The 116,498-nt window shown below is 36.6% G+C and overlaps 6 protein-coding genes across 9 annotated transcripts; 5 read left to right on the plus strand and 1 right to left on the minus strand.

The window, feature by feature from the left end:
* The first annotated feature begins 5,124 nt into the window (after positions 1–5,124).
* Positions 5,125–20,393, plus strand: capn7 (calpain 7). The gene is made up of 21 exons (XM_079894080.1): positions 5,125–5,546; positions 5,764–5,872; positions 6,917–7,074; positions 7,812–7,879; positions 7,974–8,180; positions 9,542–9,628; positions 10,830–10,956; positions 11,141–11,226; positions 11,452–11,545; positions 11,661–11,807; positions 12,191–12,297; positions 13,656–13,776; positions 13,872–14,016; positions 14,096–14,195; positions 15,334–15,469; positions 15,559–15,634; positions 15,727–15,872; positions 15,965–16,027; positions 16,144–16,274; positions 17,362–17,454; positions 18,990–20,393. Exons 1-21 carry the CDS (start codon positions 5,445–5,447, stop codon positions 19,132–19,134), a joined length of 2,448 nt encoding a protein of 815 aa, XP_079750206.1. The 5' UTR covers positions 5,125–5,444; the 3' UTR covers positions 19,135–20,393.
* A 1,820-nt stretch (positions 20,394–22,213) lies between these two features.
* Positions 22,214–39,547, minus strand: sh3bp5b (SH3-domain binding protein 5b (BTK-associated)). 2 transcript variants are annotated; one of them, XM_079894446.1, is made up of 10 exons: positions 39,377–39,437; positions 39,203–39,296; positions 38,327–38,389; positions 34,920–35,048; positions 28,167–28,331; positions 27,959–28,089; positions 26,483–26,525; positions 25,858–26,077; positions 25,020–25,331; positions 22,214–23,769 (listed from the first exon to the last, which is right to left on the minus strand). In XM_079894446.1, the coding sequence occupies exons 2-10, from the start codon at positions 39,281–39,283 to the stop codon at positions 23,591–23,593; spliced, it is 1,323 nt and encodes a 440-aa protein (XP_079750572.1). In that variant the 5' UTR covers positions 39,284–39,296; positions 39,377–39,437; the 3' UTR covers positions 22,214–23,590. The 2 variants fall into 2 exon arrangements, with proteins under 2 accessions (XP_079750572.1, XP_079750571.1); XM_079894445.1 differs by having other exon boundaries at positions 39,203–39,547.
* Positions 39,548–41,297: 1,750 nt separating this feature from the next.
* On the plus strand, positions 41,298–59,136 carry mrps15 (mitochondrial ribosomal protein S15). The gene is made up of 8 exons (XM_079893760.1): positions 41,298–41,762; positions 53,781–53,843; positions 55,321–55,396; positions 55,572–55,620; positions 55,770–55,854; positions 55,964–56,022; positions 58,554–58,745; positions 58,832–59,136. Exons 1-8 carry the CDS (start codon positions 41,609–41,611, stop codon positions 58,922–58,924), a joined length of 771 nt encoding a protein of 256 aa, XP_079749886.1. The 5' UTR covers positions 41,298–41,608; the 3' UTR covers positions 58,925–59,136.
* A 381-nt stretch (positions 59,137–59,517) lies between these two features.
* On the plus strand, positions 59,518–61,498 carry LOC307171852 (cornifelin-like). 2 transcript variants are annotated; one of them, XM_079893761.1, is made up of 4 exons: positions 59,518–59,607; positions 60,389–60,557; positions 60,759–60,895; positions 61,024–61,498. In XM_079893761.1, the coding sequence occupies exons 2-4, from the start codon at positions 60,449–60,451 to the stop codon at positions 61,120–61,122; spliced, it is 345 nt and encodes a 114-aa protein (XP_079749887.1). In that variant the 5' UTR covers positions 59,518–59,607; positions 60,389–60,448; the 3' UTR covers positions 61,123–61,498. The 2 variants fall into 2 exon arrangements, with proteins under 2 accessions (XP_079749887.1, XP_079749888.1); XM_079893762.1 differs by having other exon boundaries at positions 59,545–59,607; positions 60,393–60,557.
* A 233-nt stretch (positions 61,499–61,731) lies between these two features.
* Positions 61,732–71,876, plus strand: oscp1b (organic solute carrier partner 1b). The gene is made up of 10 exons (XM_079893759.1): positions 61,732–62,001; positions 64,509–64,663; positions 64,972–65,139; positions 65,461–65,541; positions 65,710–65,813; positions 66,520–66,648; positions 66,880–66,949; positions 69,625–69,764; positions 70,532–70,595; positions 70,816–71,876. Exons 1-10 carry the CDS (start codon positions 61,890–61,892, stop codon positions 70,933–70,935), a joined length of 1,143 nt encoding a protein of 380 aa, XP_079749885.1. The 5' UTR covers positions 61,732–61,889; the 3' UTR covers positions 70,936–71,876.
* A 2,548-nt stretch (positions 71,877–74,424) lies between these two features.
* Positions 74,425–93,868, plus strand: stk40 (serine/threonine kinase 40). 2 transcript variants are annotated; one of them, XM_079895889.1, is made up of 12 exons: positions 74,449–74,664; positions 75,680–75,712; positions 77,360–77,486; positions 77,864–77,949; positions 78,819–78,962; positions 80,172–80,396; positions 80,709–80,761; positions 84,693–84,808; positions 87,124–87,268; positions 90,084–90,203; positions 90,443–90,527; positions 91,070–93,868. In XM_079895889.1, exons 2-12 carry the CDS (start codon positions 75,707–75,709, stop codon positions 91,286–91,288), a joined length of 1,326 nt encoding a protein of 441 aa, XP_079752015.1. In that variant the 5' UTR covers positions 74,449–74,664; positions 75,680–75,706; the 3' UTR covers positions 91,289–93,868. The 2 variants fall into 2 exon arrangements, with proteins under 2 accessions (XP_079752016.1, XP_079752015.1); XM_079895890.1 differs by lacking the exon at positions 75,680–75,712 and having other exon boundaries at positions 74,425–74,664.
* Positions 93,869–116,498: the final 22,630 nt, after the last annotated feature.

Raw genomic sequence — 116,498 nt, forward strand, 5'->3', positions numbered from 1 at the left:
CTGGCCGTTCATGTACATGACAATGGCGTTTTAGTGGCCTGAGAACGCAAACTTTGACGTTTGTAAGCTTTTACTCTGAGTAAGCGGATAACCTCAACTGTCGGTTACAAAACCTTAGGTAGGCTAACTTTCAGGGTATATGTCATAGCAACTTATTCTCATTCTCTGAACATAACCTGCTCCGGAGCAGTTAGGGTTAGTTTACATCAGAGTTATTCAGCGCATGTGGCCTTATTGATGAAGCTCCAGTGGGAGTGACATTTCGCACAATGTTATATTTTTACATATAAGCACTATTATAACATAAAGCTGTGTTTATTTTACTATATTTTATATTATTCTCATCTCACACATCACACTCAAAAGTTTTTTTTGCTGCAACAAGGCGTTTTATATTGTATTTGTAATAAAAAATCATATGTGATACATCTCACCTTACAAGAAACATTATATACAGTCATATTTGCAAGCATTTATAATTAGCATCAAATATTATAATTCTTGTTCACAGTAATACAAAACTGATTTAAGATTAAAAGCTAAGATTAAAAAATGAGTGTGCAATTCCCCCGTAGATGGCAATGTAAATCTCCATAAAACAAAAGGAGAATAAAGAAGTATGATTTACTTAACTCTGAGTTTCATACTCTGGGTTGACTGGACTTACTCCTGACCACAGTTTTGGAACGTGCATCCCTAGTAAGAAAGGTTTGGGTTAATCAACCAAGAGTATAGGGTATATGTGATAGTAAGTTAAGCTTGCTTTCTGGAATACCCCCCATGAGGCAAGGGAAATATTGAAATGAATGTCTTTAGTTGAATCTTGTTACAGTTGCTTCTGGTTACTGTAGCTATGTTCCAAAATACTTTTGTCACTTGGGATGCCAACGGAGTCTTGTTGGATATCTTTACTTTTCTCACACAACTGTACCTCCTTTGCATAACAATATCCCTGCCAAAAGAACAGTGAGGGATGAATAACTGCGGCCAGCATCTAGCTGTGATTCTTCAGAATTTTGCTAATGCACCATCTGGCCCTCACCATCACTGGTTCAGTTTTACACTCAAAATCATTTCTTGAAAAATCTTATTTTATGCTCAGCAGGGGACAGAATGTCATACAGATTTGAAATGACATGATGAATGCTATGAATTTGCATTTCTGGATGAACTATCCTTTAACAAATTTAAAAAAGTCAACATAATATTCCATAGTCTCTGTACACATGAATTAAGACTGTATGTTGCTTTAGCGAAGTGGTTTATGGGTCTTTAGTCTATTAAATAAAAATAATATAAGGGATATTTCCTGAATATGTTTCTGACACAAAACCCTTGGCAAAAGCTAAACCTTTGTTAGAACATTGCTTTGATGATAATCATGATAATACCCAAAGATCTTTTGATTAAGTTTGCTTAATTACATCAATTATGTGGAAATGAGTTTCCTTGTTTACCGCCCATGATAAACACTGAAAAGGGCATGAAACGTCTCTTTATTTACTGCGAATAGACTAAAGACTTAAATGTTTTCAGTCTGAAGTTCTACAAAATCCATCATGTTTGAGAGCTCTGAAGGATTAGGGAGAAATCACGATCTTGAAACCTTACTCTCTTTCTTAAAATACTCAAGTCTTGAAACTCAACTTAGACATTTCATCTTATTCAAAGTCATAAAGTCGGTATTGCTTTAAAAGGAGCAATTCTTTTAGCATTGACTGTTCTCTGATTACAGCAACTGTTGATCTTGGCTTTTGTTTTTGGACAGTGCAGTGACATTATGTCAGTTAGACCGATGTAATGACCAAACAAGTCTGATGCTTGTGTTGGAAATAAGTTTTAGAGTTTTTTTAACCTGAACTTGTGGTTACGTGAAGTTGAGGTCTTGCATTTAATTTGTCTTCTTTAACTCTCTGTTTTGCTTTCACAGTTTAGTGAGTCAGAGTTGTGACATAAGAAAACATTTTTACATGATTTCTTTTTGTATTCCTATAGTCTACAGAGGGTTGGATGTTTTCTGTTTCCTACAGTCTTGACATGGACCTCTATCAAAAGGGGAATGAACAGGCTTTTGACATTTAAAAACAAAGTGTTTCAACACGGAATGGTTTTTATGTTGTTTACAATGTTTTATGCCTTTATTCTTCTCATTTAAAGCAAATTATTTGGTTATAAAGTTAAATATATCCTTATAACCACAATATAAACTTGGTCCAAACAAAGCATCAAATCTGAAATCAGAGTCGTAATTCTAAAAAAGGGTCAGACAACTAGTTTTAGAACAAACAGATTAATAGGTACCACAGAACAGATTTACAATCTGGCCAAAAACAACAGAAAAAGTATAAAAAGTACAGATAAAAGAGGGATAAGGCCAAACATGTAAGTTAAAATATAATTTATTTGTGTGATTTCCAGACGAATTTTAAGCAGCCATGTCTTCAGTGTAACTTTAAAAAATCAAGATAATGCTGATTTGGTGCTCAGCATTTCTTATATATATATATATATATTCTTTTTTCAACAATGTAAAAGTCATTTCTGTCCCTTTTGATCAATTTAATGCATCCTTGTTAAATAAAAGTACTGATTACTTTCAGGATTCTTTTCTTTTTTTTAATTCAGAAAAAAAAAAACTTTTTTTTTCATTGGGCGTCTTAGAGTTCACTTTTTACTTTTGAACTGATTTTGACTCTTGTTAAATGAATGATGTGTATTTCTAACATACTTAAGGCCACCCAGAAATGATCCAAGATGTCGACCATATGGTGCTGTAAACTGTTCTAGATTAGGGGAGACCTTATTGAGATAATCCTCCCTGTCTCAGTCACTCTTTCCCATCTTTCTGTTTTTACTGAGAAAGTCACTCAGTGGGTTGACAAAGTGATTTTCATGCCTAACCAACAAGCTCTGATTTATGTGGTGCAAACAAATTCTGTGGTTTTCAAATTTCGTGGTGCAAGCAACCTTGATGTTTCTCACACAGTTAAATATAGCTTTTTGTTTTGCGGCAATTTTTAAGGATATGCAGACCAAAACAGCATATTTTTACCAAATGCACAATGGATTGTAAAAAAAGCAATTCAATTTCATCTTTTCAAATCAATTTCATGTCAAAACATGTTTTAAAAGTCAAAACAAATCATTGCTATGTCTAAGTCAGAGGAAAAATGTATACAAACCATTTTTTCTCAGTGACATGTTTACAGTCTTAGGACAGACGCTTTTACTGTCTGCATTTAATGCACTGTAGACTTTAATGTCCAGCTCTAATGGTCAACTAATGTCTTATCTGAAATAAAAATGTCTTATCTGAAATAAACATCAGGTGATAAGTGAATCCATCTGCAGAGGATGTTATACTGTGTCCTGCAAAAGAAAAAGAAAAAATGTAACAAAAAATACACTTCACTTCAATCAGCAGTAGGCTATTCAAAAATCAAGAGATATTCATTTTTACGTGTTAGTGTTATCTGGCAAAGTATTTTAGTTGTGTTAATAGTTTTTATATAATTTTTCGTGTGAAGAATGCTACAATTTAGCGGGTAGAAGTTTGATACGGTTAGACTTTGTATGAGAGCACTTTGTGGACTACAACTCTTCGCTGCTTTCGACGCGGGAATCTGAAGAAAGAACAGCGTATTTTGTTTGAATGTTGACATTTGGGTACAAAACACACAGGCATCTCGATCTGTCTCCAGAGATTATCGCAGCATTAGCACCGTGATTTGACAAGTGGAGGGAAATGTGTTATGGGGTGACGTCACATAGGCGACATGTAGTCTTTCTCGTTATGTCTTTTCCACAACTGCTAGCCAAAGAATCATACAATATACTGTCAAACTCGTAACATGAAAAATTATATAAAAAATTCACAGACAACATATGTTCACATTCATGGCACAATTCAAACGGGACCAGAAAATAATTATTTTCTCACATTCACTTGCATTGATGATTTTTCAACCTAGAGGTCCACTTGGGGTTTTACGGATGGGCGGGACTTACCAGCTCTATCAAGTCCAGACAGAGTTAATTAACATTTTTGTAACACTAGGGGTCAGGGTTTACAAGTCCATTTCTATTATCTAACAACATGTTACAGCCAACAGCACCTTCATCTCAAAAGCTTAGGTAAAAGTACACAGCGTCAGATGAGTTTGTTTATGTGTATGTGGAGGATGTGCTCACAGGTGAACACAGTAAAACCAGGTGTAAACTGGGTCTAAATCTCACATTATTGCAGTATTTGGAGAGTTATAACACAATATAGGCCTACATTATTTTGTAAACTTAAAAATAATATAGCCTATGGATATAGTGTGTAACGCTACCATAAATCATGCCATTTGTTGTTATCTATGTTCAGAAACATTTTCGTCCAGATTACATTTTGTTTGGAGCTGGAGGCATCATCTAATAAATAAACACCGTATACAGAATTTGGTTTTTATCCATTTTTATGGGGCATAATTAAACTAAATGACTTGCACGTACTTGTGTACAGTTATATTTCAACAACTTCAACATGAGCGTAATATTTCCGGTCACGGGAAAGTTTTAATAATTACGAGAATAATTCCAGCAGATTTTACTCATTTCTGGACAAGAGTGGTGGATTTCACGATGATGTTCGATTCGTAAAAGAATTGTTCTTTGTATCGGATCTTTTCGGTGCATTTGCTTTAGAAAAGCAGTTAGAACGATTTGTTCACGAATTTTTATGTTATTTTATCGTATACTCTGTCATTCACCAGTACGATAAAAAAAATAATATATATATATATATATATATATATATATATATATATATATATATATATATATATAGCCTACTAATATTACATGTTATTTTTTTTATATATAAGTTATATATATATATATATATATATATATATATATATATATATATATATATATATATATATATATATATATATATATATATATATATATATATATATATATAAATAACATGTAACATGTAATATTAGTGGTAGAGGATGTCAGGCACCGAATGAAATAAGAATTGTTTTTTTTCGAACCGGTTCTTTGAAATGAACTATTTGGAGGAACCGATTCGCGGAAATGAGTCGGACGGCGGCCGCGCTGAAAGCGAATGACGTGTCGTGACAACAGCAGGACACGCCCATCGCATCCGGAAGTATTGCGGGCTTAAGCATTTGTTTTGCTGTCATAATAGCAAGTTAAAGCGTTATGTGTTCACTCCTTATTTACAGTAACTAAGTTTGAAAGCTCCTTGAAATCAATATTTTTCAGTCTTGCCTCATTTTATCTCGGAGTTGGAGGTTGGGAAGTTCACGTAACGAGAACAACTCAAGAAAGAAACGCAAATTCTCGGAGGAACAGCAGCCTATAATGAAGAACAGGATAAAATGATTTGTCATCTAACGTTATCTGTTAAACGTCTTTAAACGTCAATCATGGATTGTACAGCTCTTGAACTCGATGCTGTTAAATTTGCTAAATCAGCTGTACTGAATGATCAGCAGGGGAAATACAATGAAGCTGTTTTCTACTATAAGGTAAGCTTCAAGCTCTCCTTTTTTGACATTGAAAGCTGATTTAATATAATATTTACCTTAACCTTTCTGAAAAGGCTCTATTCTTTAAAGTAAATGTCAACTCATTCCACACTATGGCAATAAAAGCTGTCATTAAACAATGTTTACTTTGAGTTGGATATACATTTTTGGATAAAACTCATAATTGATCATATTTTGTATTTTGGGTTCTGATTAGGAGGCTGCCCAGGCTCTCATCTATGCAGGTATGGCTGGATCCAAACTAGAGAATATTCAAGACAAGGTGAACGAGTACCTGGACAGAGTACAGACTCTACTCAGTGCTGGTGAGTTTACATCAACTATTACCAATGTGACCTCATCAAAAAGCTGTTTTCATCTATTAATACTCAGTATCAAGATTTACATCTCATTTTATTTAAGTTGATCCTCTAAGGAGGAATTTTGTTTGCTGTTCTCTGTGGTCAACAAGAAAGTGAAACCTAGTCCTCCTCCCTATTGCAGAAGAAGAAATGATGCTCATATTTTCCACAGCCCAACCTTTAGAAAGCTTACATTGGTCATACCTTATTTGTAAGTGGTGTGACTAATGCAGCAATTGGGAATCACAAATGAATGCGTAATTCACAGCTAAATGTAATTCACTTCCTTGTTCTGTTGCGTTATGTCATTTGAGAACAACATAATGTTTTTCTACATTAATGTTCTGTCATTACTCACCTTTAGGTTGTTCCAAAACTCTGACTTTCTTCAATGGAACAAAAAAAGGAGGAATTGCTCTTTTTCAGTCTATGAATGATGAATGGGCACTGGAGCTTTCAAGCTTCAAAATGGATGCAAAATCACCATAAAAGTGTAATGAAAGTGACCTAAACAACATATGCTCTGTATTCCAAGTCTTCAGAAACCATATGTTTTGAATTTTAGGATTTGACTTGATTTGATAGGATTAATCTTCACTTCAAGTGAACTGTTAACCATTGCAACAGAATCATTGAGTCTGTTTTGTGAACTGCATCAATGGATTCCTTAAAAAGATCATTAATTAATGCTAAAAGTTATCGTATGACTTCAGAAGGTTTGGAATATAGTACACAAGTCTTATGAATCACTTTTATTGTGCTTTTGAATACTTTTTGAAGTTTGCAAGCTTAAGTCTCCATTCATTGTAATTGCTTTGAAAAGAATGACACACAGTTATTTCTCCTTTACTGTTCTGTTTTAGTGTTCTTTGTTCAGAAAGGAAGTCACATTGGTTTGTAACAACATGAGGTTGAGTAATTAAAGGCACTGATTTTTGGATGAACTATTCCTGTAAGGCCTATATCTGTTGGAACCCCTCAGTTAACTGACTGAATCTCTGTGATCAGTTCAAGCACAGAGCAGTGACCCTCTGAAGAGTAAGCAGCAGTTGGATCTGGAGAGGGCGTACTTTCTGGTGACACAGGCTTTTGAAGAGGATGAGAAGGAAAATGCGGATGAGGCCATTGAACTCTACACTCAGGCTGTGGAATTGTGCATTCAAGCGGTGAGTCGTCACATAAGGAGAAAACACTTGCATTAGAGTTCAAAAGTTTGAAAATTAAAGAGGTTAGAAATTAATACTTTTATTCAGCAAGGACACATTCATTAGTTAAAAACGACAGTAAAGACATGTATTATGCTACAAAAGATTTTTATTCCAAATAAATGTCCTTTTGAACTTCCCCTTCATTAAAGAATCCTGGGAAAAAAATGATCACAGCTTCAAAAATATTGAAAATGATTAGGGGGAAAAACAACTGTTTTTAACATGGATAATAATAAGAAAGGTTTCTTGAATACCATATCAGCATATTAGAATCATTTCTGAAGGGTCATGTGACACTGAAGACTGAAGTAATGATGCTGAAAATTGAGTTTTGACATCTCAAGAATAAATTACATTTTAAAATATATTCAAATAAAAAAGTTATTTAAAATTGTAATAATATAGTATTAATAGTATTACTGATTTGCCGTAGAGACAGTGAACATTAAAAACATTAAAAAACATTAAAGAAATCATACCCCAAACTTTTGAACAGTAGTATAAAAATTGTATAAGTATACAGTGTTGACTCAGATACTAGCAGCAGTTGTAACGTAACAGTAGTCAGTCTTTGCAACAGGTGTTGGTGTTAAGTTGGTTGTTCTGGTTTCATATCTCTGACTGGTGCTTATATGGACTCCTCTGGTAATTAGAAACGGAGCCGCAGCTTTGAACTCTTTCTCTCTCCCACACAGTCCAGTGAGACGTCAGATCAGGCACTACAGGGGAAACTTAAGCAGCTTGCTCGCCAGGCTCTGGACAGGTGCTTCATACATTTGGAAATAGAATGATGTACAATCAGTATGATATACATTTGACCTATAATCCTTTGTTTTCATCTCTTTTTCCTCATCCAGGGCAGAGGGACTGAAAGACTCTCTTAGTAAATCAGCAAACCAGGACAAGCCCGTCTCCTCTGCATCCAAAGGCCCTGCTCAGGTGAGGCAGTTCTTGCCGCTAGGCCCAGACTTCTCCCTCCATGACAAATCTCAGCCGGTCCGAGCAGTGCAGTCCGGCGAGCCGCAGGGTCAGCGTTACACAGCGGAGGAGATCGAGGTGCTCAGGTAGGCTCAGAGCAAACATGATGTCAGATATTTAAAGGAGAACTTGGTAACTTTTTTAACTTAATAAAACTGTCTAGAATTCATTTGGATGGTTAAACAACCTGTTCTGGTGATATTGGTGACTTTCCCCGCTCCCTCCAGCGTTCCCAGGCGGAAAACCAACCTTGCAACTTGGGGACTACCGTCCCGGCAAGATAGAAATGGGAAGTCTCGTGAGAAGCGAGAACGAGAACGAGCGCGAAACACAAATTGTTTTACGGCAATTCGACATCAACACACACGCATGTATGATGTATTACCAGATTACCCACCTCGGTAGACATAGCTCCACACGATACAGTTGGCTTGCTCCGATCAAAACAAACGCACATGAGCAGCGGTAGAGAGGGGGAGGAGGCCGCCGCAAGTGAGTTTTTTACGACCGTGTTGTGAAATATACGCCCCCCCCCACAGCTGTAGGGGGAGCTCGTGGGGAAAACATGCGCCAACAAAAGGAAAAATCAGCGAAGAAGTGACTAGAGTTCGCTAGAGTTGCCGAGTTCTCCTTTAATAGCGGATGCTCATTGTGTTGAACTTTAAGGAATTTAACTTTAGAATATTTGTTTTAAACATTTGTTGGTACATGTATACATACATTCTCAGGTAAAAATGTAAAGTTTATCATTACTTCTCTGTTTATCTACCTCGTTTGTAAAAATTTGTCGTATTTGTGTCATGTGATGTAATTTCCTGTTTGTCCTTCCTGGTACTGCATGGAAACAATGAGACAGACATGGTGTGCTCTCTGTTTTAATCCACTTGCATTCACCTTAAAGCATCATAGAGGCAATGCCTTTTCACCACTACATGTAAATGAGGAAGTGGGACAGTAAATGATCAACCTTTCTACGACTTTGTCTTCATTTGCAACGGTTTAACTTGGTGTTTAATCAGAGTTATAACAAACTGCACGAGAACACTATACATTTCCCCATCGCCTTTACCTGGCATCTAACTAAAACTCACCAAAGTTAATTTTACAGAAGCAGTACAAATGTAATTGCACTGTTAAATGAATAAATTAATATCTGTTTTTTTTTCATACTGTACATTTACAGTCTTGTGATGGCTAAATTCACTTGTGGCATTTAGAATGATTTATTTTAGTTTTATTTGGACAAATTAGAATAGAAATTGTAATATTGGTTTTAATTTATTGGTTATCAGTCATAACATGAAAAATTATTATTGGCTTATTAATATTAGCCAGAATTCCTTTTTTTTAATGATTTCAACAATGCATGTAGAAAAAAATTATTTGTTGGGATTTTTGAAATTATAATCAGTTCTTTATTTTTGCTTTTTTTGTGTGTGTTTTTTAGAAAGACCTCCAAGATAAATGGAATTGAATATGTTCCATTCATGAGTGTTGATCTTAGGGAACGTTTTGCTTTTCCTGTTCCATTCTCGTGAGTATTTATTTATATTCTTGTGTAATTTATACAAGTGCAGCTGCTTCTCTCACATGCCCTGGTATTTTTGTACCCTGCAACAGTTATATTTTCCTTCACTAACACTTACACTATGGCTCAAAAATTTGGGGTCAGTAAGCTTTATTTATTTATTTATTTAATTTATTTTTAAAGAAATTAATACTTTTATTCAGCAAGGACACATTAACCCTCTGGTGCTGTTTGGTCATTTTTGACCGAAAATGTTTTGTTAGAAGTTTTTACTTCATCAGAATGGTATGAAACTTGGTAAAGGTTTTGGCACTTGCTATGTGAACACAAAAAAAAATCATGGACATGATTCGAAAAGGTTAAATGGTTCAGAAAAAAATAATCACATTTGTATTGTTCATGGTCAAAAATGACCGCATTGGAAATTGAAAAACCTTTTCACTTCAGCAATAATCTGCCATTTGTCAGCATTCAAGATTTATGACAGTTTAGGTCCATGCTCAAAAAGTAAATAAATGTATTATAACTACTGCATAAATATAATTTAGTACCATAAAATTCCCTAAAAATATAAAAAATTCAATAAAAAACATTATCAAATTAAAATATAGTACAATAATTTCATTTCACTTAAAAAAATAAAATAAAATCTGTCATTTTTGACCGACACACGAACAGTTTCAGGGGGTTAAATTGATCAAAAGTGTCAGCAAAGACATTCATAAATCATAATGTTACAGAAGATTTCTATCTCAAATAAATGCTGTTCTTTTGAACCTTCAATTCATCAAAGAATGCTAAAAAAAATGTTTCCACAATCAGTTTCCACAAAGATAATAAGCAGCACAACTATTTGCAACATTGATAATAATAATAAATGTTTCTTGAACACCAAAACAGCATATTAGAATGATTTCTGAAGGATCATGTGACACTGAATACTGGAGTAATGGCTGCTGAAAATTCACCTTTGCCAGAAATAATTTACATTTTAAAACAGCTTGTAGTAATATTTAACAAAATTACTATTTGTATGGTATTTTCGATCAAATAAGTGCAGCCTTGGTGAGCATAAGAGACTTAAAAATCATACTGATCCCAACTTTTGAGCGTTAGTGTTTTTAAGAGCAGTAGTCCGATAACACTGAGTTGAATGAAATGTGGAATAGTTAAAAGACCTCAGTGGCATGATTGTGTTTACACATAGGGACAAATGTGGGAAACTGGCTCTGTCGCCGAAGCAAAAAGCCATATTCTCACGCTGGGTTCGCCCTGATGACATCTGCAATAACCCCACCATGATCTTCACTGTGTCCAGCTTCAGCATCAAGCAGGTCTCACTTTATGCATCATTGACTAAGTTTGCTTCTCATTAAAACTTTGCTAATCTGTTAACTGGAAACAAATTAAACAGTGATGGTTTTGCCTATTGTTCAAAGCAGTTTTGTCATTCAAAAATCTCTTGTTGTTTGTAACTTTTAGCTCGCGTAATATTATTTTGTTTGCTCATGCTTGCAGACGGTTGTGTCAGACTGTTCATTCGTTGCCTCATTGGCCATCAGTGCAGCATATGAGAGACGCTACAGCAAAAAGTTAATCACAAGGTACAGCGATATTTACACTAATAGTGTGACTCGTGTTACTGTAATCCTTGGATTATCAGGCTGTTTTTTGGATGGCTCATGGACTGAATCAAGCTTGTGAATGTCTGGTGTCCTTTGGCTGAAATGTAAAAAATGTCCTGTAATTTTAATTAATTATAACAAGTATATAATTCAATGGGAGGTACCCATAATGATATAAAAATGTCTATTTGTTTTTGTATGTAGCATCATCTTCCCACAGAACAGGAAAGGAGAGCCAGAGTATAACCCCTGTGGGAAGTACATGGTGAAGCTGCACATTAATGGTGTCCCGAGAAAGGTACTCAACCTCTCTAAGCCCCGCCTCCTCAAATAAACTGTTGCCTTCATCATTATTGAAGATGAACAAGTTCTTGAGACTATTGTAATAGTTCAGGTGCGTGCTTCTCTATCAGGTGATCATTGATGATTTCCTACCCGTGGACCGCAACGGCGAGCTGCTTTGTTCCTATTCCAGTAATCGCAACGAACTTTGGGTGTCTCTCATTGAGAAGGCCTACATGAAGGTCATGGGAGGATATGATTTCCCAGGCTCCAATTCTGTGAGTTGCACTTCAGATTTAGATGCTGCTCCAAACAAAACATTTATGCAACCAAGTCTCTATTACTCACTAAGGCTGCTTTTATTTGATCAAAAATAGTTAAAACAGTAAATACTTAGAAATATTATTACAACTTAAAATAAATATGTACTATTTTCATATATTTTTAAAAGTAATTTATTCATGTTATAGCAATGCTGAATTTTCAGCATCATTACTCCAGTCTTTACTGTCACATGATCCTTCAGAAATCATTAATTTACTCTAAAATCAATCCTTTTACATGCTACATGTGAATTTACAATTAATTATATTCTGCATTATTCTGAATGATACTGCTTGGTGACACATGTTTTTTGTTTGTGTATGTTTTTTATTTGTAGAATATCGATTTGCACGCTCTCACTGGCTGGATCCCAGAGCGTATTGCTATGCACTCAGACAATCAGTCATTTAACAAAGATGACACTTTCCGCATGCTTTACCAGAGGTAAGCACACACTCACAGTACACACATCCACTGGTGTAGATTGATTTTTAGCCACTGTAAGGTCATATGTTCCTTTTAGATTTTGTAGTATGTAGCTACTTCAGTACTTTACTGGCATTATTCAACTTGCCTGTCTTGATTCTGTGCATAAATATGTTGCAGTGTTGTTTTCATATTATTTATATATTATTAATATAGAATATATAGCTTTTTTTATATATATATATATATAATTTTTATTTTGTCTATTTAAAGGTACAATATGTAAGAATTTTGTATCAAAATATCCAAAAACTACTTGCACAGTGTTATATATTTCTTTCAATTGTGTACTTCCATTATCCTAAATGTTCACTTGTCACCTGTCAATTACGTAATATCCGCGTTATCCCTGGTTTCCGCTCGTACTGCCATAGTAACCATGGCGACAGACGTTGACAACTGCGTAGTGCGTAACGTCTAGCGGCACACTGTTGTTGTTTCTTTCAAACATTATGGATCATGGCAAGCAGATTTGGGACAAAAGGAGAACTAAAACGAGGATCAATATCAGCGTGGCGTTTTCGAGATGCCGAGAGCTCCACGTCCGCGACTAACCTGTACTTGACAGAGACGCCGCTCTTGCATGTACTTTATTAGACAGGTGAGCAAATGTATATAAAACAAATATATAGCTCAATATGATAAAATGTTAGAATATGATCAGTATGTTATTCTAATTTTGATCTAGCTTACTGCTAGTCTCATACAGCCAACAAACTAACACATAGAATAACATTATAACTTTCAACACACTCAAATGCTGTTTAGTGTGATAGTGTAGACCAAATGAAACAGCGCTGTGTTACCTCACAAGTTTAATTCGTGAGTAGTAATAAAGCACTTGCGGGTAGTTCAGTAGAATGAAATGTCCTTATTCCTTTATATCCGCGGGACTCGTGTGTGGCGCTGATATCTGTCTCTCATTAGCAATCGCGCCCTGCTTCATACCACAGTCATCACTCATCCATAAACATTATTAGATCCATCAGCATGACGACAAGTTCCATAATTTCGCTTCTCACTGTGTCATCAACCTACGACTTTGTTATTGTAAGAGGTTAGTGACCCCTAGCGGCGAATTTTTTTTACATATTGTAGCTTTAACTTTATTTTTATTTAAGTTTGTTTAAATAATTGTAACTTATTTTATTTCAGTTAGTTGCCAATGCAACATTTCTCTTTTCGTTTTTTTAAGTTAAGTTTTCATCTAATATTTTTTCCGCTTATGCATTTCAGCTTTATTTCACTCACTGAATTTTTTTTTTTGAATAGTTTCAGTTTTAGTTAACAATAACAATACTGATCTATTCTGGTAGGTTTCACAGAGGAGATGTTCTCATCACCACGGCGACAGGGGTCATGACTGAGGAGGAGGGGGAGAAGTGGGGTTTAGTGCCCACACATGCTTACGCTGTTCTAGACATCAGGGAATATAAGGTGACACCCATGAACCCTGGTCAATTTTAAATATCTTCTGCTTAGAGAAGTTTCATGACAGCAAAAACATCATCATCTCCTCCTTGTTTTCACAGGGTAAACGCTTCCTCCAGCTGAAGAACCCGTGGAGCCATCTCAGGTGGAAAGGGCGATATTGCGAACGTGACGAAAAGAACTGGACACCAGATCTTCTCAAATACCTAAATTTTGACCCCAAAACTGCACAGAAGTTTGACAATGGTAAGCCAGTGCTTATCTAACAATGACACAGAGACAAATGTTGTAAAAGTTCTTATTCAGCTGTGTGTTTTTCTTTAAGGGGTGTTTTGGATCATCTGGGAAGACTTGTGCCAATATTACGATGTCATCTACTTGAGCTGGAATCCAGCACTGTTCAAAGAATCCTCATGTATACAAAGGTCCGACTCATTTTACATTATTAATAGTATTCTGTCAAAATCTTTGGTGATAGGCTATGTTTAGACTGTAGGAAAAAGTGGCACAAATCTTTTTGCTCATATGTGACTCAGATCTGTTTTTGTTCTGTTTTTTTATAAATATGGTCCATATATGGTCTTAGATCAGATACAGGTCTGAGGTTTTGCAGTGCGACCTCATTCTGAACAGTCATATCGAAATTCATGCGACTTTTACTCTGGAACGACATTCGTCACAATTCTACGCTGATGGGCGTCACTCCAAAGATTTTACATATCACTAGTTCTTTGGTCACTAGGTAAATATGGAAGACCGCTACTAAGGTAGGTAGACAGTAGTGGGACAGTGAAGTGTTAGAAGTCCTAAGTATTATTTTGCCAGTTCTATACAAGCAAATCTTGAGGAATTGTATTGTAAATATTTAAATATTTTCTTTATCTTCATCTCAATCGCCTGTTTACGAATCACTGGCTTCCACGGCGCATCAGCTTAGAAATGAAGGCATAAACACTGAATTCAGTGGCCTTCCATATGACAGCGTGTCATTTTGTTATTGTTTTTTGTGTGTATGCAAGTCAGTTTAGGATCGTAATCATTTCACACTCGAATCTATGGAAGCTTGTTTCCACTGCAAAATAAAAAAGGTAATTGTGAATTTTATCTCTTTTTTTATCTCAGAATTGTGTCCTTTAATCTCGCAATTCAGGCTTTATAACTCGCATATGCAAGTTTATATCTCACAATTCTGAGAAAAAAAGTTAGAAATGTGGGACAAAAACTTCTATTCTTCTATTCAATTCTGAAAAAAGCCAGAATTGTGAGTTTATATACCACAATTCTGAATTTTTTCCTTAAAATAGTGTTTTTTCTTTGCAATTGAAAGAAAAAGTCATAATTGTAAGAGAAAAAGTCCCAATTATCTGTTTTTAAGGTAACTGATGGAAAGGCGAAACAAGCTTACATACAAAATATTATATTGACCACATTCAAAAAAATAATGTGAAAAGCCAAACAAAAAAAGAAATTAGATCTGAGCAAAAAATCTAAACTGAGAATAAGTATTAGACTTAGTCATGTTATCAGATAATTAGAAAATATTTGTGCATTATGCAATTGCAGTAGCTGGGATGGCAAACAGGGACCTGTGAAGGACGTCTACAGTTTGGCCAATAACCCTCAGTACAAGCTGGAGGTGCAGTGTCCTCAAGGGGGCGCTGCAGTATGGGTTCTACTCACCAGACACATCACTGACAAGGTAAAACTACAGATTTCAGTGCAGCACACTACAATCAGATTGAGAGTACTAGTTCTAACAATGTTCTTACTTTCTCATTCACTCTCAAGGATGACTTTGCTCAAAATCGGGAGTTTATTACTTTAGTAGTTTACAAGACCGATGGAAAGAAAGTCTATTATCCAGGTAAAATTAGAAACTGAAGAAATTGTGTATATCTGATTTCTTTATAGTTCATTACTTACATTGTGTGTGCCCTGGTTTGTGTTTTTCTGAAGCTGAACCTCCTCCCTTCATTGATGGCATCAGGATCAACAGCCCTCACTACTTAACCAAGATCAAACTGACTAGTCCTGGAACTCACACCTTTACACTGGTGGTCTCTCAGTATGAGAAACAAAACACCATCAACTACACACTAAGGGTAAGACACATTCAAGTGTGACGGTTTTTATTTTCATATTAATTGAATCCGATTATTACCGGTAAATGCTGTCATTAATATGCCCTTTCCAGGTGTACTCAGTATGCAAGTTTAATTTCTCCAAAATCCCAACACCCTTCACCCACACCAAAAGAGTGAGTTCAAACTTCTACTATCACTTTTTATAGTGTTTGTGGTGGTGGTGGTTATTGTTGGAAGCTATTTCCAGATTGTTTTTAACATCTCTCTCTATGTTGCTGTCGATGTATAGATAAATGGCCAGTGGAAGGGGGCCAGTGCAGGAGGTTGTGGAAACTACAAAGATAGCTTCAAGAACAACCCCATATACCAGTTCAACTTGGAGAAAACAGGCCCTCTGCTCATCGAACTCCGTGGCTCAAGGTCAGACTGCTTGTTATTTCACTCCACACCACCAGAGGACACATTTCCCTTTTTTCATTACATTTCAAAGTAAAAGTGGTACCCCTAAAAGAATCTTGATAAATGTATGCCCCTTGACAGCTGAACATCAAAATATGATCTGAAGGCCTTTATCGTTTAAGAAAAATTGGTATTTTTAAATATGTAATTTTCTTCATTTCCATAAAGGTTTGCTTTGATTAGGTGTATCTTGCATAGGTTATGTTAACTTAGATAACTAAGCAAGCTGAACACTCAAAGACAAAGATTGTGATTCTGTTTTAGAATGTGATATTTTTGTATGCTACCATTCAAAAGTTTGGGGTCAGTAAGAGTTTAATACCTTTATTTAGCAGTGATGCATTAAATTGATTAAAAGCGACAGTATAATGTTTCAAATAAATGCTGTTCTTTTGAACTTCTTTTAATCAAAGAATCCACAAAAATATTAAGTAGCACAACTGTTTTCAACATTGACAATAATAATAAATATTTTTGAGCATCAGATGGCATATTAGAATGATTTCTGAAGGATCATGTGACACTGAAGACTGCAGTAATGATGCTAAAAATTACATGAATAAATTACATATATTCAAACATATTTAAATTGTATATATCACTCTTTTTACTGTATTTTTGATTAAATAAATGCAGCCTTGGTGAGCATCAGAGACTTCTTTCAAAAACATTAAGAAAATCTTACTGACCCCAAACTTTTTAACGCATAGTGTACATATTTAAATGTAATGTAATATGTGATAATATAAAAGTTATTAATTGCTGTATTTTGTTTAATAAGATGACTATAAAGATAAATTGCTATAACATGCCCCAAAAAAGTTATTTTAGCCATAAGAAGTGGGCAAGATTTCACGGGCCGTCAGATTTCCCTTGACACCAGGTTTGACAGGGCCGTCCTGTGTAATCACTCCTTCACGGAGGAAACACCTACGCATATTCAGAACCCTTCTGTCTTTGAGTGTGAGAGTGTGTTCTGAGTGATGTGAGGATGTATGATGTAGCGTGATGTCTGTGAATATAAATGAGTTTGGCTTTCTCACTGCAGGCAGTACAGTGTGGGCTTTGAGGTGGTGACCGTTTCTACTGCAGGGGATTCTGGATCATCAGGCTCTCAGAAGAGGGGCAGTGGAGATTACCGGTAAAGAAATACTCTCTTTGTGAAGAAGAAAACTAGATGCCTATTTTATTGCTTTAAAGATAATTACATTGTCTGAAATCCTGTCCATTTCCATTCTCCCATATTAGGCACATTGGCTATGTTTGGGATGGAATGCTAGTGTACTGCTTTTTGCATTTTTGCAGAATTACTGATAAATTTCAATCAGTAGATTATGCTTTTTCAGATAATACCTTTTTATGTAGTGTTGTAGTATAGCTGTTTGTGAATGGTAAAGGTCTGCAAAGTTTCAACGATCAAAGTTCTCCCAATAGAAAGAACCGATTCTGAAATTCCTGAAATGAGTCGCCAGTAATTCCAGTCTTACTTCTTGCACAAACCTATGTAGGACCTAGTTATGTAACAAATTTAATAATGACTACCCGTGAACAACATCTACTTTGACCCTCAAACACTTTAGCTGAGGTCTGGAAGAGTTTGATTTCTGTTGTCGGAGATGAAATTCAGAATATGGTAATAGCTGTTTTTCATTTCCGGCACACTCTGAAAGCAGGAGACCAATCACAACAGACTGGGCTGTCTGACCAATCAGAACAGAGTAGGCTCTCAAAAAGGTGGGGTTAAGAGACTGAATCTTAGTTGTTCTTAGTTGTATAATACAGATTTTAGATGCCAAGGCCCCCAAATATGATGATTCTCTTTTAAAAATGTATCATTTTAAAATTTGAGGTTGGTAAGATTTTTTAATGTTTTTGAAAGAAGTCTCTTATGCTCACCAAGGCTGTGTTTATTTAATAAAAAATACAGTAAAAACAGGAATTTTGTGAAATATTATTATAATAATACACTTATATAATATAATATCTGTGATGGCAAAAGCTGAATTTTCAGCAGCCATTACTCCAGTGTCACATGATCCTTCAGAAATCATTTTGTTATGCTGATTTTAGGATTCTTTGATAAATAGGAGGTTTAAAAGAACATCATTTTGAACATAACAATAACACTGTAAAAGTCTTGTATTCTTGCAGAATAAAAGTATTAATATCTAAAATAAAATAAAAATCTTACTGACCCCAAACTTTTGAACGGTAATTTATCAATTTTTCCATTCCCACATAAGACCCTTGACCCATTTGGCTCTCCCTTGGTTTATTTTGGTATATATGCATTAGCTACTGCAGAAATAGCATGCTATTATGAATACAGGCTGGTATATATTTATTTCAGACAGTATACTAACACTCAGTTGGCCTGTTTATATCCCTGTGCGTGCATAGACAAAACTGCAAAACTGTGTAGATCGTTCCACTTTAGCATCAGCATGCAAATGCTTGAAAAGCACAGCCTTGTCTCACAAAGAAATCTAGGTCAGAGTCAGACATACAGTAGTTGATCAGAAAATGTTTATCCACCATCTCATCTTGATAGCAGTAGCATGGTTGTTAGCTTCGTTGATGGTCTGCATTAGTAGTTCAAAGATTAAGGCGCATTTATAATGTGTTCTCTAAAATCGATTCAAAACGGTTCACAGAATCTGATCTGTTTATCCTCAGATGCGGTTTCTGTTATATGGATGTTGACAACTTCCCTGCTGGGATTTACAATGTCATCCCCACTACCTTCCTGCCTAAACAAGAAGGCCCATTCTTCCTGGACTTCAGCAGTGTCACTCCACTGCGCGTATCTCAGCTGCAATAACGGCTCGAGATCATCGGCCCACCGGATTGTTCTGCAGACTGAACAGACACTGAAGGAGCTTTAGCCACTGCTTATTGCTCTCTACAGCACAAACACTCTCGCTTACCAAAATAAATAATCCCCACCCACAGATGGTTCCTGACATAGTGCCATGTTTATCATGTTAGTGTGTGATAGATAGCGTACGACTGCTCATGACAGTGCCATGCTCAGAGGAAGTGTGATCAATCAGCCAAAACTACACTCCTCTTACTGTAGTTCTGCAAAGTTTCATTCAGAAACAATGATGTGTGTGTACACTTGAACTGAAATGTTTTTCACTCAGGAGACTTGCATTAAAGCAAGGCTGTGTATTAATGATGTCTGATGATAGATCAGAGGGATATGTTTTGTGTTCATACTAAGGGCTCTTCCTCTGGTCTGTTCCTGATGTCAAGGTAGAAAGACTGTCAGTTGCAGGGCTTCTCTCTTTAGTGGGCAGAGAATGAGTGCACTTTTATCAAAAAAAGGAAGAAAGAGCGAGATGGCATTTTTGGTGGGGTTTTTAGCTTCCCCCACCGCTCATCATGCGCATCAATTGTCAACTTGAATTGTTTATCAGTCACTATCTACCAGCACAGTACTGAATGTTTACAGAACATTATTACAATGACCTGGATGTCTTACATCATAAAGGGACATGCATGATTGAGGATGATGTTCCGTATTGGGTATTGTACAAATGCTTCAAGTTCTTCCGTCTAACATGCTTTTTGATTTATGTTCATCTGCTCTGATGTATTTATTTGCAGAGATTAAAATGAAGGTGTACATGTCATCAGACATCCCAATTTTATAATAGAATTACCGTGTTTTTTTATTATATAACAACTACTTTTTACAGCATTTATTCTTGGTTAATTTTTAGATATTTACATTCTGGGTCTAAAACGTAACTTTTTGCCACACCTTTTTTAAGTCACGCTGGTGACTTACCAAATTTACCAGTCATAAATATTTTTTTTTACTGGCCATGAAACTGCTTTTGCAAAAACAGGTGGTTAGACACCAACAGACAGAAATAATCTACCAGTATAAATTCACAATTCTCTTTTCCAATTTCGATACCACAGCTAAATCTACTAGCCTAACTACTATAAATTTAAAACAAGTAAAGACAAGTAACTGTAGTTTTCAGGTAGAGACATTGAATAAAATAATCAAATGTAAAATAACACTGGACCGTCTTCACTGTATAAATTAAACAGATGAATCCTTATAAATTTTTCCCATTTTTTTTGTGAATTTGTCCATTCAAGCGCAAAAAGACGTGAAAGAGAGCTCAATTCACTATTCAGTATTTGCATACATTCACAAAACTTTCCAGACAGCGTGCAACAAATTGAGTTCCCTTTCGCGTCTTCTTGCGTCTGAATATTTAAATTGCCAAGGCTTAAACCCATCACTGGCCTGTCAACTGTCCCGAGCTTCGTTCACGTTCATGTTCTCATAACCTTGCATTTTTGGAATTCATAAAAATGATACCGGTCAACTGGCGATTGACACAGTTTCATATACTCGTCAGGGCCGATTTTTACTCGCATTTGACACTGGGTAACGTTAAGTTTTAATTTTAGGCCCTGTTTATGTCCATCCATTTGGCAGGTGCTCTTAAAGGGTACATAACATGCACAGTTTCACCTAATCTCATGTTAATCTTGAGTACCTATAGAGTAGTAGTGCATCCTTAATATCTCAAAAAAGTGTTTAGTTTTATTATATTTAGAAAAGAAAAATACAGCTTTCCGATTCTCTCCGGAAAAAGCCGAGGTCCTGGAGGCGGAGCTATAGAGTCAAGCGGTAGTTCTTGATTTCCAGCAAAAGACAGAAATCTGATCCAGTTGTACTTACATGAATGGGGTCTTTTATCACTGGGACCGCTCCACGTTTTAATAGCAAACGATTTGCAAATCCAGCGTCGACCTGAGCCTTGTTAATAAAACATTCGTCACTGAAACGACCAGAACACACAACCGCACTTCCTACACTCCGTTGCTGCCCCGGAAAAACAAACTGCATCCACTGTTCCTGTAACACTGGGTTCTTTGGAAAACTGAACACGGTAAGCTTTCCCTCACATCCAAATACACACTTTTTTGGAGACATTCTTGAACAAATCCTATGCAGCGCTGCCGATGATTTCCTGTTGAAGCGCGTTGATGTGCGCGGTCTCGCTCTCCTCTAGTCGACGTGCGCGCGGGCGAGCTTTTCCGAGAGAAATGCTCATATAAGGAGTTCCACTCTGATCTACGTCATTAGATCCACGATCTAAAAAAAAAACAGCCGAAACTTGTACCAACCCGGAAGTAAGATTTTCAGCATAGAAATTCTCCGTTATTCGTCCAAAATATTTTTTAAAAACTTTGCCCATGTTTAGCATGAGAATCTATCTCTTTAACACTGTAAACAACTCTGAATACATGAAACACCATTGTACCCCCCCTTTAAACGACTCACAATGTTCAAGGTTTATATATCGGCTGAATGTGTGTTCCCTGGGAATTAAATCAATGAGCTTTGTAGCGCCTTTCTCTACCATAGGCCTATTTCTATACATTTATTTATATTTACACATAGACATACAATACCATTCAAAGGTTTGGGGTTAGTAAGTGTTTTTTGGAAAGAAAATAATGTTTATTCTGCATGTATGCATTAAATAGATCAAAAGTAATCCGTAAAGACATTTATAAAATGACAAAATATTTCTATTTTAAAAAAAGGCTGCTCTTTTTAACTTTTTTATTCATAAAATGTCCTCAAAAATATTGGGCAGCACAGCTGTTTTCATCATTTCTAATGTTTCTAGAGCAATAAATCAGCATATTAGAATGATTTCTGAAGGATCATGTGACACTGAAGACTGGAATAATGGCTGCTTTGCCATCACATGAATAAATTACATTTTAATATAAAAAAAAAAAAACCTTAGTGAGCATAGACTTTTTAAAAGAAATCTTACAGACACCAAACTTTTTAATGGTTGTGTGTGTGTGTGTGTGTGTTCCACAGAATGATCATCGGAAACGTTTTATTTTTTTACATTTTTTATTAAGTAGAGAGATTTGACAGCACAAAAAGAATGCAAGCCGGTACTCAAACTCAGGTCGGCCGAAGCGGAGTGACATTCCACATAAGGTTATCGACTCAGACTAATTACTTGACTAATAATTGTGCTGTAAGTATCATTTTATTTCAGTCTGAAAACAATTACACAAGCTTTGTAAACAACAAAAGACTAAACACCATAAATCACTTAAATACTGCTACAAGGTTTCTTTTCTTACCATCGTTTCTCAAAACGGCAACAGATCAAAAGAACTAACATTTGAGAAAAAAAAAGAAAAAGAAAATGAGACACAAGGTCACACAAAAACACAAAGCCTAATGACCAGACCTGAAGCTGTGCCATCTGTGTCGAAATCAGTGCCTACTGCACCACACAAGCTGGATGAAACATTCAGTAATCGTCTTCTTCATCAGTGCTGTGCGTCCCCCACCGAGACCCATCAAAGGATTCCCAAAAGCCTTCTGCCCCCTTCAGAACAGTGCAAGTACAGTAGATCCAGCTTAATACGCTACTTTCTGAACCATTGTCTTCCACAAAACTATTGTGAATCTGTTTCTATTGCTTTTTTCTATTTATATTGAAAATGATAGATTGTTCTTTACGTAGAGAGACAAAAATGGAGCGTCATGCACACTGTCCACCCGTGTAGGGAAGCTCACACTTTTGGCTTGTGAAGGTGAAAGTGACCTGTACGGATCAGCCTGTAGCTGCTGCGGGTCTCCGGACGACATTGAGAAGGTGTCCTGTGATGCAGTCGGTTGGCTTCACTTCCTCAAGAGTCACCGATGCAGCGCAGAGGTTCCTCAGATGATTTGGAGTCCTTTTTTGAGAGTTTATGAAGGACATGCAGGTGAGTCTGTTCATGCGCAGATGTAACATTATAGTGCCACATAAATCTGACTCTGTATATTTTCCATGACAGTTACACAGATTTTAAAGACAACAAGTGGCATAAATCTACAGCATAACTAATCTCTTATGCATCTTAATTAACAAGTGCTAACGTCATCCGTAAGTGTCTTCAGACTCTAGATCTTAACTGGAACGTGTGGGAATGTTGATCTCACAATTGATGTATTTTATTGAGATTTGTCGTCTTTTCAAAGCTTAACCCAGTTCCATTTCCCTTCAAATGGGATATTTGCCTCCTCAGCACATTGTGTCATGGGTTGCTTTTCTTGCACATGTGAGATCGAGGGAAAGTTCAGTCTGAAAGTTGGCGGAACATTCTAGACAGTGAGAGGAATAGACTGGGATGACACTGAAGGGGAGGACAAGTGGCTGCCAGTGCCTTTCCATAGCACACAGAAAGTGGATGAATACATCAACGCCGTGGGAATGTTGCAGTCACATGCCATCGAGCAGGATGGTGGATTTCTGAGCGTTTTTTCTGCCTTCATTTCGGCTAAGTTTTAGAGATAGCAGGCGGAAACGGCTATCCAGGCCAAAGGTTGTTTTAGTGTTGCTGATGCGATTGTTATTGAGAACGTTGTCCAGTACGGTCTCGGCACCTTCTGCTCTGTCACCTGTACACAATGAAGCTGATTAATCAACTACAGTAATTAAAGAGCAAAATATTATTATTATTAACAACATTTACGCATTTGGCAAATGCTTTTATCCAAAGTGACCTACATTGCATTCATACATTTTATCAGTTCACGCAATTTCCTGGAAAAATAACTCTCGACCTTGGTGTTGCTAGCGTACAAGTAATAAATAAATAAAAAAGAAGAAAAAAAACTGTACAAAAATACACTGTATATATATGTATATACACACACTTGTATATATTAGTATATATACATAAAATGTTTTAATATAAAATAGATGTTTTGATTGGTATATTATATTGTACTACTAACCCTGTTATAATTATGTTATTGTATTCTAAAAATTATTATAATGAAACAGTATTTTACAAAACATTTTCTTAAATTATATATATATATATATATATATATATATTTTTTTTTTTTTTTTAAGAAAATAGTTTGTAAAATACTGTTTCATACACACACACACACACACACACACACACACACACACACACACACACACATATATATATATACACATATACATATATATACATATATATATACATATAATATAATATATATATATATATATATACATATATACACACACACAGTACAATTTCTACAATACATACAGTACAATACATATATATATAAAAATGTTACTGTTTATTTAATAGCATAATATATTACATACAATCATTTATATAATAAATAATATGTTAATTATTATAAAATAAAGTAATGATAAGGATATTATACTTTTTTTTCATAATTGTACTAAATATACTCATATGTATTAAATTATAATAATAATAATAAAATGTTAATTATAAAAAATATAATAATGATAAGGATATTATATATATTTTTCAATAATTATACTAAATGTACTCATGTGATATAAATGTCAAAATAAATATTATAATGTCATATTTTATAATTATTCTAGATATTTATATTCATGTGTAAATGAACAGCCCTGCTTTAAAAACATCACATTTTAGCAGATACATTTGTTTTGCACTTATTTAGGCACCGAAAAGCCATGCAGTTATCCATCAGTGAGATTAATGAACCCCCCCTAGAGGGCACAGGTGCAAGCAGGCAGGAAACCAAGAAAAATGGCATCGTCTCACAGGAGAAACAACAAGCCTTAATTCAATCCCTCACGTGCTAGTGCAGCGTTATTTGGGTCCCATCTGTCAACGCAAACGCATCTAAGAATATCTCACCTCTCTCTAGGTCACACTCGGGGGAGGATGCGCCGCTGCATTCACTGCGTGGACCGAGGATGGGGGACATCAGGCTAAAATCAGACAAAGAGACGGTGCTGGGCAGGTCCAGACTGCAGGGGCGAGAGGAGGGGGAGGGGGAGGAGGAGGTTGGAGAGGCAGAGGAAAAGGAGGATGAGGAGGAGAAAGGGTAAGGCAAGTCCAGAGGGCTGTTCGGCCCAGAACTGAAGCTACTGTTGGACTGAGTCTCAGAGTCTTCCTCTGACATGGCACTCGTGCTGCAGTTTTCATCCTCGTAGGACCCAGACGCCACTGCAGGAAGACAAAGGAAAAATCAGATTCTGGAACATGAAGATGGTCAGGCTAGTTTAGAATTTTTATATAAATAGACATTTTATGTAGACTTTTTCACTAAATGTACTATAATAGACAGAAATAAGAGCCTGGAATACCAAATGAGACCTGGAAAACCAAATGTACCTGCATTAAAAAAAAACCGTCCCTTCTCAGTCACACTTAATGTATTCCATCAACAAATATTATATTAAATAAAACAGCTATTTAGTGAAATTATCCATTTGAAATTAAACAAATATTTTTATAATTGCTTTTCAGTATATATAAATCACAAGATATAATACAATACAATACCACAATATAATCACAATTTCCCTTCACTCTGTCTGGCATCTTGGATGAAATTTGTTGCAAAGCATTCTGGGAATGGGGCCTTACAATTACCCACAATGATTTTTAAAGGGCAGCTTAATTTTGCTGCCTACTGAGCATCTATGATGCCTAGAGTGCAGTCTAGATACAGCATGTTGCATGGACTCACTTGATATTCCATCAGACTCCATCTTGAAGGCAGACAAGTCTTCACCAATGACACCGTCCCCCTCTGCACCCACACCTCTCTCCCGCGGGCCTATGACCGAAGAACGTCTGCGCTCATGGATCTCATCTGAGATCATCTCCAGGTTCCTGAGGGCTGACTTATATTCCCCTTTAGCCTGCGTCAGCTTGGCCTGGAGGTCATCCACATTCTTCTTCAGTTGCTTAAGAGGGGAGGACAAAAAACTCAGTTGACATTAAACAAGATATGAAAAAGGAACATGAAAAAATTGAAAAAGTAAGGGCCAACACATTCAGGTAAATATATTAAACATTATTGAATAATTAAAAATATGTATTTATATTTTCCATATTAAATATTTGAGAAGATTGTTTTTAGAGAATATGTAACATTATCTTTCAAACTCCAAAGTGTTTCCTTGTTTTAAGCATAACCCTATCAAAAGTTCTTAATTTATTCTTAAAACAATATAAAAAATTGTTAATGTTAAATGTTAAGAGTATTAAATAGATTTTGAAATTATAAAAAAATTACTAAAAAGTATCCTTTTACAGAGTGTATTTATCATGCAGCACTAATGAAACATCCATAAGTCATTTATAAGTACCTCAAGCTGCAAGTAATACTTTGCCTTCATTTCAAAGTAGGGCCTGAAAAAGAGAGTGAGAAAAGGCGATTAGAGCTACTGTAAAGGCCTATAAATATCATCGTACATATCACCATGGTAACCGTTTACATGCTGACACATTAATAAAATGATGAGTGAGAGGATTAATAGGGTTTGTGAAAGAGTTGAGCCTGCCGAGTCACCATCACGTGTGAGAAACCCACCTATAACTGATAGTTATGGGTTTAACATGAGCCTAGTCTCACAGACAGATCGCTGACTCTCGGCATAAACTAACTATGGACAAAAACTGCCAACGTAGAATGAAAGGTGCCATCTGACCGACATATAGGTTGACCGACCCACAGTTTGATTTTTGTTTTGAGACTTTTAGACCATAAACCTACTCTATAAAATAGACAATAACAGATGTGAATGCTTAGCCAATGCATTGCAAGTGTGCAGTCACCTTTTATTGTTTTCATTCTGTGGCAGCAACATTTACGTTACTTTATTCTAAAGTGACTTAAAGGATGAGTTCACTCCAGAATAAAAATGTCCTGATAATTTACTCACAAGTGACCTTTCCAATGCGACTACGTAATGCGTGAAGTCGTGGACGCCCATCACAGAGCTAGTGCAAGACGAGCATTTGTGGTTAAAAAAAAATATATAATTTTTTTTTTTTTTTTTTTTTTAAATGACCGAATGGTTTCGCTAGACAGGACCCTTATTCCTCGGCTGGGATCGTGCAGAGCCCAAATCTTAGTACTTAAGGCTAAAATGAGGCTAAATTAGCTAAAGTTAGCTATTTATAAAGCTATAAATTAGTTTGCTAGCTATGAACACATTGACCGTATACCTAGGTTGTTCTGCAAGATTTATCTCATCAAACTGTTGCTTAAACAAATATTAACTCCTAACCTTAGTATAACATTTGCAGCACATCCAGATAGCATTACTGTTTGTCGCAATCAAATCCATTTGTGATTTTTCTGAACTCTGAATAATACATGAAGTCTAAACTTTTCTTAACATGTGATTGTGCAACTGAATGGACCAATGAAACTGGCTGCGGGGTTTGCGCTTAACTGGTTTGTTAGGAAAATTATCCGAAAAGAAAAAATAACTGTTTAAAAAGAGCAGCAACAATAAGAATGCAAACATTTTTTTTAACAGCGGTGCATTACAAATTGCGTTGTAACATATTTCGGACTGACTTTGTGTTCATGTACTTGCGTAGAGATTGTTTTGGGCCTTGGCGTGGGTAAATCTGAAATCACTAGTAAATTAACTATAACAACAAAGTAAAATCTACAGTCCCCATAAACATACAACAAAGCAACCATTGGCTGTTTAAGGATCCTCATGCCATTTTTGTGAGCAATATGCATCAGACATAATAAGCAAAGACTATTACTTGCCAAAATGGTTTCACTAAATGCTTGTGCGTTCAACAAATGAATCGGTGCATACTTAGACTTGTTGATGGTGCGTTTGAGCTTCTTCTCCAGCTGTTTCATTCGGCTCATGGCGGCAGTGTATTTGGCAGCGGTCTCCTTATGCAGAAGCTCACTGCGTGTTTTTATCTGCTCTGCCTCCATCACCTATAAACCAAAACAGGGATGTTAGAGTACTTCCTTGTTCACCTCATTCTACCATCCCACAACTTTGCATCACTCACTCGCTGTGTTGCGTGATTGAGCATCTCCTGCCAGGCCGAGTCAAACTGCTTCTTGTCGTCCTCCAGCAGCCTCTGTTCAGCCAGGGCGATGGTCTCTTTGGCCGCCCGCAGTACCTCCGTGGCCCTGTGGAAGTCTTGCGTGGATCTCTGTGCTTCCAGCTGAGTCTAGGAAACAGGCAGAAGGCATTTACATAAACAGAGTGCAATGCCACAGTAAACAACAATGTGGTAATCCATGAAGCAATTACTGCATTTACTGAGATGGAGAAACTTTACTCATGCACAGAACTTCTAGAATGGTGACATATTAAAAGTCACCCTTGAACTTCCTTTATAGTGAATTAAAGCAAGCCATGCTAAAGACGTGCAAAACGTAATCCTTTCCTGTTCCTTCACTTTTTAACTCTAATCTCCACGTAACTCCCACTGACAGAAAACCTCTGCGGAAACCTCTTACCGACTTAGCCACACAAAACAGGATAGGTTTTTAAACCAACCAATGGCAATGAGGCAGTTTCACACTTTGAAGAGATTTCCAGCATAGAGAGAGATCATATAAACCAAATTTAGAGAAAATCATACCGTTCATTATGCCAGTAATTCCTTCAAAGTTTATGTTCTGCATTATGCAGAATATTACTTACTCTCTCTATCTACACACACAAGCACAAACAAGTGTAAAACATTATATGGTTATTTTTGAAATGACAGTTACATTTATTATACAGGTAAAGAGCAGTGTGAACATTCACAGTAAAACAACATTCTGGATATGTCTGTCACCCAGGGAAAGTGATGCATATCTCTACTATAAGACCTTGAATGCTATTAGATTCAAAACTGAATGTGCACTATATCAAACACTTCCAGTCCAATGGATACGCAATAATCCCAGGGATAATCCTCTACCTTTCATCCAATCTGTCCTATTATAGTCTTTCATTCTTCATTTGAGACGGCTCAATTCATTTACTTTCTCTTTCCCTTTTCCTCCATCCCTTCTTCACTCTCACACAGGCTATTTTTTAGCTCAGGGTTTAAAGTTGACATGATGCTGCCGCATTGCCACACAGAGCCGACAACCACGGATCACTGCAGATGGCAGGACAGATCTCCAGTCCACACAGGAAAGGACACAGAAAGATCGAAGGGCTGGTGTAGAAAGTTGTGAAATGAAATGAAATAAAAGAATATATATTAAAGCCACAGCTAAAATGACATTTATTATAAAGCCTAATAAATGTTAAAATTCTAAATTGTGATGTTGAATGGCTACAATTAATGGCTAAAATTGAGAAAATGAATCAATTTTATAGAGACATCAGTAGCAGTATTGGTATCTGAGATACTGAAAAAAAAAAATCCATTAAACAAATATTTTAAATATACTATCATTATGTTGTTTCTACATTCATTTGGAAATGTGAAATGATTACGATATAAATAATATACACACCTAAAACTTGTTAGGTGTGATTAATCACAGAAAAATGCGATTAATTAGTAACTTTTTTAATCGATTGAACGCACTAGTGTGTGAACATAACCATAAAAAGACAACAATCAAGCTACAAAGTCTTTAAAATGGCCAGTACTCTTAAGAATTCAACAGATGTCAAAACTTTAAAAGCTTTCATGTTTATGCAGGGAAAAACTTGTTAAAATATTCATTCAAATTGCGCTCAAAGTTACTCTTGAGGTCTAGCGTGTTAATACTAACTGCTTCAAATCAGTTTCGCAGCAAAGAGAGGCATTGAAATAAATCACATCTAATATTTAACAAGCAGCACAAAAATGATTTGATTTCATTCCAGGAAACTTTTACACAGAGAAGATGATTATTAACTTTGCTGCAATTGAATGGACAGAAAAAGTACTTCTCTTTGTTTATGGAAAAGGCTTATTACATCAAAGCTTCATCCTCTTTCAAAGCCCCGATTTTTCTCCAGCTTTAATCAAATTCTGACCAAAAATAATGCAGAGACGACGGCCTCATAATGAGACGTTTTAGGTCGATGGTGACCCAGTTGACATGCTGTTTTGATGTCATTATGTCAGAACCAGGACAATTGGTTAAAGTCATTTGCAATGCTTTTGTACATCTCATTTGGACTGCCATAAAAACAAGATCATTTGTGGCTCTTTTTGACCTGGAGATCACCCCTCTCAAGACTAATGCTTTTATTGCTTCAACGCACACTGGCCTACTGGGACTTCAAGCTTAAACATGAGACTAAAGAGTTTATCTTATCAAACTTTTCTGTAGCAGAAAATAAACCATGAGCTGATTTGGGGCCAAAAGGGTTTTCTACACAATATAACCCCAAATACATTCTCATTAAAAAACCAAGTGTAGCTTAATTATGAAATGCTCCAACTTATTCTTTAAAGCTTTTTGACTGAAGGCGGAAGGCAGCAGAGGGGTTATGACTCATAAACTGATATAATAAAACTGCTTTGGTAACATGCAGCTATAGCAGTTTACCACCAAGAAAGCACACATAATGTTTGCAAAATTGAATATTCCCATAACCAAAAAAGTTTTTAAAACATTTAAAAAAGAAATAACGTTTCATAACTTAATGGGACCATTAGCAAAACGTTCTAATAACATATTTTTGTGAGCTGCGAATGCTTCATAATATTACAATATGTCTAATATAGTGTAAGCTTTTGACTTACCGACATTGGCCTTTTTGTGTACTATTAGTCTAATTGTATCCAACTCAATCAAATTTATGTGTCATAGTAATAACAGCTAATATGCTATGAACATCAACAATATTTAAGGCTTTAAACTAAGCATTTTCTGAACAAATGAACCACATTATTTTTAATTATCCCATTACAGCATACAACCAGGAAAAGCACAAACATTGCGATAATCCTGGCCTTAGGGAAACACAAGTTCACATTTAGGACATCTGAGGTAGTCATAAAGCGAAAGAATTTATATTCAAGCCACTCATATTTTTATGAGAAGGCTGCAGTGGCATTCTGAGAGAACTTCATGACACGGACATAGCTGCAGGTGTTTTAGCTCTGCTGGCGGGCCATCTGACAAGAGCGGTACCCGCTTCTCAGACTGAAGTGCTGAGTGAGACCATTGAAACCATCATTGGACATGACAAATCGGCAGCAGAAATGCCCTGTGATCGTGTGCTCTGAGGACACATCACATTTCCCTTGCTCTTCTGAAACAGAGCAGTTCAGCGTTATATCTAGAGTATAGAGTCTAACGTTCACAGCACTCAAGCATCGGCACTCATTTCCACACTCTACATTGTGGTTATATACTAATTAACTAAACACATGGCTAGCAAATCATTATGCAAGTTATTCATTCTGAAGTCTCAAAGGTACAACAGCCCGTTTAATTCTTAGGATCAGAGAAATAAACAGACTGGTTTCACTGTACTATTAGACCTTGATATTTATTTGCTTTTATTGGGTAAGTATGCATTAAATTTGAAAACTGCACTTTCTATTCATCAAAGAATCCAAAAATATTAAGCAGCACAACTATTTTCAAATTCAATACTGAGCACCAAATCAGCAAATTAGAATGATTTGAGAAGGATCATGTGACACTGAAGACTGGAGTAATGATGCTGAAAAGCCAATCACAGGAATAAATAACATTTTAAAATATATTCAAATAGGAAATAGCTCTTTTAAATTGTAATAATATTTCACAATAGAACTGTTTTTTTACTGTATTGTTCATCAAATAAATGCAGTCTTGGTGAGCATAAGAGACTTCTTTCATAAATTAAGAAAATCGTACTAGCAGTGTAAATGGCCAAAACAACATTGGACCAAATTGACTTTCAAAAAATATATCTTCTTTTTGTATCCTGCAGAAGTGACTCATACAGATTTGGAATGACATGATGGTAAATAAATGATATTTAATTTTAATGCTACCAAAATAATTGCGTAAAATATGCAACTTCATTCATTTAATTCGCCTTTAAAATATATTTCACGGCTCTTGATAATGAATGATAATGTCGAAGTCTTCACAAATCCATCCCAGCAAAATCATTTTTTAAAAGCATACTGGAAGTACAGTAGCCGGAAAAACCAATGTATATATGAGAATGAGCATGTGTGTGTGCATTATTCAGAGGAGCTCTTAATGAGAAATGGGTTCTGAATTATTAATATGAGAACAGTTCTGAAAAAACTTCAATCCACGAATCAGCAGACGTGCCATACGTGGTGCTTATACGGTTTCCTGCATTCATTATACCTCATCACTGATTCCATCTAAACTCAAGAGTCTTCAGAGCTACAAGATTCAAAGGACTGTGATGGACACTTGACGATTGTATAAGAGTAAACTAGACTTTGAAGTGGGCCACTCTAAATACAGATTGCGAATAAGAAATCACATTTGTATGAGAAAATATACGGTTAGACGAACAAGCTGTTAACTTTTGATCAAGAGCTTCTTACAGTACGGTTTCATGGGACAGCAAACTGACCCCTTTTAAAAACGAGACAAGGCCTTTTATTTAGAGAGACATTGGAATGCATCAGATCTGCGATATGCTGTCGTCTAAAACAGCCAGCTGGTTCTCTGAACATAGCACATATAAATATATAAAGAAAAAAAGGATGTTGTCTATTGCAGAAGTGATTTTAAACCAAGAACAAGCTCAGAAGGGGGGGAAAGAATTAGCTCTAAATAAGGTAACTTGAATTAAGGGGGATTTCCAGTGATGTTTGCGAAAAATAAAACTGGCAGAAGAGGTCATAAGTGGTTGTTTGAAGTGCATTTCTAAATATACTGATGGAAAGTCAGTGGGAGATGTTTAGACAGAGACAGTGCAGGGGTGGGGGGAGAGAGACATGAAACAGTTAAAGCTTCACTGCAGTCAAGTGTTCACTGCGGAGAGAGAGAGAGAGAGAGAGAGAGAGAGAGAGAGAGAGAGAGAGAGAGAGAGAGAGAGAGAGAGAGAGAGAGAGAGAGAGAGAGAGAGAGAGAGAGAGAGAGAGAGAGAGAGAGAGAGAGAGAGAGAGAGAGAGAGAGAGAGAGAGAGAGAGAGAGAGAGAGAGAGAGAGAGAGAGAGAGAGAGAGAGAGGCTTATCATGCAGTGTAAATCCTGACATATCAATGTTACAGTCTCACTCTTCTCGGAATTTGGGTCAGAATATCCTGTCCACATAGACAAAAACAGATATTACATAAAAATGGTATATCAATCAAAGATCAATTATAAAGATTATTAGTATTGTTACCAATAATAATAATGATCATCAAATGGCATAACAATTGTACAGCAAGCAAATATTAATTATAAAGATGATGATTCTTATTATTATTTCAATAATAATAAATAGCATAATTGCGCATCAAGCGAAGATAATTATGATAATGAATATTATTTTCAGAAAAATAATTTTAATAATAAATGGCATATTTGTGTATCAAGCAAAGATTAATAATAATGAATAATAAATTACATGCTTGTACATCAAGCTAAGATTCATTATAAATATAAATATTATTTTTATTTTATTATTTTTATTAGTAGTAGTAATAGTAGTAGTAGTAGTAAAAAAAAAAAAGGGTTAGTTCACCCAAAAAAAAAAAAAAAAAATCATCTTCAAGCCTAAATTAAACCTGTTCATCATATAAAGTGATCGAATGCCTTCAGAAAATTTGATAAAATGGCTCGATTAATATGGATTATTTTTTTACGATCAATTTATGAACTTTTTGAAGCGTCAAAGTGGTAATTGCTTAGCTGTCAATGGATGGACAGAAAGCTCTCAGATTTTATCAAAAATATCTCATTTGTGTTCCGAAGATTTTTCATTTTTGGGTGAACTAACCCTTTAATAATAATAATAATCATCATCATCATCTCATCTCTCTAGCATAATGCAAGACAAAAACACTTCTCGCTAAAAGGCAACTGGTGTTTCAAATTAGAATAACCTGTCAGTATAAAAGCTCATCCTTCAGAAGAGCCAAGACATTTTAAACCAGTTTAAATGAATCATCTCCACATTTTTCATTATAAAGGAGCTTGACGACCCAAACAGAACTGTTTCCATAAAAACACTTCTGTTTGTCCCTGAGGAAAATAACTTCAAAGAGCACATCGCTCTCCTTCACCACCGAGGAAACTGAAGAAAATCAGGTGCTTTGTCAGTGAAATTAAATAGGCCACCAACAATTCTTCCTTCATGGAGTGAAGAGCACAATATTCTAAACTATCTTGCCCCAGTTTCAGAGCAGGTCAACTCTCCTGTTGTTACTGATTCAGTCAAATAAAGTTCACCAAGTGTTGTATACTATAAAATCAGAGGAACTTTGCTTTTACAAGTCAAAGCAAATGAGACATTTTACAGCCCTTTCTCCCCCCAGCTGCAATTCACTAACCGAGTTAAACTGATAATCTGCTCTTAGAATAGCACAGGCCTTTGAGAAAAGGGAACTGAGAATTGAGCATTTTAACATTTGCTCTCTCTCTCTCTCTCTTTCTCTCTCTCTCAGCAAAGTCTTTTACGCCTTGTTGAATGAAGCCAACCACCTGTGACAGATCTAGAGTTAATGCTACTGTGCCATCCAGCTCATAGCAGATAACAAGCTGATGGCACAGCAATCTCCAGAGAGCGATAAAAGAAAACACACCGCAGACAAAATGGTGGAGTGCCAACAAAAAACAGACGGGGTGTGGGTGAAGTTGGCTTTAGGAAGATAATATTGGGTTCTTGTTTTGATTTTCTTGGCCTCACCTGCCGTGCCACCCGCCGGGCCTCCCAGTACGGCTTCGATTCCTCCACCGCTTTTCCAATCTTCTTCACCAGCTCGTCCAGCTTTAAAGTGGCTTCCACAAGCACAGAACGAAACTTCTGCCTGGCATCCTAGACATGGACCAAACATGAACAATCAATTGGCTATGTTTAGGGATGCACAATATATCGATACCAGCAAATATTAGAGACTTTTTTTTTACTTATCGAATCTGTCGGGATTGTATATTTAATTGTAATTTGCTTATTTTCTCTATTTGTATATTTAGAATACTTTTGCTGTCATCTAATGCTCACTTAAGGAGTCGTTTACAATTTCAACCAAAAAAAAAGAAAACTTTTTATGCGTTTTGACCGTTCATTTAGTGGACAACAGTGTTTTGGGGGCCTGAAAACGGAAACTTTTGAAAACGTGCAAGCTTTTTTGTGAAAACTGTGACGGAATGCACATGCATATTCATTTTCAGTCTATAGTCGCGTAGTTTCTTTACATAGTGACATCGCCATCTACTGGTCTGGCAACATAATACAACGTATTAGTCGTTTTCACTGATCGAACGTTGTCGTCTGTATGTGAAAAACGCAAAGTAAAAACTTTTCTATTTTTAGTACATTGTCGTTTAAACGCAAACTCAACGTTAATCTTAAAAAATATATCTTTTTAATTATATTTATTATTAATGATGATATCAAATGGCATACATTTTTTACATCAAGCAAAACAAAAAAACAAAAAAATTATTTAATAACACCATTAAATAATATTGAGCAAATCTCCAAATGAATTTCCATTTTTCAAACTGTACTATTATAATTTTGTGATTCAAATTAATTTGTAGCATTTAATTTTATTTATTTATTTTAAGTCATTTAAACAAAATATATAATTTTAATATTGGCCATTACATGAAAATAAATATTAGCTAATTTAGCTTACTGGTATCAACCAGAATTATCATTTTAATACAGTTATGTGCAGTTTTGAGTTATTTCTTTTATGAAAAAAAGTTCTGGATCAAAGGTGATGCATTGTAACACATCATGCCAACCAAAATAAACTCTATGCAGAGTTGAGATGGCACAAACAAACCTTATAGAAATTACCACATTGATTTATGCTGACAGTGACAACATATGAGTAATTGGAAACACAATCAATGCTACGTATAATTATATTATGTATATAACAAACATTAAAAACAAGAATTTTACAGTGAAATGACTTGTGCCATTTGGATAGACTTAAGATTTCAACTTGTCATGGCATTATGGTCAACTGCTTTGCATATAAAAGGTGCTATACATAAAAAGGGAGTAAAATCAGTTTATCTGTAATCAGATTTGCAAGAAGATGTGTGAAGATGTCTGAAGGACATGGAAAAATACGCTTTTCGCTTGAGTTGTAAACAAGCTTTTTTCATAAATGTAATTAAATCATTATTTTCCATTTATTGCCCAAGGCAAAGCAATTAGATTAAATCCAATTCGTCAAAACACAGATTGATTATTTGCAGCATTTGCATTCCAGGAAAAAAGAGAACACCAAGAGTTAAATCTTTAGTCCCCTTTGAAGTGCAACATGGCCAGTGACGCAAAAGCAACACTAATTTGGTTGACAGCCAAATAGCTCAATTATGGGATTCTCAGAACAATCATCAGAGTTGTACTGGGTCATGGAAGTCTGCATAAACAGTGACAACTATACTGAACTTTCTTAATTTTCTGGGTGTAGGCTATAAAATAGGGGTTGTAGAGACTAGTCAATTTTAAGTCGTGCTGATCATGTGATTTAAGCAATGTCATGTAGTTGTGTGTTATAATGGCCACTACGGGGTGCTTGAGGCACGACAATTTTCCCCGTTTGGCCAAGCTTTGCAAAAGCTACTTGGCTGTTCCAGCTACCTAGCCTGGAAATCTAAAAGAAATTTAACTTCAATTCAAATTCCAAAAATTCAAATTCAACTTGTGCTCTTGCAGGAACCAGGGTACCAGCTACCAGCACCCAAGCGAGAAAATTTTCTCACTGGCTATAGGAATACCATCAGCCGACAGCAGGCGAGCCTCCATCCAGCCCACATCGATCCCCTCATCATCTTACATGCAAACCAAGATCGAAAAGCAAAAGCTGTGACTGAGAAGGACTGTGACAGTGTTTTACACTGTCAGACTTAAAGCCTATATCTTGCGTAAATTTCATTATGTTATGCCGACATATGCATCAATCATCTTTTACACTAAAACGCATTGCATTGTTGCCGTTAAGCTGCAACATGTTATGAGCTGTCTGTCAGCATCTGTATAATTATCTGCTAATAAATTGCAAATTGTGGCATGTTGCAAAGTATTCCATTCTCTTGTGTTTTTATTAATAACGCCATCAACGATTAGTCGACGTCGACTCGACTTTTTCAAATAACAGTCGACTTCAAAAAACAAAACAAGCCAGAAGCTTTCCATTGTGTTTTAAGAAGTTTAGAGATATCCTAATCAATAAAGACCTATAAAGGCTCTTCCAACTCTAATATTACTATACAGTTAGCATGTGCCCTACTTCATTTTTATCTGCAGGAAACAACTTGCTAATATGTTCAGTGTGTTTTTGCTTCAGGAACTGGACTGCCAGAGAAATCAGCAAACAGGCGATTTTAAGACATTTTGAGAAAGTATTTCTCTTTCGGCCTCTTTTTGACTCACAATCAGACTACAGACTAGCTAAATCATTTTATTTAATTATTAAATTAAATAAATGCCTAAACAATGAACTCAGTGGCATCGGGGCAATTCAATGCGACCAAAGTGACCACATGACTGATTCTGAACAGCTGAGTGTGTTTTTGTCTAAACATGTCCTTGTTTATTGCTGCATCTCTGAGATCTGGACTCTACTAAAATAATGCTCTGCATACAAAATGTAAAGGATATGAACGCCAAATATCAACACAAATATCATATTCCTTGTCATTTTTTTTTTTTTTTTGGCATACTATCCAAACATGAAATCTTTCATCAACTTTTCGTAAGTTTACTTTTTACAGTGAGTCTATTGCATAATCCTGATATGATAATACATTCTGTTCCTTGGTGTGCCATGGTACAAAATCCAAACTTAAGACAGGTGACTTCTATTAACAATTTACCAACTGATACATTTTAAGAAACGAGAATATGTCATTATCATATTAGAAAAATAATAATTGAAATTCCTGGCAAAAAAGAAAATACATTATAATGTGTGTGTATGCATACAAATGAAAAATAAATAAATAATAAGCTGTCCAAATGGGCTTTGATTTCTTAATTAGATAAAATTATATTTATTCTATAAATATTATTTGACTTATTCATTCAGACCAAACTTTTGGATGTTGGATCGTGCAATCATAGCCTACCTCAAGCTCAGTTTCACATCTATTGATGTCATCTGTGGACTGGTTCAGCTTCTCAAGCTCTCCCTGTAAAAAAACTCAAGTCAGAAATGTAAAATAGAGACATATCCCATTGAGGGATTCACTTTCATGGATCTCACAGACTGCAGTAGCGCAAAGGAGAGAGAGGAAACTTGGTTGATGCGATATGCACATATTTAGACTGACCTCTAATAAGCAGCAGGGCTCTAAAAGTCAACAAATGCAGTGTTGCCATTTCCGCTTATTAGGCTAATCAACCATACAAATCATAAAGTCGATAAAATGTGAACAATATCGGATTGCAATTATTATTATTACTTCATAACTGCGAGTAGTTGACATCCATAGCATAATGAAGCATGGTCAACAGTAATAGCCTCGCAGTTGTCAATTTATATTCGCTATAGGCTATATTTCCACCCGCGTTTCTTGGCTTTTCCCGGTGATTCTCCAAATGCATTTCAGATGTATGCTACTACAGTAGGCCTACATCAAATCAAATGGATCTGGATTCTCTTTGGGGTAGAAACAAAACCCTGGCGTCGCTTCTTACACGCGTATTTGTGTGTTTTGTCAGATCAGGTGGCTTGTTTTTCAGCGGGATCTGGCAACACTGAATTGAGGCATCAGTAGCCTACACACCGCAGACGAGCCGACAATAAAAAGCAAGTTGCGACGAATTAATCAATAATTCCCCCTCAGTGTCAAGGAGCCAATAACATGCAGTCACCGATCAGCAAAATGTGATATGAAAACAATCAATTAGGCTAACTCAATGTATAATAAGTGTGTTTGAAATGATCACTCTTTTCATCTCATTTGATACATTGACATGCACAAATATCAGTGACAATCTACCTGAATTCTCGGGTCTACCTCCTCTTCTTCGGGTGATTCAAATTCTTCATCCGACCTGTTCTCCTTGTCGGAGCTGTCCATTTTATTGTATTATCTTGCAAAAATAAATAAATGAAAGAGATTCCCTCCAGTGAGGTGATTTCTAATATGCGCCCGTTAGAGACTATTACACACCAATCGCCGGTATCATTCCCCGACACTGTCCGGATTCCTCATTTAAATAGAGAAATAAAGAGACCCAGGAGCGTGTCTGGATTCTCACACACAGCTGTGCTGAATGGGAGCCGTGAAGTCTATGGTGAAGACAAGGTGAAGTCTGTCCCCGCCCCTCTTCGCTTTCACACTGACTCTCTTTCTCTCTCCAGCTCAACACTTATGGGCAATGAGTGTCAAATTGTTGGCGGTGACAAAAACGCTTTGTCTAAATAAAGAGCATAGGCTTCCTCTGTTGGACCTGAGTGTATAGTGCAGGTGTCATTCACGAAATATGTTGCCTGTTGTGTACATCATGAATATAAAAACGATATATAAAAGTTAATAGGCCAGCTGACCAAACTTTAAGGCTATGTGTTTTATAGCCAGATTTCTGCAAGTAAACAACAAATCCAACTTGGTCCGTTTTCTTTCTTCATGAAGATGTCCAGGGAACGTTTTAAACAATTGATCATAGTCCTCATATTTAATTGTATTAGATTTGAATTATTGTTGTCCCCATTATTGTGTCCATGTTGTAACTCCATGTTATTAAAATGGTCAACAATTCCATAAATAAAAAAAAGTATCATAATGGCATTATAGGCATAAAACATTTCCTATTTTTTCACTCTTGTTCGTCAGTCTGGGTCAAAAAAGATCAAATGTATCTATTTTAAGATTAATGTCACTGTTACCAAGATTTTGTACAGGAAATATGTAGTCTATTATCCTTGAGCAAAAAGCTAAATGTCAACCTTGTTAGTTTTTTAAAGGCATCTATATCCATACAATTTATTAAGTGCACTTGAAGTCCTCAAGGCCTTTAAAAACATATAGGCACCCATTGTGTGGAATGATGTGAGAACGTTTTCCAAAAACATTCATCATTATCTTAATTTTATTATCATATCTCCAATGCCAAAATGTTCTCAAGGCTGTGGGTTAAATGACCAGTATCTGAGATAACATGTGCCAGACAGATCTGTTGACCTTCCCAAAACTGATATTAATGACATCAAAACATAGGCCTATCATTAAAAAGGCACAGGATGGTTTGACTTGTGATTAAATGTCAACTGAACTTTATAACAACTCTCCAGGTCTTGATATAATGGGATATGATACCACTCATGCCTAGTTTTGTGACATGAAATTTGTGACATGAAACTGTTTTACACCACAAGAGGGCAGCTGATGATGAGATATAATATCCCATATAGGCTTCATCTGAGCTGATAATAAAATCATTTGAATAATTATATTGTTTGCTTATTTTGGCTAAGGAATCACAAGTTTGTTTTCCTGAAATTTTTAGCTTCTGCCAAAGATTTGTTGTTCAAAAATTGACTAATGTTGTTGAGACAGATGTGCTTTTCATTACATATAGCACACGTACATCACGGAGACGTCTATTTGATGTGCGTGTTTACATCTGGAAGACGTATTTTTTAGAATGTTTGCTGTCAGATGTCAAATAGATGTTTAGAAAATGTCTTCAATATGTTTATGATTTAGAATGTAAAACTCAAATCTTAAAGAAGTCTATCAGATGTTAAACAGAATGCTTTCCAGATGAAGTGCTCTTTAACAGACATCTTGCAGACGTACGTGTGCTATCAGCTATCATGTATTGTCATGATAAAGCCTCTCCATCGTATCTATCTATAATATATTTTTGCTTTAGGGTCAAATGACCTCAGAAACATTACAAACAAATTTACTATCCAAACGATCATCTTCAGAAACGTGAACAAAGTTAAAATTAGAATAGAATAGAATTCTTAAATAAAATTTGAAGAGGCAATATACAGCAAGAAAGTAAATTAGGCTACAAAAGAACATAAGGTTGAAAAATTTGAACTTCTGTGAATGATCTATGAAAGGACAAGTGGGGTGTCCTGGCCTTCATGACATGAATAATAGTAATGATAGAACAGTAGGCTACAATCGGTGTTCTATTCTCTTTTTTATGTCATAAACAAAACGTATCTAGCCTACATAAACTCAGATGTTCACAATGCAATGTCATAGGAAGGAAACAAAGGCTACATCGATTCAATCGTCGCTCGATTGCTTGCATTTACATTAGATTTTCTGCGCAGATTACTAATGTCTGTTTAAAGATGGCGACTTACTTGAACTGAAGGGGCAAATGCGTTCTGCAAGAGCATATACAAACTTAAAGCGATTTATTTATATACGGGAATCATAATGGTTTTAAAAAACGTTTTTCGAACTACGGCGTTGGGCTTACAGACATGGAGTGTATTTTCAGGCGCGAGGCAGGCCAGTATTGCCGTGCCTGCCTTCAGGCAGTCTACATGCAGCTCTTTTTCGAACTGGACGTTAACCCGTAATTTTAAATGTAAGTATGTTTTTGACATCCGAGCTCCGAGTCAACGACTAATGCACTGCTTCAACATGCTGTCATAAATGCATTCATAAACACCTGAGAGACTGTTACAGTAATTTGGATATTAATTGGTAATCAATACTTATCTTCTTCTTCTTCTTTTTTTTTTTTTTTAAGTTTGACACATTATTAAGCATTTCATGATGCCACTTTGAGGTGGAGTTTTATTTATGTTTGCCAATATGGGTTTCAGTTACTATGGTTGTAATGTTTAATTTTGCACATTTTGGTTTAGTAACGTTTTATTGACAGCATATATGCAGTTCGAGTATTATCCTCTAGGGGGCTCTAAAATCTCAACCACTGCATTTTCTTATTAAAAAGGCATCACATCGTCGTCGTTTTGTCATATGACCTTGATGTTTAGTCGACTAAAAATGACAGAACGAAAAATAAATACATAAATAAATAAATAAAAGTAGAAATAAATAAATAAATGCAGAAATAATAGTGAAAATAAATACATTTTGGTAATATAAGTGGCTATTTCTGTATTTTTACATGTATTTATTTATTTATTTATGCATTTCTATATGTATTTATTTATGTATTTATACATTTATTTATATATTTATGTATTTATTTATTTATATATGCATTTATTTCTACATTTATTGCTGTACAGACTGCAATATTCATCTTTATGCCGATGATACAGTCATTTACTGTAGTAAACCTACCATCTCTGGGATAAACCTTTCTTTACAGCACGATTTCAATTCTGTACAGCAGTGGCTATTGGCTAATAAACTTCTCCTTAATAAATCAAAGTCCTACTCTTTATTGTTCCACAGAAAAGCCTTGGATATAGGTGAAAATAACCTTAAACTTTGTTTTCTCGACTCCTCTCCTTTAGAGTCAACTGAGACCTTTAAATATCTTGGTGTTTGGCTGGAAACTGATTTATCTTTTAAAACTCATGTACAAGCAATGACAAACAAACTCAATTCTCGTCTTAAAATACTTTATCAATCTGTAAACTGTTTTAATTTTCTGGTCAGGAAAAGAATAGTCTTAAAGCTGCTTCTGCCAATTTTGGACTATGCCGATATTATTTATCAGAACACTACTGCTTCTTGTTTGCATTCTATTGATGTGGTCTACAACAGTCTTTGCCGTTTTGTTCTCCGCTGTCCCTTTAGGACACACCATTGTATGTTGTACAGACAGTTGTCCTGGTTTGCTCCTTCTGCCAGGCGACAGTATCACTGGCTACAGTTTATTTTTAAAAGTTTTTACTTTAATTATCCAGTTTATCTCAAGCAACACTTAGTGCTTTATAATTCGCTATACAGCCTGCGACACAATGATCAGATCTTTTTTGTTGTTCCTAGAGTTAAAAGGCAGGTAGGGAAATATGCATTTTGTTTTAAGGCTCCTTATGATTGGAATAATCTTCCATTTTCTATCCGTTCTTTAACTTCACTTACAGCGTTTCAAAGGGGTCGCGGGGAACATCTTATGAACATTTGTCTTTGTTTCTAGTTTTGTTTGTTTGACCTTGGACTTCATTGGTCATGTGTTTACTATTTCTCATTTTTATGTCCTCATTTTTTATTTATTTATTATTGTTATTTGTGTTCCTCTTAGTCCTTGACCTTGTGTAATGCTAATCATGTGATTGTTTTTTTGTCATGTTACTTGTGGGGTTCGTGTTGGGTGGGGTGGGGTGGGGTTGAGCATTGTGAGCTGGTGTGTGTGTGTTGTTGTGTTTTGTTGTGCTGTCTTTGACCGTGATATTTGCTCTGCTGTTTTGGTTCTTTTTTGCTTTGATGTACTGGAGGACCCCCTCGAAAACGAGATGTTTCATCTCAAGGGGTTAATCCTCGCAATAAAGATATGTTAATAATAATAATAATAATAATTTATTTATTCCTACATTTATTTATTTCTGTATTTCCACATTTCTACATTTATTTATTTCTGTATTTCCACATTTCTACATTTATTTTTCCCTGCGCGTGTATGCTAATTGACCTATGGCTAAGCCACGCCCCCAAACGCGATGAGCCAATCACAGTACGCATGCTTCCACGTCCATTGCAATGCATTGCAGTTAGTCAGTTTTCATTCGTTTTTATGTTTTTTTCTTGTCATTTTGGCTTTTAAACAGCGTGTGTGTGTGTGATTTTTGGTTGGGTGATAGTTGTAGGTTACAGTTTGACAAGAGTTTACAGTTTGACAAAAGCACAATGTTGTGTTTTACACAAATGAAAGTAGGCTAAACACTTTGCAGTTTTAATTATGTCTTGTATGAACAAAATGGAGTATGTTTTTATGTTTCCACTGTTCGATCGCGCCCGCTCTCTGACACACACACACACACACTGACACACACACACACACACACACACACACACACACACTCCAGCATTGCAATCTTGACATCGCAGCCTGTTCATTATTCTGCGCTCACACCAAACGTGAATAGAGCGTCAAATTCGCGCGTATCGCGTCTAGTTCGACGCTTGAACATTTTGATTCCAAAGCGAATAGGACGCGTATAAAGCGAGCGTTTGAAGCGAAATAGCATCAAACTATAACGTTTACACTGTGAACTGTAAACCTTTGTCTGGAGCTGAAGCTTTTCATCGACCTTCTCAACAATAAAATGATTAATATAACCCTCCAATGCATATTTAAGGCCCTTTTGGTGACATCGAGATGATGTATATCAGGAAAAAATAAATGTAGAAATGTAGAAATACAGAAATAAATAAATGTAGAAATGTGGAAATACAGAAATAAATAAATGTAGAAATGTGGAAATACAGAAATAAATAAATGTAGAAATAAATAAATGTAGAGATAAATACATATATAAATAAATAAATAAATATATAAATACATAAATATATAAATAAATGTAGAAATACATAAATAAATACATATAGAAATGCATAAATAAATAAATAAATAAATACATGTAAAAATACAGAAATAGCCATTTATATTACCAAAATGTATTTATTTTCACTATTATTTCTGCATTTATTTATTTATTTCTACTTTTATTTATTTATTTATTTATTTTTCGTTCTGTCATTTTTAGTCCTTCATAACTTTTAAGCTTTAGATCTGTATCTTATAATACCTATCTAATTTCAGTTTGCTTCATTCATCGTTGCAAATAGCAAGCCTTGTTTTTTGGAAAAGGCTATTTTTACTTTACTAACTCATATAATCACTTTTTATATACCGTTTATGAGGCTAGTGATATAGGCTATCACTATTTATAAATAAATAAATAAAGCCATCTCTTGAGGGTCACGCTGGTGGTCATCAGCAGTCAAAAAAGACAGAAGACTATAACAGTAATGTTTTCTTTTCTTTTCTTTTTTAATCAAATGAATATAGGCTACTATATTTTAAGTTCAATGTATTTTTTTTTTAAATATTAATTTACCACGTGATGTAAAAGGCAACCAGGCAACCGTCTTCCACTTCACCAAGGTCCAGTTCCGTCACTCGTTTGCCTATTGTTGGCGCTTTCAACAGAGGACGGGTCATAGGCACTCTGATTGGTCTGCGGCTAAGCATCCCCATACGCAACATGTGTTGTGACACATTTCTCCTATAACAGTCATTAAACTTGTGCCACCTTCTGTTGGCTCAAACGGGGTAGCCTTCGTTGCCCTTGCCTTGTGCCTCAATGAGCCTTGGGAAGATATGTCGCCGGTTTGTCCCTCCTGGGACCACTGTTGTTAAATTCTCTTCACTGCTGACTGGGAGCAACCCACAAGCCTTGCCGTTTCAGAGATACTCTGACTCAGTCGCTTTGCCATAACAATTTGGCCCTTGTCAAAGTCACTCTGTACTTTATTCCTTCCCATTTCTCCTGCATCCAACATGTTGATTACGAGAACTGATTGTTTGCTATAAATCTACCCGGACCTTAATATGTGGCCTTGTCACGAGATGATCAATGATATTTGCTTTATCTGTGACTGGTCAATATGTTTTGGCTTGCTGTATATAGACAGGGTTGTGCATTCCCTAGTTCCTGACAGTGTTTTTAGACATAATTACCTACCCTTATTAGGTTTTCCATTTGGATAAAGACATTAAGACATTGTCAAAGACGGCTTAGAAATTTTCTATGTAGTTTCGTATTCACTATTCATTTCTTATGAGGGACCATTTTGACTGTGAAGAACAGAAGTGTGACTATTTGTTTATAACCATACAGCCTTTTCAAATCAAGTCCATTTTTGGTCTGTTTGTTGACTGTGTTCACATAGCAAGTGTCACAAAAGTCACCAAGTGTCATAAGTTCAAGTTCAATTTTGTTTATATAGCACATTTACAACAGCCACTAGGCTGACCAAAGTGAGTTACAGAACAACAAGATTAAAATATATAACATGCATAACAAAAAATAAAAATTAAGAGTGACAAAGCTAAGAGGAACCATAACAGAATTAGCAAAACAGTATCAGACTCAAATATAAATTAGTAAAACCAACCGAAAAAAAGAAAAAAAATCAATATAAGAAAACAGGTAGGTTTTTAAAAGAGACTTGAAAGCAGACAGATAAGGGGCCGTTCTAATCTCTAGAGGCAGGGTGTTCCAGAGTCGTGGCCCTGCCACCGCTAATGCGAAAGTGAGGGATATAAAGTGAGGGACTACCAGCAGAGCCCGGTCGCAGGATCTTAGGCCTCATAGCACTCAATGAAGTGAAATATATTTTAAAATTTCTAAAAAAAAAAAAAAAAAATCTGAAATGACTGAAGACCACCAGAGGGTAAATACAATAAAATAGTGACTAAGACAAAGAGAGTGAGGTGAGAAAAAGAGCAAAAGATGGTTGTCAAGTATGTGCGTGTGAGTACCGACATGACTAAGTGTGAATTGTCATCATGCCCAGCAATGTGTGAAAATAAATGGTTGTGGGTCTAATTTGATGTTGCAGACTTAGGGGGGCTGGTGTAAATTTGTTTTCTGAGTTATGGTTTGCATTCTCCCCCACATTAATATAATAATAATATTATCACAATCTGCTACTAAAACAACTGTTTCTCTTTTCTTAAAAAAAGCACTACTATTACTTGTATTGCATGTAATATTGAGTCATCCATATTATTGTTAGTAAATCACTACTCTTATTAGTGTACTTATTGGAGTGTCGTTTTAGTTTAGTGGGTTGTAGCGGTATACCTGTAAACATGTACGATTCACTCCGAGACTCAAAGGTCTTTACTGCAACTGGTTAAAATAAAAGTGTGTCTTAACTTGAAGTAATTATGACAGAAATATACAATTGTAATCAAAATTATTCAACCCCCATTACAAATCAGGTTTATTAGCAAAGGTTTTGAGACTTTCAGCTGTTTACAATGAACAATTCAAACAAAAGTAATTGGGAAAAAGCTCAACGCAACAAATGTTTCCAGTGGTTTCTCCAAAGTCACCTAAAACTGCCACTTTTAATGACTTCTGCAGTCTCAAAATTATTTAACCCTCTGAATAGAATCCCTCACAACAGCACAAATCTGCATAACAGGTGTTGTCTCAAGCACACCTGATGCAACTAATCAAGGGCATCATTAGTTGCACCAGGTGTGCTTGAGCTAGAACACATGAAATATCTGAACTGGCTAGGTTTGTTGAGTGTCACGTTTGACTGCATGTTAGAAATACGGCTAAGTCAAAAGAATGGTCCAAAAAGTTAAGAGAAGGTACCGTCGCCCTTCACAAACAAGGAACAGGATACAAAAAGATTGCAAAGGCACTAAATGTTCCTAGAGACACCATTGGAAGCATAGTTTTCAAGTTAAAAGTTAAAGGAACAGTTGTCACACTACCTAGATGGGGCAGAAAAAGGAAGCTATCAATGGCTCCAACCAGATTTCCGAGAAGACAGGTTCAGAAAAACCCTCAGCACTGAGGTTTCAGCTGCACAGTATAGAAAATCTGTTTCAGCTAGGGGTGTGCGATAATATCGTAATTGTTGTTTTAACAATATGCTATTTGACATTATCGAGTGTAGCATATCCCTCACAGACGCCCAGAAAGTGCATGCATACTCTATGTGATATAATCTTGTAGATTAGACTAGTGCGGGTGCACATTTAGAGTGCACACTTTCACTGCGTGATTTAGTCTTTATTTAAATAATTTAGTAATAAATATCACAAGACTTCAGTTTTTCTCCAAATATCAGCATGATAACAAATGTGATATTGATTTTATACAAGTTTAATAAACAAGAAGTTCATATGTTTTTGCACTATTTCCAATGAAAATTGTTCAAAACAAAGCCACACACTGGTGTTTCCTTACTGAGTGAATCAGCTTTTGAATGAATCAGTTGACTAGGATAGATTAAGATAGTCAAATGCCTCTTTACTTGAATGAATTAGCTGTTTTAATGAGTCGTTTGAATCTCAATGATTCGTTCATTAACAGTGACTTGCTGCCACCTACTGGAGGTTTCAATTTCACATTTAAAGTATATTTTCTTATTTTAAATAATTTAAAATATCAATATTCAATATTGCAAAGAGGAATTTTGTTGATACTGATTTCATTTGATTGGTAACAGCCCTATTGTGTCTTATTTTTATAATTGAATTTGATTAAATTTATGAAATTGACACAAAAGATGATGCATGCAATTAGGTTTAAAATGGCGTTATAAAGGTAAAAATGCCCATATTAGGTAAAAATCAATTGAAACATTGGAAAAAATAATTTCTATCACTGCTGTGAACTGACCACCACACAGAGTATGAAGAATATCAAACAATTTTAGGAGTCGGCTGTACACGACAGTCCTAAACCTGCCAAAGTACCAACACAATAAACACACTCAGCAAAATAGCATCTAATAATCGCAATTGAGAAAATCCCAGAAAATATAGAGAGATAATTTTTTGTCAATATCGCACACCCCTAGTTTCAGCACGCAAATCCAAGAATATTACTGAACGGGATGCCATTGCTCATGGAATGGGCTAAGATTCCTTTGAAACGCTGCCAGAAGCTGGTGTCTGGTTATACATCTCGTTTGCAGCAGGTCACAACAGCTAAAGGGTGTTCTACTCATTACAAAATTGCCATGAATAATTTTGAGACTGCAGAAGTTATTAAAAGTTGCATTTTCAATTGAATTTGGGGAAACCACTTGAAACATTTGTTGTGTTGAGCTATTTTAATTATTTTTGTTTAATTTGTTAATTGCAAACACCTGAAAGTCTGCAATGGGTTTGCAATGGGAGCTGAATAATTTCGATTACAACTGTATTACTATTGTACAATAGTACAAATGTACTTTTTAAAAATTAGAACAACAATAATATTATTAATAGTAATTATTTACAATAATAATGTTTAATTACATAATAATTAAACATTATTATTTAAGGAATATTTTTCGTCCATGTTTTAATTTAGTAAACCTCTGTTATGCAGCACTTTGCCAAAAAAAGGATAACATTTATTACATTTTCATTTGTTTACATTTTAAAACATTGATTAATTTTTTTGATTTATGCTTTCAATACCATCATTTTTGATAATATATTTGTATTCATTTTTATAGATTCTGAACAGAATTTCTGAATAAAATACATTTCATTGGACTTAATAATGAAATACATTTTATTATTCTTAAATGTTTAATATTACTATTAATAAAAAAAATACATTCTTGATTAAACATTCTTTTTGTTTATTGAAATTCGAAAAAACAAAACAAATGGTTTCAAGTTTGTTCTAATAATGCGTTTGTTCAACTAAAAAAAACTGTATTCATTAATTTAAGAGTCATTTTAACATGATGATAATAATAATAAATGTATTGTTTAATACTGTGAAACTGATATTATCATACCATATAAATCTCATACCGTTACGACCATGGTTATGTGCTAGTACTTGTTATTTGCTGACTTCTAGGTACTGGTAGTTGTCTCAAAAAGATTACATACTGTACACTTTACTGTACATCCTTTAAGGCAGCATGTATTGTGTAGGATGCCAGACGGCTTATGAAGTAGCCATATTATAGATCATGATCTATGTATCCATTGTAGGTTGTTACTATTAATTGTCCTTTTGCTGATGCTTTCTTGTTCAAAGTGACTGACAGTACGCTTAGTACAGGGAAAATCCCTCTGGAGTAAAGGGGGGTAAGGAGTGATTCATAAATTTTTCTTCTCCTCCTGTGATTTAAACCTACGTCATGTTACAGATTTAAATATTTAACTAATGAGACACACCACCCTGATACTCTTACACAATTTTAAAAATAATTTCTACATAATTAAAAAAATAAAATGCTGATCATTTGAACTTTCTATTCCTCTGATAATACAAAAGGTTTCTTGAGCACCAAATCAGGATATTAGAATGATTTCTGAAGGATCATGTGACACTGAAGACCGGAGTAATGATGCTGAAAATTCAGCTTTGATCACAGGAATAAATTACATTTTAAAATATATTAAAATAAAAAGTAATTTAAAACTGTAATAATATTTTACAATATTACTTTTTCTGCTGTATTTTTGATCAAATAAATGCAGCATTGAGCATAAGAGGCTTCTTACATGAGTAAAATCTTAACGACCCAAAACTTTTGAACGGTTATTGTAAGTTATTGATCAGATGCTTTTATCAAATCAGCTTGTAGTACAGGGAGAGTCCCTCAGTCAGAATGTGGTGGTAAGTTGTTCATGGCCCATTTTTTGTTGCTGTCAAAATGGCAACCTTCCGACCTGAGCTTTATGAGACAAGTTGCCACCCTTACGTTTTTACTTGCAGCTCAGTTCTTGCTCATGTTTTCTTGTTCTTGGGGTAAAAAATAATGTGTGGGGGAAAAGAGTTGAACTACTAGTTCCCGCAAGGCTTGTGAACTATGAAAGAGTGGGTGTATAGGTTTAAAAAGAAAAAAACGATGTATAAATGTATTTGCGATTTTCTTAAATGCTCACTTGCATAGTAATACAACAGCAGATGTCTTAAGCATCAGCAAAATGCTGACCAGTTTTCTGGAAGTCTTTTTCTAAGTAGGGGTAGGTGTACCTATTAAGGCCACCAAACTCTAAGTCTAGGTTTTTTTCATAGATATTGACAGCATATAAGAAAAATCATTTGTTAAAATGCTAGATTAATCTCTCATTTGAAAATGTATTAATTAGTTGATGTACATTTTAGAATATAAAATTAAGATAATTTAAGAATAAAGTCAGAAGTCTGGCATGGGCTTAATTACTTTTGCACCATTTAAGCCCGCATGTGTTCCAAGTAAGCCCACATTATCAATGATTCACAAAATCTAAAAATTAATTGTTTTTAAAGAAGTAAAACATCAATATATTTATTCAGTAACTAATTAAAAGAATAAAAAAGAATTAAAGAAGAATTAAAAAAATCCTTTTGCTATTTGATTAGAGCCCTGGGTGGGATGGGTCGGTGTTTGTGGCCGGTGGTCTGGAGCCTTAAGTTGGCTTGACTGGAGTTGTAGCTGGAGTCAAGCCAGAAGTTTGACCGGGTGTATCTCGGGAGCCAAGCCGAGTTGGGGCTCCATACTCTGGGCATAGGGGGGCCTCCTATTGGGCCCCCCACACCGGGAGTCTGGAGCCTTAAGTCAGCTTGGCTCCCGAGTTATACCTGGTCAAATGTGGAAGTTTAACCGAGTGTATATCGGGAAGGAAGCCGAGTTGGGGCTCCAGACTCTGGGGTTTCGGGGGGTCTCCTAGTGGGCCCCCCACACCAGGAGTATGCAGCCTTAGGTCGGCTTGACTCTGGAGTTATGCCCGATCAAAGTTCCACAGGAAGTGACCATATCTCGGGAAGAAAGCCGAGTTAGGGCTCAATACTCCCGGCATAGGGGGCCCACTGGGTGACCTCTCCATGCCCGGAGTCCAGAGCCCCAACTCAGCTTGGGTCCCGAGTCAAAGCTGGACAGGAAGTGGTGGTATCTCGGAGCCGGACGGTAACGGGCTCAGGACTGTGGGGAATGTAGGGTCCCTCTGGGACCTCTCCATGCCCAGAATCTCAAGCCTTAACTCGGCTTGGCTCCCGAAATATGCCGGTTATACATAACGGACTTTAGGACAAAATGGGCTCTATCTCATTTGAATGAATGTGTGTAATTTGTAGGCCTATCTAAATATAGTTGTAAATAAAGGTAGTAAGTAAGTTAAGTTTAGTAAGGTAAAAGCACACTCGTTACACACACAAAGAAATGTTATCATTAAACACTTTCAGAAAATTGATCAAAGTTTGCAATTAGAGGGATTCCTCATTGAAACACATAAGGTGGGCTTAAATGGTTCCACAGTGAGTAATGGTGAAGAAAGACAATGTTTTTCTTTTAAAAATGTAAGATATGTTTACAAATACATGCATAGAGCTTAAATACACTGTGGACTAAGTATCATAGTAATTTTCATTGTGCCCACATTGAGAAATGAACTTTTCATTCAAGGTTAGCTTGTGTTGGCTATAGTTTGCATGCATTTTGTGGCACTGTACCATTTAAGCCCATCTTAAAAAAAAAGTTACTTTATGAAAATAATGTTCTCTACAAAACAATTTATGATGTACATATTTGTAAATGAATGTAAAATGAATCACAAAACATTCATTGTTTGCAGTTCACATGCTTAATTCTCTGGCAGTCTAGGCTTTCTGCAAGGCTAATGGTTTGACCTAGAGATTAGCTTTGAACGCAAGCTAATAAAACTCATCTTTCCATTTAAAGGAAAATTATATAAAATGATAAAGTACTATTTGTTCATACACAAAAAACAATACATTTATCTCTTATTTGACATATCAATTTAGTTACCAAAGAAATAGCTGAAAATTGCAGAAATGTGTTGATTTCTGAAGGGTCCTGAAACACCAAAGTTTTGGGGTGACTTTGTGTGAGGTCCCCTGAGACAGCATGCACATGGGTGGGGCTAACTGAACATTGCCAAATGTGATTGGTATGCAATAAAAAATGCCAGGGAAGTAACAAATCACTGGATTGGTTAAAATAATGAGCAGCATAAAATATTATTTTCTCTTTTTTTTAATTTGACTTCAGAGTTGAAAGTGGGCTTAAAGGGTACATGGGCTTAATGGGTACACTTACCCATCAGAGATAACTAGGTCACTGGTTTAGCCATATTTCGCACATTTCCTTCAGATAACCAGTACGATACGTAATGGGATGGTTCACCTAACTCCTCCCACCACCCAAAAAAATGAAGATTCTTTTATTTACTCACCCTCATGTTGTTCCAAACCTGTATGACTTTTCTTCAATGGTAACCAAAACAGTTTAGTTACCAACATTCTACAAAATATCTTCATTTGTGTTCCACAGAAGAAAGTCATCCAGGTTTTAACAACATAAGGGTGAGTAAATAAATGATGACAGAATTTTTTATTTTTGAAACCATTTTTCAGTTTAACCTCAAATTTATTTGCTTAACATATTAATTAAATGTAAACTTCTGTCCCCAGTATCCAGTGTTTGACATTCTAAAGTTTAATGATATGACTATGCAACAGCTCAAAGTAAAAGGTGTAAAAACACTACAAATTTGTCTCAAGTTACCTGGCTGTGATGACAACTCTTTTTCATGACAGTCTCACAGACGTGTCTTTTCCTTGAGTGGGTGTGCGGGAAGGATGTGGCCAACCAAATCACCCCCACCCTTGGTGACACTTTATCACCATTGACGTGTCTCAAATAGTCTTTCTTGAGCTTCAGAGGAGAGTAAAAAGCTTTGTGACTTACAAATGCTTTTAAATGTCTCCTAACTAAAGGGGTTTGCATCATGAATAATTACAATTATTAAAGTAGACTATTAAACAGACACCAAATGAAAACAGTCTTCTCCTACATGGTTCATGTGTTTTTTTTTTAAAGAAATCTGTAGTTTCTGCATTTGTGCATTATTATTATTTTTTAGTAAGCAATTTTAAATTGACTTGGGCAATATATATGACTTTACGGTTTGTTTCAGGTGATGAAACCCTTCCAAACCAACCAGTGAGGCAGTATGCTCGGCCCTCTAGAAAGAAACAAGGTAAGAGAAAACAGTTGTGCCACTACACACCAAAAGCCAGATTTACTAACAGCTTGCGACAGTGCAAACCCTCTTACTAAAGACATGCAGTGAGAAATGAGCGTTGAAAAGACGTGGTCACAGTTGTTTTTGCGCCTGACCTTATTTCATATGCAATTGTAGGAGAGTATTTAAGTGAATCATGCAACTATATTTACTTTGTCAATTTAGTGGTATTTGCGCCATTATTTCATGCCCAAAAGCATGTCTTAACCGATTTTGCACATGACATGACCAGTAGATCACTTGCAGAACTTTCCTCTACCATTGACACTTTTATTAGATTGTGGCTCCACATTCATTTGTCGTTTAGTAAATCTGCCCCCAAGTGTAAAGGCCCAGTCACACCAAGGACGATAACTATGACGTGAGCAATAAAGATATCGTTCAAAAAAAAATTCTAAATATAAAAAAAATAGCAGAGTCCACAACTCAATTGTAATGAGAACAGCAAAGAGGAACAATATTGTTGGAATCACTTTCAGAAGAATTTTTTTGAGCTGATGAACAACAAAAACACACTGCTAATATCAGAATCCATCCTGCTTTAAAGGAGAACTCCGGTCAATTTTAACATTGAGCTCATTTTTTTGTAAATTTGGAGTGCTGTCAGTATAGAGAACAATGACAAAAATCAGTGTTGCCTACACCGTGTTATCCTCTTTTTAAAATTTGCACCCTGTTGACTTCAATGGGGCAAGTTTTAAACCTGCTTTTAGCCTCTTAACATCCTTGATGTGTCATTACAAGCGTCCAGCCATGTGAGTGATTCCTTCAGAGTGAACACGGTGAATCTGACTGCAGTAGTCGATTGTCGAGTTCACGCGCGTGATCATAGGTAACTAAACCTTTGCGCGTGAACTCGACAATCGACTACTGTGGACTTCGACCGAAAACTGGAAGTAAATACAGGTATGTGCGCTGGCTGAATTAACATCACTTTTATTCATATCTTTCACATCTACTGCAGTCAGATTCACCGTGTTCACTCTGAAGGAATCACTCAACATGGCTGGACGCTTGTAAGGACACATCAAGGATGTTAAGAGGCTAAAAGCAGGTTTAAAACTTGCCCCATTTAAGTCAACAGGGTGCAAATTTTAAAAAGAGGATAAGTAGGCACTAGGCAACACCGATTTTTGTCGTTGTTCTCTGTACTGACAGCACTCCAAATTTACAATCTCAATGTTAAAATTGGCCGGAGTTCTCCTTTAAGAGCTCGAACATTTACGGCAAAACTGCAGTGCATGCCTATAATAAACAGAAAGATATTGTGCGTTGGTGGTATGGACAATAATATAGTTATCGTTCTTAGTGTGAATGGACCTTAATACTGACGGGCCTTGAATTTTAAATTATGCAAGTCACTTTGATAACCTTCCAGTTTGATATCAGTTTTGATAGGACTCATTGGCTCTTTGCTTTATTTTCTTCCCAGAATTCCCAAGTCAGCTTCAAGACCTGCATCCATCCATGCTGAAGCATGAATATGCATCTGTCCCACTTGCACAATCGTATGGTTTTGTTTTTGTACTCTCCATTGTTGCATTAATCCGCTCATTATTGTATAAACACTGATTATATTATACCTTGTATATGATTGCATGTATAAAAAGTACATGATTACTTCAGACTTCCTTTATGTGCTTGAATGCAAAACGGTTGCAGTGTTATGTCATATCTTTGCAGGGTTGACGATGTGGTGAAGAAACTGCTTACGCTGGAGTTTGCAAATCATGTACGGGTTTTTATTTCCTTTTAGTTCTGTATTGAATATTTTCATATTTCAAAATATTAGGGAGTGGGACTACAAGGAACTATAAAAGGGTGTTAAATCAAATTTTAACTCGAATATCTGTGTCTCAAAATATATATTTCTTTTTTTAGAGTGAAAAACTGCGTTTGAAAGAGGAACAGCTCATTGCCAAGGTTCAGAGGGATGAGAATGACCGCAGCTCAACAGAAGTCAAGGGCAAGTTCTCTTTTTTCTTTCTTAAAACATTTGACAAACCACTGCTTTAACCAAACTGGAATCTCAGAACATGACTCAATCATGTGAAATGTCCTTGTTTGCGTTATAGTGGCGATTATGACAGCGCGTATTCGCAACTTCCAGGAGCACTTGCACAAACACCCCAAGGTAAACAAAATGCTTCAGTAGCGTGACTTTTTTCGGCCTTCAGTAAAGGTGTTAGAACATTTGTTCCCACTCCACTTGATTAACACCCACAGAGAAACAGGAAATCCTGTGCATATGCTCATGTGTTCAGTAGTAATCAAAGCATATATACTACCGTTTAAAAGATTGGGATGAGTATGATTTTATTTTGAAAGAAATGAATACATTTATTTAGCAAGGATACAATAAATTGATCAAAAGTTACATTAAATACTTATATTGTTCCAAAAATATATATATTTCAAATAAATGCTTTTGAATCTTTTATTCATCAAAGAATCCTTAAAAAAAGGGTTTCACAGTTTTCACAAAATGATTAAGCTGCACAACTTTTGTTGGGAAATTTTTTTTTGTTTGTTTTTGTTTTTGTTTTCTTTTTAATAAAGATAAAAATGATTTGGACTCTTTCTGGTTGTCTATTTTTAGTGAAAATGTTCATGCTTAAAGTGGTGAACTGCCCCTGTGGTTTAACTGTGGATTTGAGAGGAAATTACTTCATACCTCTGCCAAAAATCAACTTTTTACTGGGTGGTTAAACGTTATTGCAAATAAGCCTGAAATAAGGAAGTTAGTTGTGGAAGAAACTCTAGAATAATTTTTGGCTGATGTCAATTGATTTGATGATATGTATATATGTATGAATTATTGTATATGCTAGTTTATATGAATCATTTTAAACACATTTATATCATTAAGCATAGTTTTCTGTACCTAGTTCTGTTATTTAAAGTGTTCGTTCACCCAAAAATGAAAGTTCTCTCATCATTTACTCACCTTCATGTTGTCCCAAACCCATAATACTTTTGCTCATCTTCAAAGCAAAAATGAACATATTTTTAATATATTCTCATCATATTTGTCCATCCATTGAAAGTCCACACAACCAAAACTTAAATTAAAATCTGTTCATTATTAGAAGCGATCGTGTCTTCAAGCATTCAGAAGACTTGCATTAAACTGTTTGATTCATGAAAGTTTTGGTTGTGTGGACTTTCAATGGATGGACAAAAAATAAGAGAATATTAAAAATATCTTTATTTGAGCTCCAAAGATGAACGAAAGTCTTAGTTATTGGTTTGGAACAACATGAGGGTGAGTAATTAATGACAGAATTGGCATGGGTGAACTATGCCTTTAAGAAAATGTTGAAACAATTGATGCATCCCAATTCGCATACTATCCATCCTAAATAGTATTCGAAATTAGAATTAGTTTGTCCCAAATCGTAGTGTGTTGAAATGAGTATTCCCGAAGATACCAGGATGGTCTTCTAATTCCGGTTCGAATCTGAAGTGCAGATCCTTGCACACTCTAATGGCTAATAATGGACTAGGATTCAATTAGAACTACAAACACAAATAAAAAGTGCTTAAAACTACAAACATGGTGGATTTGCAAGAAGTTAAAGGGATACTCCACTTTTTTTGGAAATAGGCTCATTTTACAACTCCCCCAGAGTTAAACAGTTGAGTTTTACCGTTTTCAAATCCATTCAGCCGAACTCCGGGTCTGGTGGTCCCACTTTTAGCATAGCTTAGCATAGATCATTGAATCGGACAAGACCATTAGTGTCTCTCTCAAAAAAATGACCAAAGAGTTTCGATATTTTTCCTATTTAAAAATTGACTCTTCTGTAGTTACATCGTGTACTAAGACCGACGGAAAATGTAAAGTTGCTATTTTCTAGGCTGATATGGCTAGGAACTATACTCTCATTCCTGCGTAATAATCAAGAAACTTTGCTGCCGTACCATGAGTCCAGCAGGCGTAATGATATGACGCAGCGCCTGAAAATAGTCCCCAGCTCGGTAACTTCCAACGTGACCGGGACTAAGTTTGTCTAACCTATTAGACCTATTTTCAGGCGTTGCGTCATATCATTACGCCTGCTGGACTCATGGTACGGCAGCAAAGTTTCTTGATTATTACGCAGGAATGAGAGTATAGTTCCTAGCCATATCAGCCTAGAAAATCGCAACTTTACATTTTCCGTCGGTCTTAGTACACGATGTAACTACAGAAGAGTCAAGTTTTAAATAGGAAAAATATCGAAACTCTTTGGTCATTTTTTTGAGAGAGATGCTACTGGTCTTGTCCGATTCAATGATCTATGCTAAGCTATGCTAAAAGTGATACCGCCAGAACCGGAGATCGGCTGAATGGATTCGAAAACGGTAAAACTCAACAGTTTAACTCTGGGGGAGTTGTAAAATGAGCCTATTTCCAAAAAAAGTGGAGTATCCCTTTAAGTAGAGAGCTTTAGATAAAGGGGATTAATAATCAGTATCTAACCTAATGAAAAGGTATTTATTTAATGTTATCCAAATTATATTTCATCTGCAACAACATTGTGAAAAGATATGTTTGGTCATGTACTTCACAAAAACAGTACATACTTTTAAAGCATAGTATAAGTAGGCGAATTAGGATGCAGCAAATGAGTCAAATTAGTGTACAACAGCATCAGAACCTCTTTTGTCATATTACATTAGGATAAAGCCAACAAAAGATGGATGCTCATGACCATCGACAGCAGGAAGAAAAAGTTGAAGTTTCTGAGAAGGACCCGTTATGAATCCTTTGCGAAGGTGTGTCAAGAGCTCGGAATCACGTACACGTTCCCTCCTGAATACTATCGGCGGGTCACCCGACGTTGGCTTGCCAAAAAGGCCTTCTGCAATAAGGTAAGTTCTCAGCTCTTACTAAAATGTCCCAATGTTCTTTGTAGAGTTCGGGGTTTGTGTTTGACCTGTGGTTTTCTTCCTCTCAGGTCTTTAAAGCGGTCCAGAAACAAAAAGCAGAGCAGAGAGAGAAACAAAAAGCAACGGAGGCTAAAGAAAAGGTGCTAACATCCTCCAAATAACCACAAAGCCAGCCATGAACTGTGTGCTGTCAAGTTTAGAAGAACAATCTGATATGCCCTCCTTTGATTCATGAGACATTCAAAGAAAAACCAATCAGAAACATGATCTGCATCAAATTATCTGTATGCTGTCATTTATTTGTCAATGATAAAACATACTAATTTCTCTGAAGTCTATTATAGCTGCACCAAATAAAAGATCTTAAAATGTATTGTTTGGTTATCATTCCTCAAAGTACTGATGATTATATCAGAATAACTTCATAGAAATCCTTTGATGACATGTTAGTTTCGCACATTCAGGAGTTTTGGATCAGCAGCTGGTGAAGACGTGTGTCATATGCAAGACTGATGCATTGTGGTTGTGTGGCTAGTGCAAATGGTTTGGCTCCTCTCAGTTCCCTGAACTCTATAATTTTACAAGAAATGCATGACAATCAGGTGCATGATCTGAGGTCAAACTATCAATGCTTTACTCGTGTGAGATGATCCATTGATTGTAAAGAATTGTTGTTGGTCACATTTCCTATTACAACTTAGACCTCCCCTTGATCTGCTCTGTGTAAAGCTTATATGCGTGAATCGGAAACGATGCATACGAGAGTAGCAAGCGTGGTGTGTTGGTGTGTGTCACAACTTCCTTTTCAGCTGCAAGCTGATCAAGAGGCTCAGAAGAACACGAGGTACTTTTTTGAACTCTACAACTTACTTTATATTATAGAACTTTTTTATCGATTTAAAATTAAAAATAATTGTATAGCCTTAAACTCAAAGATATTTATTTCTTCTATCACCTTTTAATCAGATCAATTATTTCATTTTATTTGTTTAATATTGGTGGGATATAGATGAGAAAAAAAATTTCTCAGTAAAAATTTAGAAGTGTAATAAGAGCTGGTCCAGATTTATTTGTTTTCTATAGTCATTTCTTGCGTATCAAAGAGTGTGTTTGAATGTAAAATATTCTATCCTGTAAAACCGTGTTAAATTATCGTTCACCCTCATCTCCAAATCTATAAGACTTATATCATTTACTAACCCTCAACCATCCTTTATGACTTTTCAGTGGAACACAAAATAAGATATTTTGAGAAGCGTTTCAATTGTTTTTGCCCATACAGTGAAAGTCAATGGGGTCCAAAATAGCATTTCGTTGTATTGACAAAAAAGAAAGAGCATAAGTATTTTTTATAAATATCTTCTCGTGTTACACAAAAGAAATACCATACAAATTTGGAATGACATGAGGGCGAGTAAATAATGACAGAATTTTTATTTTGGGGTGAACTATCCTTTTAATAGCACAAATAGCTCAAAAATGGAATGGAAAATGATATAAAGTCAATATTTTACTTTCTAAACTGGTGTTTAATTATAAATTAGGAAGTGGTAATTATAAAAATAAAATAAAAATTCTAAGAATTGATGGATTTAAATTTGTCATGCTTTTTACAAATTACCTAGGAAGAAAACATCTCGAGCCATTTTCTCGGCTTCCTTGCTGGACTGCTCGTTTTGATTGACATGTCAAACCCAGTCGTCACTCAGCCTGGTGCTGGCTCTTATGGTACAAATGTGCAGACTGGAGAGTGGAGCACCGGTCTTTGTTCTTGCTGCAGTGACCTACTTGTCTGTAAGTTCTGAGATCAGCCGGCAAACCATCCAAATTATATTCAAACTAAAGATTTTATTGGTATATTTTAGGTGGTTTAATATTTAGCCAATGAGAACTCTGTGTTAGTCACTTTACTGTTTTTATCAGTGGTGCATTGTTAACTTAAAATGCATGATCTTTGAGCAATTGTCTGCTTTTTTTTTTCTTTTCATTGTCTAGGTGCTCTTGGCTGTGTCTGTCCAATAGCCCTCAGCTGTTACACAGCACACAAGTATGGTGAGAATGTATGTCTCTCATGTGTACCTGGAGGAATGGCTGCAATGAGGACGCACATGCGTCTAACCTATGGAATACAGGTATGCTGAAGATTGAGGATCAGATTTCCTATATAAGAATTCTTATCCATGGATTTATTTCTGTCCACTTGTATGTGTTAACCATTACATATGTTTTTTTTTTTTGTTTTTTGTTTCCCCCCCTGCAGGGCACAATATGCAATGATGCTTTGATGACCTGTTGCTGTGGAATATTTGAAACATGTCGAATGACCAGAGAAATTCGTATCAGGAATGGAGAGACCTAGTGACTGCCATTACTGTTTCAAATTCTTTTATATTTTTGAAAGCATTTAAATTCAGCAAAAATCAACATACATTAATTAATTAATCAATCATATCTGAAGTCACATCCAATTCATTATGAAACTACAAATCAATAAGTATTATATGAGGCAGGAGAATGTTTTTTGGAAATACAAAAGATGACCAATGCTGTTTACTTGGTAAACAAAGCAAATTGTGTTATATTATTGCAGTTAAGATTGTGTGAATTCTTGCAATATTCATTAATACATTGTACGTTCTGACAAATTTGCTGTAATGCTCAAAATGTTCCAACTTGTGCCAACCTGCAGCATTAATATTCACCTCAAACACACAGTGGAATTGCCTGTTCGTATGAAATAAAAAAAGAATAAAAAACAATCTTTTCCCAGTTATTTACTATTTTAACTCTGTTGCTGTTGATTATAATACTTTTTATTTTTATTTTGTGCTTCACAAACGACCATACAAATCATACATATACCTTCACGTCAACGCATAAATTATATAAATGTAGGCCTACAAAATAGTTTTTTGTATTACCTGCTTTTCATGGAGAGACGTATTGCGTCATCATCGCACAGCAGTACGAGCGCCTCTGATTGGCTGTTGTTGGCGGTGACCTGGCAACCGAGAGAGGGCTTACAGACGCTTATTATTCTGCAGGATCTTCGCAGGTCGCGAATTTTTATTGACAACCAGTGATTGCTTACCGATACTAGCTGCTCTTTATCCATCTTCAGTGGGGATGTCGACGCGAACGCTGCCTCTTCTCTTCATTAATCTGGGTGGAGAAATGCTGTACATCCTGGATCAGCGCCTGCGGGCTCAGAATATCCCAGCAGATAAAGCGAAGAAAGGTAGATGGCAGCTAATATGCCAGGGAGTTGATAAAGCAAGCCTGTTCTGGTGACCCGGGTTATGATGTAAACGTTTTATTTATGATAATCGTTTGTGATCTTTCTAAAGGAAAGTAACGTTTTTTTTTGGATCTTCTGCTATTGCTGTGCATAATTAGCCAGTTAGCCTGTTTTTGAATACAGTGATCCCAATTCAGTTAGGGAAACAAGTCATTTCTGCATTGGTATGTCATTCCTTGTAGAATTTAAATGAGAGGGGGAAAAAACATTTTAATTATGCAAAAGATTGTCCATGGAAACATGCAGTGGCCCCTAAAATGTGATCGTCATTGCATTGGAAAACAAATATAATAAGTGATAGCACAAATGTCACACTTTTCTGACAAATCATTTTACAAAAATAATATTGTGTATTAAACTAATACAATAATATTATTCATTATACAATAGATATCCATATTTTTTTGCGGCCCGCTAAATATTAATATCTAAAAAATTAAAAATGTTCATCAGAAGATTTCATAATTGGAGGTAATGACGTTTGTATGTTTTAAGTTTATTAAAACAAATGAACTGCATTTGTTCAGCATAAATTCTGTTGCATGCAACACTGTGGCTAAATTACATTTGCTCAACAACAGCTTGACAGTATCATGGTTTCCTGTCTAATATATGTTCCTGTATAAGGGTTTCCTCTCTTTTTTGCATTCTGAAATATTAAGAACGAAATTTGTAGTTGTGCGACTTTGCCTTTTGGTATCAAAGTGTGCCACAGAGCGAGGTCACAAAACAGTGTGAATAAGTTGCTTGCAGATGTGATGTATATACACAGTACATGTAGCCGATGCCATACCTGCTATTTAGTTAACTTCCTTAGAGGATCATTTTAAATATGTCCTTTTTGATTTGCAATCTTTGTAGCCACTGTAGCAGATTGGCTAGAGGAGGACAGAAAAAGAGGTATTGTTAACATTCTGCTTGCTTTGCTGCTGGCCATAGAGCAAAGTAGTGCCGGCTCTTATAGGCACTTGCTGTGTAGGGGGAGATGGGGGTTTTGCGCTACTTTAAAGGGTTAGTTCACCCAAAAATGAAAATTATCCCGTAATTAACTCACCCTCAAGCCATCCTAGCTTTATAATGGGAGTGAATGGTACCTTAGATTTGGATGCCCATAAAAGCGCATCCATCCATCATAAAAGTAATCCAAGTGACTCCGGGGGGTGGGGGGGTTAAAAAAAAGGCCTTCTGAAGCGAAGCTATACATTTTTGTAAGAAAAATATCCATATTTATAGCTTTATAAACTATAATCACTGGCTTCCGGTAACGGCCGTACGTGAGTCTAGTTCCAGTGAAAGAGCGAACTCTGACCTGACGTAAGAGTAGCATAAGCTTAGTTGAGAGTAGACGCTTGGCAACAAACTCTTTCCGACATTTCTCTTTAAAAATTCTCGTTTTAGACTTCTAATTCCTGACTGGTGTTTTGTTTACAAAATAAAAACGTACAATGCATCTATCGAAAGCTTGAAATTTCTATTTTTAAATGAACCAATTCAAATGGAAAACAAATATTCTCAGATTATGTTATTAAATGTGCAAATAGGTGCAGACTGCTGTTTTTTCAAGACACATTCATAATCATTACTTTTGCTGGTGCGCTGTGGCAAGCTTTATGCATGCGCTTGAGCACTGATTAGGTTATGTATAGGCAATTAAAGGCTCATTATTATGATTTGGCGTGTGATTAGTCGACTAATCGCCAAAATGAACGACTAATAGTTGACTCGAAAAATCTTTAGTCGAGGGATTAGATTTAGATTACTGGAAGCAAGTAATTATAGTTTAAAAAGCTATAAATATGGATTTTTTTCTTCCAAAAACTTCGCTTCACTTCAGAAGGCCTTTATCAACCTCCTGGAGCCGTATGGATTACTTTTATGATGGATGGATGCACTTTTTGGAGCTTCAACAACTAAGGTATCATTCACTCCCATTATACATATAAAGGCTCTTGGAAGAGCCAGGATCTTTTTAATAACTCCTATTGTGTTTGGCTGAAAGACGAAAGTCATATACCTAGGATGGCTTGAATGTTAGTAAAGTATGGGATCATTTTCATTTTTGGGTGAACTAACCCTTTAATTGTAATTTCACATTTGGAATGTTTTCGCGTGAGAAATATACTATTGTAGAATAAGAACCCCAAAGATTCAGGAAGCTTATACAGTTATTTTTAGTACTGAGATATAAATGAAATCCTCCATTTGACAGTATATGTTTCTAGCATTGGTGTTTTCCTCAGTCAACATGTGATGACAGTTTCCAGCTCGCTTCTCTGTGAAAACATCTGCCGATTTTGATTTATATTATTTTTGTTTATCTATTTTTCTTGGCAAAACGGCTTTTTACTGTACAAACTGCATTGTGTTGGCTTTGTTGTCAGCTTCGTGTTTGCACAGAATTGCTTTTGACTCACTGCAACTCTGTCTTTGTGTTTGTGTTGTGGTAGTTATGAATGATATCATTACCACCATGTTCAATAAGAAGTTCCTGGAGGAGCTGTTCAAGCCACAAGAGCTGTACTCCAAGAAGGCCCTCAGGACGGTGTTTGACCGACTGGCTCATGCCTCCATCATGAGACTCAACCAAGCTAGTATGGACAAGGTGAAAACTAAAACTAAAGTCAAGGATACATTGTCATTTTCTTGAATATTCTGATAACAGATTGTTTGCTTTATTTTTATTGGTGCGATTCTTGCATAATTTCCTAGTGAGAACTTTCTACAAAACTCTCTGTATTCTCAGTAAACAAATCAGTACTTATGAAATTCTCTTTTATATTTAATTATTTTCTCATTTATATATAAATATCATTATATTTTAATAAGCATAATAGTGATAAATGGCTCCCTCTGGTGTGTAATATGATGAAATTTGTAATGGCTCCTTTGTTGTGCTTATCCCATGCACAGCTCTATGACTTGATGACCATGGCGTTCAAGTATCAAGTCCTGCTGTGTCCTCGGCCTAAAGACATCCTCCTTGTGTCCTTCAACCATATGGATGCCATCAGGGACTTTGTGAAAGACACTCCCAGCATCCTCAGCCAAGTGGATGAAACAAACAAACAACTCGTAGAGGTAATGGCGTTAATGCTCAGAATTATACATTTTAAGATTGTTTTCAATTATTAAATGTAATAAGTCATTTTTTTATTGTTAATATCTGTTAATTTAATATTAATATTATTTAATATTATATTATGTCAATGTTATTATTTAATATTATAATACATTTTCCATTGTTTGGTATATAATAATAATAATATATCATATTTTTATTTAATATAAACGTTTATTATTATGCTTATTATTATTATTGGGCAATTATTTTGCTATCATTGTCAGCTCCACTCTGATTTTGGCTTTGAAATGTTTTATTCTCTTGCTTGTAATTCTTAGATATATACCCCTTTATCTGGTGGAGAGTTTCAACTAATTAGACAAACACTCCTCATCTTCTTTCAAGATATGCATATAAGAGTAAGTCTTTTATTTTTTATTTTGATTTACGTACATGAATACATAATACTCCGGGAAACCCAATCTGAGAATTAACCAATAATATTGGTCATGTTTATGAAGGTGCAGAAAATAATCATTTTGACAAAGTCAAAAGATATTTTAAACATATATTAACTTGTTTTTTAGGTATCAATTTTCCTGAAAGACAAGGTACAGAACTCCAATGGACGATTCGTCCTCCCCACATCAGGCCCTGTTCCGTATGGGATGCACGCCCCAGGACTCATGAGGTTAGCTTCATAGGATAACATCCATAGCAAAAAAAAAAGAAAAAAAAAATTCCAGTATTGACATGACCAAGGCATTAAAAGGCTGAGAACGGCAGGATTTGATTTGATTTAAACATTATAAATAAATAGCCTCTAAATTTGAAGCTGAAGTTGTGCATATGTTTGCTCTGAAATCACCTCCGTCATTTCGAGCCGACAGAGTCTGATGGTGAGGGTTTATAGTTAATTGCATTAACAAGAGACTTGGACATATAAGAGAGCTATTCTAAGTATAGCAGGTTCTGTGTTTAGACTGTGACTGAAAGCAGTTATTCTAATAGCGCTTAGGGGTCGCTGACATGTACAGTAACATGTCTGTGAACTATTTTTATCAACATCAAGATTTAGCTTAACATTTTATGTTAGTGCTATCAAATCGATTAATATATTTATATGTTAGTGCTATGAAATTGATTCATTTATTTATATTTCTATATATATTTTATGTTAGATGTGATTCATTTGTGATTAATTGATTTGACAGCACTAATTTATATTGCATCACGTCTTTCAATTAATAAAAGGTCATAAAATGGCATGAATAAAATAATTCTTCACATTTTCTAAAAGAATTAGATCATTTAGATTAAGAAATGCTGTTTAAAATGATTTTAGATTTATTTTATTATTTATCAATAATTTTTTCATGACTGTGTTTAATTCCCAGGATGTTTAGCTGTAGTGGTGAGGAGGTGAGAAGGATGCAGTTCCGCGATGGCGGCAACTACAACGCCGCTCTCCGTGAGGGATCTTTTGAAATGTATGGTGATCGAGTCATCAAACTGGGCACAAACATGTGAGCATCAACCACTTTCTAATAATACTCCTACTAATATTCAATAGTGGAATCATATGACTCACACCTTCTGTGGATCTTCAGATACAGGGGTGTAATTCATCCGTGTTAAGTTTTATCTGTAGCAAAGCGTTATCTCTAATTGATTTGTGAATAATTTAGCTGTAAACCTGAGACAGGTAGCCATTCACTGGCACATCAGCTGTACGATTGTCCTATTTGTTCTTTCAGGTACAGTGTGAGCCGCCCTGTTGAAACACACATGTCTGGAACCTCAAAAAACTCCTCACAACACACCAAGGTAAGATTATAAATAAATTATACTTTCTTAGTACTCTTTTAGAGTGCCCCTATTATGCTATTTTAAAGGTTCCTAATTTAGTTTTTGAAGTCTCCTACAATAGGTTTACATGCATCCAAGATCAAAAAACACTTTATTTTTCTCATAATATACATTGCATCATCACCTTTTTTCTCACAGTGCCTGAAACAGTTCAGTCTCTCTAAACCTCGCCTTTCTGAGAGCCTACTCTGATTGGTCAGTTAGCCCAGTCTGTTGTGATTGGTCTACCGCTTACAGCGCATGTCGGAAATGAACCCTTACAATATCTGAATTTCAGCTCCGGAGGCTTCCTCAGCGCTTGATACACAGTGATACGAACAGTAATAATGGCGTCGGTTTTACGGTGTCTTCTCAACATGTCAACAACATTAACCATGACCTGCCTATCTCAATTCGAGCAGTTAAGTCTTTAGCCATTTTCAAAAAATGTCTAAAGACACATCTTTTTGGTCAGCACCTGACCAATTAATATTAGCACTTGCCTTTTCTATTCTATACTATTCTATTTGTTTTGTTTCTGAACAAAACAAAAAAAAAAACTTGCTAACTAAACTAGTTACAGCATTTGTATACTGTTGCTCTCTTGCTGGTCTGATTGCTTCTATTGTTCTCCTCATTTGGATAAAAGCGTCTGCTAAATGGTTAAATGTAAATGTAACCAAGGGCGCCGTAAAGGGGTGGAAGGTTAGGACGATTCTAAGGGCCCAGGCTGATTTAGGGCCCAGAAGAGCAGACCCCCTTTTTCTTTTCTTATTTCTTTTCTCTTTTTTATACATACATTAAATGTGCTAGGGCCCCTCATGCACTAAATGTGTATTTTATCCGTTTTGACCATAGATTTAATATTTAAAAAAACAAATAATGTATTTACTGTTTCAGTCACACCCCTCCCCCTTACAATGGTTCATTCCACCTACGCTGTCCGAGCTACGATCGCTAGTGTAACGTCTCTTGCTTATTGCACTTGCTATGATGCAGCGCAGACAGTGACACACGCAGGCATGTCACATCAAAAGTTAGGGCATCAAAAAAGGAAAGGAAAGAGAAGACAGAGAACGCTGAAGTCGACAGTATGTCACACAGTTTTTCAAAAAGAAAGGTAGCTTGCCCTATTCCTGTATTCCAAAACTTTCAGAGTTACTTATTTTTGTTGCTACATGACCTGCTTTTATCTAGCTATCTTAGTAAAATAATTACTGAATTATGATTTACATCCAACAATAATAACATCTCTGGGTTATCATGTCTCTGCACCATAGACTGTAAAAAATAGCTCTAACGTTACACAGATTCAGCGGCTGCTGCACACCCACGTCCTCCTTCTCCCCCCGTGCGAAATTCGCGTCCGATATTTTAGCACGTTAAAAAATAAATACAACCTCACGTTATGTCAATCACACTTGCCTCCGAAACTTTCGTCCGTCAAAAAAAAAAAAAAAATCGGATCGGGTTCGATTTTCTGCGTTTTTCGCATCCGTAACAAGGGTTTGAATGGTGTTTTGACAGTTTAGAGCCACAGAATGACGGATACGAAAAAACGCATGCGAAAATTCCGGATTCAGTGTGCAAGGACCTTCAGCTGAACAAGGTGAGCCTGAGCGCGAAACTTCACGAAGATTGAAGCCTCTCAACACGTCTTATCTACTGTGTTCGCCACATGATGATAACTTTACAAAACAAAAAAGTAGCCTAATCTATAACGTTATGCTTCAAAAATCATAAAAATATGATTCGTTCCGCGTCCATAGCAACGCGCTGTTTTTCATGGCAACGGTCTGTTATACTTCGCAGCGGTCTGTTATCAAGAAATAACACACCGCATTCTACATTGGAATTCAGCCAAGCCATGTAATAAAAGGAGTTTACAAAATATATATTTTTATATTATGAAAACTAAATAGGCCAATAGAAATAATATGGTTATTACGTGTGTGTTTGACTTATACAAATATTTTTTTTTTGCTTGTTTTTGTAGACTTTGTACTCATCTTTAGACATTTTAACTACGCAATTTTCCAAGTATCTTTTTTAAAGTATACAGGGCATGTTTATTGGGTTAAATTTTATCTGTAAAAAATGTAGGGGGCCCAGAAATTTTGGTTTCCATAGGGCCCAGAATTTCTGGCGGCACCCCTGAATGTAACCAAACTCTTCCAGTCTCAGCTACAACTTTGAGGGTCAAAGTTGACATTGTCTGGGGGCAGCCAATGAAGACCATAGGCTGCATTATTAAAAGTTTTTTACAAACCTATGTAGGTTTGTGCAGGCAAGTAAGACTAGAATTACTGACGAATTGTTTCAGGCAGTTCAGAATCGATTCTTTCTTTTGGGAGACAACAACACCATTTATTGTGTACTTTGATCTTTGAAACTTTGCTGACCTTTTACATTCACAAACAGCTATGTTACACACTACATGAAAGGTTATATCAGAACAAGCATAATAGGGGCACTTTATATAACCTAGTTGACATGATCATTTGCATCCTCTTCATATATTCAAATCTTATTCAAATATTTTAGAATGTTAGTTCATTATATACATCATGAAAACTAATGGAAAAAAAAAAAATTCAGAACAATGTGTAATGTAATTAGCATGCATATTTGACTGAATTCATACAATCCTGAAGGTCAACACAACTCCGAATCCTTTGGCAAAAGAAGAGTTGAACCTGCTTGCTAGACTAATGGGAGGTCTGGAGGTGCAGAATCCAGCCGGCACTGACTCTGGCTTCCGTGTTAACCTCTTCGCCACTGACGAGGAGGAAGAGTAAGTTTTTATTCTAAAATTCAAAATTGACTAGAACGTCACAAATAGATTTAAAGCTGCATCTCAATGAAACGTGTCTAAGAGGTTGTATTTAACCCCAAAATAAAAACAAAATCATACCATTAGTGTAATATGTCTATACATTTTACTTGCTTTCAATTATATATATTCTCAATAATGTTTCTCATTAGACTTTTTTTTTTCCTGCAAGGTTACATCAAATTGGTCAAATGTGAAAGTGAAGACATTTATAATTTTACAAATGATTTCTGTTTCAAGTAAAACTTCCTATTCATCAAAGAACATCACAAAAATATTAAGCAGCACAAATGTTTTCAATATTGATAATAATAAGTGTTTCTTGAGCACCAAATCAGCTTTAGAATGATTTCTGAAGGATCATGTGACACTAAAGACTGGAATAATGATGCTGAAAATTCAGCTTTGCCATCACAGGAATAAATTACATTTTAAAATGTATGAAAATAGAAAACAGTTCTTTTAAATTGTAAAAATAATTCAGTTTATAAAGAATTACTGTTTTTGATCAAATAAATGTAGCCTTGGTGAGCATATACAAAAAGTGCATATACAAATATAATTGATTACTCTTTATTGTGGGGTAAAATGTGACCCTGCCATGTTCTTGACATGTTTTGTGGTTTCAAACATGAGAGTGCAGCTTGAAATGTCAATGAAACGGATGATGATGTTTGTTTTTTGCATGAAATTTCATACAAAAATTTAAATACGGATTTTTCCCACAGGGAGGCTTTGATATTAAGACCGGATGAGCTTTCTTATGAAGTTATTAATATCCAGGCAACAAAGGTAATGTTTGTACCCTTGTAAAGTAATACACTTAGGTTGTTTCAGCACAATGCTATGGGATCCTTGGCCTCAGAAAACATTGTAATGCCTTATTGAGTGATCCACCCACACTGAGACAAAGCTCTCAGCTTGTCTAATTGGTTTTTGAGTCTTAGGTTAACTTTAAACTGCCAAAGTGGACCATGGGAGTAACAATAAACCTCTGACTGGCTCATTTCAGGACAAACAGACCAATGCTGAGCTGGCTAAGATCATGGGAGAGTTCGTAGAGACGGGAGAACCTTCCCCCAGTTCCAGCAGCAAGGGTGATGACCTCCTGGCCATGATGGATGGACTGTGACTTAAACTTGGTGTTCCCTTTGACTGATGAGAGTGACTGAGCAGTAAAGCAGGATAAAGTGCTACAATGTTTTACTCAGCAAAGCGGCCTTTTGTCTGGAGCTACAGTGACAACCATATATATTCAGAACAACAGCTAAGCTCGACGAGAAATTCTTTCTTTGAGAATTTCGTGCAATTTTTGTCTCCTGCCACCCACTAAATGCGAGAAATGCAAATAGCAGGTCTAGAAATGTAAATGCGTCTTGCTGTGGGACCATATTTACTTTTCCATATTCGTTCTGTGAAGTTAGTTTGGACCTACTGAGGCATACTTCAGCAAATGGTTTGATATCAGTCTTCACAGTAGCGTCTGCTGGCAGTGTGGGCTTTGATGCCGCAGACACTTCTATGACATTTAGATCAGTGGACCGAATGAAACGCCTTTCCTAGACTATCTTAGTTGTCTAAGAGGACAATCTGTGCACATGGAATTCATTTAAATCCATTTGATGTGCAACCGAAAGGTGCGGGGTATGTATCCACAAAACATGCGCTGCTTAAGACAGGGTAATGGTGGAAACCGAAGTGCACTTGTGGTAAATATTGAGCACAGATCCCAAAACTGGTTTACAGGAAGCCCCAGGACAATTGGTGTATGTTTGTTTTTGCCTTTATTCAAAGGGAATGCAACAAAGTCAGGTATTTCAAGAAATTCAAATAAAATGTCTTAGAGTGTACAATTGTTGCATATGTTACATGACAATGTATATGTGAAACCACCTTCCATGGAAAGAAAGCAATGCAATATGTGTGGTGGATGAAATGGTTTATATTTTTCATAAGCAAAATAGAGCTTATTTATTAAAGTTAATGTACTGTATATGAATGTTCATTTTTGTCTGTTTACTGTTTCATTTGATTGAAATAGATTTGAATGTGAAATAAAGTAGATCTTTTTGCAAATAATGACTGGTCAACATAAATGTTCCTATTTGATATATTGAATTTTTTTTTTTTTTTTTTTTTTTTTTTTTACACAACTTTAATATCAACAAAGCATGAATACTATTTTCTTGTGCACTTATATAGACATAAAAAAAAATTTTTTAAATCAACAGATCATGAATTAAAAGCCAAAGTCACAAAATCGAGTACGTTAAGGCTGAACACTAGATGGCGCAATAGAATAATTCAGCATTGTTGACACCCAACAGCAGAAAGATCACTTTAGTTATCACAAATATATTTGGAATACCTAGAGTAATTAATAAAAGGAGTTGTCACTTCATTGTTAGCTTGTGCAGTTTAATAGTTTTAAACATTTTGAACTCCCAGAACAGCATTTTGTAATAAGTCTGACAGTGGTTTCATGTGAAAAGAATGTAAAAGTTATGAAAAGAAGCTCTGTAGTTGCATTTTCCCCCTTAACTCTGCAAGTGTCTCTCTGTCACATGCTGTTTAAGCACTTGATCTGTTATGACTTTTCCATACTAGCAATACTGAAAACCCCTGTGTTCATTTGAATAGTCGTGGGAGACGTTATGAACACCCACACAGTTATGAATGAATCGCTGTCACACTTGTTCCTCCACGGGAAAGAGCTTCTGAATTTCATTACCTGTGCTTTTTTAAACTCCCACAGCACAAAATATTTTGACATGATGTTACTCTGCACTGCTGCATTTGTGGGACACTGCATCTTCCTGGACATTATTGATATAATAAAAATAAAATAAAATGTTTTTTTATTCATTTAAAGGGATAGTTCACCCAAAAATGTTGTCATCGCTTACTCGCCTTCAAGTTGTTCCAAACCTGTATGAGTTTATTTCTTCTGCTGACACAAAAGAAGATATTTTGAAGAATGTCGTTAATCAAACAGTTGATGGTAGCCATTGACTTCCATAGTAGGAAAAAAAAATACAATGAAAGTCAATGGCTACCATCAACTGTCTGTCTGGTTACAAACATTCTTTACAATATATTCTTTTGGGTTCAGCAGAAGAAAGAATCTCATACAGGTTTGAAACAGCTTGGGGGTGAGTAAATGATGAAAACATTTTGGGGTGAACTATCCCTTTAAATCATTCCATATATTTGCAAATCAATAATAATAAAGTAAATAAATCTGTATTGAATAAAAAAAAAGAAAAAAAAATCATATTTATTGAGTGCATTCTAGTCAAACAAATATAAATAAAATAAGAAATAAGAATAATTTGAAATAATTATATATATATATATATATATATATATATATATATATATATATATATAAAGCACAATTAAAATTTGCATATTTTGCAGAGTAATATTTTAATAATGACACAAATAAGTATATTCTTAACATTTTAAATGTATTGTTGTTCCAGTATGATAAGATATGGTTATTTGAAGGAAAGTAAAGAACTAGAGGTAATCACCCTAAGTCCAGATATTAGGTTCATGTCCTTGTGAAATTGTCCTTGCAATCTTTTTCAATACCACTTTTTCTTTATCAGGCATGGACACTAGTAAAGTATGATTCACAGTCTCCACTCCACACACCGTGGGTTGGCCAATGTTTAGCCACAGGCTTATAAAAGTGTTTCATGTGGTTTAAGGCAAAGGCCATGCTGAGTCAAGACAGGAAGACAGCACAGCCTTAAATCAGTTACTGCCCTTTAAAAACACTCTCTGTTTGACATGCAGCGCTGCACCAACCCACTAAATTGAAACTTAATGTTGTGGGTGCAGTTGTTTAGTTTTGGGGGATCTAAAATTGGATACGATCTCGAGGGTCTTGTGCATGCAAGAACACCCCGGAGGTTTGCTGTGCTCATGTGAACAGAGGCACATCATTATTTATCTATTAATTTACCCTTTAGTCTTGGGTGAAATCCTTGTGCCATGTTTATTTCACCTGGCACTGATGTCTGAGATACGTCCCACGGCTTTAGCACTAGCAGTTTCTTAAAGTGACAACATTTCCACTTTTATATTAAACAAAGAAAATCACTAGAATGTTCTTTACACAAATGCAACATTTTATTTTATTTGATTGATTTTCTCTATTTTTTTGCAAAATAATGGCATTTTATTATGACTCATAACCTTTAAAACCACCTGTCTGCAGTACATATTTAAATATGAATAGGCCTCTGAGCATGTTAATATTAATCTAAAATAATTTCTTACATACATAAACTTTGTCCGTTTTGTAACTTGCTTTGTTCCAGTATACTCAAATTGGTCTATTTCGTTAGAACTGCTTCATAAGTGTCTGAGTGAGTTCTGGAGATGGACCGATTTACATCGTAATACATCAAATTATTATTTTATTCCAAAGAAATGCACATTTATCAAAAAATGACTCGAGTTATGCAGTAGTACTCTACTGCTCAATTAAATAGTGTGTACGTTTATCATTCCACACCAACTTCACCAAGCGAAGAATGCCAATCTCAAGAACGCACGTAAGGGGGCGGGAACTCCAAAGAACATTTTCTATTGGCTGCGCTGCTCCGTCACTCACAGCATGTGCGTCATTTCCGTTGTCAGGTGGTGCTGCTATGGAAAGATGTGATCAGTTGTCCTAAGAAGGCTTTTCCCTCAAAACCTCTGTCGGTAATCGTGACATTTCTCCAGTTCGCGTGAAACAAACCGCTTTGTGGTGGAGTGTAAATGTCGGTGCGTCCCTGCTGAACATTTAGTCGGCCAGAAATGAGTGAGAATTAGTCTACGACAGAGGATTCCCTCGGCGGTTTTGGTAAGTTGTTAAATGGCCCGTCGGTCGGTTGAGGAGATTTTCACAGTCTGTTAAAGGGACACGGTGAACTCACTGGCTTTGTGGTATTTAATTTCGTCTTTAAATGCACGCTTTTGCAACGATTCAATTGTCGTCCGGTTGAATATGTTGAGATATTGACTATACAAGCAGGAATACAAATACAAAATAAGCAAGTTTCGCTTTCAAATGCTAAGGGGAGTCAAATAGGCTCGTTATTTTAAATAAGTGCACGAGCTTTTGTTTTCTTATACACACTCATTAAGTCATTTATACTAGTGGTTATTGTTGTTAATTTTCTTGTAGCTGTTTGACAGCGTTCGTAAGTGTACGCCGTGTACTTTGTTGTGATCAGACTGCAGTGCTCCTGTCTCTATTCCCTCTGCTGTTGTTTAACTATAAATGGAAACATTAGTCACTTGTTTTTACACACCACAAATCTTAGACATCCAAATATCAAACAAAACTTGTGCAAAACGCACATCTGATACGGGTTGCATCGAGCTGTCAGCCGGTGCCAGGTTCTAAAGTTTGCATGCAGTGACAGCTAGTATATTTAGATCTTATAAAATATTAAGATGTTCTTCTACACTGTGGATCAGAGCGTTTAAATCATGCAGGGATGATATTTCACTTCTCCAATGACTGTGATGTGTGCATAATGCCATAAGATGACCACACTCCATCCATTAAATTTGTTGAATGCAAAGCAGTATGAGTAATCTTTCATATAGCATGATTTCATCATCAGCATGTTGTTGTTAAAGGGACAGTTCACCTAAAAAAAAAAAGATTAGGTCATCTTTTACTCGCTGTCATGTTGTTCCAAACATGTATGATTTTTTTTATTTCTTCAGTGGAACACAAAAGGAGATGTTAAGCTGAATATTAGGCACTGACAACCTTGGTCACCATTCATTTTCATTATGTTTTTTTCCATTCAATTAAAGTGAATGTTGACTGAGACTGTCTAGTGTCTCCTTTTTTTGTTCCACAGAAGAACGTCATCCGGATTTGAAACAACATGAGGGTGAGTAATTGGCATCCTTCCTGAGAATTTTATTTACTAGCTCTGAAATGGATTCAATATTGCGTCTTTGTATGCATATGTGCATCTTAGTGTCAATTTCAACCACATTCGTGTTTGGCATGACCTAAAATTTATTACAGATGGTTTAATACCAACTCGTAGATTAATTATTTTCCTTTCAGGTTGCAGGTCAAATTTTCAGTCTTGGTGTTTTAAAGATGTCTGCTCTCCAATAATGCATGTCAAAAGAGTCGATGAGAAAGCAATCACGTCTCTCGCCCCCGTCTGTCACATTGTCAACAGTCTGGGTCCAGAAAGACAAAAAGCTGTAAACGTGTAAAATGATCTGCGATAACAGCCAACTGTACCCCCTCCTACGTCCTCGAGACAAGCTGTGTGCTCTGTTGCAGAATTACATTTGAATGTCTATTTCATTCAAAATTACAGTTCAACTAAGCTTATAGCGTAAATGTGAATCACAACTGTCTGTTGTAGCTCTGAATTCAAAATGTGGGTGCCTTTTTATCTCTGCTTTGCATGTATTCACTATTAGAGCACATTGATTGATATTTTATTATGTCCAGTCTCTGTATTGTCCCTTAATTTAAACAGAGTTGAGATTGATTTTGGAGAGCCCGAGGGGCGCAGAACTGCCCGCGATGCTAAATGCGCTCCCCCACCCCCTGTTCGCATCGTGATATGATGTCTAGAGGCTGCGTGTGTCATGCTACCATTGGTGTCAAACAGCAGCATTTCATATTTCTGACAAATTGCTACCAGTGCAAACCCCAGGGCTTGTGTGAATCACACTTTATCCGTCCATAGCACCACTTGACTTTCTGTAGGACCACAGAAACAGTCATCAGATTATACAAGAACCCTTTATCCAACAAAACAAGCAGGCGTCCTCTGAAATAATGAACTCTTTATCGTAAATATTTGTCCTTAATTATTGCACTTCGTCATGTGATCTCTGAACATTTTTGCTTTCGAAATGTTCCCTGTTACAGACCGTTCAGTATGAAAATCTTGTAATATGCAGATTACGCCACAGAGATTTGCAGATAAACCCATGCAGATTAAGGAACGGAAGGATTACATATAGTGAAAGGGGAAAAAAACATGAATCGCAGCAGCAGAGTTCAGAGTTCCTCTTTATTTTAGTTCATTTGAGTTCCATCAGTGCTCAAAGTTTGCCTTTCTCGAGCAGGTTGTGGTCTGTGGCGCCATTTGTAAATGGGCTTCTATTGTCTATTATGGAAGTCACATAAACAGTTCACACCTGCTGCTAATCTTTGCTCATGCAAATGCATGTGGATCTGATGGGTTGCCATTCATACAGGGGCAGAGCTGTTAATGGCGTCTCACTGTTTTGAGGTGTCAGGGAGGGCATGGCTTTTGCTAGATTTCCTTCCCCCACCTGTTATTTGCCCTCTTTATAACTCACACTTTTTTTGGCAGTGTACTGAAAGACCTCATTGGGTTGGCTATTGACCCTCAAGGCAAGAATGCAATGAATGAGTGTCCTAGGGTTATATTGTTTGGGTGCGCTTGAGTTTTGTTTTTAGTCAAGAAGCCACGTTTGCATGTCAGGTTGTTTTTAGCAATTGAGTATTGACGCCGACTCAATGTTTTTGGCCTTTTCAGATCTGCAGAATGTCCAAACGCCGTGCTTCGGAACGAGGGGCCGGGGAGTCATCTGGCAGACCCAGCAAGCTCCTTTGTCCTGGGATATCGGGCAACAATGCTAAGAGAGCCGGTCCCTTTGTTTTAGGTAAGCCAGCCAGGGTAATGCAAGTGAATCTTCAACACTAGCCCAGCCCTATCTTTTTGTGTTTCTATTCAAGCAAGAAGAAGAGGAGGAGGTATAGACTCCATTCGGAAGCCTGTGTTTGAAAAGAATTGCAGGAATGTTTTGGATTGACTGCTTCACTTCTGAATCTGCAGGTCTTTCCCTGTATGTCACTATCACACTACAGTCTTGCCTTTGAAATGCACCCGTCACAGTTGGAAATAGCAGTGTGATGTGGTGCAGGGCACTGTAATGAGAGTGTTTATGATTGGCTTCAAGGGGGATTGTTGTGCTCTGCACTGACACTACCTTTTGCATCTTTTCACACTCTTTTTCTCTATCCCTCCCCATCTCGACAGGCCCACGGCTGGGAAACTCTCCCGTGCAGAGTATAGTGCAGTGTTTAGCCAGAAAAGATGGGACGGATGATTTCTACCAGCTAAAAGTGAGTACTCTTTTAGGCCTCATTTACATGGTATTAACATCAAGTGGTCAGGTGATCCTTCACAAATCGTTTTATTTAAAGTTTTTGCTGCCCCTTTTGATCAATGTATTACCTTTATTTTCTTTTCTTTTTTTTCTGACCCTAAACTTTTGAATGGTATTGTTTATGTATAAGTGAAATGTAATTGTTTATTCAGTAGCTGCTCTGGATTCAGTAAGTTCATTCAGTGAATGATCCATCAGACATCTTTCTGGAGATTTTGATTAATTGGGGGAAAAAATGTATATTTTTTCCTACCCTACAAAATTTTTGATCCCTGTTCAGTTTCTTTATTGGAGATCAGATCAGCAAAAATAGCTTTTTTTGACAGTCTCATTCTGTATCACCTCACAAAAACCCTCCCACGTGATTCAAACGTGTCCTGACCAAGGAAGTGAGACTGCTTCTGAACACAAAAGCCCCTGTGTGTCTAACTGTTTGCATGAACCTTTGACCTGCCTCAACAAATCTCTACAATCATGTCCAATTGATGACCGACTCTGGTTCAGAGATGACCATTAAACCTTTTTGTTTATGAACCAGCCTCTTACTGGAGGGGCTTGACTGAAAGGTGATTGTCAACCTTTTGACCCTACTCTTCCATGCCCATGAGTCTAGTGTCTCTCAGATCGTTGTGCAGATGTGTTGAAGGACATGTGAGGGACTTATCTTTGTCTTCTCTGAAGATAAAGCCTTTAATGGACCCTCTGTATTGCCTCAAGATCGTTGATTGCTTAGTATTCCATCACATTGAAGATAAGAGACCCCCAGGAAGGTTTAGAACAGGATCTAGTGGCGTGGTGTCTTCTTACCTTCGACCTTTGTTGTAGATTCTGACCCTGGAAGAACGTGGGGACACGGCTGGAGAGACACAGGAAGAAAGGCAAGGCAAAATGCTCCTGCATACAGAGTATTCTTTACTGTCACTGCTCTCCAACCAAGAAGGAGTGGTTCACCATCACGGCCTCTTCCAGGTAAGACCAATTAGGAGTAGCTTGTGTAGAATGTGTCATTAGAGTTTTTTAATGACTGTCAAGATGCATTATTTGTGCAGCTGCTGGAATTGTTTGGTATCTTGAACATCAGGAGTGGGAAAAAGTAATTAATTGCATCATGATTCTTTCTCAAATGGTTCTGTTTTGAGCCTCACAAATAGTATTTATTCATTATAAATCATTATGAAAAAACAAAACAATTTAGCATCATGCATTTACACAGGATGAAATGCATAACACAATTGAAAATTGATCATCCACAGAAAACGTGCTGATTGATCTCAAAATATACTATGTTTTGCTATAATTGTGCATTTAATTTTTTTCAGAGCTGAACCATCTCTTCTATTTTATATCTCTTTTTTTTTTCTATTTCTATTGTTGGATGAGAGTACACAATCTGCCTTGACTCACCAAAGATTTGTCTTTTGAAATTTGAAATGCATCAACTTGTTTTGGAATCTGTCTGTGACTCTTTAAATCAAAATAGAATCGATTTGAGACTCCTAAAGATTCCCTCCCCTTGTGAATGTCCTCAGTCTCACAGCTTAATTTGTTCCTTCAGTTGTTTTCATTTTCATCACAAAGTGCTAGCAGTGACTCACCACTTACTTTCTCTTTGAGATGCTTTTTCCCCTCCCTCTCTTGCGTTGGCTTTTTAACTATATCATAGACCTCTCCTTTCTTCCCTGGTGAAAATCGGCTGCAGAACAAGCCGTACTGTGCTGTCAGGGCCATTCATTGAAGCTTGCAGTATTGATTGGTTTATTATAGCTTGTCTCTAGAGTGGGCCAGTTAATTATGGATCGCCTCTTGTGTTCGGAGGCGCAGTCATTGCAAACACAAACCACACTGCCGATCGATTTGTGGCCCTCATTTGACCCCGGTCTCAGGTGACCGAAGGAGGGCTTTTATCATTCAAGCTGTTGCACATGTCGAGTCATACAGGAGAATCGCTGCTTTCCTTTTTGTACCACCAGTCCATTAGTGTCATCTTGTACGTGAAACACAGTATTTTCTTCTCCATGCCATTCAAAAGCTTAATGGTGCGGTTATGTATCAGTTTTCTTTTTAGACACTGTTAAATGCACTGCTGGGTCGGTCGAGGCAAAGTCTTTTATGCTGTCCATGCAATTATTGTCTGCGCAAAACTTTTATAATGCATTCTCTTTCACTTTTCTGTCTCAGGACCGATCCTATGAGATTGTCGAGGACATGGAGGCCAACAAAGTGCGGAAGATGAAGAGACGAATCTGTCTGGTGCTCGACTGCCTCTGTGCCCACGACTTCAGCGACAAGACGGCCGACCTCATCAACCTGCAGCATTATGTCATCAAAGAGAAGCGATTGAGCGAGCGCGAGGCCATCGTTATCTTCTATGATGTGGTGAGAGTGGTGGAGGCGTTACATAAGGTGAGCTGCCATGGTGAACTGGTTTTAAAGCCAAGACCAAATCAAAACCGGACGCATTTCTAATTTTCGTTTTTTTAATCTAATATTTATTTTCTATGTCAGCTTTTTCTATTAGCAAAATTGATTTTTAGTGATTGCAATGCCAGTCACATTGGGTTCACTTTAGTTTTATTTATTTAGTTTTATTTATTTATTTACATGGTATTTATCTGTAATATAATATAACGGTGATTGTCAGGTTGCATGCTGTCCAACTTGTAGCCCATATCTTCTGGTATATATTGTAACCGTTCACTGTTCTTACCATTGTAGAAGAACATCGTGCATAGAGACTTGAAGCTTGGAAACATGGTGCTCAATAAAAGGTAAGACATCTTTCCTCTTCCTTTTACCTGCTGACGCTGTGCTAGTGGAGTTTTCTGTGCGCTCGGCTCTCTGTTGGGGTTTCATGGAGCACCGTCTGGCCTCATTGACCCCTCTCCTCTTGAGCTCTTAGTGCGAGTGTGATTCATCCCCACAGGCTGAAGAGGGAGGGGAGGGAGCAGCGGGAAACTATCCCAGTTAAAACGAACAGGCATGGAACGTGCCCCTGGTTCATTCCCTGGAAAAAAGGAGCGGGTGATAGAGCCAGGGAAGGGAGGGGGTTGGTAAAACCGCACATGCTAGCTTGAAGGCATCTGATGTCGGCAAGCATTGTGAATCAGATAGGTCTAGTGGAATTCCCAACCCCTCATCCATAAAGACCCTCTCCAAACACCATATGTGCCGTGTTGCATGTGTTTCTGCTGTGTGTGGAATGGGAATGCTTCTAAAAACAGCTCTGTTGTCTCTGCCATTTCAACTGTCCTGAGGAACGAGAGTTACTGACTAATTGAAAATCCTCAGTTCTGCCTGTCACATTTGCCAGCATGTGTTGTTCGCCACTGAGTTCTCACATATTGTAGTTCGGTCACATAAGTGCCCAGCTTGTCTAATTACGAAACCCGTCACACCATATAAGCTCAGTGGCATGTGTAGAGAGAGGAGGAGTGGGTCTAGTTTCTTTCATCATCCTCTCTCTCTTCCTTGTCTCTTTACAGGCAACTGTACTTGCGTTCTGGCTGGTTGAATAGATGGTATGCATTATGCAGCATTTTTTGCCATTAACCCCTTCAAGCCCACAGAAAAACAAAGCCTACTGTTTTATTATCTAAAAATGCTTCTTACTTACACTACCTTTCAAACGTTTGGGTCAGCTTTTTCTTTTCTTTTTTTGTTGAAAGAAATAAGCAAGGATGCATTAAATTGATCAGTCTTGACAGTAAAGACTTTTACATTGTGAAAAAAAATAGGATCACTGTTTCTTCAAAAACACTGAAGACTGGCGTAATGGCTGCTTAAATTCAGCTTTGCCACACAGGAATACATTTTACAATGTATTTTAAATTGTAATAATAGTTTTTACTGTGTTTTTGATCAAATAAATGCATCCTTGGTGTGCATACATTTTTTTTATAAACATTAAAAAACAAATCAACCCCAAATTAATATTGCTTGGGAAAACTTACCCAGATGCAATTCTAAATTTTCTCAGAAAAGAGTTGTCAAGTTATGAAATATGAACCTTGAGTAACACGTGAGTTTCAGTGTTTTTTTTCTCTTTTTTTTCATCTTAATTTCTTGCATGTGCCATTGTTGAGTCAAGCATTTTACGCTTGTTTCATGGGAGTCAATTAAAAAGACTGGTATTGCATTGATGAACAGCAAAAGAAAACATCCATACGTATGCACACTTGTCACTGGACCCTATGGTGATGAAACCGAGCAGTCTGGTCTGTCTGCTTCAGTTCAGCAAGAGAGCAGAACACTGTGTCCCAGCTGGAGATAATACAGCCCTCTGCCAAAGGATTCATAGCTCAGAGCTGAGTCACACTCATGTAACGCTGGCAGACCTCTCTCTCTCTCCCCCCCCCCCCCCTCTCGCTTTTTCACTCTCCAAATACCCTTCTGATCCGACTGTCTGTGTGACCCTGCCCAGCCGGCAGACTGTTGGATTTGGGTGGAATGGAAAGTACTCGGTATTAGTCATAAGTGGTCCATGACATGATACTTGGGCCTTTGAAAATGACTGCTGAATGTGGTTCTGACATATAATATCTGTGGAGCTTTCTGCATGCTGCAGAATCAACCTGTGAAGGCTTTATCATCAGCATTTTGTCAGTAACTGCCATGCAGTGCAGAAGCTTCTCTCACAATTCACAAGCGTTGGTGCCATCATTTCATACCTCCTTTCCCTACTTCACAGCTCACACACTCCGCACTTTAGGGAGCACCATATGGCTGTCAACATTAAGGCTCTATAAAAGTGAACAAATTGCCTGATCTGCACATTTGCTTTCACTATTAGCTTTGTTCCTCGTACAGCACAGATTGCCCAAGCAAAGGAACTCCAATACTAAACAATTGCATCAAAATCCCACATTAACCTCACCCAGCAGAGGCAGTTCTGACCGGATTTCAACATTGAGACTTCCTCTTGCGTTTAAACCATTTAACTTTTCCCATCAACAGGGGCTAATTTTAGCAGCACTGAGAGACTGGGAGGCTTCTGGTCTCTTCACTTGAGCAGGAAGAGGAGAGTGAGCAATGAGAATGTCCTGAGGAGAAACACTTGCTGACTTTTTTTCGTTCGAGAACCAAAGCTCAAACAGTCACGATGAAGTCAGATAAAAGCTTCCATTTAGAGTAAAACTATTACGAAGATTAAAACTAGCAAGAATTAGATGCTGCATGTAAAGAACGTCATGTAGACAACCAGTTTGTGACATTTAGAAGCATGTCATTTGAAAATATTTCCACCATGTGAAATCGCCGTGAAAAAACGACAGTCATCTCCATTCAACACAAAACTTTTGAATATATTATGTATTCAAATGCCTTGAAACGCACAAACTTTAGCAAATTGTCGATGAGTGTGAGATATCTGGATCTTAGTGGATCCAGTTAATGCATAAAGATATTGTTGCATTTGATTCATTTTGTTAAATTGACTATTTATACACCATTAAAAGTAAGATGAAATTGAAAACTTAAACAGATTATAACTGGTACAGATGTTGTGTAGAATGGATAGCGTTTTTTCACATAGTCCATTGTGACTAATCTCAACTCTCTTTTCACTTCTAATCTAATTTAATCATGTCCCTCCTTTTTAAATGAAGATGGTAATGAGCCTTAAACCAGTAAGAAATTCTTCTGGGAAAAACAAAGCTTCTGGAACGAGCCTGTTTGTAACTGTTAGGCGTAAGTGTGACAGTCACTTTCAGGGTGTGAAAGTGAGAGCGTAACTGGGGAAGCATGGGAAAAGAGGATGTAGCTGAGAGATGAAGCTGTTGTGGTGGATGTTTTTTTTGTTTTGAATGAAGGGAGATTACAGCTCTTGACTGTGTGAATTCTCACATTGGAGGTCCCCCAGTTCAGCTCAGTCAGCTGACGCGTTAGTTTTGCTCATTGTAAATGTGAATGTATTTTTTTAATATTTCTCTGTATGTTGGTGTGCTTGTTTTCATTGCATGCCTGTCACTGAAAAAGTGCTGTTCTTTCCTTTCTGAGGTGCAAAGATTAGTCATCACCGAGCTTGTGAGAAGCCACAGGTGACTCACTTGTTTGTCAAGTGCAGTCACGGTGTGTTCTGTCATGTTGGGTTCTGCTTTCTGGAAAGGCAGAATGGCTCCCTGCCATAGATTAGATTTAATGACAGAGACAAAAATATCAAAGGCATGTTTGCACAGATACAAACATGACTCACCTAACAACAGTTAGAGTTTAATTTTGATATGCATATATAGTGTAAAATTGTATGTGTATGTCCGTACATGTATGTATTCCACAATAATCCAGACAGTAGAAATGAATTGAATACAGAATTTGGAGTGGCTCTTTGAGGGGGAATCTAACAAAAACATAAATATTTCTCAATCAGATTGCAATACAAATTTCAAGAATTGAATTTATTCATTTCATTTTCATAAAGAGAATTTATGCCTTTACTTTAGACAAGATAGATTGTCATGTAATGAAAATAATGTTATGCTGCAAAGGAAGGGATAGTTCACCTGAAAATTCTGTCATCATTTACTTACATTTACTTTTCTTTATATAACATATGTAATGTTGTCTTTTTTTTTACCTTTTGATTTTGTGGTAAATTATGACCTTTATTTCACAAGCTGTTTTTTTAATAAACAGTGCGACTTGATGCGGGAATTCTTGGTTGGTTTTTTGACGTCATCGGCATGTTGTGTTTGTGTGCTCCAGGACCCATCGGATCACCATCACGAACTTTTGCCTTGGCAAGCATTTGGTGAGTGAAGAAGATCTGTTAAAGGACCAGCGAGGCAGTCCAGCCTACATCAGCCCAGATGTCCTAAGTGGTGAGAATCCAGCTTTTCTCTCTGTGTGTGTTTATGTGTGTGACTCACATGACTCACCCTTCATGTCACCACTGTAATCAAAGCTCATAAACCCAACCACCTACACGGCCCTAATCAGGACAGCAGTCGCAAACCGTCAGCATGGATGAGCAATAGTTACGTTTATTGAAGTCATTATTTGTGTTGTGTGCCGCAGGACTTGACCTGTTAGCTCAACGACTCGATACCAAAACTCTTCCCTTAAGCTTGTTAAGCTTGTTACAGATAAAATTAACTGTGGTCGTATCACAAGGTTTATCTTTCCAAACAATCTCTTTCTTTGTGGAACCGAAGTTCACTCAAGTGATGTAATTTCAGTACATGAGACTTGCTGTTTATCTTGTGTGTGAAACATTTATGTAGTCGAAAGCGGTATATGTATATTTATGTAGTCAAAAGAGGAAATCTTTGGACCTTTTCTATAAAATTTAGTTTGTAAAAACATGTGTTAAGAAATACTTACGGTGGATGTCTATGGATCTTGCACGCTTGCCCCGTGGAACTTCATTATAAGTACATTACTGCCAGGATATATCTGTACTTATACCTATTTTTTGGTATATCCAAATTTTTGTATTATTTTTTCTGAAGTGTTGACAACTTATGTATACAACTAATTGTTGCAAACTGGTACTACCAACAAAATATTAGTCCATTCCTGGAACTGGGCGTCGTTACACTACATCCTTATGCATCGCTCTCTGCCAGGACTTTTACGGGCTTTTCCCAAATCACGGAAGTGACCTCGACGTCCGGGTTAGCGGTATTATTGCCTTCAGGCAAGTGTTATTTAAATAAACTCCTGATGTACTTACAAACTTTCCAATGCCTCGTTTTATGAGTACAGAACCTATTTGTACCACTGCAGAAGTTTGGTACCATTCCGAGCATTATTAGTGGGGTAATTTACGAGATCCATTAGCGCCTGCACTATATCTCTAAATAAGCTCTAATTTTAATAATGTTCGACCAAGGGAAAAAAAGCTTCTAGGGGGGTGTTTGGCTCGAGGTCATGGTGCAAAGGACCCTAGGTTGAAATTACTCCGAACCATCCCTTTAAGTGCAAGTATGATTAATTCAAAACTGAAATGTAAATTTAAAAACTTTGTGTGCAGAGTGCTATTTGTGTAAAATGGTTAAAAGTCCCTGCTTTCAAATCTTTTTCGTTTAGTTGATGCACTAGCTAAAATATCCGACAACACAACCTTTCCAAAACTGTCTTTCATGTGTTTTCTGGGTTTTTCCGAGACCTCTGTGGATGTAGGCTCTGGTTAGATGGTGCATTCCGAGCATGCATGTTAAATAGAGGCGCAGTCGAGCTCTTGTTTGTGGTCTCCATTCACAGTAAAATGACAGAAAGAAACTGGGAGTAAATCAGCCAAATATGACAGCAGAACAAAGGGAGAGCTGCTTCAGTGAGTCATCACAATGAGTCATGCAGAGAGGAACTACTCTTCCTGCTCTCTCTCCCTATCTCTCTCTCTCTCTTCCTCTCACTGTTTTTCCATCGCTCACTCTCTCTCCTCTACACCTCTTTCGGTTTCTCATGCGTAGGGTCGAAGTAGAAAGAGAGAATGTGTACATTACAGAAAAATATACCATGCAAATCAAGCTGTTTACCAAACAGAAACCTACCCAATTAACCCCTCTTTTAAAACAAGCTCCCATGACTCATTTGTACTCTTCTGGCATTCTTTTGCCCATTTATGGTGGTAAACAAACCAGTATGGTGAGTGTGAATAGGTTTTAGGGGTATGACATGCTTCCAAGAGTGTCACCATCTTTTAAACACACCATTTATAAGTTTGGGGTCAATTAGTTTTTTTATTTTATTAATACTTCAGCACGGATGCATTAAATTGATTAAAAGTGACAGTAAAGACATTTACAATGTTATGATTACAAATGTTACAAATTATTTCAATTTCAAATAAATGCTGTTCTTTTTAACTTTCTATTCATCAAAGAATCCTGAAAAAAATCGATCACGTTTTTTTTTTTACAAAAATATTAAGGAGCACAACTGTTTTCAACATTGACAATAAATAAAATCATTTTTGAGCACCAAATTAGCATATTGGAATGATTTCAGAAGGGTCATGTGACACTTAAGACTGGAGTAATGGGTGCTGAAAACTTATAACGTACTTATCTACGTACTTATGTACGTACTTGTGTAGCGTTTGATACTGTGCCAAGAGAAAGTTCGAGTCTGATTGAATAAGCAATCTGTTGTAGAGCTGCCTGTTGAAATTGCACTTTGTGTTCCCATGTAGGTCGACCGTACCGTGGTAAACCCAGCGATATGTGGGCGCTCGGTGTGGTGCTGTTCACCATGCTCTACGGCCAGTTCCCGTTCTATGACAGTATACCTCAAGAGCTCTTCCGCAAGATCAAAGCAGCAGAGTACTCCATCCCTGAGTGAGTCTCTCCATTATCTCTGTGCTTTGATATGAATCAAATGTGTTTAAACATGTTAATTAGCAAATATTGTGTTGGCCCTAGTTTAAAAGGATAGTTCACTCGAAAATAAAAAAAAACACACTTGTTCACATCGTGTGTCAAGATTTTCATTAAACTGTGACTAAAATTTTCTTCTGTTCCACACTTAAAATTGTCATATGACATATGCCGTAGTATAAATAAGGAATAATTGATGATGGGCAGTTGAATTTTTAGAAAATAATGCACACCCGAGGTGGTACATAGACCCACACATAGTTGAGTAAACAAATAAGGATTTTGCAGTGTGTATAATACTAATAGTAATTATAATGAAATCAATTTCACCTTAGAAACATTGCTAAGCTACATGCTATCAGTTTCTGATGCAGAAAAGTTAGTTCATGCATTCATGACCTCGAGACTAGATTACTGTAATGCTTTATTAGCCGGTTGTCCTGCATCCTCAATAAACAAGCTACAGTTAGTCCAAAATGCCGCCGCTAGAGTTCTTACTAGATCAAGAAAATATGATCATATAACACTGATTTTATCATCACTACATTGGTTACCTATAAAGTTCCGTATTAATTACAAGGTATTGCTGCTGACTTATAAAGCCCTAAACGGCTTAGCTCCAGTCTATTTAACGGACCTTCTATCGGCCTATTATCCAACGCGCTCTTTGAGATCACTAAATTCGAGGCTTTTGGTCATACCTAGGATATCTAGGTCCACCAAAGGAGGGAGAGCATTTTCACATTTAGCTCCAAAACTCTGGAATAGCCTTCCTGATACTGTTCGTTGCTCAGACTCGCTTTCCCAGTTTAAAACTAGATTAAAGACGCATCTCTTCAGCCAGGCATTCATATAATACTTTTAATCTTACAGTTAAATCCGACCTCTAGTTCATAGACGCCAGAGGAGAACTGGCCCCCGACTGAGCCCGGGTTCTCCCAAGGGTTTTTTTTTTCTCCATAAGGTCACCTGATGGAGTTTTTTCGGTTCCTTGCCACTGTTGCCTTTGGCTTGCTCAGTTGTGGATATTTAATTTAATTAATCAATCAATCAACAATACTATTGATCAGCATTACCAAACGTGGACGTTTTCCACTAGAAACAAACATTGATGTATTATTTGAATTTGATACTGTGAAGCAGCTTTGATACAATCTGTATTGTGAAAAGCGCTATATAAATAAACTTGACTTGACTTGACTTTCACAAGAAGTAGTGGAGAAGTTCATTTGCGGGTGATTGCATGTTAGCGTCCTTGTTTCCATAGCGACGGAGTCTAGAGAAATGTGCTGTAACCGGGTGTAATGCGCTTTTTTTTTTAAAACCATGTCGAGCTCATGTCCTCTCCAGATATGAAAATGGTATCAATAGGTCTGTCCAGTAACTAATGATGAACGTAAGGCAAACTACACAATTTAATTTGCTCACATGGACTTAAAAATGGACTTGAAGCAGTATGCCATGACCGACAAATCCTTGCTTTTAAAGGTATAGGCCTATTGTTTTTTGTTTTTTAAATTTGGATAATCTCTTAATATAATATTTCATACATTGTCAGAGCTTGGTAGACGGGTAACTATTATATTTGTAGATGTTATTATATGGATTAATTAATAGATTATAATTTAATGTTATTTATCAATTTATCTTTTATATAAATGAATCATATTATGCATATTTAGTTCTAATAACGGAGTCTTGAGCCATTGATGGCAGACTAATGCAGTTATGAGAGAGAGAGATTACCTGAGTCTGTGCGGTTCTCAACAGCGTTCAGCAGCAGCATCTCTAATAGCAAAACTGTAAGTTTATCTGCTTCAAGAACAGAGCCATTATTACCTCACTAGTGAAAAATGTCATGTAGCTTTTAAGTTGCTAAATGATTTTACTGATAACATAGTCAGAGCAGCGCTGACAACACATTTCTGTGCGAGTGTATGTCCGTACCATAGACTGTAAAAAAAAGATGTACGACGGCCCTTCACTCTCTTCCAATGGTGAAAAGTGAAGCCACCAAAGTCCTAATATGGCGCTGACATCTTGCGCAGATTTGGGACCTGATTCAATCACAGCTGTCAATCATGACGTCACATTCCAGTTTTTATAGCATCAAATAACCAAACTTATTAAAAAAAAAACAAAAAAAAAACACTTAAACTTACATCAGTGTGATAAAAACGACCTAAAATGACAGAAAACATCTTTGGAAAAAAATGTCAGTGTAATTTGATTTAGTGTCCATCGCGTCCATTAGACTTTATGGGGAGGTGGGGTTTATGATCTATACTGGGACCAACCACCGGGTGCGATCGAGACGCTTTGACTTCTTGTACTTGTGTAGCATGCTTAGTCCATACTGTATGTGTGCGCTTTTGAGTGGGAGCGAGATAGAGTATGTGCTACATAATAAAACATAATTTTGTGGCAAAAAACATGGAAATAATTTGCCGTTTTTATCCTATTGCTTACTATATTTATTTGGTTGGTCAGTGTTGTTGTATTTTTATTTTTTTTTTATTTTTTTTTTCTATGTTCTTTTTTTTTTGCTTTTGTAGGCTGTAAGGACCTTTTGTAATAACTGAAATCATTTGGCGAAGTGATATGAAACTGTAATGCGGTCAAGGCCTGCCTGGAACTACTTTAGCCGTGCATTTCCCTGAAAATAATTGCACACCTTAATTTTTTTTTAATTTCTTTTTGGTGAGCTATTACTTTCAATGAAGTCTGTGAAATGTTAATGGAAATGCTTATGCGTCTTTGTCTTTTGTTTATGCAGGGATGGGCGGGTATCAGAAAGTACGGTGTGTTTGATCAGGAAGCTTCTGGTGCTCGACCCTCAGCAGAGGCTCACTGCCACCGAGGTGCTCGAGTCTCTGAGCGCCATCATCGCATCCTGGTGCGTCTCATCTGATATGAGATCAGCTTTATAGTTCCATTTTTAGCCAAGAATTCTTGTCAGAGTTCACATAACTTCTTAGGAATTCATGTAATGGGTGATGTCATGTTGGGTCAGCGATGTTGTCTCGACACAATTTTTGCAATCCATTGCAGTTTTCAATGATGCATTTAAAGCTCCCTTGGCTATACAGCTGAAAATTCCTATTTGTCATTGAAAGATTTTTATTTTTTAAACAGGCAATCTGTGTCCTCGCTGAGTGGCCCTTTACAAGTGGTGCCAGACATAGACGATCAGCTTAACCACCCCGAACATCTTCAGGAGGTCAGTACCACTCGTAGGAATTACAATTATATGAAAGTTTAAGGGTGAAGGGCCTTTTTTATGAAACACAAGGGGCACAGGTTAACTTAAAATTATTTGAAATAAAATATATTATTATATAGAACCACTGCTTTAAAACCCTGATGCATAAATTGTTGGATTTAAATGAATGGGACAATTTATGTATGAAATGATTTGTTAACATTGTACATGTTTGTTTTACTTGCGTGTTTTATAAATAAGGGGCAAAATTGTGTAGTGCCTCTTGTAGCTCTGAACGAAATTGTAAAAATATATTTTCAAACCGGGTTAACTGAAAGTCCCACCTTAAACTCACACCATTGGTTGGTTTGCTCTGCTTGAGAATCCTACCAACCTGACAGTGTTTTGAAAGTGCCAGTGTTTCAACCAACCAGTGGCTTGTCTGCAGTTGCCTTTGCTTATTAAGATGGGATTGAGAATAATAGGAATTTACTCTTTAACTAGCATTACTATGATGAGGTTCTTACTGGATCTGAAACAGTCTTTTATTATATCCTCAGGCGAAAGTGACAGAGGAGTCGTCTCAGTACGAATTTGAGAACTACATGAGGCAACAGCTCTTGTTGGCAGAAGAGAAGAACACTATACACGAGACCAAGAACTTCCTCAGCAAGAGGCATTTCGGTAACGTGCCTCCAGTGAGGCGCCTCGGCCACGATGCACAGCCCATCAGTCCTCTGGATGCCGCAATACTGGCCCAGCGCTTCCTCCGGAAGTAGCACCGCCTTTCTGTCCGTGGGCGGTGGTCACAGGGAGTGGAGCGAGCCTCTGAACTAGGCGCACACTTGTATGTACGTTGTGTGTGAAAGAGTGTTTGTGAGTACGCAGCATGAGTCTGTCAGACACAAACAAGGGCCAAGGAACAGCTCAGTGCTCTGTTGCTCCATTCATCCACACAGGACACAGACTCTGCCTATGGGCGGCACAAAGGTCTAATGAGACTCTGACCACCAACACCACCTCCACCATGCCAATCCTTGCCCAAATCTCTCTCTCTCTCACACACACACACACACACACACTTTCAGCAATACCCCAACAGAATCATGTAGCAGATGACACACAACCACCCTTCCCCACCCACCTCTCCCCCAGCACTTTCTACAGAAATGCCTCAGATCACATGATCAACCCTTTCGTTCTGTTCCCCTCAACCAGTTTGTCTGTTCCGCTCCCATCTGCATCTATGACTGCAAATCTACCTCTTACCATTTTTTCTATCTCTCTATTTCCTCCTTTCTTGGTCAGTTTTTAACAATGCTCTCCGTTCTTATGAAAGCAGGACTCCTTATGTTGAGGGGGAGACAAGCACAGGCTCAAGAGCATTAGCATTGTGGTTGTGTAACTATTCATTCTGTGTCAAAACCAGTGATTGGTTTTTCCTCAATCTAAATAAGCTTTTCCCCCTCCTCTCCTACAATAACAGTAGCATTTTAAGTAAGATTATTCTCTTTTTTTGCCATTTGAAGATGTTAAGTATAAGTTAGAAAGCTAATAACCTCATATTACTGAAATCATAGCAGCGCATGTTTCTCATTCCTCTATTTGAATGGGTTTCTGTTGGCAGCTAGCATCTGTGTCTAGATGCATACAACCAAAAGCTTAACTTGGCATCTAAACCGGCGTTACTGGTACGTTACTCTCCCCTTTTGCTTTCGTCCAATCAGAAGGCAGCATAAATATCAAGACCACCATTTCCTGTGCATTCCCCCAACTGTAAACAGAACTGTACATTTTAAACATGTTTTATGCCACTACAACGGACTCTCGAAAACTGAGCTGGGTGGGACAGCCATGGATATTGGTGTGTGTATCACATGGGGACTCTTTGCGGGGCTGTGCTTGGAAAAAGATGAGGTATGGGACAGCTGGTGATGGGATGAAACTGTCAGGAAGCAGGGCGGCTGAGCCGGCAGTCATGCGGAAGTCTAAGCCAAGATAAGCCCTGTAAGCACAGCCCTTAAGCCCTCCTTTCCTTTTGTTTTCCTCCATCTATAGCGCTCACCCTCTGATAGCATGCCAAGCCATCAAAGTGCATCTTCTGCCATGTCCTCTATCTCCGGTGCTTTCGTTCCCCACACAGATTTCAGCTGCAGCTCAGGGATCGAGGATTGGCCACTAGGGAACGTTTTTGGCCACCGTGATACAAAGAAACCAATTGCATAGGGGACTGTTTCTTTTTGTTTTTGTTTTCATTTTATTCCTACACCTACCCCTCATTTCATGTATGGTTATTCAATATTTCAAGCTCATCAGGAAGGAAATGCCATCAAACTCACTCCTCTTAATCTGTTTCTTTTGTGAGAATTTTTGCAAGGAAACAGATTCTTAATCTCATTTGACTTTTTTCCAATCCCATTTAAGCTACCCCATTTGTATAAAGCATAACTGTGGGATATCTAGCCTTAGATTATCGACAGATCCTCAACCATGAGCAGTGAATATGTACTTTTGATGCTAGAATATATCTTAGTATACTAGGCGGTTGGCTTGCATGGACCTGTGGCTTAGTTTGCAATGCCTTTATGTCTGGCTCCACTCATGTCATTAGATGAAAAGGTCATTCAGGACTGTAGGTCTCTGAGCTCATGACTAGCAGCTTGACTTGTCCTTTTTAATCTCCACTTTGATTTCCTCTCTCAAAGACGTAAAGCCTGGTAGTACTTGCTTACCTTTCTGGTTTCCTTTTAATTTATTTGCTGTTTTAATTAATCTGCCATAGTAAATGTAGAGATCATATATCACTCGAAAGCATTGCTGTGATCTCTCACGTTTTTTCCCCTTCTATCTTCAGTGAAGGTTTTGTTTTATTGACTCTCTTTCCTTCTTTTTTTTTTAAATTCTTGAGTAATTATTGCAACAATCCTGTCGGTATATTAAGCTACACTAATTAGGAGACTGACTTTGCATAGCTCTATTTTAAGTCAATGTGCACATTAGCATGACATGTAGAATCGATGTAGAGTTTATCTTGCGAGGTAAAGGATGATACCGCACTCTGGCCAGTGTGAAAGACATAGTAATGGCGAATGGGGGCATCAGTAGTGCAAAACCCAGTACAGGGCATTATTATTTTGAAGAATCACACCAATGTTCCACAAAAGCCACCTTTGAAAGCATTAGTTTTTCCCAGCTCAATGTGAATTTATTTGGTTAAAAAGCAGTATTGTAGTGGATAATATGTGTGACTCGATGGGAGGAGCTATTTGTGAGCAAATCAAAGTCCTTTCCATAGACACAAAAAGGAGTGCCTCAAGGCTATACACTAGGTCCGCGTAGAGTTCTCACAAAAGCCATTATATCATAGCAGATCTGTACGGTTGCAATATGACTGCTGTTGATGTGGTTGTGTAGTCTGTACCCAAAACCTAGATGAAAGAAATTAGTACATTTTTGTTTAATATGCCCCCTACCTAAGTGACTGCAAGTGCACCCCCCACCCCCCATCTTGCATAGACAGTTTTGTGATGTCCAAATTCTGTCTGCAGCATGAGAAGCGTACTTTGTTGAGCTCTGTATACAGTTTAAAAGCAATTAGTGCATGATTCTAATTAGCAAGACGTGCCATAAGATGCAGCAGATATTGGAGTGAATGTGGGTGTTTTGCAAATGATGAATACTCCAACACAAAGACAGTGCAAGGGAAGATACTGAACATTAAGTTTGACTTTGAATTTCTTTTCATTTTTTTTGGCCACTTTGTGCAGATGTTTCATAAATTGGGAGATTTCTCTTTAGAATGGTTTCTTTTTTTGCATCTTTTACTAAAACTGGAAAATCTAAATCTGATGTAAAACGAAACATGATGAAACTTGCCTGAACGTTTGATGTTGTAAGCTGCTTGGTTAGAATGGTGTCAAAGAAAAAAAAAAAAACTGGGTAATTGTACAGAGATGAAAAACAAATTTGTATAAAAGACATATTTTTGTACTTCATCAAATCTCTACATGCATGTCAGCAATAAAATTTGATATGGAAAATCTTTGTCTCTCTGTAGTTGAAGTGTATATGTTTTTTAAAGTTATTTTTTAGACCAGTATTTAAAAAAAAAATTAAAAAAATAAAAATAATATATATATATATATATATATATATATATATATATATATATATATATATATATATATATATATATGTATATATGTATATATATATGTATATGTATATATATATATATATATAAACAGTATTTAAAATAATATCTTTAGTAATAACAGTATTATACTTTGTTCTATTTGAAATAATCACTTTTTATTCATTTTAATTCCTTCTCAATGACCTTTTATTTTAAATAAATGTAAAATCTAGGGGTTTTTTTGGCCGTTTTTTTTTTTTTTTTTTTTTTGCATTTTAGATGCAGTTCTGTCCTCTTGTGGTAGACATATGAAATGACATCCACGACTGTCTTCTCAGACTATCTTTTCTGAATTAAATTGATTTGTTTGGGTGAAGTGATAGAGAGCAGTTCCAAAGTGTTTGTTTTAATGTCATCCAGACTAACCTTTAGGATATAATTTTTTATTATTTAATACAGATTCTTGTTAAAATATATATTTAAATTTATTGGTATTTTGGTATTAATTTTGAATGTTATTTTAATCAGTTGTTCAAGCATCTGTGTTTCCCCTTTTACAGAAGACTTTTATTCAAGCACTTCAAGTGTGTGTGTGTGTGTGTGAGACTGTGTGTGTGTGTTCGTTAATCATCTGAAAGTTTGTGTAGATGTTGGAGCTCTTAGGTTGCTGGTCACTATTCACCTTGCTCTCCTGTGTGCCAATTTTGTGTGCCAGAATAAGCTTCAATGTGGACCAAACCTTATTAGTCAAAGACCTGTACACATAGAACTATTTTGAAGCAAACCATATCAGTCCAACACATCAAGTACATCTCCCAGAAGAGTTGCAAAACCAACTATAGCCTAATACTTTACAAGCCACTTAAAGCATATTATGATAGCAATCACTCCCCTGACATATTCAACGCATGTGTCCTCCTGTTTTGTTGAGCGATTTGAACAGCAAGAAACATTCACAATGCACACAAGGCATCCATATGAGCTGTTGAACAAAACACTGCTCGCAAAGCAAATTCTTCAGCTGTTTGTATTCATTTCGCTGTGCCTGTCCATAGTGTGCTCAAAACAACACATGGAAGTTTACATGTGAGCTCTCCAGAGCACAGTTTAGAACATCCTTTATTGATGACCTGGTTTCCTGTGAAACCATGCTCAGAATACGATATGTGTTGGACCTGTTTCTTTATAAGGCTCTTGTAACAGCTCAGGCTGCCTGGAGTTAATGTAGCAAAATGGAAGTGTTTGATTGAATGATGTTACTGCAACCCTGGAGTTCAGTACTAGTTTTACGTCACAAAATCAGCTTTATCCAATGTGTGAACCGCTACACCTCACAGCAATGCCCACATTAAAGACAGAGAACAGTGCTGTCTAACTCAAAACACTGGGGTTAAATTGGAGACATTTATAGCGAATGCTTTGGTGTGGGTTGTGAAAATCTTGTGTACTGCAGACATACAAGTTTCCTATCTTATAATAACCATTCTAGCTCAGTTGGCAGTGGTTAACATTTTATTTTAGTTATATTTTTATTTAATTACATTTAAATGTTTTAATAATTTAATATATATATATATATATATAAATGACTTTTTATATATGTATTAATTTATTTGGTAACATTTAATTTAATATTTTTCATATATTAATTAATTAGTGCTGTCAAATCGATTAATCCAGAGGTGGGCAAACTTTTTAGACCAGAGGGCCACATCAAGCTTTGCTAACCAATTGAAGGGCCGCATTCTAAATCCATGATAAAAGATATTTTATTTACACTGGAGGTATGCATGAGTTATTTATTTAAATATTAAATTATTTAGAATAATAAGACACAATAGGGCTGTTAGCCTAGGTAGGGCTGATCAAATTAAATCACTTACACTGGAAAATTACCATTGCATTAAATTATGTAATGAGATTGTTTTAAATATACAAATAAGAAACGTTGGAAAGAATGATACTTTTAAACATAACACTAAACCACCAATAGGTGGAGGCAGGCGACCGTCTTAAGGAGCGAGTCATTAATTTGTTCGTTCAAACGACTGATTCATTCAAGAATGTTTGTGAATGGGTCATTGAATATTTGACTCAAAAATGCTGAATCATTCAGTAATGAAAACACGGCTGACACCGTGTCCTCCTAACCAGACGCGATGCGATAAGATTCCAGCGGCAAATAATTTGATTACGTGTTTGGTCGCTTCTAGCTTCATCTCTGTTTGGATCCTAATGAATGAACTGGGCTAAGTGCTATCTAAGTGTCGCCGCGCGCCAGAGCGATTGAGTGCACGCACTGAGACGAGAGAGGTATGTATCAACTCGTCTTAGTTAAGGGAATAACATAGTTTAATATGAAAAAACGGTGGAGTGTTCCTTTAAAACAATTATTTATTCTTACAGGTATGGAGCAACTTGAGGGTGAATAAATTAGGTAAAAGACCTTTGGGGGAACTCTCTTGGTCTATCACATGTGCTTTTATTCCTCTTGAACACATAGCTTTGGCTTTGACAGGATGCAGGCCAGGGGATTCATGACAGGATACATTTGTTTCCCCCTCTGAGCAGCACTGGAGTTTTGTGTTGTGTAACTCCCTGAATATCTGTCTTTCTCAGTGACAGCTGATATTGTCTCTTGAGTAAAGTTTGACGTCGTGGGGTCTTACAGATTTCTATCAGACCATTCTTGTACCCAATATGCAAATGCAATATCGCATATGATGACACAATGATGTTCAGTGGTCACTCACAGTCCCTAATCCCCAATTTTTAAGTGTAAGCAAGAACATTCGCCTTAAATAATAGTCTTCTTGCTCTATTGAATTAGGAAGGTCGCCAAGCAGTAATTGAAGTCTCTATCGTGATCCTCCAGAGAGGATCATCTTTGTTGTCCATTCCATTCTTGACTCTTCCCAGTCCTCCATTCTGGGGCAGTATCCTCCATCCGACCCGAGAGCCCCATTGATTCCATTATCCGCTGGATGAGATCCAGACTCTGCTGTAGTGGAGGACTTGCTGAGTAACCTGCTGTGTCTCTGTCTCAGGGGCTTTTGTGTCCTTGACCTTGAGCGAATGAGATATGACCGCTCTCACTGCTTTCCCAAAAGCTTTGACACTGACTTATCTGCCACCCTGTAAGGACTGAGCCTGTATGCATTATGTGTATGTATCTAACAGAGCCTCACGGCCCACACGTTTCTTACGTGTTTGTTCCTGTATTAAAATCCAAACTTAACTTGAACCTCATCTATGAAATATTTAAGTGTCAAGTGCTTTGTTTAATTAGCTCTAAAATCACATGTAGCAGAATAGCTGAATGATATAACATGGTGTTCATTATGTATTAAACAGTTCAAAGCAGATCAAAACTTTAACATAGCTTACTGAACAATATTAGACACTTCACCAAGAACATCAAATCACTACCATGAAACAAGGTGCGTTGTCATCTATTATTCTTTTTTTTCTTTCTTTTTTTCTTTCAGGCTTTTCAAGATCACTTGAAAACCTTGCATGATTGGGGTACACAGTGTGTATTTTTTTAAGTATTGGTGCAATTATTGCACTACATTTCATGTTTTTTTCTGTTGTGAAAACTATTAAATATATATACTACAACAGGGTTTTTTTTTTACCAGGGTCGGCTTAATTTATATTAAATTCATTGTAGTATTTTTATACTGTGATTTTATTAATAACTGATTAACATATACACAAATAATTATAATAACAATAATAATAGTAAAAATAACTTTAAATGCAACCCACTGTGGTACTAGTTTTTGCTCACTCATCATCACTCAATTATAAAATGTCTATTTAATTAACAAAATCACATGAGTCAGGGCTACATTGTATTTAGTGCCACAAATTATAGTAACAAGTTTGCAAAAATTGCAAGCCTCATGTAATATGCAGCAAAATAAACGGCTCGTGTAGACAATCAACATTTCTGAAGGTTTTTTTTTTTTTTTTGTACTCCATTCATGTAAAGTGCTATATTTTAGCAGAAACTGTATCTTTCTGAACTCGTCACAATCCAGGTAGGCCTACTCATTCTCCTAATTCTTTTCTTGCCATGTCTGCTTATTTCATGTGTCTCCGTATATTTGAGAAATTGAAAACAGGCTTAGAGTGAGGTTGTCTTTCTTCACTTGCCTGCTTACTGTGAACATCTGGTTTTGGGGTGAGAGTGACCTCTTCATTGGGAACCCATGTCTCCTCTGTCAACACTGAGGGATGCCAGAGCTGAGAGATGAACAGGGATGCCTATATGACTGCATATGTATATGTGTCAGAGTTTATGGCCTGAGTGTTCAGTATCCTGAGCATTCTTTTTCTTTTTTGTTCCTTTTTTTGTTTGTTTAAGGACCCACTGGGAATTTTCTAAAATGTTCTTCCTGTTCTGGGCAATCTTAAAAACACTCAGCTGCTCAGAATATGCTATTTATGAGTATTTGTAATGCATAAAACACGATTGTGTTCATGAATTATATTAATAATGGTGTTATCAAGTCTCCATGATATTCTGGTCCCTTCAAGTTCATATAGGCTAGGATCACTACTTCAGTGTGAATATATGATAATTCCCATTTTATTGTCAGCCAGGGAATATCTGATCATTTCGAAAACTAATAACATATAATAATAGACTGCGTCTTTTTTGGATATGCACGTCCACAGCACAAATTGTATGGGATGGGTAATGCTGAACATTTGTATTTAGGGTTAGATGTTTATCCAAATGTCCAGATTAAAGGAGAACTCTGGCCAATTTTAACATTGAGCTCATTTTTTTTGTACATTTGGAGTGCTGTCAGTACAGAGAGCAACGACAAAAATCGGTGTTGCCTACACCTTGTTATCCTCTTTTTAAAATTTGCACCCTGTTGACTTCAATGGGGCAAGTTTTAAACCTGCTTTTAGCCTCTTAACATCCTTGATGTGTCATTACAAGTGCACAGGTCATGTGAGTGATTCCTTCAGAGTGAACACGGTGAATCTGACTGCAGTAGATGTGAAAGATATGAATAAAAATGAAGTTAATTCGGCCAGCGCTCATACCTGTATTTATTTCCTGTTTTCGGTCGAAGTTCACAGTAGTCGATTGTCGAGTTATCCACTGTTGCTTAGTTACCTAGTTACCTATGATCACGCGCGTGAACTCGACAATCGACTACTGTGGACTTCGACCGAAAACAGGAAATAAATACAGGTATGTGCGCTGGCCGAATTAACTTCATTTTTATTCATATCTTTCACATCTACTGCAGTCAGATTCACCGTGTTGACTCTGAAGGAATCACTCAACATGGCTGGACGCTTGTAAGGACACATCAAGGATGTTAAGAGGCTAAAAGCAGGTTTAAAACTTGCCCCATTTAAGTCAACAGGGTGCAAATTTTAAAATGAGGATAACACGGTGTAGGCAACACCGATTTTTGTCGTTGTTCTCTGTACTGACAGCACTCCAAATTTACAAAAAAATGAGTTCAATGTTAAAATTGATCGGAGTTCTCCTTTAATACAGTTCCATCATGGTTACCTGGTCATTTAACAGCAACTCTCTCTCTCTCACTATCTGCACATCTCATTGAAATCTAAATTGAAATTTAGAGGTTACAAAGTAGCCAAAAGTGTGTGTATGTGAAAGTATGTACGTTAAGAGAGAGAGAGGGTGATTACGACTCTAACAGCTGTCCTCCCTTATACAGGCACATCTCTATGGAGAGACCCAGAGGAAGCACAAGTTCAGCTTCCAAGAGAACTGGAGAGGAAAAAAAAACATCAGGAAAGGCATCTAGAGCTCCATGTTTGATCAATCCTCTCACCACTGGGAGTCGAAACAAACTTTGGCAAAACACAGCATCTACATTCCTTTCAAACTGAAGGCAGGCATTCGTTGGTATGCAATAATGTTTTAGCCATGAGATGTGTTGAAAACAATGTTTCGCCACACCCGTGTCATTTCATATCCTGGCAACTGAAGTCTGTTGTTGTCATTGCCTTTGGCTCCTGTGCAAAGACATCTTATGAAATAAACTGATGCATGGCTGAATTTTAGATCTTGTCTTCTTAAGTGGGAGAAAGCACGTTTGGTAAAAGCATTACACTTAGGAAACTGGGTTGAATGAAACACTTCTTTTTAATCCTTCATGGGTTACCAAGGATGTCTTTTTGTTTGGGGACAAACTGATGTGCAGTAAATAATGTAAAAAATGGCATTTGAAATCAAGTCTTGCTGTGTGGCCATTAACGCCCTGCTAAGCCTGTAGAATTTCCAGTCTTTTGCATTTCCACCACTTGCTTCCTGTTCTCCCCGTTCTCTCCCGAGAGATGAGGGGGTCATTATTTAAGTTTCCTCTGTATAAAGCGAGCTTTGGTGTGGGTGGCTTGGCTGAAGAAACCTCCCTCGACATGCTATAATCAGAGAGCTAAACTTCAGACAAACTCATAATCTTAGCAAAGCCCATCTTCATAGGACATATCAGACGCTGACAAAGAAAACTGTGTGTGTGTGTGTGTGTGTGTGTGTGTGTGTGTGTGTTTCCTCTGAAAGAGTTACTCATTACCGCTTCCAGTATTGGCACTGCTCTGACTTATCAAACAACCCTTCCAGTCTTTATGAGTAAAGCTTCCTCTTCTAAAGCTCAGTGTGGTGAATATTGCTCTCATTTGAAGTTGCTGTTTGAATGTTTGATGTCATGTATTATGAAGTGACTCCCACTTTCCTGGAATCCTTTTTGCACAGGAGGGAAAAAGAGAGAGAGAGAGAGAGAGAGAGTGTGTGCTTGGTGACATATACACCAGCCTAGAGAAGAATGGCAACTTATTAAGCTTTGTGGTAAACAGCTATTTTTACTAAGCTTTTCCTCTCCGGCCTCTCAGATACTGCTACATGCTCATCATGGGCTTATGTGGGAAACGCTAAATAGTGATGGGAGCTGTCTGGGTTTGGCCAAACCACGCAGAGTGACAAACTGCCTTGCAGGGTGCAATTGTCCCTCTCCCAGCCACACCACCATGAAACCAGGGTGGAGTACCAATGGCTTCTTTTGTCATAGTTTATGACCAGAGATGCCATTGTGACCTGCTTTTTGCCAACCACCGTGAAGATAAATTTAGAGTCCATTCCGGTGGTCTGGCACATAGTACTGATGTCTATTGAGCCTGTAGAAACAAATCCCTGCAGAATAATAATAATAAAAAACATTAAATTACATGTTGGTGGTTGCCAAGGATGGAGTTGTGTGGTTGTTAGGGTGTTCTGGGTAGTTGCCAGGGAATGCTAGTGGTTGCTAAGTTGCTTTGAAAGTTAAAAAGGGGTTCTGGGTGGTTGCCACTGTATTGCTATTTAGTTAACAATGTGTTTTAAAATTTAGAAAGGTCTTCTGGATGGTTGCTAAGAAGTGTGGTTAATACGATGTTCTGGTGGTTGCCAGGGTGTTGCTATGTGGTTGCTAAGGTGATTTGAAAGACACTTAGTGTGTTGTTTGGGTGTTCTGTGTGGTTGCCAGGGTATTGCTAGTGGTTGCTAAGGTGATTTGAAAGTTTAAAAGTTGTTCTAGGGGTTTTGCCATGGGGTTGCTATGTGATTGTTAATGTGTTTAAAAAGTTATGTTTAAGTGTTTTAGATGGTAGCCAGGATGTTGCTATGTGAATGCTAAGGTGTTTTGAATGAATAGTGTGTTGTTAAGGCTTTCTGTGTGGTTTCCAGGGCATTGCTAAGTTGTTGCTAGGTTGTTCTGGGTGGTGATTATTTGGCTTAATATGGTTTAGATGCTCTTTTGATGTAAATACATGTATTTTGTTGGGTGTTTTTTTTTTTTTTGCAAATTTTATTGCCCATCAGAAAAGATGTAAGTTTGATTGATTAAAAAAGTAATAGCAACGAGATTTGTGGTGTCATACATACTAGCGCAACTATGAGCGATAATAGTGATGCTTGTCATAGCATGCAAAAAGAAACCTGAAATATATGTACATAAAGTATATATGGGGGAGCTGAAACATTGAATGAAAGGAAAACCGCTCATCTCTGCTTCTGTTGGTGAGTTCAGTCCAAGTTTTTCCCCCCAAAGGTTGTATATATATATATACTCAATGGCAGCATATCTGTGTAATGTGAGAGTGTGTGGGAGAAGCCAGAACTCTTTTTTGGGTGAGACATATGAAACACCATAAACCACCATCTGCTGAAAGGACTTGGATGGGATTTTACTGTGTAATATTATGGGCCGTAAAAATAACTCCTGTAAGAAGTTAACAATACATTATAGAATTGACGGGTGGATGTCTATACCACATTCTGCCCTCTAATTCACGCTTCTCACGAAATCTTTTTTTTGAAGGCTCTCCTACATGAAACTGTAATCTTTCCATCTCAAAGTGAAGTCAAATCTATGTCTTTGGGGTATTAGGCAATCGTTCTGAAATCCTGTGAAATCAATAGAAATGAAATCCAGTTCCAGTGACGAAATAGCAGTAACCATAACACAATAGGATTTCACAAGTGTCCCTTGAGCACCTAGAAAGCTTCAAAGTGTGCAGTCATATTCAAGTTTCCTCTGGGGTTATCGTCATGCTTTCTGACTCATTGGGAGCATGTCTGTGTGATGAGGTTTTGGACCCTGGGACCTTTTTTTTTTTCTTCTTTTTTTAAAGGTTTCAGTTGACCCCAATAATTTGTGTGTGTGTGTGTGTGTGTGCATCTATAAAACTGGGAGGAAAAAACAACAAGTAACAGATGTAAGGCAAGCTCCTAGGGAAAGATAAATAAGTGATTAAAGTAAAATGGGTTATATTTCCAATTTTAACTGAAAATAGAAGGCATCTTTAATTACAGCTATAGAAATATGAATTTTACAAAAGCAGTATGATGACACAAAAACTGTGCAATGTGAAGGGCTTGAATAAGTTGAATCACTGAGAACAATTAAATAAAAATATATAACTTAGTAAAAATATAATTTGTCATAAATGATAAGAAAAAAATCTAATGCAGTCCCATTTGAAGATTTTTATGTTGCAGCACAAAAAAGGCACAGAAAAGATTGAATGTTTAAAATATTAGAATGTAGGGGAAATGTATTTAACATTTTGTAATATTAATAGTATTTGTATTAGTATTATTTTGACAGTGTGCCTCAAATAATCTGGTATAATTTACCTCACAGCATTGCTTCATTTAATATTTCATGGCTATTCTTTAGCCGAATAATTCGAATTTTAAAAAAAATACATTCGTAATTTAACGTACCAACGTGTATGTATTTTTGGATCTGAATAAATGACAAATAAACATTAATGATATTATACTGACATTATAAATAAATCTTATTTTACCTGAAAACTTTGACATGCAAAACGATTTTTAGCATAAAAATATCAGTTTTATAGTGAGAATCTATTAATCATAAGCTCTTTATATGATCATGTGACAGTTTGCTAGATTACCCACTGACACATCTTACCCCAGTCTCCCTTAATTATAGGCCAACTTGTTCTTCTCAATGAATATTGCCTGTTTATCATTTATAGTGTTGTTGCTAAAGAAATGTAACTCATCAGTTTCTTTTGGATATGAATAAACCTCTCTATTTTGCCAGATTCCTGACTGAGCCAGATTTTGAAGATCCCTCTGAAGAAAAAGGTATGTTTCTGTTGGACAGCAGGGTCTGCTATATTTCTCATATGCGAACATAATATTCCAGTTGATGCGTTATGTTATTGAAGTTCTGAATGAAAGTGTGATTGTGTTAATATCCTCTGTGAGTTGTGTTTATTTCCATATTTTAAAAGGCCAGAAGCTGCATTCATTTGTAAAAGATCCCCTTCATTTCCTGTCATAATGCATGCATTTGAAATATGTGATGGCAACAGTATATCTGTAGGGCTTTATGGAAGCTATGCACGGTTCAGATTAAGAAGTCTGAAATAACAAGGATAGAGGAACTATTTCAGAAGTCCATTAAATTAACCCGATAGCATCTTTTCCTGTGTTAATTCAATTCAGCTACCAAAATAGGGTGGATTTTTTTTAACTTCGCAGAACCGCAAAGCACTTTCGAAATATTTAGTTTGGATTATAAAGCCAGAGAATTCAATACAGTGGAAAGTTCAGCTATCACAAGTATGAATATGTGATTTATATTAAGCTGGACTGAATAGAAGAAGAGAGAACCAATGAGACTTTTGGGAGAAGGAATGGAAATGCGTGACCTTTCTAAAAGGGAGGCAGCAAACTCTTAGCATTTGCCAGAGTCACAATTATTTTACCTTCTCCTCTGTTGGAATGGTTTTGTCACTTGGCGCCGGCCCTGAACTTGTATTGCACAGCCTGGGCTTTGGTGGTGAAAAGCTTTACTGTACAAATAACTGTAAAGGATGAAAGTGGTGCTTCTGTTATGTATCAGCTGTTTCACATGTCTTTATCTACTTCTGGCCACCAGTTCCAGATACTGCAACATATGGGTATTTTAGCTGCAAGGGGACAATTTCAAAATCCTGAAACTGTTCAAACTAGTGGATTCATGAATAGTTCACAATGAGACTAAAAACATTCCATTTTCATTTTATGTTGATTATAAAATGTATTGCAGGACATAGAACAATACTGATGGATAAAATTGTGTCATCAATGCGGAAGTAGATTGAGGAAGTTTGGTTGTTTTTTTCATCTGAACCATGTATGTTGAAGTCTGCTGCAAGTGGTTTCCTCTCATGTGTAGTTGTTTATAGCTGGTTCTGAGTCAGACAGGTGGAAGGAAGTGTCCTTTTTTCCTCTTTCGCATCAGCTGTGTTTACACTTGAACTCATAAATGGGCCACATACACCCATCTGGAGCTCTGCATGAACATAAACCCTGTAATATACTGGTGACGGTGCTACACACTTTGCTTTTAAAAAGCATTGGTCTTGAATAGATCAGAAGTTCCAAAAATGTGTCTTTGATTAAATTATTTGAAACCGTACGTTTTTTTTTTTTTTTTATGCATTTCATTTACATTTTATATTACTATTACTATATTAATCTATCCATTTTAAATAACGCAAACCTGTAATCTAATGACCTTGTGCCAATTATTTCCAGCCATTATACATTTGAATGTACAATAAATCAAATTTTAAATTTCAATATCAAATTTAAACATCAAGATATCATGGCTTTGGTGGAAAATTCTGAATTTTATTTTGTTCTGTTCAACCCTGATACTTTTAAAAACCATTTAAAAATACCTCTAGAACCAATGAGGTTCATTATTGTGTGTTACGTAGCATGTTTGAGCTTCCTCAAGAACCAACGAGGTTCATTCTCGTGTGTTACGTTTGAGCTTCCTCAAGAACCAATGAGGTTCGTTCTCGTGTTTTACGTTTGAGCTTCCACAAGAACCAATGAGGTTTGTTCTCGTGTTTTACGTTTGAGCTTCCTCAAGAACCAACGAGGTTCATTCTCGTGTGTTACGTTTGAGCTTCCTCAAGAACCAATGAGGTTTGTTCTCGTGTGTTACGTTTGAGCTTCCACAAGAACCAATGAGGTTTGTTCTCGAGTTTTACGTTTGAGCTTCCACAAGAACCAATGAGGTTTGTTCTCGTGTTTTACGTTTGAGCTTCCACAAGAACCAATGTTGTTTGTTCTCGTGTTTTACGTTTGAGCTTCCTCAAGAACCAACGAGGTTCATTCTCGTGTGTTACGTTTGAGCTTCCTCAAGAACCAATGAGGTTTGTTCTTGTGTGTTACGTTTGAGCTTCCTCAAGAACCAATGAGGTTTGTTCTCATGCTTTACGTTTGAGCTTCCACAAGAACCAATGAGGTTTGTTCTCGTGTTTTACGTTTGAGCTTCCACAAGAACCAATGAGGTTTGTTCTCGTGTTTTACGTTTGAGCTTTCACAAGAACCAATGAGGTTTGTTCTCGGCCGTCAAGCAGGTTCGGTTCTGCTTCTGTATATGTTCGCTGATTAATGTTTAAATGTGAATAAAAGCTTAAATTGAATCTGTTCATCATATAAAGCGATCATGTCTCTTCAGAAAATTTGGACTAAACCTCTTAGTTTTACGATCTCTTAATGAACTTTTTGAAGCGTCAGTGTGGTAGTTATGGCTGTCAACTGAGGGACAGAAAGCTCTCAGATTTGTGTTCCAAAGATGAACAAAAGTCTTAGTGGTTTGGAACGATGCGAGGGAGAGAAATTGATGACAGAATTTTCATTTTGGAATGAACTATCCCTTTAAAACAATACGCTTTCAGCTATTAAATAAATCTGTGGTGCTCTTTTCAACATATTTTTACTCTTTTTAAATCCATCCTGCAGAATTCCACAGATTTTGTCCACAAAATCAGTCAGAAAATGCGATTAAAAATCCACAGATTCCATTTGGGCCTTCTGATGGGTTTTAAATGTGTAATAGAGCAAGTTTCACGGAAACATCATCATGGTGATTATGAGGCTGTTCTGTGCAGCATGTGAGCTGAACCATCTGCTTCAATCCACAGTGTGTAAAGAGAGAGAGTGCTGGTATCCATCACTGATCCATCTAACCTCTGAACCACAGCTGTGCGACTGGAATGAGCTGTGAACGAAGACATGTCTGTCACAGAATTTCAGGTCTGAAATCATGAAAGTATCCTTGTTGATTGTACAGGGACAGGATTGTGTTATTTGTGACTGTTCATTCAGTATGAGTTTGAAATGCCCCATTATAGCATCTCTTGTTCATGACCATAGAAAGCAACAGCATATGGTGACTGAAAATCCTAAGAAGGGCTCATGGTTGATAAATGGTATGTTGAAGGTATTTTTTTTCCCCCTGTAAGATAGCAATGTAAACAGCCTGACACAGTAAACGCAGATTACAAGCCAAGAAGATAAGTTAACACGGCTGCAGAATTCCACTGACCATATTTCTGCATTCCACTGTCACAGAGTGTTACTTTACTTAAAACAATATACAGCTCCATTATGTCCATGTACAACATGTCTTGTAAGCATATTAGGCTGAATATCACTTTTGTTTGTGCTGAAAGCGCCCTTCAAACTAAGAAATTTCACACTGTTCAAAACTTTGGGGTCGGTAAGATTTTAAATGTTTTTGAAAGCATTATTTTCTTCAAATGTGTTATTTTCTAAAGAGGACATGTTTAAAATGAACATTTCAGTCTAAAACAGAAGCTCTGGATAAGTCAGCTGTGCATGTTTGTACTTGTTGAGTAGTTATTTTTTCAGATGGAGGGGGGATAATGATTAGTCTTTTTATATAGAGTGATGTTTAAGGTGTCCTCACCTGTGAGAAAGCTGTGTGAAAGGAGATAGTGTGTTTGACTGATGTTTACTTCATAGACAGATGTGCAGATAAATGGCACATTTTCAAAAGAAACATGAAAGTATGGGTGTGTTCAGGTAATCACAGACACCATATGCGTTTTAACCACCATGATTTGCATAGTATCGCTCAGGAAACTCATTTAGAATTATAGTGTAGAGGCACAAAAAGGTTAATCATTGTAAAAGCAGCCTGACACAGTGTTTGTACGCCGCTTTATTTCAATAAAGTGACATTTTAGAGTGAAAAGGGGTGTAGGGTGAAACAAAAGTAGGGTGGGATTTGATTTTATCCATTGGGAAATAACTAAATTGACCTTTAAATAACAGGAACACTGAGAGGAAGGGATGAAAATAAGGATAAAATAAGTTGTTTCAGAGGTAAAGCCAATTATTACATTATGATGAAAGATTATGAATTTAAACTTTTTTTAATTTTGTGAAACTACTAGAAAAAAAAAGAAACTTTACATGTGCGACTCATTTTTAGGGTTTTCTTTTGATGCAGAATTAGATAAGTAAAATGAAACAGGCCTTTATGAGAGAAGATACCTTCGGTTTTAATTAGAGAGTCCCGAGAGAACTTAACCACAAGATACAGAAATGAACTGGCAGGCTAATGGCTGTAAGTTCACTGTGTGGTTACAACAATCCCAGAGTGCTGTGGTCCAGCTCAGAGTGTTTGTTTTAATGAATGTTGAGTCAGTTGTAAAGGAAATAGAGGACATGGCATTGGGTCTGACCGCATCATGACACATATTCAGGGAGTTATTCAAATGTGCATGTTTCTGTGCGAACCATATCTTCCAGTTCATCTTGAAATAAAGAGTATACATTTTTCACCCTATATAATTCTGCTTTAGTGCATGTAAAAGTGGGATCCAAAATAGATAAAAAAAATTATATTTAATTTTTCATTACGATTTAAGTTGTCAGCCTATTCATTTGAGTGAAAATAAGAATTGAAAAATGCTAATGAACTTCAGATTTTCAGTAACTATATGGTTTCCTCTGTACAAGTTTGTGCAAAACCAATGTTTCTTTGAATTAAAATGTTCTAAATCCTATGTTTATTTTTAGTTTTAAATTAGACTTTTTAATGAGGTCTCAGATTTTTGGACCCTAATGTCAACATATCATTATAATGACTGGGTTCCTGCTATATGCACTTGAGCAGATATTGGATTATCCCATCAGTCTGTTTTGTGTCAGAGGTTGGGCTTGTTTGGCCCTCAGGCAGCGCGAGCAACGCTAACCTAACGCTAACCTGCAGTAAAGCTGCCAGCCTGGCTCCTGTCGACTTGCCCTATCATTGCACCCCTGTAATATCCCAAAAGGACATCGTTCGCACACTGACTGCCCCCTGCCTGCCCTCGATGACCCATAAATCTGCAGCGCTGCTTCTCTTTTATAGTGCTGCTCGAGACTAAACATGCCACATGCACAGGATTTAGCTTAAAACACCTTCTGTTCTTTCTTTTTGAAGCTGTAATTTCCTGCGTTTGCTTATTCGAGCAATGAATCTATGTCACTTGCCACAAAATAAGTGACTTCCTGATTGCACAGGCTTTTTTCGGTGCTTCTGAGAAAAAAATGTTGATTACCAAATAATGTCAACTAATTTTCTTAAAAAAGAAAGAAAAAAGAAAAGAAGATTACAGTGAGGCACTTACACTGTAAGTAAAAGGGGCCAAATTTCTGGAGGTTTATCATTTTTTATAAAAGCCCTTACATTAATTTTTCTGATAAAACTTGTGTATTAACTGATTTGTGAAGTTGTTCTCGTAATTTTTGGTCATTTGACTGTATGTTGTCATCAGTGTTGCCAACTACTTTCAATGGAAATTAGCTGAAGCCTCAAAAAGTTGTCAAATGTCACTAGATTACATAATGCGCCAACTGTCGGCACTTTACATTTGTTTTCTATTGTGACTGCACTATTAAAAGTGTGAGTTTTTTAATGTTTATGAATTGCCAATTAATTAATTTTTTTTGTGGTATAATCAACATTATGGCAGAAATGCTGTCAGTTGAGCTTAACTTATACTGAACTAAATAGTCTTTAATTTGATGTGGGGAGTATTATCGACATCTCTCATTTATAAACTCAACATGCTTTTCTTGCTCCAAGAATATGTCTTCTCACTTCATGAGAAATGAGAATTAATAAAAGAGAATAGAACCTGCCAGGTATATAATTACATTCTACATCTGTAACAACACTCTTTGGGTGACAGGAGTCAGACAGTCAGTCTACCTCCTTGTACATATAGCACAAAGGAAAGGATTGTGTGTTTTTACAGTGAGGATGTCTGTGAGGACAGGCATCCTTAGGGAGGAGAGTGGAAACCAGGAAGCAAAGCAACAGAGCAGCGGAGCATGGAGGTTGAGGGTGATGTGATGAGAATTTGACATCTAACCAGGCTAGGTCCCATGAGGCATAAACAGTCAAGATTTGGGGTTTTGTTCACAATGAACCCCTGTTAAAGGTATAGTTCATCTTAAAATGACAATTCTGTTATTATTTATTCATTTTCAGGAAAAGGTTCCCTTTGCGTCCTCATCAGTTGCTAATGATACAAGTAAAAGTATTTTTTAATTATTTTTGCTTCTAATATGCAAGAACTTTTACATTAATCGTCAATTTATTTTTTAAATGTTTGAGCCAATTATTTCCAGTCATCAAACATTTTAACAATAAATCAAATAAAAAAAATGTTTTAAATGTACTTTTATTGAAATTTAGGTTTCATTTTATTTTGATGGTCCCTGTAACACATTCTGTTGACTAACATTGCACCTACATGTCTACTAACTCTCATTAGAGTGTTAGTAGAGTATTAGTAGACTGGTAGAGTTAAGGTTAGAATAAGTTGACATAGTTGTATAAGTTACTTATAGACAGTAGAATGTCTGTTGGAGGAGAATCACAATATAGTGGCAGATATTAAGCAGACAGTCTACTTATTAGACTACTTATTATTATATGAGTTAGTTGACACATAGTTGCAAAGTAACTTATAGTCAGCAGAATCAAGGGGCCATCAAAATAAAATTTTACCGAAACTTAAAGCTACACTGTGTAACTTTTTTAGTTGATTCTTAGCAAAAAACACTTAGTTCTTTCAAAAATATATGTGCTCATTAATGTATATTTACTTCTTTCAAGTAATAAAGTATTCTCTTAAGTTTATAATCTGCCATTGAAAGTACATACGGGTGAGGGGTTCGAATGCCGGTCGCCATGTTGCCCCTCCATCTTGAAACTACATTAGCCAAAGAGGGACATGCCTGTAAATTCAAGCTTCGCCTTTTGCGTTTTTCACTCAGTGACACCGTGACGAATGCGAGGGGGAGATTACTCGCGAGCTCGCGAGTGCCAGCAGATTTGAAAGATTGTGTGTGTGTGTGTGTGTGTGTGTGTACTCACATTTGAAAGAGAGAATTAAAACGTCAACGCGACAGACAAATCAGCAAGACCATAGTCAATATTGGAGTAACTTTTCCCAGATGGAAAGAGCTCATGAGGAGAAAAGATTTTAAAACGGACGCCGAGGTTGCCTGCTTTCTTCTCGACAGGTAATTCAGCCTGTTGTAATTCATTTGTGTAAATTCGAAGTTTTATTATTATTATTATTTATTCGAAGCTTGTCTAACCATAGCATGGTTGTGCATAACGCCAGATCGACCTCTAGTATAACTTCATCCTCGCATCAATGGTGAAAAAGTATTGTTTACCTTGTAACATAAATCTGTGCTGCGACGGATCACAGGTGATGAATAGTTTTAAAGGCGCAATTTTTTAAGATATATATAAAAAAGGACACTGTAAATTTTAGTTATTTTTAATTGCTTTTACTTTGTACACATTGTAACGTTAGCCTAATCTGATTATGCTGGGATAGCCGATTCCAAGGGTGACGTTTACCTCCTGACATCTGTCCTGTAGTTTTATTCATTTTAGACGTATTGTTTATTATTGTCATGGACGAAGTGATAACTGGAAGCCATGTTAATCTAGGAATAATACGGCCACCGTAGGAGTGAAAACGCCCTCGGAAATTGAGAGGAACAGAAACTAATATTCACTGGGTAGTCATATACAATTTCACCGCTAGATGGGGGTAAAAATCACACAGTGTAGCTTTAAATATCATGATATCATGGCTTTGGGGGAAAATTCAGAATTTTATTTTGTTCTGTTCAACTCTGTTACGTTCTCTTCACTATCTAAATTTTGTATTTTACATTTAAAAATGAAAGTTTGATTTTACAGACAACAGTAAATTTTTCTTTTTCTTTATCATTATCTTAGAATATCAGTACTTACATCAGCCTTGTCAAGCTAAACATTCTAAAAAAACAGGCCTACTGATCACGTGTAGTTCTATGTTTTGCTTCATTATGTTTTGGTTCTGTTTTCCCTGTTCTGGTTTGCCAGAGTTCCCTGTGCTTATTAGTTTCCATAGTTCCTAATTTATGCACCTGTTCTGTTTTCTGTTGATTACTCTGTGTATTTAAGCCTTCAGTTCATTCATTTGTTTGTTCGGTCTCGTTTACATCTTTGCTTTATGTTGTTGTTATACTATTACTCTGAGAATAGGCTGCATAATGCAACCATGAAGCTGCTATAAAACTGGAACAATACAACAAATTGGGTTTGTGCAGAATGGCTGTCCTGATAAAGGTAGGAGCTGATGATAAACAGGAACAGTAGCCTAAAACTCAGTGCAGCAACTGTTCCTGTGGGGCGACTATGTTAACACAGCTGAAAATCACTTCCTTTAGGTAGCATTTGGGTTTTATTGTGCACAAACCATAAATAACCAGAGATTTCAAACTGACTTGCACTGGTTTCTTATTGGCAGACTAACTTGTTTACTCTTTAACCAAATTACAGCCCAGAACGCCACAAGGCGCCCACAGACGGTGTTTCCTTCTGAGTAGAGACTTAGTGACTCCCAGCTGTGGCATTTTTGGGAAGGTTCATTTTGGGTCCTATACCTCTCTCTACAGTGCAGTATCACAGACAGGTCAACTCTCAGGGAATGAGGAACTGTCTCCGGTCCTACACAACAATGAAATCTGCCCTGAGGCCTGCTAGTGCTGTATGAACATATTGTTTGTTGTTAGTGGTATTTCATCTTTCTTGATGCAAATATGGCCTTCTGGTGAATATAGGCATAGTTATGTTGACGAGTTTCTCCACATGTTTCAGATTGAGTACTTTTATTGAATTTTACCCGCTTTGTTGTTTGCATGGCTGAAACTGCTCATTTTGGCTTAAGGCATAACATTTTAATGCAAAGTTTGACCAGGTAACTAATGCAAAGGCTGTGGGACTTTCAAGAGGAACATATGCTTGAGCATGCCAAAAAATTTTTTATTTAGGATTGAATTGAGTCCGCTGATATTAATTTGCATGAGCTGTTTCTCCAGAAGAATCATGCAAATCACATAAAGGCACAAAATCTGTGTTTAATACAATTTTGCATTTCCCAGTAACAATGGCCCTCATTTATCAAAAGTGCGTACACCAAATTTCCAGCGTACACCCAAAACCACGGTGACTTTGAGATTTATCAATATGGACGTTGGCGTACGGCACGCTCAAATCCTACGCCAGCTCAGGAGGTGGTGTACGCACGTTTTGAGTGCGGGAATGCGCAGAAAAACAATTCCTAACACCACAAAACGCACTGACAAACTAAAAGATATAATATATTATGACCCACTGTAAAAAAAACAACAACATAGTAATTATAAACTTAAGTGTTTATTTTTGTGCAACATGGACTTCAATGTTTAATTTGTGTGAATTTACCAAAGCATTTGATTTGTAGGCATATGTATTCCTTAAGTTGCGAGCCTGTGCGCTTTACCTGAAGTTTCAAGCCTTGTTTATACTTTCGCCTGGCTCCGCAGCGCGAGTCTCCGCAGACTGCGCGCGCACCTCCCCAAACGGACGAGGTGTTTATACTCGACGCGCTCGCCGTTACTATTCTTTGAAACGATGGTTAGGCCAGGGTTAGGCCCGGCAGGTGTGCACGGACTGGGTTTAGTAATGAAAGGCTTTCAATGACCAAAAAAATAATTCAGACTGACAAAATAATAAAAATGTCATTCTTCTTATTTTAAATAATAATAATAATAATAATACAAATAATAATAATAACGACATTCTTCTTCTAAATAACAATAAGCGTCATTAATAATAAAAATCTAGAAATCAATTTTGTTTCTTTCCACTTCCCTTTCGCTTTCTCTCTCTCAAAGAAGTTTCTCTTCTTTGCCGTCTTCCGTGTGTCCATGGCGTAAAATGAGGGCGTGGGGGAAGCGGAGACTTGAATATATAGGGGCGTGTTATTCTAATGACGATCGATTTCAGCCGCGGCATTTATCAAGGGCAGGTATTGCGTACACCAGAATTTCAAAGGTACGCACAGCTTCATAAATCAGGCGATGAGAGGAGTGTAAGCATAATCTTACGCCAATATATACGCCCGTTTCTACGCAAGAATGATAAATGAGGGCCAATGTGTTTATTCACACCCCACATGCTTGATCATAATTTGATTTGAATAACTGTTGAACTGCTACTTTCTGGTAATGGTAATAGTGCTAAATAAGCAATAGTGTAAAATAGTGCTAATTTGTATAAAGAGCTGTGTTTGCACTGAAACTAATGACAATGGCATACAAAAGGCTATATGTATAGGCTATGAAGCAGTGTGTTTTTAGAGTTGGTATTATCAAGAAAAAAATACAGAAAAGTGTTGTAAATGTGTCCTAAAGCAGGTAGGTTTCTAACATATTCTATTATCCTGTAATTTCATTGCTTTCCATTTTGTAGCTTTTCATGGTGCAAGATAAAACATTAGTATTTGACCACAGATCTTTTGAAATAAAGCAAGGATGTGTCATAAACATCACGATAAATTGTTAGACAGAAAGACAGCTTTGTTAGCAGTCCGCATGTCACTATACCCTCTGGCTTCTCACAAGATCTTCTCAAGAGAATGTTGGTCTAGATGAGGATGGAGTCACATGGCTGCTTGCCGGAGGCTAACGTAAGGATTAGCCCTCTGTCTCTTGAGACAAGTAAAGTAAATATATTGTCAACATTTATTACCAACAGAAGTTACACAGCAAAGAATCATAGTTAAGATCTTTCATGTCCCCTGATGTTTAAAATGTTTTTAGCAAGCTACTTTTAATATCAGTAGGACTCCAATGACCATGTACTATAAATCTTTTATTGAATCTGTACTAGTGGTATGGTAATGTAAATGTTAAACATGGAAACTCATTGAATGGCATTGTCAATAAGAATATTGGCATTAAGCAGACTGGGTTATCAAACAGCTTTGAAAATGTTTGACTTACAGAAAGCTAGAGCTATTCTTGCAGATTCAACTCGTCCTCTGTTCCATGAATTTAAAAGGCTTCCCTCTGGTACGTTATAGTCTGCCTAGACTTAAAAGCAATTGGTATAGGCATTCGTTTATTCTCACAGCTGTAAGGCTTTTAAACTTAAGATGTCAGAATGTTGTGTTTGCTTTGTGTTTTGTTTGTGTGTTGACATGGTTACAAATTTTATGCTGCACCAAAAATTGCCCTTTGGGCTTATAATAAACTTTTAACTTGAACTAATTCATATAAAACAAGTAGGGTGAAGCTTAGGGTCTTGTTTACACGACACTGTTTTCAACTAAAAACGGAAAACTTTTTATATGTTTTGGTCGTTCATTTACACAACAACGGCGTTTCAAAGTGCAAGTTCTTGAAAACAATACTGTTATTGTCTCTGTGCAAATTTGTGAAAACGGTGACTGCACACGCATATTACGTGTTCAGTCTATAGTAGTTTTTCTTTACAAAGTGACATCGCCAACTACTGGTCTGGCAGGCATACTACAGCGTTTTAAATAGTTTTCGCGGATCACTGTGAACGAGGATCGCTTTTACAACGTTGTCGTCTGTACACAAAAAACGCTATGGAAAAACGTTTCTGTATTTAGTAAATGTTGTCGTGTAAATGTGCTCTTAGTGTGAGGCATCAGATGTAAAACTGTGGATTTTGATGATTCATTTCTAAAGACTGCAGTCTGTCAATACACCCTCGACTGCCTTTCCTTCACTGCTGGCATAATTACTGGTTTAGCCTTGTGAGTTTGTGACACCAGCGCCCCATAAGTGCTGATAATGGCAGCTCCAGCATTCCACAGGGGCTAAGCTACAGCTGGAGCCTCAAGGCTGACTGGAGAACTGGCCAACTACACACAGCATCCCTGCACAACTATTTCCATAGCGTTTTTAATGTGCCTGTGTGTTTTGAGGAATGGATCTGTTAGGTCATGTGTTTTATCACACTGCCAAAATGTAACCTTATGAAAACATCTTGGGGCAGTGTAATTGGCATTTAAGCGCTCTTAAGGGAACATTGCCTTATCTAGATTGAAAATGATGTGGTTTGAATTTTGTGGTGAAGGATCGTTTTGTGAGTTGGTGTCTGTCTTTGTTAATCAAC

Source organism: Squalius cephalus (genome assembly GCF_949319135.1).
Source record: "Squalius cephalus genome assembly, chromosome: 15".
Classification (NCBI taxonomy): Eukaryota; Metazoa; Chordata; class Actinopteri; order Cypriniformes; family Leuciscidae; genus Squalius; species Squalius cephalus.

Coding starts and splice junctions, on each gene's coding strand:
- stk40 (XM_079895889.1), top strand. Junction 80,397..80,708: donor TGGTGGAGGCGTTACATAAG/GTGAGCTGCCAT, acceptor TTACCATTGTAG/AAGAACATCGTGCATAGAGA. Junction 84,809..87,123: donor CAGCCCAGATGTCCTAAGTG/GTGAGAATCCAG, acceptor GTTCCCATGTAG/GTCGACCGTACCGTGGTAAA.
- capn7 (XM_079894080.1), top strand. CDS start 5,445: ATGGATTGTACAGCTCTTGAACTCGATGCTGTTAAATTTGCTAAATCA. Junction 11,808..12,190: donor ATTTCCCAGGCTCCAATTCT/GTGAGTTGCACT, acceptor TTTTATTTGTAG/AATATCGATTTGCACGCTCT. Junction 16,275..17,361: donor ATCGAACTCCGTGGCTCAAG/GTCAGACTGCTT, acceptor TTCTCACTGCAG/GCAGTACAGTGTGGGCTTTG.
- oscp1b (XM_079893759.1), top strand. CDS start 61,890: ATGTCGACGCGAACGCTGCCTCTTCTCTTCATTAATCTGGGTGGAGAA. Junction 65,542..65,709: donor TTCAAGATATGCATATAAGA/GTAAGTCTTTTA, acceptor CTTGTTTTTTAG/GTATCAATTTTCCTGAAAGA. Junction 66,649..66,879: donor ATCAAACTGGGCACAAACAT/GTGAGCATCAAC, acceptor TTGTTCTTTCAG/GTACAGTGTGAGCCGCCCTG.
- sh3bp5b (XM_079894445.1), bottom strand. CDS start 39,283: ATGGACAGCTCCGACAAGGAGAACAGGTCGGATGAAGAATTTGAATCA. Junction 26,078..26,482: donor AGTATTACTTGCAGCTTGAG/GTACTTATAAAT, acceptor TCCCCTCTTAAG/CAACTGAAGAAGAATGTGGA. Junction 23,770..25,019: donor CGAGTGTGACCTAGAGAGAG/GTGAGATATTCT, acceptor CATTGTGTACAG/GTGACAGAGCAGAAGGTGCC.
- LOC307171852 (XM_079893761.1), top strand. CDS start 60,449: ATGTCAAACCCAGTCGTCACTCAGCCTGGTGCTGGCTCTTATGGTACA. Junction 60,558..60,758: donor CTGCAGTGACCTACTTGTCT/GTAAGTTCTGAG, acceptor TTCATTGTCTAG/GTGCTCTTGGCTGTGTCTGT. Junction 60,896..61,023: donor GTCTAACCTATGGAATACAG/GTATGCTGAAGA, acceptor CCCCCCCTGCAG/GGCACAATATGCAATGATGC.
- mrps15 (XM_079893760.1), top strand. CDS start 41,609: ATGGTTTTAAAAAACGTTTTTCGAACTACGGCGTTGGGCTTACAGACA. Junction 55,397..55,571: donor TCTGTCCCACTTGCACAATC/GTATGGTTTTGT, acceptor ATATCTTTGCAG/GGTTGACGATGTGGTGAAGA. Junction 56,023..58,553: donor ACTTGCACAAACACCCCAAG/GTAAACAAAATG, acceptor ATATTACATTAG/GATAAAGCCAACAAAAGATG.